Below are 144179 nucleotides of genomic sequence, written 5' to 3' on the forward strand. Positions count from 1 at the left end.
AAAACCATAAGGAAAATCCAGACTTCGATTACAGAGATTCACAAAGTGAAGACAGATGGCAGTGAAAGCAAGGAACACCGACACTCCTTCGGGGATAGTGGCAGGATGGTCTGATGATGGACTTCAGCTCCTCTAACCTCTCCTCAAGTTGGATTCTATTCTGAGCTCAGTTTAGTTTCTTTTACAAATGAATGGAGGCAAACACCTTCAATAAGCAATTCATACCACCTGTCTTTGGCTGAGATGACCACAGGGAGACGATAGTAGCCAGCCTAGGGTGTAGGAACGTGAAACTGTCCCAAATGAAGGCAACAAGCCTGGATCACGCGTTTCTCTGTAGCCAGAGAAACCAAAACAAATATTCATTCCACTATTTAAAAAAAAAATAAATTGATTGCTGAGCAGTTAATTCATGTCAAGGCCAAGGCAGCAAGTAGTGCCTGTCTTCTGGCTAGTTTCTGGGCTGCGGTGCAGCCTCCGCAAGCCTGCTGGAGTGTACAAGAAGCAAGTGCCTAGTGACAAAGCACTTATCGCAGAGCTGTAACAAGGTTTACGTCTGGTTCTGACTTCAGCAGGAGGGAGTGAGTGCACACAGGCAGTTAATTATTTTCATCTGGTGGCATGTTAGGCAAGGCCCAAATCCAGGCTTTACACATTCATTTCATCTAGCTGATGGAGCTCACTTGTTTGTATCTGGAGCAGACCTGGAGCAGATGCTAAAAACAAGACAAACCACAGCCTCCAAATGAAAAACTGTCATCACAGAGCACAGTGTCATGCTGCCTTTGGCTTTGCTCTGTCTTTTTTAGGAACTCATTTTCATCTCAAATGGGTTTACTGAGGTTTACTTGCACTCTGGGTACAGTTTCCTACATTTTTAAACTTTTGCTGCGTCAAAAAATTCTAGCCAAGGTTGGAGTCAACAGTACCAAAACCTCATTTTCTTTCTGGTTTTATTTTAACAGCAGCTTACCAAGAACAACAGGCAGAGCTCTGCCTGGGAAGAATGAAGTTGCACTACCCCTGAACTAACCTAACTCCTATCAACCTGCAGCAGCTCCAGCAAAGAGACCATGCCTCAAAACTTAAATGAGGAATCTTTGGAATGAGAAGAAATCATAAAAATTAATGTATTTTGCCAGGTTACATTTGAATATTTGGAGATGGCTTGCAATACCTACTTGTCCAATATAAAAAAGAAAGCAAGTGCCTTTTGTAAAAGCTTCAAATCAAAATTTAAAAAGTTAAATTACAAAAATTATCAAATATTGCAGTTATTAATTTTAACACAGAAGTTATTATGACTCCCTGATCTCCTCCCTTCCCATCTTCTCCCAGAAACCCTCATACAACCAACGCTTACTGGAAGAAATGTTCAGCAGAAGAAGGGATGTGGTCAGCCATACACAAAGTGCTGGGTCTTTCATTTTGTTGAAATTTGGGTTCATTGCATTAGCTCACACTAAATATGTCAAATCTTTGCTCTGAACTCAGACTGCTCAAGTCCCTGCGCTGAACAAGTTAGTGGCCTTTTTAGCTCATGGCACATACAGAACCCAGAGACAGCAAAAAACAGGCTTTATCAGCATTTTGCAAAATTGTTATTTACTGAATTCAACTTGGTTAATACTTACGTTTATAAACAAACCAGAACCCACAGATTTAATAAGACCTTGAAATCAGCATTGGTCCACTGGAAGTGCAACACAGTAACAATGATAGTAAATTCCAATATTAATTCATACACACTTTAATTGCTATTTTAATGATACAATAAATCTACTGAAGCTTTTAAAGATTTTTTTTTTATTATGGTTTTATATATTTATATAAAACCACCAAAGCACTTTAAAGAATCATGCTTTCTTGTGTAATACATAAAAGTAGTTTCATACTGTGCTTCTGAAAGTCTATCGTGCTGTTTTTCAAGTTATTTTACAGATGGCACATTTAAAAAAAAAAAAAGAAAACAACGGAAGCATGAATTTCTAGTGACTGCAATGCAACACGGCATCCAAAACAAGATGTTTCATTACAACTAAGTTAAAGTGTGAGTGCATTATGTAATAAACAATAGCAGTTTGGTCATTTTAATCTTAATTCTGTTTACAACAAAACTAACATTTGTGCTTTACGACCTAAAATCCCATGATATAAACATAAGTTCTCTGCTGAAAAAATCCCAACAAATTACTGTCCGAAAAGAAAAACATATCTAAAACAGGAGACCAAGTTTAAAATCTGCTCACTTTCCTCAAGAATTGCTATATTTAAGACTAATATAACATACAAGACACCATAAGGCACAATGGGTGGTACAAACAAATGAATACAGTTGTCCATGAAACTTGTTCTCATCCACAAATACCAAAATATGTACCGCTCAAGATAAATTTTCTCTTAAAAATGAAATACATCATTTTGTTATGAAAGTCCTATACAAAAATTTAAAATTTACATCATCTGAGCTGCCAAAAAATAAAAAAGTGTATCAATTTTCCACAAAACTATATTTCTCACCAGCACATCCAGCCACTGGGAAAAAGATATCCCAGCACTCTGGAAAAGGAAAGCATTATTTCCCCTGTGTTTAAGACAAAAATATTGTATTCTGCATACAGTAGTGTATTATACTTAAAAAAGCCTAGCACTATTAAAATTACAATATCAATTTGGAAATTATTGGTTCACTGCCTGGATGAAATAAGGCACTTTCTTCCAGTGGGCAGCACTTTTCACATATATGGAGATGACGAATCAGGTTCTGGTTAAAAACAAAAAGGGGCTCAGTGAGATCCCAGAAGACGACAGGAACATGTCAACAGCAGGGGAAGACACAGGAGGTAAAACCTGGAGATGAAACTCTACACAGAAGTGGTCACTCTGTCAATGGCATTATTGACCTCGTTTTTGTTTGAATCCAGTCCTTTAGCAGCATTCATATCATTCCGTAAATTCTCCACTGTCTTTTTCATGTTCTTTAATTCTCCAGGGTGTGGAGTGGCTCGCCTTAGAAGTGTTCTCTAAAAATAAACAGCGCAATAAGTGGTTTTGCCTTTGTCTCTTTGAAAAACAACATACACTTTCAAGGCTTTAGCATTCACATACCAAATACTAGGTATCGATTTTTTTTCTTTTTTTCCCCCCCTTTTCCTTTTCAAACTACAATGCTCTATGTTGAACATTATTTTCATAGCTGCTTGCTTATGAAGACAGTGAAAGAGGTTTTAAGAACTGTCTAGGAGCAAATTTTTTCCTCTCTTGACCTACTAATCTGAAAGGCACTCAAGCAAAGTACAATTACAAGTTATGAAGTGAAGATTCTTTCGTAAATATAGTTGAGAAATTTTTTTGTTTTCCCCAAAAAACATCCAAGTGATTTAAGATCACATTTCAAACAAAAAACATTCAGCTGGGTTTGAAAGAATCCCACAAGATCTCTTTACAGTGTCAAATACAACTTTGTGCAGAGCTCTGTATGCCTTCTAGCCCCACCACACAGTTTGGTTCTCTTGTCAATTGAGAACAAGTATCTTGAAAGGAAGAAGAGGGAGCATTTCTCTCCCACCTGAGACACAAGAACATCTAACATCATTGTGCTGAAACCTTTACAAGGAAAACAAAATTTATGAAAACCCCAGTTAGCATCCAGATTAGAGACCAATAGAACACCAAGAATAATTGCACAAATATGTATCAGTATAATACATAGATACATGCAATTACTTTTCAGTGGTGCACATGTAAACTGCGCAGATTACAGCAGAACTGATGACCCATAAATGGGTGAACTGGCCAAGACTGCTTTGGAAATTCACCCTTCCTCCTCCCCAGTAAGATCATAAACTTCTTTTTCCCCTAAAAAGGTTCTTGCCTCAAGTCAGACTGTACTATGACTGACAGCAGTTATCATTAACACCTGAGCCCTCGTTACCGTATGGACATTCTCGGGTTGGCACAGTTTTTAAGAAGCATCATTCTGAACTCCCTTATCAGTCAGTACACAACCCATACTTGCCAGAGACATTTAGTTTCTGCTGCTTTGGATTAAGCAACCACCTTACTTGAAAACTTAAATGTTCATGACCCTACTAACTAGGAATTTTTATAGTCACTTTTTAATGTAAGACCATGTTTCTCACGTGCTACAATCCAGACAGTGCCCTGAAGTATCTCAAGCTGAGCTCTAATAAGGACCACCAGCAAGTTTTTAGAGCATCAGAGAAGCACGCTCAAAATCTGATTGAAGCAGTCTTACTCTTTACAAAGAGTTTTAATTGTTAATGAAAGTTAGCAAAGCTAAGGATCACATTGCATTTTGATCTTCAAGACATGCAGAGCCCAACTTAATGGAGAGGTCTTATAAGTACAGTGACAGATGTTCCCACATCCTTTGTTTAAGTGGGAAACTAATGAGCAACTTTCTTGCTGTTTATGGACACTATGGTTGTTTCAGTGCAAATGATGGAGGAAAAAAAAAAAGGAAGAAATAAAGAGAGAGAGAAAGAGAGAGATTGGAAATAGAAATTAGAGAGACAAACAATGGCAAACTTAATGGAGACACATGCCAGAGTGCTGGAATCCTAAATTAGGCCCTATATACTTTCAGGCAGTAAAGCTTCACAGATGCAGAGAAAGATGCTGTCCTGTTTCTGGAAAGAAAACATTCTGAGCAGACAAAGGAAAACAAAGCAAAACAAAGCAAAACACTGACTGTCCTGCATCAGAACATAAAAGTTATATTCAAAGCAGAAAAAAAAAAAAAAAAAAAGGCATTTTAAGTCAATATGACAAGTTTTGGCAGTCAACATGAACAGTCTCTGCTACAAACATACGCAAAAAGCATGCAGCCACAGCTGAAATATTTACAGCAAGAGAGCTCAGATACTTTTTACACTTTTGCGTTAAAGTCGCAGTGTTTGAAGGTATCTGAAGGTTTGGAAAACATACCATTTCATTATCCTCTTCATCTTTTTCATCTTCTAAGAAGCGAATTGCACTGACTCTATTCACTGCCCGCTCATTCCATGTTTCATCTGACATTTCATTTACCAAACTCTCCAGTGCACCACATCGTGGTAGGTTATCTGTCACAACAGCAAAATGTAACTAAAGATTCACAGCACATCTAAAACATCAACATGCTATATTGTTAAGAACTGCAATATCCAACCAATTGCTCATCTGAGGTTTACAATTTGCTATTTCTATTTTTGTGATAGAAAACAGAACTTGCATTAATTTTCTGCTATCAAGTACACACAATAAATGGTTTCTGTATAAATAAGAAATTTCTGTACTTGGACTGTTTCAGGTTTATGGCAATTTTAGAGAACTGATTATATAATTTAATATACTTGCCACTATACATGCTTTTCTTCTGGATCATGGCTGCCATCTGACATTAGCCAGTTCCCTAAATGGCATTCCATAACACAGAATCATTGCTTTTACTGACCTCATCCTTTTAATATTGCTAGACATACACGTTCAACAATATTAATTCCAAGCCTTCTACCCTTGAAGCCATGAGATTCATTTGGAGAGAAAGAAATCTAATTTCTAGTACTGAGGCCTTTAGGGAAAGTCAAACTACCTCAGTTACTCTTCTTGAGCTAGCTTAATCTTCTCTAAATCTAAAGGGGTTAATTCGTTTACTTATTTTAACTCTTAATGCTATTTGTATTCTTAAAATCCAGAGCCATTTCTACACTTCTACTGCTTTAATGCTTTTTTATTTGCTCCAGCTGCATAGTATTGAAATATTAATCTAGGTAAGTTTGGGTATCTACAATACAGATATCTACAATTGAGCTTTTCTCCTCAGGCCCCCTTTGTACTCAGTTGAGAAGAATCCACATGGTTTCTTTTAAAAGTCTGTTCTTGGATGGAATCAATTACTCTCCAGTGATTACAGCAAAAATTTAAATCTTAGCTCAAATGAATCCCCTTGAATGTTCACATATCGCTATAAAAGCTTGAGGACAAAAAAAAAAAAAAATCCAGAAGTTACTGGAGCAGCAAGCCAGCCAACAGTGAAAAATAGTTTATGGTTCCACCTGACCCAGACGCAAGTTTCAGCACAAAAGGTAAAAGCAATTTATACTGCAATTCTACACTTGGTGAAGAATATAATGTTACTGTACAGAATCTTTGCTTGAAAGAAAATCAGCTTGCTAAAAAGCAAAATATCTACTGCTTATTACTGGCTATGCAATTATTTTTCTGGTAAAGAGTGTAGTTGGAAAGCCACCAATTTTCACTACATATATATGTATTTAAGATGCATAATCAATGTACACAAATATGAACACCACTACTTGGCCCACTGGCAAGCCTCAGAATAATGATATGATTAAGTCTTCTTCCTCCAGGTCTGTATTTTATTTATTGTAGCTGGTGTCATTGTTTTTTCAATAACACTCACAGTCATGTTTTTCAAGTCTTCTGAGAACTAGTATGATTACAAAAAAACCAAACAAACAAAAAGAAAAGTTTAAAAGTGAAAATTCAACCAGAACTTTGCTACTTTGCTCATTATGCATGTTTTACAAACCCTTATGGAACACACAACACAGTAAACAAAGAAGTACTTCTATACGTAATGAAAAACTGACTCTAGGCACTTACCTTGGCAACCAGGCTCAGAAGGCATTTGAGGAAGTAATACACATGTTAAAATCTTTTCTCCTGTTTCAGGGTCTGCGTCAGTCTGAAACGTCAGCAAAGGTTGGGACTGGTTATCAGACAACCACAAAGCCTTCAGCTTTAAGGTAGTCAGTGAGAGAGGAAGATACGTCAGCCTAGTTCAAAAAACAGAAGTAAAAAAGTCAGTGCAATCTCTAGGAGATTTAATAGCTGGTCATGAAGTCAACTCATAAGTATATATCCCTGAGTTGGAATAAACAGGATTGAGATTAATGCCTCTAATAGAAGGCACTGCAGTAGTCATCTACTCCAACTACTCCATTCCTTTAAAAAGAATCTACAGCTTAACTTTATATCATAATTCTCTGTAGCTGTGAATAACAGATAACAATGCTGAGCTTTTTCTACTGCGGAAAAACGCCCTGGAAAGCAGACAGCTGCTTCTGCTCTGGAGCCTTATATATACACCAGAAGGCATGAGAAGCTGCAAGGTCAAAGTGGCATTATTTGTTACTTGCAGCATATCTCTAAAACACTCAATATTAGTGTTACTTGACATTAAGGCTGGTAGTTGCAGCTGAAGCTTTACCAAATTGCCTACATTCTCAGTTTTGATTCAGAAGTATACAAATCCAGAGTTTTGGGGGTTTTTTTAATCCTATCTTTTCCTCAGGGTCAAAGCAACCCAGAAAACATACTCATGACAACACACAATTTATGCTGCTTTGGGCCAAGGGGGAAGACTACTGTGACAATTTCAACAGTAACACTAACACAAAAGTCATAACTGTTTTTTTGTTACTTCATTCTTAGACGTAATATCTTTTGTTGTTAGAAAGAATTAAGTAAATCCAGCAAAAGAACGTGACAATACAAAAATCTCTTACCTGTTTCCAGCAACATCCAGGACATGAAGTTCAGTGGCTTGTGAAATTTCAGAGGGAATTCGAGATAATCTGTTGTCACGTACAGAAAAGACGTTAAGACTGCAGCACCCCCCAATCTATATTAGAAACGAGAGAAAAAAAAAAAAAGTCTGGTTTTGTTGCAGTACGGTAATATAAACAAAGGCATGCAGTACAGGTCACGTAATGTGTCATAGTGCATTCAAGCTACAAGGCCTACCAGAGACTTCACCCAGAGATACAGACTGCAAACAAGTGTCAGCTTAAAAGAAGCCTGGACCTGAAGCGAGACTGTTGCAGCAGTTTCTTGAACAGCTATATCTGCAAATAACATGTATCTTTACAAATAGGTTGAGTTCTACCTACCTTTTAGAGCCTTCCAAGCCAGGAAGCGATCAGTAACCATATGGATGTCACTTTGTAGACAACACTCACAAAAAATACTAGCTTTAACTTTCAACTTTTTCTAGCTCTATGTTTTACATTAATTCTTTCTTTTGTCACGGTAACTTTAGATACAAGGAAGTGCAATGGGGCTTTAGGTAAGGCAAAATGCTAAATAAACAGAAATAAACTCCCAACATTTATTGAGTCTGCAAAGAGTAATGAAGAGTTCACAAAAAGTAGAAGACTTTATGAGTAACATCTTTGATGCTTTGTTTTATTAGAAGCATCTAATTTAAAGATGATTCTCATATGAACTGGCCAATTCAATCTAGTATCTTCTGTCTCTACGAATTTATCCAAATGTAAGCATCTGCATTCCCAAGCTAATTTTCAGGTGCAAGAGATGGGATTTTTCAGTTTTACCCTTAATATTTAAAATATTGATATTTTGCATCAAAGGTACATGTTTTCAGAAAAATAAACCCCCTACATTTGGTTTAAAAAAAAAAAAATACATTCCACTTTTTTGTTCCAGATGGCAATTACAACTCCTATAAACATCGAGATTATTAGTTTTAGCAACTTGAAAGCTGCTTCAAGGAACTCTTTGTTCCTATTCACAAAGGAAACTTACCTTTGTTTACTTATCATATGGAGCTTCAAAAAGCACTGCTGTTTGTTTGCCAGTTTGAAAACTCACCATGGGAAGGGAAAAAAAAAATACATTTCTTCTCTTACTCCAAGTATTAGAGGCAAAATATCCCAATGCCCTTTGAAGTTTTCAAGTTAAGCAGACTTAGAACCTAACTAAAGACAGCAAACCTACTGGAAGATCTTAGTTCAAAAATGAGAGAACTTCTGTAGTCACACACGTGTAAGAAGGTTCTTCTGTCACAATATAGCCAAGATGTCACTACACCTTGGTGAGGATTTCCCAAATCTGAGTTGAAATTATTTATGTGTTCTAGTTAACTGTCAGTTCTGTCTTTGCAAAATCCACAATTCAGTCCAAACCCAAGTTTGAGATTACAAATACTACAAAAGCTTTTCCACTAGTCAAAGTAAAAATCATGTCGATTTAACCTACACTATTTACCAAGGAAAAAGCCATTTTAAAAAGGATGCAACTGCCCCTTAGAAAATAAAACAAACAAATGGACTATTTATACCCCACTCACCTTCCTCTGTGTCACAGATACATTTTAATGGAAGAAAGCAGCGATCAAGTGCTCAAGGCTTCTGATTCACAAGCTATTTACAGCGCAAAGTTACAGCACAACAGCCTCTTGACAAAACAATATCTGGGATGGTTTCCCTCAAATCACTGCACTCTAAGATGCAGCTATTTCACAAGAGTACCAGCTTTCCCGGCCCTGCCTGTATGCTAGGAGCAGCAACCTTGTTAGCCATTTTAGCTCGTGAATCAAAACCGTTAGAAACCAGTGCTCAAATCGCGAGCAAACATTTCTTAGTGCAATAATTCTACTCTTCATTTTAAAGCGTGTATAGATTCTTAAATAATGTGCCTTGACACATTCATAGCATACAGTGCCATATAGAAAAAAAATTAATATATATACACACACACACACACTAAGTGTCTAATTGGTGTATCTAACATGAGGAGCTGTGAAAAGCAAGATACAATTAGTGAATGTTGATGAGCTGGCAAGTGATGCCCTAAGTGTACACAAAGTGTTCGTTTGTCCATGAATGAAGTTTGCGTTATTCAGTCTTGGAGCATGGAGATCCAAACAGGTTAGCCAAACAAACAAAGTAAAGCCATGCAGCCCTGATGAGAGCAAAACTTCTATACTTTTGACAATGGAAAAATGCAGCAGTGGAACTGGCCGGCCTGAGTCATCATGCATTTAAAGCAGTTTAATGAAAGGTAACAGTAGAACTGTGGACTGAAGAATACTTACAGGGTTATCAATTTACCTGACCCATAATTTTCCAAGCGGCTAACAATTAAGAAAATACAAGAGATGTTCAATTTATTTTTCTTTATCCATACTGGACAAGTGCATGCCAACAAATGGAAACAGAACATACATTCTTCTACTGCCAAAGAGGGTTAGAACTCCTAAGTCACTTTAACTTCAGTTATTTTAACTTTGCTCTATCAGTCAATAGGCAATTCTTCAAAGGTTTTGTTTCATTCAGAGGTAGTGAAGACCTTTTTTTTTTTTAAATAGGGTAGTAGAGGGACATAACAGAGAGATGCTGAATTTTTCTTATGAAACTGGTTTTAGAAAATGCAAGCAGCATTTAACAAGCAGCATCGGGTGAGATATCACAGAGAAAAAAGACAAGCCAACAGTTAAAAAAAGCCACTAAAATCTTTGTCATTTCAAAAAAAAGATCATACCCATCCAGCAGTACAGAAAGAGGTCAGGTCTGACATTTGAAAACCTAAACACGAAGTGGTACCACTGAGGCAAAGTACACACGCTAAATGGCATGCTGAAAGGAAAACATCATTGTGACCACCATGAAGTAGTATGGTATCAGAACATCGCTGGTTTGGCTGAGAGTCATTAACTGACAAAGAGCCATGCTTTCCAAGGGTTTGATCACATGCTTACAACACGCTTTGCCAAACCTCTGCATAGGCACCAAGTACACAGTTGAGACCACAAGCCCATTTAACAGTGAAGCACACAGTTCATTTCGAGCACAGACTTCAATTAATGGGGACAAGCATGTGCTTAGTTCTAGGCACATGAGTAACTGTTCCAAAGACTGGAGGCTTAAAGAAGTCCTCACATTCTTCTGTAGTGAGCTAGACATAAGGAAAAGGTGTCAAATTTGAGTTGTGCATGTCTAAGTCATACTCCTGAGATTTATTTCATTCTAGCAACTTTAACTTAAGGGTTATTCACTTGTCTTATCATACCACCTCCAAAGAACAGTCAGCCTAGAGGAAAAACAAAACCAAAACCCATACATCAGTCAGGCAGAAAATGATCATTACTATGAAGTGCTATTTTTGAGATCACTGATTTTACAGTATTGTAAAGTCTGAACAAAACTGCTTATTTGCATTCAGGTGGACTTGCTTCAGAGGATGAGTGTCACTAGGACCCCTCTAGGTTCCACACAAAACTCTACCCCTATGGAGGATTTTTTTTGCTCTTCTCTCTCAGTCTGAGGCTCGTCTTTCTAACAGCTTCCTTGTTCTGGAGAAGCACTAAGACTTGAGCATACATAGGGAGGATGTCAGCTTGGCTGCTGAAACTCCCTTCTACATTCTGACCATGACCAGCGTTCACCACTTCAGCCTCCTGCTTTTTTGACATCCACATACCCACTGCTAGTCCATCTTAAATAGTCATCCAGAACTGCAAGTCTTATCACATCACTTCTCTGCTGATGTTTCTAATGACTCCTCTTCTCCACTGCAGACTGTTGCTTTGACACCTGCATCAGTTTTGTATTTTTGATGACCTGCCTTTTACTGCTCTTTGTTACAATAATCTCGTGGTTGCCTTTTGATTTTTCTTGCTGATGACACCTTTGCAGCTTTCTGGAGGTAAACCCAGTTAGCTGAAGTCCAGTGACACATCTCTCTTATTCAACTCTCAATACAGCTGTCAACATCAAGAATTCTCACTACGTTTATACAACTCTGATAAATACATTGGGAATTCAAACACAGTTGCTACTGTGTTGTAAAATCTTTTCCAGGGTGTCATAACCAAAATTTTGTTTGGATTCAAAGTAAATAAAGTCAGAATTTTCCCTAGCCCCAGACACAATAGATTAATTCTTTAATTGCAAGCACAGAATACATTTAGAGGTGGAAGAAACTGCCCAATTCACTATTATTAGCTATTATTCAGTTATTAACAACTTTAAATTGGCTAGGAAAATCTTTGGCAAACTCACTTCAACACCCCCTGCACCACTGGTGAAGAGCATGGGAGGAGCACAGCAAGAGAGCTTCTCTGCCCTCTGACTCAAGACAAGTTTTCCTGCATTTTTCCTTAGTGCCTTTTTTCCCTTTGAGACACACATACTTTTACACAAATGAGGGAAGGGACGGGACATTGGAAGTTAAAACCAGAAACAACAAAGCAGCCCCAACTTGTTTAAAAGAAAAAAAAGCGTAAAAAACACAGTTATTGCCAAAAAAACCAAAAACCCTGCAGTTTTACCTACTGTAGGAATAATTCTCACAATATACCTCAGAGCCAGGAAGGACACATTACCAGATCTCTGCAGGTTGTACAGACTCATTAACAATAGCACATGAACTGGAAAAACATTCCAAAGGAGGTTATTTATGCAAGTGCCAAAATCAACACACCAGTTTCACCAGCGTTCCAGTGCCAGGGTGGGATTTCAATACCAAAGAGTCACCAGGCAGGTCTTTCAAGTTTAAGGGGAAAAACATTTGTAACTACGGACAGGTTTAGACATTCTCGGTTCTTGCTGAAGTCTGTTTCACCACTCAGTTCAATGAGAAAGGGATCGAGCTGCAAGATGAGATACTGAAGATGAAATCTGTCAGTGAGTCACATCTTGGTCATACATTCAGCTGTTCCACATTTTACCTTATATATTGGCACCAGATAGAGAAGAACCTTTGAACCAGGAAAATTTGAAGGAGTATTTGCATACAAGCTCCTCAATAATCCCAAGTCAAGAAATCTTACACCAAAAGGTAGAGACTGGTTTTACAAGTGTGCATTGAAACAATCTGGCAATGTAATGGTTTGACAGGTTAACCCAAAATCCAATCCTAGTAAACTACTAAGAAAACAAAACAACAAACAAACAAAAAAACCCCAAACCACCAAAAAACCCCACACCACAACAAAAAAGCTAGAACTCCTAGATTATCTCACCAGGTTATATTAGAGCAGGCACATCATTTTTGCCATGCTACCTATAAAAGCTCTCTTTCCTACAGGAATAATTCTGGAGGGAAGGACAGGGACAACAGCAGGTAGATGAGATATTGGTTACATGTACTCTTCTCCCTAGGAGAGTTCCATTTTTTCTATACGCATGTTACCAGACTTTGTCTTTGTCCCTCTCCAACAGAAACCAGTAAAGGCCTGTCCCACACCCATTTCTTATAAGGATGAAGACCACAAATGCACAGCCGTTCTAGCACTCTAATGCAGAGAAAGAATGACAGAAAGCAGGAAGGAAAAGAGGGAAAGGAAAAGAGAGGAAGATACCAAGCAAGAATATCTGCAGTGCATACTCTACTTCTGCATCTGACTCTGCTTCTGCGAAGGGGGAACCAGTGTACAAGTACTAATACTGATTGATGTGCAAAGATTTGAGACCCCAGTCTTTGCCATACTATCTCAGGAGACATCTTAAGCAATGCACAGCAGGCAGGGGTCCTGAAAATGACTGCTGTCAGATGTTCATGACTGGCTTTAAATATTAGTAAATCAGTTTGAGATTAAAATAAATGGAAAAGATGGTACTCTTTCTCGCTGTCAAGCAGAGCCTTCCAACAGACAGAAAAAGGGTGACGCATTTTTCAGTTTTCCTTAAGTGCTCTACCAATGCTTTTCATATTTTTTTTTTCTAAGTCATTAATGATGCAAAGGAAAATGGAAATTGAACATTTCACCAAGACACCAGATTGTTCCTCCCTGCCATCCAAAGGGAAACTTAGAATTGGGATCTTTGCCGTTATCAGCACCCCTGAAGCGGCTCCTGTGGATGCTTTGCGTAACAGCAAACAGTACTCGTTATACCTGTGCACTCTGTTAACGCACAACATTCTTCTTTCAGAACTATGAAATGTGAGTTTTCACTAAATTCCTCTGAATTTTAACCAGAACACTTGTACTACTGAAATGTTCACATTTGATTTAAAGCAAAAAGCTACTGGTTAAGAAAAATACTACACAAAAGAAAATGCAGCTCCAGGAAGAGAGGAAACAGTAGCAGAGTGGAGTAGATTTCTTTCTGGTTTTGAAACTAGCATTTCAGCATTGTTAGAAGGCAATCTAAAGACTTTGAGAGAAAAGTGTTTTATTGCACAGCCTAAGCACAAGGAATTGAAACTGAAACTTGAAAAACTGAAACGGAAAAGTCTCGTTAGCTAGACGATAGGTTCTGCAATACATGCCTATTAACAGTATTTTTGAGATGAACCATTGCATCAGTTGTTTATGCTTTTCTATTTGTTACCATTACCAGCTTGGAATTCAAATCCACCAATCTAGAGGGTGGACAAGACCCTCCAGCTGGAGAAGGACTTCCTTCCTTTAAAAATAAAAAATAAAAGAATTTTTAAAATCTCCAGAGCAAAACATACTTTAATGAAACATTCTGGAAATCTTATGCTGAACGTAATGTCCCAGTGTTTCCTCTAATGAGAAAGATACATAGGTGTGGAGACCTTTACAGGAAACAAGAATTCTGTTTCAAAGAAGTGGATGCCAAGGAGCTCTGTTTCCTCTGTTTCTCTGCCAAGCTCCCTGGGAACCATCCTCTCCCATCTCTATTTCCCAGACTTTCTACAACTCCCCAGCTCACCTCGTTCCAGATACCACCTTCCATTTCCTCATCACCCACCTTCTCCAAACACAGACTCATCCCTGACTTTATCCCACCCCTTGCTCAGGTGTCCCCTCCCGTCTCTCTCATATGCACTAATATTCTCCATACAGTTCTTGTTCTTCACTTCACCCTTCAATATCCCCAACTCCTTCATCGACTGGGCAACGCTTTCCACCTCTGAAACCCATTTCTGGTTCCAAGTCACCAGTTTCTTGTTCAGCATCAATCCCTTTATTGTTCTGCACCGAGCCCTTGACCCTGCTATTCCCCCAAACAGACATACTCCATATTCACCCTGCTTTACCCGCTTTTGAAGCTGAGCCTCCTCCTCCTCTCACCTGCTCCTGTCCCTGCTCCTTCCACGCCACACTGTTCACCCTCATGCACCGTCTCCAATATGGTGAACTTCATTAACTAAGAAAAGTGCTTATACACTACCTAAGCTATTAATGGCCAATCTGGAAATAAAGCATATCAACCTTACAGACTATAGCAAACTCAGAGCAATTCTCCTTAAAAGTGGACTAGACACAAAATTGTACAAGTCTAAGTACAGATAGTGTAGAACACCTGTGTAATGTATTAAATTAAGTTCCTTGTAAAGACATAGAAAATTTTCTGTTGAATGAGCACAAGATCAAAATTGACATTACATCCCAACCCAGAAACACAGTTTTCTTCCCAAGGTCCTGCCTCTTGCTGGCATTTATGCAACCTGTCTGGGTACACCCTCTACAATTTTATGTACAGAACCAGCAACACCTCTGCAGAGGAGACACTGTCCTGCTAGAAGAGCTGCAGTACTCGCATCTTCTCTTCCCTCCCTCGCCTTCCTCCCTGCTGAAGCATACACTTACAAGCCAATCTGTACAGGCCCAACAAGGGTTATCGTGGAGCCTCGGTTAGGTGACCAACCTGTGGCAGCTCAGACCTCAGCCATCAGAATCGTTACTGCCAGTGCCACAGCAGCATCCTCTGCCCCTGCTTGATCCCTCCTCTTCAGACCATCAGCTCTCCCCCATCTCCTGGTTCCCAGCCACTTTGCTTCCTTCTCACACCTCCTCCTCAAGCCGTCCAAGCTCTGTAAGTAAGTGGGCCTGAGCAAAAGTGTGTGCTCACTAGCCAGAGCTGATACTCCTCTAAATTCCCATCCATCAGCTGCCACCTGCTCCTGAAACGACTGAAAGTGGTGAACAAAAGCTATAACCTCAGAGTCAACATGTTAGAAACAGATAGGAAAATTAAGGGGGAGAACTACTTGGACAAAAATTACAGAGAAACAGTAGTGCAAACAGAACCAACTCACAGTCCCGTGCTCCAATCCCAGGATGCTGCTTTCCCTGATCTCTTTCCAGAATTTACTGCTGAACTGAACTTGTACAGCCTCCATTGTATTTAGTTTCACAACAGAAATTCTAGCCTCATTTCATTCCATATACTGTTACAATAGACAAGAAGCCCTAGTGATCATAGGTGTAAGATTTGAGGTGTCAGTGACCTTGGTCACATCAGGTCCTTATATTTAAAAGAACTCCCAGTCTTCCAATAGTGCTGGACCTGACACCCACACTGGGAATTTCTAGTTACAAGCTAATTAGATCCATGCCTTCTCGTTCAACTGCAAAGCCATTTTGCACTTCCAAGGCACCAAATCACCACAGCTGCTGTTCAGATTTATGCTGTTCAGATCTAATGGACAAGTTTCTGGTTGTGATCGGTTTGGGAAGAATACCCAGTGGATCAAAGCTGCCTGCTACTTCTTGTAGGCATTTGAAATCAAGAGTTTTCTGTTTGTATAATCACATCTGTGAAAGTTAGTTGCACAAAACTTACCTCTTTGGGCAAAGAAGTTAATTTGTTTCTATCGGCATTCAAATTGTTCAGCTTCTTTAGTTTTCCAATGCTCTTCGGCAATGACTGTGCCAACAAAAACAAAGTCATATGCAAACAGAATTTGTAAATTCACAGAGTCAGAACAAAACTTATCTCACTTTAAAAAGTATTAATTTTAATAGACTTAATAGACTTATTTACAGATTTAATAATTATTTATTTAATTTAATAGAATTTATTTAACAGAATTAATAGACTGATCCTTTTCAGAATCAGAGTGTAGTTAACCCTCGTTACCACCAGGCCTTCCAAAGGAGATCCAAGAAGTTATCTCTGCACTAAGATGATAGACGCATAACAGCTGTGTGCAGAAGCACGTATGCAGAAAGTCCATGTTAATCTAACTTCAGGCTTCCTAAATAGCTAATTGAGATGCAAGCTTCTAACTTAAGTGCTATGAACTGAACCCTGGAGAGGCATGTTTCCAACAGACTTAAGCTCCTAACTCAACCAAGCACCAACCTAACTTAAGAAATGCTCAAACCTAGATTTTTATAAACACTTCTGCTCTCCAAGTGTCAGTGTCATGTGAAGGCAGTTTCAAAATAATGGAAGGAAACACCTAATGAAAGGAAGTCTGAAATTTTATTTTAATTGATCACATATCATATTTAATACCTGGCTGGAGTAGATCAGCAGAGCAAGGAACAGTACAACAGCAGCTCTGCAGCGCTTGGATACCACCAGTTGCAGACTCCCTTGCAGTTCCAGCAAGTATGATCCAGATAATGCCCAGTAAAAATTGGCAATAAAGCAACACGGCACAAACTCCTCATTAAAAACACAACAAAGTGAGTGATACCTGCACTCCACGTGCTCCAATTCCCTTACTGGTCATGAAAGATTCAAGAGTGAATATGTAACTGCTTAAGCCTTTGGAAGGGCAGATGGTTACTACATAGAACTTGATCTTCAGCATTCATTTAACAGATAAGAAATAAGATGCATTTAAAGGAAACTCACTACTTAGCAGTAGCAAGGGTGAGAAACTTCACGAGCTAAGTGATTCAGCACTTAGCAGCAGGCCTTATTACTGCCAGCCATTTGAGCAGCCATGACCATGTTTACCTGCAGTTGGTTTTCTGTTAGAACTAGTTCAGTAAGGCTTTCGCAGTCTCCAATTGAATCCGTTAGTTGAATAAGTTTGTTCTGATCAACCTTCAAAATGGAGAGCCTCCTCAATTTTCCTGGACAGAAAGAACAACACATTTGTTTAGCTTAGTATCCTCCGATATCTGCTTTAATTACAGAAAATTTTACTGCTGCAAAATTTTTAGAAATCCTCTAACACAATGAATTTTTTTTTTTCAGGTAAAAAAGAATTCAAGCACCGGTTCACTTGGCACTTGCACTATTTTTGCAAGTTTATAATATCACTGAATTCTTATTCAATATAAATATTTATATCCAATATTTAAGCATATTAAATTGTATTAAAGTTGCAATCTGAATGGTACCCCATGTAAATGTCAAGGATGTTTCTACCCAAAGGCCTATGAACAGGAGAAAATATCTATTTTTTCCTCAATTACACAATGTTTATTAATGAAGAAGTGTTCAGAGGATCACCTATGCCTACACAGCCACAGTAAGAAAGGCTTGCACTGAAGTGACAGCCCAAACGCAAACAGGCTCAAAGTCTCTTTGTCTTAATGTAGAACCCAGTTAGTCAGACATGAAACCCAAGTTCATTTTTTAGAATAGAAATCAAACTTCTTTGAAGGTCTTCTCCCCAGGAAGGACAAAATACTATTTCAGAGCAGAAAGTGCACCTTGTTCTGCTCCTTTGTACCAGAATGGTCTTTGGTGTAAAGCAGAGCTGACCCAGGCAGAGCCCAAGACAGAGAATTCAGGAGACATAACTAGCTGCTGACACGTCCCTGCCCATCCCCACATGGTCCAAAACAGCTGTAACAGGCTAGAATGTCAAATTTGCAGATGATGCTAAATCACGAAGAGACGGCTGATACACAGAAAGATAGCAACCTAAACAGAAACCCGAGGTTCAGCAAGGAGAAGTGCAGAGCTCCGCACCTGGGCAGAATAAACCCGTGCACCAGTACAGGCTGAGAAGCAACAGGCTGTACAAGAACCTGCTGGAAAGGACCTGGAGGCTATTGTGGGCATAAGGCTGTATATGAACTAGCAGCAAGCTCTCATCAGAAATAAAGTAAACGCTGGCTGGACCACATTAGGAGAATTACGGCCAGCAGATCAATGGAAGTTACTATATCCCATCTACCTGGCACCAGTGAGACCATGCCTATAAAATCATGCTCAACTTCATGTCCTGTCCTGTCTTTCCCCCCCCAGTTCAAGTGAGATGCTGATGGGGGTCCAGTACAAAGCTATCAAGATGACCAGGGCACATGTGAGCTGAGGCTGAGAGAGCTGGCTTTGTTGACTCCAGCAAAGAAGCAGCCAAGGAGGCACCTAGGAACAGCTCACAACTACCTGAAGGGCAGTTACAGAGATGACAGAGCCAAACTCTTCTCTGCAGTGGCAGACAAGACAGCAATGGCCACAGATTGAAGCGTGGAAGGTCCCAGCTGGACATCTGGAGAAGCCTCCTCACTGGGAGGTAGTGCAGCACTGACACAGGCTGCCCAGGGGGTGCTGGAGCCACCTCTGTTAGGGGTTTTAGAGACTTGGTGAGACATGGCCACAGCCGACCTGACCTGCTGGTGTTGGTGAGAGTCCTGCTTTGAGGGCTCTACAGATCCACCAATCCAACCAACAATTTGGTCATCAGCTGAGCTCCTCCCAGTAGCTTCCACAGAGACCAGCAAGGTTCACTTCAACCACAATACCAGATTTTCTCCATTTCGCATAGGAAGTTCCAGTATAAAACAAAAGGAATAAGTACTGTAGCCCTACCCAATTTTCCAAACACGAGTAAACTACTACATTCACATAAGTAGCTTTTTTTTTTTTGCCTTTGTAACAAAATTACATCCAGAAAATGTTACAAAACGCACATGCAAACTAGGCCTGGCCTGAAATGGCCTGGCGCTTTGCAATCGCCTTCCCCAGCAAAGGATCTCCATTTAACAGGATTCTTGAGAAGCAGCAGCTCCTCGCGTTCACCAGCTGGTGTTACAGATGAGCTCCCCTCTGGCAGGCTGCATAGGCTGTAGCCTTTCAGAAGGTACAGCTCCATTTCTGATGTACAACAACTGTACTGACCAGGTCAGGTCAGGTCAGAGAGGGCTACTACAACTCTCTACCAAACACACACTAGCCAACTGTAGGACTCACAGCAGTCACCCCACTCCCCCAAGTTTAATTCTAGGAAAACACTTCTCTTTTCTTAGGCTCATATAGCTTACGGAGGGAGGGGGAAGGTCTGTCCATTCTTTTCCACATTCCCAGTCAAACCACATTCACAAGTCCTCCTTCCCCTACACCTTCATTTTAGGGGTGGGAAGGGGGGGGAATCCTGGCAAGGAGAAGACACGCTCTTGCAACGTGAAACTCTCCAGTCATCGTAGAGAAACAATGCCTCACTGACTACTTGTTACAACTACACTGCAGGGGTAAAAAAGGATTATGAGGCAGTCATTATGCAGACAATTAAAATGCGAAATTAATAGTAAGCAAAAAAAGAAAAAAAAAGCTGAGACAAGTTCATCTCTTGCACAAAAAGACTTCAAAAGATTTGAAAACAAACGACATCCAATTTATGGTGGATTAAATGGTTCTGTGTGATAGCATTCACCTTGTACTTACCAATGCCATCAGGTAAGACCTGAAGTAAATTCTGAGAAACAAGCAAGTCTGTTAAAGAAGTCAGACCACTAATTTCTTCAGGAAGGCATTCCAATTTATTTTCAGAAACATCCAGACAAAGCAGGTTTTTCAGGTTTCCTACTTCCTGCGATACAAGACAAAAAATTTAAGTCATGCTCAAACACGTAACAAAGCAATTTGAAAAATGTACCATTGCAATGAAATTCCAGGAAGAAAAACAATTCTCTGTATGACCTCTAAATTGGCCATTCTTTGTATGACCTCTAAATGCAGAAAAAAGTAAATAATTACATTTTACATACGATAAACCAACCAAGTGATTCAGTCACAGTTTCTTATTCTAACTGTTAAGACTGGCTTCAGTAGTCAGACAAGGTATGCTGAGCACACCCAGGCAAGCACCAGCCAAAACTGGAGTTTTCCTCAAGTAAAGACTGCAAAGTTGTTTTTTCAGAACTACAGATTATCAACCTCCACATAATTAAAGTCTGCCCCTCCCAATTAACCCTAGGCAAATTAGGATTAGTCTCTCCTGGCTGATACAGCAACATGCCATGACATCTAGGGATTTCATATCTTTACATCTCCCAACTGCAACAAATGTAGAAGTAAGAATTGGGAGTGTTGCTCTAGCAAGCATATTTGAACTGCCAAGTTATACTGCCATCACCTACAATTACCAATGATTACTTAATTTTTTACAATGGTAATCCACCAATTAGCTTAGAAGTCTGACAGAGAAATACCTTTGTCCCTATTAGTAATCAGAGCACCCTCCCATTCCCCATGTACACAGATACCCCTATACACACTTTAGCATAGTTCTCTTTTTAGTCATCCAAATCATCTTTTGGAGAATAGAATGGCTGGTGCAGAAGTGTCCTTTACTTTTACATATACAAAATTTTCTTACAGTGACAGCCTTGATCCTAACTCACAAGATCAGTCCTTTTATTTTGGACATCTTTGCTTCAAGAGGATATTTCATTAAACACACACACACGCGCGCGCACCCTTTATCCTACAAGTTCATCTTTTGGACATTATACAAAATACACAATAATGGCCAGCTTCAATAAAAACAGTTGCTGAAGTCACACTTGACGGTTTATGAATGATTATCAGTGTTTAACTACATCTACTCAAAAAATTATTGGGCCAAGCCAACAACAACAGAGTCAACAAAGCCCACTAAACTGTAACTGATTTCCAAGTTACACTGTTGACAATGAGATCAATACAGCAAATAACAGCAAACTGCACGAGGACTTGGCTTTAAAGGAAAAAGAGGGAAAAGAAACCGTCTCACATGTTATCACAGTTCTTAAGAAAGGGAATTTAGAGTGCTGTAAGCTTTAAATGCTAAGGCCCTTCATCCCATGACTGATGTCAGATGGGGGATTTGCCTGCATAAATCAAAATTTCTATTTATGGCAACAGTTCTATTATTGTACTTCCCCCAAACACTGTATTTGAATGGAAGAAGATGACCGCAAAAAAACAGCGATTCATCCTCAAAACTGTCAAAACTGAAATTTAGATAGATACAAAAGGTGAGGGTTAGCTCAGCCAACTAGTGGCTCCCTGATCACTGGGCCAGGACTGTAAACAGAGGATGTGTCATCCTATAAATTGAACAACATGCTTATTAGGAAACAATTCCTTTGCCAAAATGTTTAAAAGAAAATGTCTGACAACATATGATATCATGTACAATCCCTTGCAGAGGAACTTATTAAGAGAAAATCCTTACACATCCAAAACCAAACCCAGGCAAAGTGAACTGAGAAAACTATTCAATTTTAAATCACGTCCCTTCAGGTATGAATGAAAAGATTTTCTTTTAAAAGCATCTTCAAAACAGTATCAGTAGAGTTCATCTTTACCTGAGGTATTTCAGCTAATTGGTTTCCATCCAACCAGAGGTCTTTAAGATTGAAAAGTGCACCAATTGTTTCTGGCTATAACATAAAAAGTAATAGTGTTAAGTAGCATAGGAGCATCAAATAAAAACCAAACAGCCACCCCGTAATTACAGTCTGAGTAAACCAATCCTTACTCCAACCACTATTTAAGAGGTACCACAGTTAAATGCAGCAAGGGTGACTGTAAGCGTTTGGGAACTCCGTCATACAAATTACAGAATCATAGAATCACTAAGGTTGGAAGACACCTTTAAGATCATTAAGTCCAATCATCAACCCAACACCACCATGCCCATTAAACCATGTCCCACAATGCCATGTCCACACGTTCCTTGAACACCTCCAGTGAGGGTGACTCCACCACTTCCCTGGGCAGCTTATTCCAGTGTCTCACCACTCTCTCAGTAAAGACATTTTTCCTAATACCCAGTCTAAACCTCCCCTGGCGCAACTTGTGGCCATTTCCTCTCATCCTATCACTTGTCACTTGGGAGAAGAGACCAACATCAACCTCACCACAACCCCCTTTCAGGTAATTGTAGAGAGCGATGAGGTCTCCTCTCAGCCTCCTCTTCTCCAGACTGAACAACTCCAGTTCCCTCAGCTGCTCCTCATAAGACTTGTTATTAACTGAATTGTTAAATCAAATTAATTGTTATAGCTTAACAAGCTACCATACTTCACCTGACATGCACTAACAAATTGCATGCACACTCTTAATCTACTGCAAATCCAACATTTAATTGAGTCAGCTTAAGGGAGATGACAGATATCTTTTGGTAGATCTGTCTGCCACAATGTCAGACACTGCAACCCTCAACAGTTTGCCTCAGCCCTTTCCCAAAGATTCCTCCTCCCACCCTGGAAATAGCTGAGCTTTCATCTGTGCTCAGCCTGTCCAGCTCCCTACAGAAGCCCATGTGTTCACTGTAACTGCAAGTGCAGACAAGAGTTTGTGCCTTTCCACTCCTTTTTCTCTCCGTAGAAAAAGTCCATGCAGTGCTCTCACTTTCTAGAGATCAGCTGCAGTTTTTTGGGTAAAGTAATATTGTACTGAACAAGACTAAGCAGATACGGGAAGCACCAACTCATTGCCAAAATTCACCTGTACGTATAAAACGACTCTCCCTCCATACATTTTTCTTTCTTCAATTTTGGACATCCTACGACTTGTTTAATCTAAATGATGTGCAAAACAAGACCAATGTGCACTTTTAGTGGCATGTTCTCTTACCAAGTGATAAAGTTCATTGTTTCCTAAATCAAGTTCTTCTAGTCGCTGCAGTTGGGCAAGTGATCTGTGAGATGAGGTAAGTCAAAACAAAACCACATCAGACTAAACCAACAGAAACCCCATGTATTTGAATGAGCTCATTTTACTGAAACTCGTATTTCAAATTACAACATATTGTAGATGGACAGTTGTTTTACTGGGCATAGGCTATTTGCAGTAATATCTTACTGAAAAAAATAATTTGGTTTGTCAGTATAACTGTATGCCCTTGAAACTTAACACTTAGGATAGGCAATCAAATCATTATTCTTTATTTTAACCATCAGTCCCTCGGGGTGGACAATGCCACATAGCTTAGTATAGTTGGTTAGATTTATTTTAGGGGGAATTTACAGTTACGCAACTGGATAAAAATTCCCTGTAGTGACCACATGTAACAGTGTGACTCAAGACTCAGTAAAACCATCATTTATCATCTCAACATGATCTATCCATTTCTGGTTGGATTTGAGGATGCAAACAAAGGGAAGCCCAAAAGGATGTAAAAGAAGTTCTCTGAACATGAACAGACACAGAGGGCCATCCTTCTACTTCAAAAGCAGTCTGTTGTAGAGCTCTTGCTTACCTTGCCCAAAGCTGCAGCAGCACAAAAGCCAGTGAGACTCATCAGCCACGTTACTGACAGTCAGAATTTTCCAGGAGCAATAAAATTGTCAACATTTGTGATAGCTTCATTCTGACACTGCATGGCAAAAACCTAGCTAGCAATTCGTATCTTCTGACCACTGACACTTAAAGTGCTTTGTGGCTCACAGCTACAAACAGCCACAACCGAGGTACTGAGTACATTGACAGGAAAAAGGACCCAAAGTGACTGGGGAAGAGATTCTGATTAAAATAGGTTAAATCTATTACAGTATCTATTAGATTATCTAAACAAGCAGAACAGGAGTCACCAAAAACTCTTGCAAGAAGCAGTTAGGTAGTGAAGGAAGGAAACTCCTTCACTAGAGAAAGAAGAGGCTTCTTCAGGCAGCCAAAAGACCACCAATTCCTCTGCCACAATACAGACAGCACAGAGACATCTAGATACCTTTTCCCCCAAAATCACTGTGGGTGGAGTCAGACTTCAGACATCAGTAGGCCTAGTTTGTCACCACAGCTTTGATCTGCAGGTTTTGGAAGCTTTTGGTTACTTAGCCCTGAACATGAACGCTTATTTAAATGCCATGAAAGTCTAGAGTGGAAATCTCTGAAATCCTATTACCCTACTTTCACAGGTACGAGAATTCAGCATGGGAACAACCCAAACCACCAGTCCCACTGCTGATGCACTCCTTCAATGCATGCAGGAAGAAATATTTGGTGCTGCTGTATTTTATACAGAATATTTTTACAGAGCAAAACCAATTGACACAGACTGCAGGCTCCTGCTACTAACCAAGTACAACTAGAAGTAATGGATGTAATAACGCATTGCTGAAACAAAGCTGTATTCTCATACATGTTGTGAATCAGCACTGAATATTTTTTCTAGCTGTCATTCAGTTTCATATGCTAGCAGATTTTAAGAATAAGAACATTTTATCTTAATATAATCAAACACATGAAATGTCACTTACTCAGGTAAATATGTCAGCAAATTTTCTCTAAGTTCCAGTGAAGCCAGGTTATAAAGACTAAAAAAAAAAAAAAAACCACACTAAAAAACCCCACATTTTAATGCAATCTTACTTTCTATAGTCCACATTCACATTTTCAGAAGAAAAGTGTGTGTTTACACAGTTTAAAAAACAATTGCTGTGAACTGATTTTTTTGTTGTTTTAATTCAACCAGACCATCATGTGAAAGGCAGCATACAAAGAGGAAGTTTTTGTTTGTTTCTCTGTGATACTTCAACATATTAAAGCTAGAAGGTAAACAGACAAAACACAAATTTCCATTTGTTAAAAGGTCAGTAGTTGCAAGTTACTGAACAGAGCATATTCATATGAATTGCATTTACTTACTCACTTTCAGAATCTGGCAAGGGCTACTAAAGTTACAGAGCATCAGGTAAACCCATCACTGTTCTAACGACAGCGTGCTTATTACTCTAAGTGACGTTATGCTTCTAAGCGGCTCACTTACTCCATATCCCAGGCTTTTACTAACATCACCATAGCAACATTCAGATTTTTCAGAGGTTTATTTATGACTAAATGGAACACAAGGAGTCAGACATTATCCCAACACTATAATCTGCTCTAAATCCTCCAGTGTCCCAGAGAAAAATAAAAATCAGATATGGTGACTGCAAATAAGTAGTTTCCTACAACAGAGTATGTTCTGTCCTCATGTGCAGGGAATGCTAGGCCTTAAATAAAATCTATATTAAAAAAGCAACTCCATTAAATCTAAATTTGAAACACATGTTAAATCTAAATCCAAAATGTTTTTGTTTGTACACCTTAGGAAAAAAAAAAACAATCCCATCTACTCAGACCACATAAAATTGAAATATTTGTTTTCACTTCACACAATACCAACATACTGAATTACAGAATCATTAGTTAGCCCCAGTAAAAAAAGCAGCTGATAACCCGAATAAAACTAAAGAAAAACCTTCATATTGCAACTCCAATACAGTTATCTAAGCAAGGAAAGCAACATAACTGATGTAATGAGTTACTAAAGGGGAAAGAAGATTTTTCATGGATTGACTTTGGATGGTGTTTGAAAAATACATCCTTATTTCAAGCACCTATTTCATACTGCATTCAGAAAACACTGAACAAATCTCACAGAAGCTTTGATTACAGTCTCAGTAGTCCTCTCCAGCTTTTAAAATAAGCACATTTTACCCAATGGATTCTGTATTCCTCCAGAAGAAATACAGTTAAAACATACCACATAGGTGAAGATACTTTAGTAGAAGCCTATTACAAATTCAATTAAAAGATAAGTTAGAGTAACTCAGCTACTGCTACTCAAAATCATTTGACAGAAACACGGTAATAAGGAAGCCATCATTCCAATGACACAAGAGAAAACTCTCACATAAAAATTTTAACACTATAAAACACAAGTCAAGATGGGACACAGTATCCGACATCCTCACGGAAACCAAAGCAGTGGAGGGGGGAGAGGGAAGGGGTGATGGAGAACCGTTTCTCTCCAAGAGGAATGTGCGTCTGCTCTTACTCACATTGCCACCCACAGACTGACATTACATTTTTGTTTACAGGTTTTCTAGAAACCTATTCCAATCTTCCTTTGAATTTCGCACTTTCTCTTCAAGCTCGTATTAGGTGAGGCCCGTGATTCACTTTTATCAAGAGAATACAAAAAGGATGCACGCACCGCCAAGCTGCCTTGTAATCTTGTGTTTACAGATCACCCCGCATCTACTTATCTTCATCCCCATCACGTTGAAGTGTCAACGAGTAAAATGGTGCAATCTCTTAATTTCTCTTCTTACATCAGACACGACTTTGGTTGTGGTTAAACAGAAATCTTTGTCAGCAAAACCACGTTCAACAGCCAAGAACTTGGGAACTACCATCTTAACCTGCCTCATCGTATCATTAAACTGGGGCAGGCCAGTGAATCAGCTCAGGAAATTGATCCTGCTTAAAAATAACCCGTCAAAAAGAATAACACAGATCCCTAATCCAACACAGAATAAGTCCTCTTGAACACCTGGGCCACTACAACTGCCAAGAAGGTGCAAGGTAGGCATCTGTACTGCCCAAGCCAGCATCGCTGTGAGGACTCACGGGGTAGCTGTGCCATTGTGGGTAACCACCAACAGCTGCCTTGCATCCAACCGCGTACGATGCATTTCAGAGACTGACTGTGGCTTATCGCAGTCCCAGGCTAGGTTCTGTTTTTATGGGAGTCAGCTACCTAGGGGATTACATTTTCATCTCTAATGACACAGCTTTCTGGAGGAGAAATGCTTTATTTTACTGCTAGTCTCACCCACAGCATGCCCACAACTGTAACTACCCTGGAACAAAACAAAGACACTGGCCCTCCACCCCTTTAATCTATCCTTTCTACTTTTTCCAAGGTCTTGAGTCCCAAACCAACAAAAGCGCACCCCAATAGGCAAAATGAAACTTCCCACCAAGTACTGTAAAATAGAGACTAAGTCTATGAAGTTTATATCAGCAAAGCTGCCCCATTACACTGAAGTATTATGTTTAAGGTGGATCCATTTGAAAGAGAGGCCAGAAAATGAGAGGAAATTTTTGACTCATTACTCTTAAATTTCGACAAGTTACAGAAGCGGCTCCCAGCAAACCTATGTGCTGCAATTTAAAATGGGAAAATGTGACAGTTATGATATAAAATAGCATCATATAAAAGGCATGCTGACGTACTGAAGCACCAATGTCCGATATATTACAGAGCAGAGGTATAGCTCTTCCGTAAATTTACCAACAGGTTCTTAATGCTTTGTATGTTCACTAACATTTTTCTGGTTTTAAGGTATGTTAAGAAACAGGATTTTTAGTCATTTAGTCATTTCTTGCTATTTTTCAAATCTGTTTTCGATTTAATAACACATTCTCTCCAGAAAGTGTAATTCTTCCTCTTCTCAAATAGAGATGTTTCACAGTATACTAAATGAAATAATTTCTTCTCTTTCCTCTGCCCTTAATTTTATGGGTGCACTGTTAGTCAAAGAGTCTTTCTGAAGTCTCCGAAAGGAACTGAAGGAAGCCATACTTGAACGATTTCAGAGTCTTTCACTAATCTTCATCTAGGAGAGAAAACCAGTCATGGGGGTTTACCTGTTTTGATCCATAAAACACAAAGGCAAGAGCAATTTAGTCTGCTCAGACAGGAGAGACAGTTCCATCAGCGGCTGTTCACCAACTGCATTTAGAAATTCAAGTGCAGCACAGAGCATTGCAGGCTGCTCTCCAACACAGACAAGCAATCCTCACTCCACCAAAAAAACCCAACAGAAAACGTACAAGCAAAATGTCATCGATATTCTAAAGGAGAAAGAAAGAAAAAAAACTCAAAAATTCCCCTAAGTACATTTCCAAGACTACTATTGTAAGAAGATATTTCACAGAAGCCTGTAAAAAGCATTAATATTGTAATAATTCTCACCGCAAAAGCTACCACACATACCTCGAAGGCTAAGCACGTGTGTGATATTACTGAGCACAAGGCAACAGCCAAACCAGGCCGAGGATGCAGTAACTGAAATAATTACAAAGTTTTCCATCTCAGCATTCAGATGTTTTCTACTGTAAGGGTGGAACCAAGTCAAATTTAAAGGTACAACATGGCTAAAAACGTCATTTTCAGTACATATCAGACACTTTAGGTACAGCACTGAATAAGTGTAACTGTAGATACTGTTATTCAACATGTGAGCTAGAAGAATGAAAAGAAGAATGTGAAAGCAATAATTGAGAACAAAACTAACAGCAACAAAGTAGCCCATAAATGCTGGAAGTGTCTTTCCTGAGCATTCCTGTCAGGATTTGAGAGAGAAACTCACAATCCAACATGGTCTACAGGTAAGGAACACCACAAATACTCCATGTCAACATGGACTGGGACTCCCTGCAACAGGACTGGGAGCACCCAAGCCCTTGGGGTACACCAGCAAAGGCTTCTGAGGAAAGCATTGGGAAGCACAGTAAGACATATGCTATTTTCTTGTGAAAATGAATTTTGAAATGCAAAGGTGGAAAGAGAAATGCAGAAAAAGCTAGGAGAAAATGAAGACAGATGATAAAAGGACTAATATAAAAACTAAAGGTGCTTAGTCAATAAAAACTGGACAACAGCCTTCTCTTATTTGAGTAATAAAAGTCAGACATTTTGACCTTATGTCAAGAGCATGCAAGACAATAAGTTAGGCTTTGGGAAACAAGGAAGCAAAGTTGGAAGAGATGAAGATCTAAAGCACCTGCAGAAATACATGGCCCCATCTGCATTCTTTCCAGCAAGTTTCAGCTAGCTAGGGGAATGTAAAATCCCAAATGTAGTTTTTCCTTCCATTTGTAAGACTGCAAAAAGAAGGGAAAGGTGGGAGAACAGGCATGGTCCCCATATTTATACAGAACAAGGGAAGGTCCTACACAATAAGGATGGCTAAGGTGAGAACATAGTACAGACTCTGAATTTGGTCTGGTATTACTTTTTTTATGCAGCAGTAGTGATGGCTACAGAACACAGCCCAAGGATGCAGCATAGAGAAATGAGACATGAAGTCCACGTTCTGACTATTTCCACCAGTTCCAAAGGACTTCAGTTCACTGAGCCAGCATCTGAAGGTTACTGTTACTTTGATAACTCCTGCCCCTGCATCTCTATACAGCCCGTACACTTTGAAGCATTCATTGTGACACTAGACTGGGAAGGAAGGGAGTTTAAACTAGGCAACTCTTTTTTTTTTTGTGCAGAAAAGGAACGTGACCTTTTTTTCTGTCTATCAAGGGTCTTCCAAGAGATGAGAAAGTAACTGTGGTACTCTGACAACAGCACACAAAATGCATGAAACTAGCCATATTTAAATATACTACAGTCCATCCCCACTGCCCAAATAAAACTACCAGTAACATGTATGACTCTGCTCCAGGACACACCAGTTAGGTGACTAGTCGCTCATCTGACAGGATCCTATTAAGCTACTCCCAACCCACAAGGCTTCTAGCTGCAGACCGACAATTCATTGATAACCTGACGTTTAGCAGCTTTTTCTCCCCCAAGCAGCTCTCAAAATGCCACTTAGTCAGATCATAAGTATTTAAAGGTACAGCATATACCTTTGGGGTAGGCTCCTGTTCCAAGTCACTCCCAAAAGAAGCTTCTTTCTCTCACCCTCTCTTCATTAACTGTATTACTGACTGCAGAAAGAGCCTGAAAATACCAGTCTCCAAACTCCAACTCCTACATCAATCGAATCCTGGGCCACATCAAAAGCCGCGTGGCCAGCAGGTCAAGGGAGGTGATTCTCTGCCTCTACTCTGCTGTTGGAGACCCCACCTGGAGTACTGCATCCAGCTCTGGGGTCCCCAGCACAAGAAAGGCACGCACCTGCTAGACTGGATCCAGAGCAGGGCCACTAAAATGGTGAGAGGGCTGGAACACCTCTCCTACGAAAAAAGGCTCAGAGAGTTGGGGTTGTTCAGCCTGGAGAAGAGAAGGCTCTGGGAATACCTTATTGCAGCCTTTCAGTATATAAAGGTGGCTTATAAGAAAGAGAGAGAGACTTTTTAGCAGGGCCTGTAGGGACAGGACAAAGGGCAACTGTTTTAAGCTAAAAGAAGGTAGATTTAGATTGAACATAAGGAAGAAATTTTTTACAACGACGGCGGTGAGACACTGGAACAGGTTGCCCAGAGAAGTTGTGGATGCCCCATCCCTGAAAGTTTTGAAGGTCAGGTTGGGTGGGGCTTTGAGCAACTGGATCTAATGAAAGGTGTCTCTGCCCACAACAAGAGGGTTAGATTAGATAATCTTTGAAGGTCCCTTCCAACGCAAACCGAAGGTGCTTAAACTTGGGTGGTTTCAAGAGCTTCTGTAGCACGCGCCCCTTTCCAGAGTTAACCACCACTTCAGTTCTTCCCTGAGTCTGCTGTATTTCACCCACACAGAGTTACTATACCTGCCAGCACCATATCCTTCCTCAGTGTCTGAAGAACCAGCTCCATGAGGACTTTTGGTGTAATGACACTTCCAACACAACAAAAGGAATATTAGCCTTACAAGAAAGGATTATGCTTCCTGAATTTCCTAATGTTCTGCTAACATAAAACCATGTACTTCGTAGTCTATACACTCCCAGTATGCATACTGCCCTCCTTTTTAAAAGGTTCAACACTACATGATTATTTTTCTTCCAACTACTGCTTCATGCTGACATATAATTAGACAAAGTTATCAAAGAACCTGAAAATTCGTATCCGTTATACGGTGACCTACAAGTAGTACAGAATTGCAGCGAGTTTCCTTGTCTCAAGAAGATTGTTTCTCCAAAAAGTCTAGCTTAAGCTTAAAGCTTCGCCCCCCACCCCCACCCCCCCACAAATGTCAGCTTTAAGCAGTCTCCTGCCTCTTTGTTTGGTTAGCCTTTGGTTATGGAAACCAGTTTTATAGTGTGAATGATAAAGAAGAGCACTAATGAATTTTTGTAAGATTAATCCGATAGAATTTAAAGACAGAGACCTTATGCCCACACCATGCCAAAGGAGAGAATGATTTTTGCAAATTCTTAGCTATTGAATCCCAGAAATTCTTGTGAGCCAGAAATTACAGGAAGTATTAATTTCCTAAATGAAGGTACTTATCCATTTCAAAGCAAATTATCTTCACACACGTGAAGTCCTACAGTTCTACCTCACAATATAAGGGATGCTGTAAAAACAACTGCAAAGCAAGGTAACTAGATTTAGTTTTGATGAACTGTTACTATGTCTCACCAGTATTGTTAAAGACCATTCTTTCAGAAGTCATCTTCGAGAGCATTCCCCCTCCTCTTTTTTTAGAGGCAAAGCAACTTGAAGTAACTTGCATCTAAATTAAACACTATTCTTTCCTCTTAAGTTTAGGTGTATCATGTGCAAGGGAAAGTCACATGAGACCTTCCTTAGCAGACCACTTTTGGAGTTTGACAAGCAGGACAGTATTCTAGTGAGAACAAATCTAGCAAGAAAATCCAAAACTAAGGATTATGTTCCTAATACTTGCCATTTTCTACAGAGCTGGGAGCAGTGGACACAGATTATGGGGAGAAAATACTCCTTCCTTGGAAGACTGATTTTAAACAGGCACAAAATAAAGTTGATAATTTCATCATCCTGGACTTAAATGGCAAAGAAGCTGAAAGCCAGAGGAAGAGCATTTGCATAGTCTGTTACTTGAACTGAATTGTCAATACCATTAATGGGCTTGTAAAAAGCTACAGATCTTCCACAAGTGAAAACAGAAGGATAAAAAACATGAGTAACTTATCAGCCACTAACTGGAGGAAAGACTAAACAGATGGCCAGTAGTACAAGTCACATCAAATTTTAAAAACAGAAGAAAGTTCTACAGTTTGTGGCCAAGGAATTTCCTAAATATGTAACAGAGGTAGTCTAAGGTGCTAATTAAGACTAGTTTGCTACATAAGCTTGGTTTTCAAGTTGCTGAGATCGGTTCTACGGTCTCTCTCCCTCACACACAGCAACAAGCATGGTCCAAAAAATGGACAGGAACACTAAACTCCCTATGACTTTCAAAAGGCATCATTAAGAAGAGAGAGATTTGTAATTATGGCTCAGCCAGTTCACGTTTGAATGCTTAAACTGAACATTCTCCATTCTCTTGCTTATCAAGATTATTGAAACAGGTTGGGGAGGCTAAGCCAATTCACTATTACAACAAGATTTCGTTTTCAAAATCTCTTCCATTCCACTCATGCAATGTCAATCTTAAATAAGAAATGGTATTACTTTATTTCAAAAAAAAATATTGCTAAATACACATTAAACATTTCTTCCTTGTGTAACATGCAAGATGCAACATCTCTTATTTAAAGGCCAGATGGCACTGTATTCGCTATTACATTGTTAAACACTGTTTCTACAATAAACTTCTGAGTTCCTTAACATTCAGTTTTGCCATTTAGCAAACAGCTGTGATTAACACTGAATGCTCTACCTACTCAAACTGTGTAAATATTACTTGTCATGCTAAGTTCAGATAAGCCAGACTGAGAGCTTTTAATACTATTTATATCAGCCTAGCCAGACCACCTACAAACAGTTCTCCTATGTATTTGCAAGATAAGCCTCCCCATCACTTTTGTTGTATCATGTAAGACCGTATTTTAATCAGACATTATTGTGCTAAACCTTAAAACAGAATTACATTGTCTTGTTCCACACAATTTTAAGAGCATTTTCCATTCTGTGTGATGCTATCAGATGTGTAATCTACATTTGAGGCATCCTAGCATACACTACAAAAAACACAGTCAAGGACTGGCCCAGGAATCCATTATCAGAATAAGCATGCCATTCTGATCTGCTTCTGGATCATCTGCATTGAGCACATCATTCTTGCCTTTGAGACCTTTTATTCTCCAGCTACTCCTATTCAGATCAACTTTAAAGATTCTGAGTTCAGAAGTTGCTGAAAACTTCAAAGCCTCTAGAATTAAATACACATATATATAAAAAACCACCATGCTCAGTGACTTGGTTTCTCTAACATGAAATCTCTGGATATTTGTGGTTCCACGACTCTTGAAAAGCATGCCTATAACAAATCGTTCCGCAAAACAATGCTACTAAGTGCAGTAACATTTTCTCTGTTCTTTTCATTATGTTCACTGTCATAATGAAATGCCTATTCCAGCATTTTACCTGCTACCTGCAGACGTTAAGAGGAAAATTTCTCTGCTTACCTGGTTAATTCCCTTTCAGTAGTAAGGTCCACAGATCCATTCAGCCTGCTTGCAGCTTGGGGGTAAACCAGACTCATCAGTCATCAGCATCAGAATAATATCCTTCCCATCTAAAGAAATTCACTCCTCCCTACAGCAAAAGTTTCTAAAGCTAAAATAAAGCTATTCTACTTTCTTGCATCACAGACTGCGCAGTTCTCTGAAAAAAAGGCGGGGAGAGAGGTTGTGAATGATGGGGATACTACGAATCATAATACTACTATGATCTTTTGTTGAATCCTCAGGATTTGGAGATCGTGTCCCAGTAGGAAACCATCTGTACATTTAAGGCGGGGGGAAATAAAGATTGCATATGGTAGAGGAAATCTTTTTTATTTGCCAAGCTAGAGTTCAGGCAGGGAACTTCCAAAACACTCTACCTGCCAGTCAGTAATAATCTCACACTATAAACCTTAGCAAAAAAAAAAAAAGAAAAAAAAAAAAAAAGGGAAAAAAAAAAAAAAGAAAGAAAAAAAAAAAAAGAAAAAGAAGGAATCTTTATCTTTTCCAGGCGCAGACAAGACTGCTGAAAAAATGATGAAAGCTAAAACCTGGATATGAGTTACATGTTTGTTGTGCTGATGGGCAGCAGGCCTTAAATCATAATTTAAAGCACATTAGTGAAGCTCTGCACTTTCCTTCAACCATTAAAGAAACTTGTTGATTTCGTTATCCCCACAGAGTTTGACAGATAACTGTCTTTTTCAAATACACATTTCATGCTGAAAGGACTGGTTTTTTAGCTAAGGCCAATTCCTTGTGAAGCACCCATCTGAGAGTCTGAGGCTAGATTAAACATCAGAGACGCACAAAAAAGGCTTTCCAAAGAAGGTACCTGGACTTTGTTCAAGCCTAAGAACCACAAATAAATAAAGCTGACACAATCTCTCTTCTCTTTCTGGACATTAAGCCATGAGAGCGCTATATGGAACTCTAAGTTACCAAACCTTTGCTGGTAAAAAGCCAACATCATAGTGGGCTGGTGGTGGCGGGGAACTAACCCTGAAGCCAACGTTACAGAATGAACACATATAGACAGAGAAGGTGCTAGGGACAGACAGACATTAGATTATTCATACTACTGTAAGGTATGCCCTAGGGAGCCTTAGAGACAAACACCCTGATTTACCCAAATACCCTTACATACAAATACTCCGATTTTTGAATTTCAGGAAAGAGTCGCGCCCTGTGTCTTGGGTGTTAAACGAATAAGGAAGTATTGAAGAAAAATCCTGGAAGCAAGTGGAAATTCCTAAACACTACCCACGCTGGGAGGAACAGGTTATGCTTGCTCGTTGGGCAGCTCTGCAGACACACATGGTCCTGCAGAATAGGCAAGGAAATTAGACCTGCTCTTATTAGACTGAGAAATGCTGTAAAAGACACTCCCACTCACAGCTTAAATTGTGTAACTTGTTTCTCCAAATGGTTCAACTAGCCAACAGGACAACTCCTGCTCCAAGCTGCACCCACCTAATTATTAGCTAAAATATCTCACATGCATTAGTATTCACTGTTTTACTCCAGACAGCAGCCACACCACGAGTTAAGAGAATACAAATCACAGAGAAACACAAAAAATAGCTCTGGTAATATTAAAGACATCTAGTCTTATCAAGTCTTAAAGCAGCGTGTCACACATCCTTCTAATATGCCCTCAACAAAAAAAACAATACATGAGCTAAAAGCGGAATTCTTCATCTAATAAGGGAAAACTTTCAGCACATACACCAGCACTGGATAAGCAGACTGAAGTGGTCACACAGAAGAAGAAAAATTGACATACACTGAGCATGGCTATGCACAAGAAGAAAGGCGAAAGGTTCAAGGGAGGCCTTGCCTATGTTCTTCAAAAGTCCAGTTGAGACCCTTAAAAATACTCCTTTTGGCAACACAAAGGGAAAGAAAAATATAAAAGGTCTATACAGAAGAGTTCTTAACAGTGCAGTAAAAATATTAACAGCAACTCTACATATCAGTGGCTTGAACAAGCTCAGACACTGGCTTGGGACAGTGAAGCTGAACATTGGCATTTATCTTCTACATTAGACCATGTGAAAAACGGACCAGGTATCTGAATTCATGAGGAAGACACACTTCCACCAATGGTTCACTGCAAGGCGATTCAAGTCTATTACCTGCCATTAGTAAGAACTTCCTAAGTAACCTTCAAAGTATTGCTGTTTGGAAAATATTTGCCATTATTTTTGTTGCTTTCCCATTTAAGACAGTAGGGCAAATTTGCAGGTAGCTTAAAAAAAAAAAAAGACACTAAGTACATACTGATCACTGTACTACACGAAGATGAATTGGAGATTACACTGGCTGTATTAGGCAGTTCCCCAGACAAGAGTATGAGACTGTAAGAATTTAGGATGCATTTCCCTAAGTTTCCACATATTCTAGTGGTCAGAAGACCAGCAGCAAGCACAGGGACTTGAAGTTTTTCCCAAAACAAGACCAACTCTAGTAGAATAAACCACCAGTATGTATTTGTTTGCTCACTATTTGACAGATCTCATACAGAGCACATAGGTCCAGCCTGTTCCATCAAATAACACCATGGATTACTATCCAAAGCACACAGAAACTCCAGCAAGGCATTTGCAAACATATCCAAACACCTCTAAGAGCATTACTTGGTCTCTTCAGCCAGAAAGACACAATTAGCATTACTTTCTTTCTAATTCTTAGCATTTTTTGGGTCCCAGCAAGTGCAGAGGGAAAAGAACAGAGAAGGGAATGAAGAGCACAAGTAGGCAACCTTTGGAGAAGCCACAGAACATTTCACTGCTTTTACCAAACACAAGGCAGTTGGCTGCACCATCAAATTCACTTGCAATAATGATGAAAAATTTGTGAATTAAAAAAGGAAAGCTGCAGTTGTTGGTAGCCAGACTGAAAAAAAATAAATCTATTACTTACAGATCTAATGCTAAAAATTTGGTAAAATTCACTCTCAGAGGTAAGTGACCCATAAAGACTTCAGGTTGCAGTTCTAATTGGCCACAAACAAGACCTCCCAAAAATTTCCAACTGGAACCAGACAGGATCCTTTTCTCTCTGTCACCAAGACATTCCCCAACAGCCTTCAGGAACAGTTACATTTTGAGTGGACAGCCCATGAGTTTCCCTCATGTTACGTTAATATTCTCCTGTGTGGAAAGCATGCGTTTTTAGCCCAAGCTTACCGTTGACTTCCCAACTGCCATATTCCCACCTATCATGAATAGCTGATGAGCCAAAGACAACAGCCCCACATATTTGTCTCTGCTTCTTTAAGCATAAATCTGATAGCAGAAGTTTCTACTAATAAGATTAAAGTGGTTTTGTAAAAAATACAATACTCATATTCTAGATAGCTAACCTGGGAGCACTTCCCAGACCAAAGCAAGCCTGTCAGACTTGACTAAAAGTCTAGCCCTCCAGGAGAACTCACTAAGACCGCCAGGACAAGCATATGGCTCTTCCCAAAGCAAGTGAGGACCCCTGGTTTTTAGCTTCAGTATTGGGAATCGGATACAGACTTTGAGGGAGGATGGGTTACACTGCTGTGTTCTGCAACAGCTCATGCAGGGCTGAAATAGTATCACAGCATTTCCCTGGACTGCTTCGGATCAATAACAGGCAAATTTTTACCCTTGTTCTTGCACAGCTCCACATATTGACATCTCTACCCATCTGGCATCCCTATTTTAACCAAAGTTATTTCTAGTCATTTTCTCCAAAACAGAGGCTACCACCACTCACACTACCAAATGAGAGGCAAGACAAGCAAGAGTCCAGAGCCACTGCAGCCAGTGACCTCTCAGGGATGCCAGCAACCTTCCTCTAGCTACTGTCTGCAAAGCAGCAGTCCACCTCCCGCTTTGGGAATCGTTTCAGCTTGTCATGTTTCTTGTATTCATTTTCAGAATCAGGCAGAATCCCAAATTTTTGGCCTTGGTTTTCAGTAACTGCGAAGTCTGAACAAGCCTGTTCTTAGCTGCCAGTGCTGCAAAAAGCTGCATGAAAAAGGTTTTGTCAACTTTTACAGAAAGGGAAGAATGTCACAAAAGCCCTGGCCCATGTAATTTTTAGGTAAGACTTTGCCATAGTCACTGGCGGCACGTTAGCTCTACCTGTTAGTGCTTGCGGAAGGTTTCAAAAGACGTTTTCCACTTCTGTTGCTGCTGGAGTGGTGCCAGCTGACAGCTTTCATACCCATGGGAAGTAGCTAAAGCAATGCCCGTCTGAACTTGACTACATTGCAGGAGTTCTTAATAATAAGATCCCTTCTGGAGGACTCCTCTGTTTAGAAACAGTTGGGTTTTACTGTTAGGGACTATGCTGACTCCTGAAAGAATATGTGTTAGAAACATTGCACTTTATGAAAGGATGTCCAGGATTAATAGGCCTCTACTGATACTCATGACTCAACATCTGAGTTACTGTAGCCTTCTGAAGAAAGATGGAAGTGGTTCAGTACATGGTAACTTAGAACAACAATATGGGCAAGGTACCATAAAGGCAGGTGCAGATTAAAAAAAAAAAAAAAAAGAGGTGAGATTGGGGGGAGCAAAAAAAAAAAAAACAACCATAGAGAACAATCAGGTGCTGCAAGAAATTTAAAATTCTCTATAATGGTATGTTTCCCAGCAAAAGTAACAAACTATCACTTTTCTGAGTTAAAGCACAGATATCTTAAGTTCTGTGAAGACTACTCCTGAAGCTGGAATAGCATGTTAGACTCTTCAGCCTGGAAAAAAGCACCTGGGGATATTGAAAAAACTACAAAGGCATCGATGGCAGATCAAGTGCATAGGGATCAGCTGCTCACTGCCTCTTCCAGTACTAGGGATCATAGGCAAGGTAGGTAGAGCCAGGCTCCAAAAAACCCAACAAATCAATGCAACGGGTAATAGACCTGTGAAGCTACTTGCCAGGGGAGAGTACTAAAGATGCCTACATAAGCTCAGGGAGAAACTGGACGAGTACACAGAAGAGAGATTCATTATGGGCTACCAATCATACAAACCAAAATCCAAAGCTCAGGAAATCCTCTGAACCAGAAACAGTCAGGGGATGGAAAGAGGAGTAATCAAACACACCCTCTTCTTAATCCTCACTAGGCATCTGCTTACTGCAACTGTAGAAGGAACCTGAGCTAGATGAGCCTCTGATCTGAACCAGTACAGCCATTCTCACGTATTCAAGTGAGAAGACATGGTAATTCCAATACCTCTTCTCCTTCAAATTGGAAGGGATACCCTTCTCTCCACTAAGAGGAGAGAGATTTCCCTTCTGCAGGTGTGGATGTTCATTTCAGTCAAAATGAGACAGACAGACAAACAACGTTCACTTTACTTTCCACATGTCTCCACTTTGGAAGTCTGTCCTTGCAACCCTGCTCTACTTTCCAGAGTTAACAAACACATCTTAAAACCTTATCAAATTTCATCTTCACAGCTCCCACTGGGGTTTTTTTCAGAACCAGACTGCTGCTATAGTTAGGAACCTTCTAATTTCCATCCTGATCACAGCCAGCTTTTACCCATCTGTTCTTGTGCCAACAATTGTCTGGTTTTGACCTAAGCTGCAAGCCATCTGACATGTTCAGAATAATGGATCAATGGTCTACTACAATGAAGGAAAGCAAAAGGTCAGATCTGCATCACAAAACACCTATGTAATTTTGCACCTAAAATTCCATGTTACTCCAAATCCCGTAGAACAGAGTCGAAACATATACACACATGCCTCAGATTGTGCATTAGCCTGCTAATGTCAAGTGAAAACACAAAGGGATTTTTCTTAAACAGATTCCTCAGACTGGAAAGAATATAAAAAAGGAGCACAGACCTGTAAATAACTTTATACACATATTACATACAATTACGCAAGTCATTTATACAATAGGTGTAACAATAAAAAGAAAATAAAATAAGATAGTTATGAATTATAAAAAAGATACTTACTTCCCAATGTTTTCAGGTAGTGCTTGCAGAGAGATGTCATTTACTGAAAGACACGTTAGATTCTGTAATTCAGGAAAGCTTTCGGGCAACCTATGGAGATATTAATTCAAATCAAGGACTTCCAGCGGAAGCATTCACATTCACGTAATACATACTGGAAAAGAGAACATGTAGCGGAAAACAAGAGTCTATTCAGCAAATACAGACAGAGGGAGGCATGCCCAGACTCCAGCATGACTCTCAGAAAATTCTAAGGATCATAGTAAGAAAAGAAAAAAACATGACTTAAAGCCTTTAAAGTTTCTTCTGTGTCAAACAACAGGTAATATCCCTGTCTCCTAACCCCTCTCTTCCCTGCCCCCAATTTGCAACTTTAAAAAGCTATAGGGCTTGAGAACATTTTAGGCATTTTAACAATTTTTTTAAAAAAATCAAACATATTAAAAAAACCTTCTTTACTATTATTTTCCTGTATCACCTAGATGTTGAAATAATTAAAGAAATTATTTTTATTCAGGCTTCAGTTACACACATGCTTACAGCATAGCCATTTTGTATTAGCTACTAGGCTGCTCTTCAGTTGCTGCTTTTTGAAGAAACAATCTGTTCACTATGAAGACAATGTTCCGCTGTTACAGCATTTCACATTTACTGGTTCACAATGCAACAGCATGTAATCCCTCCCTTCTTACACTATACAAGCAGCCATATGCAAAACACTCCCAAAGTTCCCAAAGGCTTTAGGTGCATCACCCAGTCGGTCTTCTGCAAGGCTCGGCTTCCCCTCCCCTCACACAGACAGATTCCTGTACCACTCACTGCTCGCTGGCAGCCACGTTCCACCAAGCAGCTCAGTTTGCAGTTGCACAGCAGACAGGGTGGCGTAAAAGAGGCAATGATGTAGAGGAGGAGAAGCCCCTGGCCCAGCCATCCAACTTCTGCTCGACCCCCAGAGCATGCAACCTAAGCTTAAGCTGTAGCATTTGGTTTGGTTCCTGCTCTCCCCATCACCCAGCTCAAGGCACATGGTATGACCTGCAGGCAACTAGCCAAAAGGAGATGCACACTTACAGGCAAATATAACTGTGCATGATGGGGAAAGGGAAAAAGACAAATTACAGTGGGGGCGCAGGGAGGGCTTTTCATGTGCTCAACTTTATACCGCACTGTTTGTCATTTTCTGGACCTTTTTAACAGAACATGCTCAGTATCTCCAAAACGTAAGCTCCACTGTAACTATTCATTACCGTTATTCATTACGGTCTGATTATCTTTTGGTCAGCCCTGAAGTGGACAGGTAGTTGGACTAGATGATTGTAGGTGCCTTCCAGCTGGAACTATTCTATTCTATCCTATCTATAGCATATAGTGGACTTCCAGTCTAATCTACAATAAGTGCACCTGCTTTTTATTAATACAAACCTGAAATCATCTGAAAACGACCAGAAAAATGGTCTGCCAGCCACTTTTAATACTGCAGGTTCATCAATGATTAAGTTTGACAATGAGGCAACATACTGTATTAGTGGTAGGACATTGATGGGGAAGATCTCCGACTGGCTTTTAAGCTTAGAAGATACAAGGACAAGAATCAACGACTAAAAAAGTTCCATGATACCACACAGAAAAGGAAATCACTACTAGACTTTCCCACTCTGCCTGGGCAAATCAGTGCCAAAACCTACATGCTGTTATACAGGTAAAACTGAAATTCTGGATCTCATCACAGAAAACACCTGGCAACCGTGTGTAAACAGCTTCTGGTATCTGTGTTTTCTGACTTAGTAAACTGCCTGGAGTGATGTTTTCCAGGACACGCATGCACTTTGGAGCCACTTTATCAAAAATTTTTAAAATTCCAATAAACTGTCAACAAAGAGTTATGAGATCTATTTCAACCCCATTAAAAAGCCTTTCAACTCTCTTGTTAATTCCACTCAGCTGTAGCCGTGCATTACAACTACTGTTTAAGGAAACACATTACTTGGGCCCCAGGCTTTATCCAGCACAAAAATGGAGCAGCATAACTAGCACACTACTGCAGACAATTTTGGTTTCCATACCACGAGACGCAGCTCTGAGCTTTACGTACTGCACACTGATGCCTGGGAAAAACGTATTCGGTGGCCCTCACCGCTTGCGTATCTAAACTTCAGTTCAGCCGCAGTTTGCTTTACTGGATTTTTGTGGTATTATTATCCTCACTATATAAATGGGCTACAGAGGCACAGGGATTAAGATCACAAGTGTCCCTTTAATGCTCAGACATGTGACTTTCCAGAGAACTCAGGACACACTATGAGCGATATTCAAAGTGCACTTCTGAAGAATCTCAGCTGCACACGTGGGAGAAGCCATCTCGCAAAACCACTGCAGTGGCTTAAGATATTACAGACACTCTCCTGTTTGTTAGCACTCTTGCAACCCAGCCAGCCAGCCAGCTAATCCTGCAAGTATTCCTAGCCCATCTCAGTGCAAAGCAAAGCAGGTCAGGAGTGCCCACTGTGAATACTCTGGCTTATGTTACTTGCTCAGCATCACAAAGGAGCTCTGTGGCACGGGCTTGTTTAGGAAAGAGTTCTCCAAATAGTATTTAAAGGCCTTAACTAGCAGATCACCTCTTCCTTGCTATCTCCAGCCTCATTTCACTAGATAAATTCCAAATTCTTCCACAAACGGAACATAAAAATGTAAACAAAACTCCTCTTCTATACCAAAAGTGTGCATAATCCCCAAACTCCAGCTCATCAGAATGCAGACCGGCAGCAGCCATAGCAGCCACCAACATACACAGAATATTTTTGCCACATGTTACTGCACGTCACTGTGTCCCAATTGATGGGAGGGTGATGAAATGCTAGTCCAAGCTTTAATCATTAGTAAAAGCCATTATCTGCAGCGGCTGATCTAAAGTCTATTCCAAATCGTCAGGCACCTGGGTTTGTGCCAGTGCGTTCGTGCTAACCATTGCCTTATCTCTCCCAAGTATGAGCACGGTTTTTCTATGCATTTAAGAAGAGGAATGAAAATTACTTAACAGACAATCAGATTTACATTTTTCCTGGTTGGCTAACAAATTTCATCCCCTCCCAGGAAAGATGCACATCACTTTTTAAATCTGAAATTTTGCTGCAGTCCCTGCCAGAGACAGACACCGTTGGCAAGATTTCATAGAGATCCTAGATCACAATTTTTAAGCGCTTATTTAAAATTGTAATCGTTACAGCAAGATTGTAATTCTGGTAGGGCAAGTACTAAGAAGAAGGTGGAAGTTACCTAGTCAGTGGATTCCCACTGAAATCTGCTACCTGTAGTGCTCTGCAGAATGAGATGCTTTCTGGTATTTCAGGAATATCTGCAGAAGAAAAAAAAAAAAAAAAAGAAAAAAAAATTGTCAACAACTGTACTGCATCTACACTGAAGTTATTGCCTCATTACATTCAGTAACTTGCTACTGCAAGTAGTTATCTTGGTACCTTTGGAGACATTTCAACATGCAAGACTGTTTCCCCTCCAAGTACGTGGCTATCACGGCAGAGCCATTTTGTGCTTTTTCACATCCCATTTCCCCTTCCTGATCCTAGACTACTCACCTGTCCTTGGACTGATCTTTATCAGCCTCTGCCCATCAAAACCAAAAAAGACTCTCTATGTGCTAGGACTGTCCTAACGAACCAATTAAAATCTGAACCTCTTGTAATTTGATCAATACACGCCCACAACCTGTGCTGGCAGAAAGTACATGAGGAGGGAAAACAAGGGAAGGAAGAAGAAAATGTGCAAGTCTCTCCACCTGTAACATACACTCATGGGAGCAGAACCAGGTAATTTGAAAATATTATTCAAATTGACGGGTCCCAAGTAAGTGCTAGTACACTATTTCAGATTGCCAGAAAGTAATCAGAGATAGTTGTATGTGAAAACAGATCTTTTTTTCAAGTCTCTTCAACATAACATGTTTACCTACTGAAGTTAGGCATGCTATATATATTGTCTTCTCAGCCTCTTACATCAAGCTGTATTTCCATGAATAGGCTGTGGGTCCTCTGTGTAAGTCCTTGTTCACTGTCACTGAGATCCAGCAAAAATGAAACAAACATGTTTGGTTTCCTTGTTTAACAACTTAAGATTTTTATGATTCATTTTGAAAAGAATTCAAAAAGAAAAAAAAGGCAAATCTTAAAGTAAAAAAATCAGACTTCTGCTTCCAAGTTTTTTTCCTATTTCCTTTTTTTCTACAGAGCACTACATCTACTCCATCTCCTCTTCCTGCTGTTATCATCAGAAAGAATACTTCAGAAATGTCTTCATAGATTTTCCTCATGCAAGTGTCACCACTGACCTCAGCAGCCATCAGTGATCTAAATATGTTGCAAAATATTTGGAAATTAGGTCTCTTCTTCCCTAGCCTAGTAACTCAGAATTGACTGCCTACATATTTCATTCAGCTCTTGTCCCCAAAAGCGGTGTGATGGAGGGAGGGGGGGACCTGCTCATCAGGTCCATCTCTTGCCAGGTAATCTGAGCAAATGCATCTATTTTGAATGATCCCCAGCTCAGAACTGAAACCAGAGCCAAAAAGAACATCTTCCAAACCCACAGGTCACCCTTTGTGAACGATCAACGAAAGGGCAGTAGAAGAGCATCTTCTGGGAACCTTCTCCTGCTTCCTACATGAGTGGGAAGGGCTGGAGGGAAGGAGGGAGATGGGCACCCCCAGATGGGTTTCACTCCATCCCAAGAGGTGCTTCCTCTTGGAATGGAAGCAAATCACTCTTGCCTCACGAACCCCAGTGCTCCCAAGGACGCTCACCAGGCACAGCTTTGGAAACAGACGGGGCAGATGGAGAAACGATTCCTAATGACTACGAGTAGCTCTGGAGTGGTCTTATCACTAACCCCAGAAATACAAAGCACATTCAGAAAATATATTCACTGTTACTAAATATCAAAATAAAGAATGAGAGGGGTGAATACTCACAGTGCGAGGCATCAAACAACCACGCTGTGCTTCCACGAGGCCAAACAAAACCACCTAGGGTGAGGCTTGCAGGGAGCGGCGTGCGCAGCGCAAGTAGTTCCCTCAGTACACTTGGTGACAGAGAATGAACTGCTTTTAAATCTACACAAACCCTAAGGCCCGTCAACAGCAGCAGTTGTCCCATAAAATGGAAGAGGTGACCTCAGAGATTAAGTCCCATCAGAGACCTTTTATATGTTCCTACCCACCCGCTCTTTCGTAACAGCTTTGGCATTTGAGGGGAAACAGTTGATCTTTCCTAGAAATGCAACAGCAATGAGAGAAACTCAGAGTGAAACACTAGGTGAGGCCTTTGAGGTTAGAAGGGACAGGCCACACCGAATCCCCACCTCAGGATTACGAGAGCTCGCTCCCCTGGGGCAGCTTGTCTCACAGGAAGACCAGACCAGGTGGCAGGACTTCCGCCTGGCGCAAGGGCCGCCATTTGGGACCCTGCGCAGGGGCGTCAGGCCGGAGAGCAAGCAGGCCGTGGGGTCAGGCCCTTCAAACCTCTTCACAGGTTTCGTCTCGTTCACAAGCCCAGATCCAGCACAACACGCGCCAGTGATGCAGTCAACGGGCAGATCCTCCACAAAGAACCTTGGAAGTAGCCATGAAGCTACTGCAGGAGCCACAGGGCTCCCGCATTTAAGTCGGGGACACTTGAACAACCAGCCTATTTCAACGTGTCACATTCACAAGAGTCTCTGCTGACCGCACTTCAGGAGTCAAAACCTCACACTTTATTCCTCTCATACGGTAGGGACAAACAGGTCTGAATAGTGGCATTTGAGTAACTAAAAAAAAAAAAGTATCATTAGGCTTGCCTGATTAAATGATGACCTTAAAGTGATAAATTCTCATAACACTCTAAGTACTTAAAAGCATTTGCCTGTCACTCACACTCCATAAAGTAAAAGCACTGACGTCATTGCAGGGACATTGATCTGTCTCGTGAAACAGATGGCAAATAAACTAATACTTTTTCTTCCCCCCCCCCCCCCCCCTTTTTTAAATTAAACATTCATGTGGAAGCATTTACTTTTGAAAGGGTTTTCTAAGAAATACAAACAGTACACAGAAATGAAAACCTTCCCTTTCCCTACATAGAAACATGCATAAAATCAAAACAAAATCAAAACTCCATTTGCAGACAGCAAAGCTGATGGTTTTACCATTCCCATCCTCTATGATTGAGTGCCGCCTGTAGAAGACTGAATTTGTACTACAGGATTATTGAAGACAGAGGTCCTACATGCACTCAGTAGACGTTGTTACTGCATTACAGCAATGACAAACAGCAATGCTGAGCTCTGCTAACCAGCAGCAAGTAAAGAAGCGTGTCATCCACCATCTAGTCTTCATACCATCCTTCCCTGGATAACTAGTTGGAAAAGTCCTGAAAGGGACATCACTATTTCAAAGCTTCTGAGCACTCAGAATAACTCCTTTCTTTGCAACCAAGCCAGTGTCCACAACTTTTATACATGCATATATGTACACACACCCCTCCCTTTCATGTACAGATATACACTTTCTGTGTGTGTGAATCATTCTCCCAGACAAAAAACAAACAAAAAGCTCCAAAAAAAAAAATCAAAGCTCAAGTAGAAGTAACTACCCTAAAAAAAAATAAATATATACACATACAAAAAAAAGTTTAACATATAAAGCAGAAGATAAACTTAAATTCTCAGTGACAAAGTTTCTGAAACTGATCATGCTGATTTCCTCCACCGATACGTAGTTTCATTGCCATACTACAAATAATTTCTCTTCTACTTCTGTATGATCAACTATGAAAACCAGAAAATACACCTTCTCAGCAAAACTAGTTTGATAAGCTTTTTCTGTTACAAGTCTTGGGTATTATCTGTAAAAGTATCTGAGATAAGTAAAAATTACTAAAATATAAGATACTACTTAAAATAAGACAGTATAGACACTGCTTATAGTTTGGATGCATTTTCAAATAACAAAACCTGTTCTGAAAATGAAACATGCTTTCCCAGTCTAGATATTCCAGACTATTAAGTCACTAGATGAGCAAAAATCTTCAGTAAGAAACGGTAACAGGCAACAGGGAAAAGAAGGGAAATCCCATTTCTACGTTAAGCTTTTTTTTTTTTTTGCATGTAAAGTGCATTTTCCTTCCCACTTTGATACTTTTTCTGTATCTGATTCATTTTTCCCCTCACCTAACTGGACAAGGGACAGACAAAAATTCAGTGCAACTCTTTGAACTGAGGCTCATTATACATTTAGGAAGCTCAACAAGGTTTAAATATAACTCGTTTTAATTGCAAGGCATCTTAAAAAGGTTTCTCAGGCAAAACACAACCAAGTTATGAGCAGATACTTTATCACTATGTGAGAAGACTACTGTAACATTCTGTTGAATAAATGAACGCAGAATAGAAAAAGCAAGGAGCATTTTAGTATATGAAAAAAACCTGGAGTGATTATTATAGCAGAGAAGATGATAACAGAGGCAGTGACATAATCAACTGAAATGCAACAGAGGATATTAAAATACATAAAGTCCTTCTGTCTCTTCATGGATTAAAGGAGCTTTCACCATTACTGTTGACTACTTGATTTCATTACAGACGTTAACACGTACATCTCTGCCAATATCAGCAGCAGTAAGGTTGAATGCTTTTCTTGCCACTGCTGGAAAACCAGCTCAAAACCTACTTAAATATCTAGGATTCTTCTAATGCTACACACTGACAAATGCTCTACATTTACACGATGCCCCAGATGTTCTGGCACACAGATTGTGCAGCATTGCTAATAATAAAGCCATAAACCAAGCATAAGCCCTGTGACGTGTGACAATACAAATACACTGGCAGCAAAAAGAAGTCGTACCAGCAGAAGTGGATGAAAACCAAGCTTGGCAGTCATGTCTATAGGAGGGCATATTCCACCCCCCCCCCCCTTCAAAACACCTCTTCAGTTGTTTATCATTCTAGTTTGCACAAGAATTTGCTAATGATCTAGCAAGTCCTGTACAACTGACTTAAGAGGTAAGCTTGACACTAGGAAATTCTATACTGTCTGAATGAGAAAATTACTTCTAAAAATCCTTTTGTTTGGTGTTAATCTATTTTTTGTTGACAATTTTTACAACAGCGACATCTCTCAATCCCCATTCCCCCATTTTCCTTCTTCTGATGGCTGGGAAGGTCGGGGAGAAGACAGCCTTTATTTTAAACTAGTAAAACCCTTCGTATGGCACATTTTTACAGCATTGTACATTGAATTTCAAGAACTGACAATATTTTTTTGTCTACCCAAAGGCTACATGGCCAGCATCCTTTACACATTCTGCAATAGCGAACACAGTTTCCAATACCTAATCAATATGGAGACAGCAATGGCCAGGAAGGTCCTAAGCTGCTACCAGACCAGAGCTACTCAAACAGTGGACTCCAGCCCAAAGTAAAAAGTATTTTTACAAGAACTTAGCTGAAGTCTCAGATGTGCCACGTTCCCGAGGGAGAGTTTACAATGTTCAAGAATCTTTCAGGGAGCAACTACTGGATGCTGTTAGATTTTCCAGCTATGAAGGCAACACAGAGCACTGTGCTTCAGGACACCCTGTACACCCCAGCAAAAGTCAACTGAATAGTCCTGATGTAGACAGTCACAGCAGAAAGCCCACCAGCAGGTATGTACAATACAGGCAAAACACCTTAACCACTTAGTGATTAGTAATTCATTAATACATTAAGCAGTTGATTAGTTTATACCAAATGTATACCCAGGAAGCCCATTCCGGACTCAAAGACTGTGAATTCATGCAGCATTGAGCCTCGGGAGAGAGATAACCAGAGGCAGACCAGATCTCATCCATCCAATTCAATACACAGGAAGAATTTGCCCCCTGCCTCTTCTCACATATATAATATACAATACCTACTGGTAGTATATCACGCATACACACATGCACAGAAAAGGTCCAATAAAGCATTAAGCACTGCAGTGCTCGAGTGATTTAGGAGCCTAGAGGTTCTCTTCCCACTTCCATGGAGGTTCCTCTGTGCTACCGCCTGCCCTTGGGAAAGCTCTCCCACCACACTCTCCACCTCCTCCACCTTCCCAATGTGAGAGGAGGAAACTGCCCACTTAGTCAAGTACCCTGCAAGAAGGAATTTGCGGTGCAAGTATTTGTTTATCTTTACAAAGGGCTCTTCAGCTGCAGAGCCCAGCAGAGTAGGCTGTTGTGTCGCAGATGCCACCACCACATCTCTCTACCCTCCCCAAAGCAGCCGAGGGCAGCTCCCAGAGGTTCCGTCTCCACAGGGGGAAGGGATGGAGGAAGGTCACTCATCCTCTCCCTCCATTTCCACATTAAAATCATGACAAACACAATGATCTGACAGGCTTTTTTTTTTTTCTCTAGAAACCGGAAAGTTTTGCTGCTAGCCCTGAAGGCTGCAGTAATCAACCTCTTTAGGTAAATGTTACAATTTCTGGGGCCCAGTGTGACAGGAGTCACGCGATTCTTGCAAAGTCTATTGAGATTAAGCCACTCTTGTACAGGTTGTAACATTTTCCTCTTCAAGCTCTGAGGCTGAGGATATACTGAACACAAGAGATACAGCTCTATTAAGACCTGTCTTTATAACTTTAAGGAAAATTCACAAACAAGTTTAGGTTGGGTTTTCTCGACTAAATCCCTTACTGTATAATTAACAAGAAACTGAAGCGAGGTACGCATCTCTTTCCTCCTCCTCACTGCTTCTGAATACATCCTCTTTCCAAGGGAGGAGAGGAGCACGAAAAAAGTCCTCACAAAACTGCATTTCATGGATACATGGATATTAGGCAATTTATGTGAAAGAAAACTGTGCGGGGACATAAAAACAAGCTGGGTTTTGAACAGATAGCATGTGGTAAATCAACAGACTGTCCTTCTCAGCTGCGGGAAGAAGCAGTAACAGAGGACCAGGACCTGAAAATTGGAAACAGGAGGAAAAAGAAGGAGGGGAGAAGGGGGAAGCTCAAAGATCAGATCACAAAGAAACAATAGTTCCAGGTGAATTAAGTGGACGAGCCCGAGTTCAGCAAGAAATTTAGGTCTTCTACGCTTTTACTGATACATGCCAATGAAGAGTTAAACAAGGCTAGGAGACATTTTTATATGGTTTTCCATCTTGGGCCTCGAGGATAGCAGGAATTAAATACTTTTAGTTTGAGAAGCAAGAGAAAAAAATCACTAAAAACTAGTATTCTACCTATGAAGCTGTGGATGACAGAAAGTGTATTAAATGTTTTAACAGCAAAGTTACAGATTTATTGGATTAATTCTTCAGTAACTTCACATTCATGGCATCTAACCTTCTCAACAAAAAAGAAATCAAAACCCAAGCAACTCTGTGGATACAAAAATTAATGATGCCTGTTTGCAGACTGCCATTTTATGATCTCTAATCTAGATTATCCAGAAAATGAAGTATTTATGTCACTCCCATATGGATTGTCTGATGTTTAACGCTGTAGCTGATACTTCAGCAGGCCAAAGGTTTCTGTCTCCAACTTGTCCTGCTACTTTCAAAAAAAAAAAACCAAAAAAACCAGCACACACGTCACTAAAAAACCCCCAAAAACACAAAAGCACCCCCCCAAAAAAACCCACAACAACAAAAAAAACACTTCAGAATTCATAGCCTTCTCTTGAATTTGGATGAAGCCAGACACTGCTGCTAGATGTGCACGCAAGTACATTAGCAAAGTTTCCTTAGAAAAAGTTAAATCTGGCAGAATATACCATGATGGAAAAATCCACTTTTCTGTAATCCATTTAAAAATAACACCTTCTAAACTTCTTTAATTAGATTATTCCATCATGAGATTTCACTTATCTTCTCTTTCCCAAACACAGTCGGTGCTTGCTGCTTCTTCCTTCCCCTCCCTGATGAGCCTTGCTCAGTGACGAGGTCGTCTTTCCTCTCTCACCTTATTTCTCCTGCTGCATATAAACCTCATCTCCTCCTCCAACTTATCAACATCAAATTTATTTTAGTGACCGATTCACAAATTCCAACTTTTGCATCACTTCTTCAAAGGAAGCAAGAATTTCTACACGTCTGTGGGATTCTGAAGTGCTCCAGAACCTAAAAGCAATTTGCAGTATGCGTTTCTTTCCTCCCCAGTACTCTGCTTTGTACATCGATCCCTACACCTCACATGTAAGATGTGAAGATGATAATTTTTTAAGCACAGGTTTTAAACTAACCTCAAGGGAGACACAGAGGATAATACAAAGAAAATATATGTCACTAGAAATCGGATGTGTCAAACAAAACAAAAAAAACCACCCACCCAACACAACTGCTAGCAAGCAACCATCTAAAAGAGTGAAAAATTCTGTTATCTCCAAGTCTGCATCAAGGGAGCTTTGCTTTCATTAGCAAAAAAAAGAGTCACCGGCCTGACCCAAGCTAAAGCTTAAGATCATCTGCAGTAGTGCTCTACCACCATGCAAAACACAACAGTCTCTGGTGGGAGGTCCCATGGCTTTCAGGTGTTCACAACCAGGGCTGCAGTGAGTGCATTCACAGGATGCTTTCTTGCACCAGGTAAGACGTGTCCATGGAGGAGTAGGAAAGTAATTCTAGTTTGTCCGTAAGTGCTCACCTGGACGCAAATTGGTTCAGAAGGCAAACGAGCAATATCCAGCAGTTGCGTATGTTAACAAAAAGATGAATTTGCTAACTATACTGTCTCACAGCACAGCATGCTGTCGTCTTTTTGTGTTTTCCTTGTCCACCGAGCAAGAAAGTGTCAATTCACATTTAGTTCTCAGCATTCTGGGTTTTGCTATTTACCACCAGACTTCTACCAGCACATTCATGTCAGGGCAGCTGGTGGCAGGCAAAGAAGAGGAGGATTTCACGGAGGAGGTCTCTGCTCAGATGCTGTGGAAGCACAGCAGAGGTGGACAGCCAGATCCAAAGTGAGAGCACAGGGCAACAGGCAGCAGCTGTTAGATGAGAGAGTGGAGCTCATGTGGGGCTGCAGGACAGGATTGGAAGACTTAAGAGTGCTTCTGCCTAATTAGCTTATGTCCTTACTGTAAAACAGCTGGGTCACCAGCCCAGGCTGAACTGAAACAAGTGTTCCAGCCTTTCCTCTGCATTTCTCGTTTGAAAACACTGGTTATCCTGCTTTTGGTGGGGGAGAGGAAAAGGGGGGCACTTACCCACTTTGTGGGCAGAAGGGAGGTAATCCTATAGTACGGATGACAGGTATGTCTTTGAGAGCAGATAAGTGAATTAAAAAGGGAAAGCTTTGGTGTGCATGCACTGATACAAACAAGTGAGCTGAAGCCCCAGAGAGCGAAGCAAAGATTACACACTGCTCTTCAGTGACATGGACTGATGCTCTGCAGGTCAGCTGCCGCATGTTCACCCAGCCTTCTAAGGAAGCTTTAAATGACTTGTTGAATAAAATACACATATCATGCAATACACAATGCATGTGGTGTCCTGAGGATAACTAAGGATAACTAAGGATAACTAGATCTCTAAAGAGACTTTTAATTAGGTTGTAAAGCAGCTAAAATGAATAAACACTTCAAATAACAAGCAGCAATATCAAACCGCCTGCAACTGGAAGTAGAACAGTTAAATACCGTTGCTGTTGATGTCTGAAAGTACCCTGATAACTGAAGACAAAACAAAATAAAAGTTTCTAAATCTGCAACTGTAATCCATTTTGGAAGCAAGGAAAAGGTAAAAATAAGGCTCATGGAGCATTTGGGACACTGGCCTACAGCTGCCAAAGATTGACCTCCAAAATCTTGGCCACTGCTCAGACCGTCAGCCTTGCATAGCAGCAGCTCTCTCCATACACTACAGTGTTGTGACTATTGAGATGCTTCTGAGGAACCATCTCTACCGTTAAGGTAATCCTGAAGTAGCATATTTATCTTTTGTGAAATTTGTAATTATGTTCACATAAATGATAAGTATATTTGCCATAACATGGCAACTGTCTTGAGAAAAGATTTTGGAATGAGAATATCCTGATGTCACAAGACTTGTGTCCAGAACAACTGCACTATCAATACAGTCATAAGCTCAGTTTAACCAGAAACTATAGAAATGGGTAGCAACTATTATATATATGCAGCCAGAATCCATCTCTACAGTAGGTATGAAACTGTACACATTTAACAAACAGTATTATTCTTGTTGGATATCAAAGTAAAGAACCACGTTGAGGTTTTGGTATCAAGCATCATGCAGAGTCAAATATGGCTTAACAAGATTACCCACACAGATTTCCTCAGTAGACGCCACAGCAAACCCATCGCTCCTCAGTCCACAAAGCAAAGGATCTCAGCTATGCTGAGAGCAGAGTCAGCAACAGAACCAGCATAATCCATCTACGAAGATTATCAAAATCCATTTAATTCTCCCATTGCACACACACTTGCATCTATTCCACTGTTTGAGACTCAAGGCTTGGATGCAAAACCAAGCCGCAAGGTTACAGAGCACTTCCATGGAGGAACAGCTAACCTGAATCCCCTTACCTGCTGCCAGCTAGAGAGCCACTACAGACAGCGCAAATCTGACAGTACACAGCAACTACACTGATGCTACGGGCTTGCATGACCAGGCCCTTGGTAGGCACGTTCAATGGAAGCAAGAAGAGCAGCAGCAGAGAAGCCTGCCAGGCTTTTATCACAGAGAGACAGCAACATGCAGGCAGACACAGAAGTGCAAGAGGCTCATCTCCTACATAAGCAAGGGGGTTAGTCTTCATCCGAGAAGGGGGTGGACAGCAGGATGGTTCAAATGGCACTGCTGCAGCTGGGCAGGACAGGAAAGCCACCCAGTGCCTAATACCCAGCAGCCACTGTCCAGTGTGAAAGCTCACGGTGATTTTCTTCTTATCCTACAAGAGCTGAACGGAATAAGCTGCTGACAATCTGACAAAGACTGGAAAAGGTGTAAGACATTAAAAAAAATCCAGACTTCCACACCTGTTAAGAGTAAGTGGGGCAGAGGGTAGCATTTTCTTTCAAATAAAAATACTACAATTAAATGAACAACTTCAGGGCATTTTAAGGACCATGCAATATCATGACAAAAACTTATCAACGGAATCTGGAGGATTTAATACTTGTCAAAGGCAAACAAAAAAACCCTCGTCTTGCAGAAGAGGGATACCAAAAAGGAATGCACCATGTCTGCAAAAACACAGCATACATACGTAGCATACATAATCCCAAATACCAGCATGCATTAAATTAACTACAGAAACTTTATGCATTACCCCTCCTGTCTGGAAGAAGCTACAGAACAAGAAAAGCCATTAACATTTTGATGAATCTGGGATGGCAGGGCCCTAAGCTCTAAGAATTCAGCCTCCAGGGGTTGCGCAGAAGAAAAGGGGGGAGGGAGTCGCTGGAGGAAACCTCTTGCAGGATGAGCAGCATGGGTAGCAGCCTGCTACAATTCCCAGGGATCCCAACAATCCACACGCACTTTGGAAGAGAGGGAAGCTTAATGAAGTGCCAGCCGAGACACAAGGAAAGAACTGCAGAAATTTGAGCACATCTGTCTTCCTTTGGAGACTGCACTTCTTTTCTGAGTCACAGGGTCTTTCAAGACTTGTCCCGGAGAATGCCCAAGTGCTGTGGGAAAACAAATAGCACACAGGAGCTTCTGATTGTGCCTAGAGCAGAATCTCTCCTCCTCCATGCAGAGCAAACACTTGCGCTGAAACTCAACGCAAAGCACAGGAGCCCAACCCAAACTTCAAGGACGTCAAGCAAGGACGCTTCAGCAACCCAGTGTCCTTGCAGAATTCACCACTGATGTAAGAATGCAGGAAAAGATTTACCCAAGTCTGGGGAGCCTGAGGGAATCAGTGGTCGTTTCAGATGCCCAGCTGCTGTGTGTCTATCTCAGAAGATGCTACAGGGAATACTCTGAGTCTCAGACACACTTTGCCAGCAACTCAAAAGCTCAGGCATCCACTGTTGAAATCCTACAAGGCTGTTTTCTTTAGCCTCAGAACTAGTACATCAGCTTTTTGAACAACCTAAGGCCAAGGGGCAGAGATAAACTGCATTGCCAAGTAACCTTCAAAGCATTCACCATCACTCCGCTGTCTTCTTAGCACAGCTTCCCTGCCCTCTGATATTCCCATCCTTGATTCATCCATTCAACCTTTGCTCAAATAACAGCCCCAGCCAAACTAGAAAATCACGGTGGGGATGCTTCCTAGGAAATCTGCATGAACACACGGCCTTGCAGAGGAATAAGAAATAGCATCAACATGCAAATAATCCAGGAAAAGTTTAAGATTATATGGCTCCTAGCCTTCCCCAAATCCTCCTCCTTCTGCACCACTAAGGCTCTCACCTTACCCTCCCCAGACTTCTCTCACGTACACCCAAGATCACAGGAGCATCAAGTTTACATCTGCTGAAGATTTTTGAGTTTTACGTAGAAGGATTTTGTAGTTCCACATTCACTTATTAACCAAAAACTGCTTAAAGGATTAATTATGTAGCACATTTTTAACATATACTAGCATGTCTCAGGCATTTTAAAACACTTAGGAATTTAAGAAAGCCACACTTAAGACTTTTCCTGTTCACCTTTCCTGAGTGCCTATGAACTAGGGCTACTCACACAGTGCGTAACACCACATTGCACAGTCATCCAGAGCTACCTCCAAAGGGTTGAGAGGGATCCTGCCTGGGGGATCGATCCCACCTCAAGATGCAACACTTCACTGCCGCACAAAACGCAGCTGGCCACTGCAGCCTGGAAGCGCACCCAAGTCCAGCCATACAACACACCCACCATCTCATGGAGCTTCAAAGGTCATATGCTGACCAAAGGATTAGAAAGTATGAGAAAGGAAGACATGTTACCATTTTATTATGGGGGAAATGGAAGTACTTTGTTTATTCAAAACCCTTTCCTCTTCCCTCCTCCTCCGCCTCTGATGAGGGGATAAAATATAAAGGGCTACTCCTGTACTCAGAACATTAAATGAATTTATATTTGCGTTTTTAAGCTCTTGAGGAAACAGAATGGCCAGAACTGAAAGCAATTAGTGCACCGAACCAGACAGCTACAACAACAAAAAACAGAGAACAATGATCTCTTATTTCCCAAGTTCAGATGTCACCATCACACTTTCCTATTCATGCAGCATACTGTGTTTTGAAAAGCTGGGCTGTTTTTCTCTGCCTGAAAGGAACACGAAGAGTTCCTATCGTTTTTTTTCTAAGTACTTTGGTAGTTAGAAAAACAAAAACTGATGAAGTGCAAACCATCGAACAGGAGAAACCTTTGGCAGGTTGAGAATCTGCAGATTGGAAGGTGGGTTCAAAATACAAAGCTAAGAAATGAAAATACTGTAAATCTCCAATATCTTATGTGAGAATTCCCCCTGCAGCACCCCAGATGGTGTGTGTTTTGCCTTTTAATTTGAAGAGCTGTGAGACAACCATAACATGACCAAACAGCAGAAAGTTAACATCAGTCATCTTCTGCCATGGCCCCCCTGCATCACCTCGCACACCACGTTTTTCATTTGAAGACTCAAGTCGTGCAGCAACTGTGACATGATTAAGCAGAGGGAAGCAGTATCAGTCACCTTCTACAATGAACCACAGAGAAGAGAAAGTAATGCAATAAAATGGGTGATTAGCACTGAACCTTGGATATAGGAAAGCAACTGCTCCCTGCCACCTGCATTAGTCCAACCCATCGCTTGAGAAAACATTGCCCTGTGCAGTAACTTCTAACGACACACACACATCTACCCAACCATAAATGTTCACACCATCTGTTCTCGTTACAGTTGAGCTCTCAAGCCAACTTCCAAGTCAGGCTGACAAGAGTTCACATGGCTCTGATCCACCAGCTCTTTTGCAGCTAGTTATTCATTTGTAAAAAGAACTAGTAAGCCAACAGAGTGTTTCCTTTTGTGTAAGGTCTGTCACAGACAGCACCCAACTCAGCCAAACTCAGCAGCCAAAATACTGCGTCAATTAATGCTTGTGTATTTCTAAAATGTTTTAACTAATGTGTTTCTTCTGTCTCTTAGTTGTTTTTTTTTTCCCAGTTTTCTTCTCTTACAAGGTTTTGCAAATATGCATAAAATTATACGGTTCACAGAAATTTTTCAGCAACTGCCTGGAGACTCATTATGCTTCATCAATTATATTATCAGATAAAGATGGCATTAAAAGCACCAAACAAATAAAGGAAAGAAGCAAATTTCAGATAGTTACAGAAAGGTGAAATGACCATTGAATATTCTTCAGCAGCAAAGGGTCAATGTGAAGTTAAACCGTAAAGAAAGAAAGGCTCCCCATTACACTATTTCTTCTGAATATTCAGTTACATCCCTCACTTATTTACAAGCTTATGCAACCTTACTCTCTCCCACCCCAACCATCACAGCTCAGAGGGCATTTTGTGCATATTCACTGCATATAAGGAGGCAAAAATAGCTGACAGTTGCTTTAATTCGGTAACACAGATTCGCTGTTTCTAGATCACTGGGTCATAAGGCTGCTTAAAGGTGACCCACAGCCCCTGAAGTTCTTGCAGAACTGGTAAGTTCACCAGGCCACAGAAGGGGGAAAAAAAAAAAAAGAGAAAAAAAAAAAAAAAAAAGAATGTTTTCACTCCATCACAGCTCGGGACAATATAAGCAGCGAACATTACAACTGAATGATAAACCCATGTGGTTTCCAACAGCACATTTTAAAAGAGTTTCTCCCAGCATCCTTTTCTGAATTTATCTCTGCAGGTGACAAACAGACTGATTTTTCTTCCAGAAGTAGAACTAGAAATACCAGCACTCTGCCTCTTACTAATCACAGGTAAAGAGGAAAGCAGAGACAAAGAATTGGACTTCTAACCCATAGGCAGCCTTTTTTTGGACAGAAAGGAGCTTTTTTCTTTCAATCTTTTTTTTTTTTTCTTTTTAAATTCTAGGCATTTCAGAGAGCTTGGGGAAAGAAATCAACATTGTGACAGACACACATAAAAACAGGATGCAAAGCATTCTTTAAATTGGAAAATAAAGCAGGCTCTCAGAAAGGCAGAACTACAGTCAGGCTTTATTTTATTACTGTATTTCCACCACCAGCCCTCCTCTGCTCCTTCTCCCCTTCCCATCTAGAACTACAGGCAAATCCATGAATGACACAGGAAAGCATTCTGCAGGACACAGATAGCAACTCCAGAGACAGAAAATTCCCACTAACCCAGTTGTATACACCATGTCATAGGACGGTATAGAATCAAACAAATTAACATTGGCGCTTACCATTTCGAGACAAATCAAGTTCCACCAGCTGCATGAAATTCGCTATTTCTGGAGGGAGCCGCTGGATTTCATTATCGCTAAGTCCAAGTTTCCGTAACTTCACAAGTTGGAAGAAAGGCTGAAAGAAAGAAAAAATTCCATGTCAGAAAATATTCACATAACTCACATAAGCATGATAAATGATAAGCAATAACTGGAAGCTGCTTTCAAAATTTGAGCTAATTAAAGTTATTGCTTAAAATCAGTTATGCAGACCTCTTTCAGACCCGTATCAGAATGAACATTTTAATTTTTACAGACTATAACCTGTGTTTTACCCAAAATGAAAATTTATTTAAAAAAAAAAACTTCTGTAAAGCTCGCTATTAAATATCACAGCAGACAGACACTAGTGAAATCCAGAGTGCTTGCTTCTAAATCATTAACGGGGTGAGGCTACCCAGTAGGCTAATTAAAAGCATCCTAATTACACACTGGGGCTCATTAGGAAGTTAATGCAGAGAGACACTTCTAAAGGACGATCCAGAAAACCCACAGAGAGGGGCGGCCGAGGTCTTCTTCACCAGTGAGCACCATAACCAACTAGGTTACAGAGCCAGCCTCCCTCGGGAAGACTTTCTCTCTAGCCTCATATATCCTCCGCTCCGCAGCCCAGTTTCAGAAGGACTAATGAAAGTTGGGCGGGATACGCACGATTCCAGGTCTTCCCGGCTTGAAGAGGAACCCAACCCAGCCCTGTCTCTACGGTGAGGACATGGGCATGCAATGCAGACAGGATGCTAACTTTCCCTGACCCCCAGCTATGGGCTCAGAGGGCCTGGCAGCCCCTAAGGAGAAACAACCATCGAAGGAGACAGGCCAAGCTGCAAGCCAGGTCAACCCCAGGCACTGCAAGCAGCTGGTGATCGAAAGACAAAACGGTCATTAAAAACCTATTAAGATGTAGGCATCCATATGAAAGTTGGAGAGCTCTTAATCTCATCATAGCTTTCCTCTCTTCCAGGCAGGCCTTTGAATGAGAGTGACTGCAAGTGGTGAGGATTTGGGCAGAATTAAATGACTTTGTATACAAGTCGTTTTGCCCATAACTGACTGGACTCCTCAAATTCCGAGCGAGTTTTGTGCCCCCGGAGTTGCGCAGGCATTTTTGCCCAGCAGTCAGAACCTGTGCATCTCACCCACTCCTGGCATGTGTGCGTGCCTGCACCCCCATGGGTTCTGCCCCTCAGGGTAACTGGAAGATGCTAGGAAGTTTGGGATATCTGCTTAAATTTAATCACCTGCAATCCTTTCTTGGAAATTAGCACCTCTTTTTTTATAGTATTTTATTTAGGTGCTGGAGTGTGTGCTCTGAATGTCGCTCAATTCTATCTGAGATCGACACAAAAAGGGACAGTAAGACAGGCATCTTACTAGGACACAAGGTAAAAGCATAGCCTTATGAATCTGTATTATGATACAGGGTTTCAATCTTAGTTTGAGTGTCTTATACCCAAGATCATAAACCAGGTTTTAACCTCAGCACCAATCTTTCACTATACATTGTTGTTCCTTGTCGCAGGAAAATAAAACAGAACTGAAATTAATGTGTTTTCCCTCTAAAAGTTGGGTTCCTTTTAGGGAATAAAAAGGACAGAGCTTTAAAAAGTTTATAAACAGCAGTCAAAAGATGCACCAGATCTGAATGTGAAAATTCAAAGGCATTTTTTGAGTCAGAATGGCACTCTTCCCCCCCAAGAATTAAAGGCCTTTGATAACAGTTAAAATTCTAAGAGGAAGATTACAGTTCTACATTTCTAGCTCCCTAAAAACTGATATTACAATTAAAATAGCCACTAATGTTTTTTTAATCCTTCTTTATGCTCACAAGATCCATAACTGCATTTTCATATCATTAACATTCTTTTTATCGTCTAAAACAAATGCATCCCTTTTGCTAAATATTAATAAATATGACTAAACCAAGAATCCATCAGAAGCTTAGAAAAGCACTTAAAGATACTTTTGTGAAAACACAGCAGGAGTACAATCCATAGAAGAGATCCCAATCTGTCCTAACTCTGTCCAAAATAAATACTTCCCAAAAAGTGTTCCTCAGCCAGCATGTAGCTGCTAAACCATATGACAGTTATAAATATTGATGTTCTACTACAAATCTCATAAGCAACAGTTGTCCATGCCAGAGATGCTCTACACTGGCAAGTGAGAAAAGACAGAAGGCATATGGTTAAAAGACAGAAGGGACATCAAAAAGCTATTAAGAGCTGGGCATCCCTAGGAAGGTTTGAGGGCCCTCACCGCACCAAGTGTCAGTGTTGTATATATTTATTAAATGTGCAGAGCACGTGTGCAACAAACAAAATTACACAATATTTAAAGGCATTCCTGTTTCTTTAACTGAGTACTTAAAAGAAAAATGAACTGGGAGCTTTATTTCTAGTTTGCATAACAATTTTTAATGAATGACACCATTTCCTAGATAAAAATCAGAAACTGCAGTTATGTGAATTGCATTTCTTTGAACTTCTTGTTTGTTTTTTTTCCTTTAAACTACAGAACTCAGTCACTCTTGCATGTTTAGTACATCCTACTCCCACTTCCGTAACTATTCTTCCTTTATGTAAGGCACATTATTAGTGCTCTAAGGCACTACTGGAGAGGCAAGCACCTCCTTTTTGCCATATTTGTTTTACCTATCAAAAAGACCACAGCGAAGAAAGAGAATTAAGAGCTTACTGACTAGAGTTCAACAAACATGAATACATATATATATAAAAATAGCTGTAATTTCTTAAATATATACCAACAGAAACATGTTCCTAATTTGATATATCAGACACAGTTCAGCCTCTATTTGAAAAGTTCTAACACGAACCAAAGTGCAATGGGGTTGTTGGCCAGAGCAGCACATCCACCCAGCACACTGTAATAGTAGGTTTTGATTGCAGACCCGACATCTCTACGAGTATCTTGGCAACACTTTTAATAGTGCTTAGTTTAGCCAGCCTAATTAATAGTGCTTCAACGAAACAAATAATTGCATGAGCAGCAGCACTAAAGAAGCCTACAACTTTCTATTTAGCGGCAATTCCCAACCTTCAACTGAAGTTTCTCCTGCTCTCAAAGAATTTATAGAGGTTCCTCTTATATGGATTTTCTAAGAGCACACATCTTGAATAGAGAGAGACTTTCTCGCACTGGAAAACTAACCAAGCCTCTCACCCAGCCACATATTTTTAAAAAAACTTCATTCTGACAAAATTGGGTCAATGTCAGCCAACAGAAGAAAAAAAAAAATATGAGAGATGCGTGTGACTCACTGAAAAGTATAAACAGACAGTGTGATCCCACAGCCCTCATTTTTCATACTACTTTTTTTTTTTTAAAGAATAGCACTAAAACTGGCACTCGATTTTAGGAATAAAAGTGAATAGAATTAAGCCAAACTAGCAGGATTGATAAAACTAAATATTTCCTCCTGCGAAAGTGGCCAAAACACCACATGTTGCTGGCCTTCTTTCAATGGTTCACTCCTGCAACAAAAAACATTAATGCCTGAGAATCTTGCCTGAATGCTTCAGCACCTTTCCCGATGGAAAAAGAAAATAAATGGAAATAGATGAAAACAGTAGGCAACCGAAATAAAAAGCACAGGAGGGCACAAAGACCTACTTGCAGCTAGCGCTGTTTAGGGGGAGGAGCAACATCTCACTGCTAGAGCCTTTCCAGTGCGAAGAGACATGTCACACTCCAAACCCATCTGGCATAGGCAGCCTAACTAAATGCTTACTGTGTTAAGCAAAATGTTTCCATAAAAAGGCTACTACTAGCAGCAAAGAGAATTAAAATTGGCACCTTTATGAAATTCACTGCCTAGTTTTCGAGATGGGCCAGCATGAGCAGCAGAAATTAGAACGAGAGGGAGAGGAGGAAGAAAACTGCAAATTAACTCCAGTTTCAGGGTTATATTCACACAGGATAGAAAGAGGGTTTTCTTTTCTTTGGTGCAGGCACTTGAGCTGTTGCTGACAAGCTTAAAAATTCGTGAGTATTTGCTCTTATGTCAAGTCTCCCTTGGACACCAATATGGATTTTCAACATACGCATGCTGCCTCAGCTTTATGGCTTCTTCAGGAAATTACAGTATTATATTCAAACGGGAATTAAGTAAACTACCAAGACACAGTACATTACTACGTCCCGTTTCTTAAACACCATCTATATTTATTTCACCCATTTTCCAAACCTGTAACTGACCAGCTAAAGAATATCCGCGCTTTAGAATTAAAAAGTGACACACAGTAATCTAAACACAGTTTAACTCCTAATTGCATTCCTGCTTCAAATCTTACTTCAGGCTCCATTTTCTCCTCCTACATTGTAAACAAAACTCAATGGAGGAAGACTTCACTTTATTTGTTCACTTCCATTCACCAGCTACGTGTCCTCCTTCAGCCACCAGATAAGGGAAATTGCAATCAATCCTTCCCCCACCCTTTTTATACTGCCTCAGAAAGACCTCGGAAAAAGGTCTTTCTTCAGGCAAACACAAGCAGAAGCTGCAATTCGTTTCTGGTAAGCAAAGCAGTGAACAAGATAAGGCATCAAATCCGTGAAATAACCTCACAGCACAGCTGAGCATACTTTCCAGCTCCCCAACGAGGTCCCCAACCACTAGACTACCGAATCACTTGCTTTTGGCCCCTAGAAGTGGGGGTTTTTTGGTCTGCACCATTGCATGGCTTCAGCAAGAGAGCAGGGGAACCCCAACCTTTTTTTAGGCGAACACACTGCTTGGTGGTCAGGACACTACGAGGAGAACAGGGATTAAATCATGTAAGGCAGAAGCAGCACTAAATTCAAGTGTTCTGCTTCCTGAGGATGTGTTTAATAACCAGGCTCTCCTACAGGCATACACACAAACACATTCCCCCTGTTTCTCAGAAGGACAAAGGCAGAGAGGGTAGGGCAAGCTTTTCCTCATTCCTTCCCCACCTCCTTTTCTGGAAGTCATCGATAGTCAACCCTTTGAAAAACCATCCGTAGGGGACACTCAATACTAAGGATTCCAAGAGGAAAGGACACTCCCACGCCCTACACTAACCAACTGGTGCAATTTCAGCCATTGCTTCGACTCCAGAGTCAGCCACTGGACATACCAGCCTGGAGCCGATGAGAACCATGGCCATGCTTAGACTCACCGCGAGCTGCAGCACAGCCTGCCCTACACTCAAGCCGTAAGGCACCCCCAGTCGAAAGCCACAATTAACTTGTAAGCAAAAAAGTCCTTCTAGGATGCAGTCCTCTACATCACCGTCTTAAAATCCATCCCAGAGAAACCCACCAGCAGCACGAGCGGGAGCACTGAGGAAAACCAGCAAGGGCACTGAAAGCGGACACCTTCCTCTAGATACACATCCTAACTCACAGAATCACAGAATCCCTAAGGTTGGAAAAGACCTGTAAGATCATCGAGTCCAACCATCAACCAACAAACACCACCATGCCCTTTAAACCATGTCCCGCAATGCCACGTCCACACGTTCCTTGAACACTCGTTGCACAGTGAAACACTGAGAAAGCTGGATCCCACTCCACATTCACGAAGTGTGCCGAGAGCTCAGGCAGACTCCGGTGAAGTCTAGTACGGGAGCTATCAGCCTGGCATCTCCCACAAAGCCTGCCATCAACACGAAGATCCCTCAAGCCACTCTGCCTGCTTCCACCCGCGAGCACAGACAGCTGGTGAGGGCAACAGGGTTTCACAAATGTGGCTCCCTCGTGTTCCTTCAGGCCAAACACACTTTAATTTTCAAATAAAGTACTAAGTGAGATACTGAAACAATTTCTGAGGGCAGGGACTAATTCACAGTGCCGCACAGCAGAGTCATCATGCAGTTGATGACTCTGTATCGAAGTGTTACTAGAAGCAGCTACTGGATTTCCTCTCAAGCCATGAGGAGATGCAGCAGCAGCTGGTGATGGACCACGGCATGCAGACGTCTGCCCACTTGCTAGCTGGCAAGCCAGCAAATGGACAACTGCTGCACACAGTTGAGGTCTCTAATTCTGTCTTCGCATGTTTCATGGCGAAACCAGAGCCGGTGCAGTTCTCTGGCATGGTCAAAGATTGTTTCACTGCCCAAACCATGTCTGTAGAATATTGAAGCTGTACTTTGGTCTTGCAGCATCCCAGCACCAAGTTTGTCAACATGAATAATAATGGAAGATGGCATAGGGGCAGACATTCAAGCAGGAATCTACACAAAACATTAATAAAATGACCAGATTTCATGACAAGAGAAAGTATTAATGAAAGATCGCAGTTCTTAGGGCAGGTACCCTAAACAGAACCAGATGCTGCAACTGCTATCTCCCCCTCCCATGGATGCTTTAAAGCCCGACAGGAAGGATCAGCCAGGAAGAAGGGTTGGGGAAGGGTCTACAGGAGACAGAGCAAAAATGACAACCGATGCCTCACTGAAGCTGGCATTCAACATCTGCCTGCTCCGTTTCTGGCCCCTATTTGCAAAGCACCTGACATTTTCTGAACTACAGTCAACAACGGGCCAATTGCAGGTCCTAGTCTCAGTTGTTACCATCCATTTTAAAAAATGAACAAGGGACTCTCCACTCTCAAAAAACAATACACTGCAGCTCTGAATCAAAATGCTGCTCTACCGAGCGATGCATTGAACAGGTTGCCTCATACTGTTTCCTGGCAGGCAAGGATTTACTTTCTCTTTTGTGTCGCTTAAACAGAGGCAACAAAGGTTAAAGAGCACTTGACGCCACAGGCATTAGAGTACAGTGGTGGGAGGGAATATCTCTGCCTTTAAGAGTCCAGAAAACATCTGCTACAACAAAATATGGATTCATTGCAGTTAAAGGCATTTGCCATTTGGAGAAACAAAAAAAAAAAAAAAAACCCCACACATTTAATCTCACTAATGAATTTCTAGCATGCATTTTTCCAGTATACAAGACTGTTTGCAGGAGGTAACATCTTTTTTTAGACCAACTGATATAAATCAGAAAAATAGCTCTATGTATAATCATAACATTTATTTTAGAGCTACAGATGTATAATCTCTGCCCAAAACCTTGTCCCATCTGTGTATATCACACAGAGAAGGGGATGCTACCAATTTACTACAACAATACACCCCTTACAGAAAAAAAAAAAAGGTTAAAAGTATTGAAAGATAACCACCTAATTACTTTCTTCCAAGTGAGGTCAAAAATCAGTAGAACTCCGCTGTTACTAGGTGGGATGTTGGGACTACAGAAAAACTGCCTTTAGAAAATATTTCAATCCAAGCAGACTTCAAAATCATCTGTATGGACATTAACAGGGAAGTCAGACTTCAAAGGGGACACCAGGCTAAGTTCTCCCTCTGCTCCCATCAGACTGTGGTCTTTCAAATTTGATGTCAAAAGGCATAGTATTTTCTTCAAGTCTTAAGCAATACAACAGAAGAATCTGGAAGCTAGCAGAAAAACTAGAGATATTTAGCAGGTAATAAACTTACTTGGAGCCTTCTGCACAGCGGTTTATATTTAGAGGGATATTAATATAAGGATCCAATGTTGTTTCTCTACAAAACTTATTTATTTTAATAATTCAAGCATGCATTGCACACCAGTAGTAATTGAGTATGCTCACAAAAGGTTTTTACAAAAGGTAAGTATTCTCAAGACACTGAAGTTGTAAAGTTGCAGGTGTTCTTAGAAAGTATTTTACATAGCATTTGTCATACCAAAAAAAAAATTCTTAAACTTTCAGTAAAACTACCTTTACTGTGTGATATTAACCGGAAATAACACACTTGTTCAAATCGTATAGTGGTATTTCTTCCAGGATTTACAGTAAGATGTGCAAAAACACCATGACACTATCGATGCTAAACGTAAAATGCAATTAAGTGTTTGAGGGTGAATAAACAGTGAAAAACATGACAATTCTATTTGCGTCATTAAAAACATCAAAGCTAAAGACAGGCAAGAACCTTGATACGCCCTCTACAGAATCATAGAACAGTTGAGGTTGGAAGGGACCTCTGGAAATGACCTAGTCCAAACCCCCTGCTCAAGCACGGGACACTTAGAACAGGTCACCTGGGACCATGTCTAGTCAGGTTTTGAGCACCTCCAGAGATGGAGACTCCACAGCCTCTCTGGGTTGTGCCAGCATTTGACCACCCTCACAATAAAAAAAAGTGTTTTCTGATTTCAGATGAAATTTCCTGTTTCAGTCTGTGCCCATTGCCTTTTATAATGTCATGGGGCACCACTGTGAAGAGTTCTGCTCTGTCTTCTTTACAGCCTCTCATCAGGTATCTATATACACCAATAAGATCCCCAGCGCCTTTTTCTTCTCCACGCTAAACTATCCCAGCTCTTTCAACCTCTTCTCATATGACAGATGCTCCAAGCACTTAATCGTCTTTGTGGCCCTTTGCAGGACCCAGTCCAGTATGCCCATGACCCTTCTTCTGGGAAGCCCAGCTCTGGACACACCACTTCAGATGTGCTTCCCTCAGTGCTGGACAGAGGAGAAGGATCACCTGCTGGCAATGCTTTTCCTAATGCAGCCCAGGATACCATTAGCCTTCTTTGCCATGCGGGAGCATTGCCGGCTCATGGTCAGCTTGTCCACCAGGTCACCCAAGGCCTTTTTTTGCAAAGCTGCTTTCCAGACGGTTGGTCCCCAGCCTGTACTGGAGAATTGGGTTATTCCTCCCCAGGTGTTTGCAGGGCTTTATGTTTCTCTTTACTGAGCTTCATGAGATGCCTCTCTGCCCATTTCTCCAGTCTGTCAATGTCCCTCTGAATGGCAGCATAAACATCTTTCTTATCAACCACCTCCAAGCAGATCCCTGGAACAGGCCAAAGCCTGTTTCCTGAAGTCCGGGGTTGTGATGCTTTTTGCCCTGTTCCCTCCCCTCAGGATCCTGAACTCCACCATCTCACAGTCACTACAGCCACTGCAACCCTGACCTTCACATCTCAACCTGTCTCTTCCTGTTTATGAGGTCCAACAGAGCACCTCTGTCCATTAACTCCTTGATCACTTATATTAGGAAGTCATCAATGCACTTCAGAAAACTCCAGGATTGCTTATGCCTTGTTATGTTGTCCTTCCAGCAGAAGTCAGGGTGGTTCAAGACCCACATGAGGACCTGGGCCTTTGAATGTGAGGCTTCTTCCAGTTATCCGAACAAGGCATCATCTACTGCTTCTTCCTGATCAGGCAGTCTACAGCAGACACCCAAAACAATGTCACCCGCTAATCCCAACCTGCTCTCAGCTGCCCCATCATCCAACCCAAGGCAAAGCTTCACATATCCCTGCTGCTCTCTCACATGAAGGGCAGCTCCCCATCCTTGCCTTCCTGGCCTGTCCTTCTTGAAGAGCCTATATTCATCCATTGCAGCACTCCGGTCATGTGAGATATCCCACCATGTCTCTGTGATCCCAATGAGATTAAAAATTTGAAAAAAAGGAAATAAAGCTTCTAGATGTTTACATCTTAAGAAGGGATGGTTACAACCCGTAAGCACATATTTAAGGAGAGGTACAGTATGGTATCATTGCTTTCCACAGGAGAATACTGGCCATTGACCATGCAAGCGTCTTTCAGACTTATGGTTGCTTAATGGGAGAAACTACGGTAGAACAGTGAAATTTCATCTAAAAGGTTTTTTTTCCTGAGAAAGAGGTGTGGTACGGGAAGAACAGAGGGACTTTTTCTGAAGGAGCTTTCACAAGATTTTGGTATAATAACAGCACCCTGGATTTCAACACCACACATAGTAAAGAGATACAGACACTGCCTAAGTTGAATGCCAAGCAGCAGCACACCATCGGTTTCTCTAACACAGAAACTGGGGTACGGGAGGACGCCAGGGTTTAACCAGTTCTCTCGGGGAGCGGGCCTCCCATCAACCAAGTAACTCTACAGAGAAGCTTTAGCGTATAACACCACGAAGAAAAATTACAGATGACAGATACAATCTATAAACCCAAACAGAGAAGTGAAATGATTCAGAGTTGCATCAGATTAGGTTTACAAACACTACATAAAAATCATTCCCAAAAGAAGAAAGAGTTCAGCAGACTCCTAAGCTAAACTAAGTGCATACATGAAATTTTTAATTAATTTCTTTTTGCCATTGGAGTTTTTACGTAACATCTGCAAAAAGTCTCATGGGAAAGTGGTCTTTATCCTTTGAGTAAAAGAACCGAGTAGCAGCAAGACAAAACAGCAGCAAAATAAGAGTTATAAGCTATTTTCCACCACCCACCAATGCAACAAATGCCAGTGATTTAATATAAAAGCCAAAATACAATAGTGCATTCAAAGGTTCATAAGATGTTTGGGTTTTTTACCAGTGAAAAAAAAAAAAAATGTTTTGTACTGCAAACTCCATGCACAGAGAAATTAAGTTGACAGGATGTATTGGCCTTTAAATTCTAATGTACAGGGGTAGGAAACATTCCATTGACTACAGACTGATCTATAGAATTGAAAGCATCTTATTTTTATCTGATGCTTTTCATTAGAGAAGCTATTGAAATGCATCATGCAGAATGTGTTATTTTCTCCTATCAAAGCAATCTGCCAGAAAGCCTACTCTTCGGTGAAATATAGTTTTTGACGTGTAGCAAATGATATACTACACATTACAGCTTGAGTTGAAAAAGACTTCACATTTTCACTCCTAAGGAAAATAAAAATGGTCCAGGTTTAGAAAAAAAACCCCACAAACTACATTTTTAAGTCACTCTAAGCACACTGGTGACTACATACTATGGTTTTTTCCAATCAAATCAGATACACTAAATATTCAACAGAAGGCACTTAGGATCCAACACAGGAGAAGGCATTATTTAAGCAAGTTAAGAGCCACACTCTACCTCTGGCCCTATACAAAGCCCTTCCTTTTGAGACAGAAGGGTGCAGCTCTTTAATTTGTCTTGTAAAGCAGAAGTGGTGAGAAGCATGCTGACAGCTAGAAATTGCTGTTCTGTGGGAAAACAGCCACATCTGCCAAGAAAGGCTAGAGAGACCTCAATATTGTGGAAAACCACCAGCAGCTTAATAGTACACAGCCTGCTCCTCCAGCACATCCCACCAGGCTGGCTCATCCTGCAGGAAGGGCAAGAGTAGAAGAGGGAACCTGGGAGGCAGCAGAAAGGAAGGGGAAAGAGCAAAGTGCGAAGAAAAGAAAACAAGTGTTTTCAAGGGCAGTCGAGAATCTGGCACAGAAGGGACAGCAGAGGAAGCAAAGAATCACAAACACAGGCAGACAGAGCTGTTTAGGTCGAAGGAAGTAAGCAAGATCCTGGGACATCAAGGATGGGGGAGGATGAGAAAGTATGAACACGTGGGGCAAGGAGCCTGAGACACCAGTGATAACGGCAGAGAAAGGTCGCTGTCAATGTAAGCACAAGTTCTCCATCACGTAACTGGGGAAGGGAGGGAAGAAGGATCCAGAGATCCAGCAGAGCAGTTAAGGAGATTTGGGGAAAGAATCAGTGTACTGACACGGGAAACCAAAAGGATCCCTGTGCAGTAGCAAAATGATATATAAGAAATTTCTAAGTTACTGTACAAAAATGAATTATTAACTTGTATTCCTGAGAGGCTGCCAGGTATAGCTTAGGAAAAAAATAAAAACGTATTTGTAGGGAAAAAGGGGTCAGAAAAACTGAGTTAGCCCTGGTCCACATATGCATTCAGGCACAAGGGAGCAAGCAAGGGGAGGAGTGGAAATAATGGGGGACAAAGACAACTCCCTCTGCTTCTTGGACATTTCTTTTCAGATGTTTTCCAGATGAACCCTTCCTACCCCTCTCCCCTTAGAAAGAGGTGAAGAATTCTACCATACATTTTGGTCAGCCCACATAACAAAAATAAAACCAACGAAGTAATTCTTTCAAAATCATTCAAGCGTATTTCTTGTTTCTCCTCTCCTAGGGATACTTCAGATGACTCTCATAACGTACAACGCAGCAATATTGCTGGGTCTTTCTTCTAGTCCTTTCCCATCGAGACGCTAAAGCAATTCTTTAAGCTGTCTTCTGTCTTTTGAGGGGATTTTTGCGTGTGTTTGTTTTGTTGGGGTTTTTTCGGTGACACCCTAGCATACGCCATGCTCTAGTGTCCTCTTGAATAATAGAGGTTTTAAGTATGCTATCGAAGACTGCAGATTAAACAAAGCCTAAGACTACTTCTGTACCCCAAAATGGAGGGGTTAGGGTGTATTAGAGTGCATTCTTTTACTGGTGTATTGGAGCAAACCAACCAACGAACACCTTTCATTGCTACTTAATAGAAACAGGGTCAGGGAGAAACAGGGGAGAAGGGGGGAAACGTGTGCATCCAACACAAGTTGTCCCATCAACTTGAAAACAGTACAGGATATTCATGTATTCCAACACGCCACTTGATGATATTTATCTGCCTCAGAACGCTTTACGTTTTGAAGGGACGAAAAAAATGGTGCAAGCGGAAGGAAAGCAGACGTCTAGTGATAAAGCCATCATCACTGTCTCAGACTTGCGGCATGGCAATGCCAGGAAAAGAACTCACCAATATCTGCTTGGTTTCAGAGAAGTATTAACAAGACCTCCTGCCTGCTGTAATAGCTGTTTCACACCGCACCTGCCCACACCGGGAAGTTGAGGTCTGAACTACCAGGGCATAGAATGAAGAGCAGGGCAGCAGAGTTGGGGTCTTCCTCATCCAGCCAGCTACAGCAACTTCTGCTGCAAGTCACAAAGTCTACAGGGCGATTCTTCGCTATTTCAAGGTGAGCCTTTACAGCAGCAATTTCCTAAGGAGGATCACAACTATCTCAGGGACACGAACACCTTATCGGTTACGGGATATATTACGGCATCAGCACAGCCTACAGATGATTCACCAGGAATCGGCACAGATCACTGTGAACTTCAGGAGTTCATGAAGTACAGGAAAACATCTAACTAGCCAGCCACTGAGACTTAAACAAGTCTCCTGACTTGTTTAGACCTGAACTCAGCCCAAAAACGGTTTGATTTTGTGTTACTGCCTTTACGCATCTAGAGAGGAAACTTAATCAGGGTAAGGTAAGACTAATATAATGCATTACACTAGATTAAGGGCTTAACGACCGCTAAGATCTATGCTGACCTAACAGTTTGTTAATTATATGCCCTAATGACTTCCCTCGTGTTTTCCCTGCAAGAGGCGTGGTGTACCCCTGCTTTTTGTACTTATTTCCAATTCTGGATCTGTAGTTTGCATCAATGCTACCCTTTTAATATCAAGTGGAATGAACAGTGTACCCTGTAGCTACCTTCCAAAGAGAGATCTTCCACTATTCTCCTCAGCCAGTTTCCTATAGCAGAACTTTTAAAAACTATTTGCTAGCAGCGACTTTCAACAAGGCTCTTCCCATCCATTCCCAGCTTCAATAGATTAGTTTCACATCCAGGATTGCAGCTGTATTTTTGTACCCAAAACTCCCAGAGAGTAAACACTTATCTGAGATGATAGCACTATATTCCATTTATCAGAAAACATTAATAAGGAACTGACAAGTAAAGTTCATAGGTCTGTGCAGGAAGCCCTAATAAAAATGCCTTCCTGCATTGCTGACAAGGCACAAAGTACTCAGGACAGATACTACAAGTATGTCTCTGTGGTTGTATTTCATCGGATTCCTCCCAGTCCAGCTAAAAACCCACAAACGTATCCCTACACTATATTTAGGCACTCCTGTAATCTGATCCATGCACATAAAAAAAGTCGTCTTCCTAACTTCAGCTTTTGCTTGATTCCACTGCAATGCCAAGGAGACTGGGTGGTTGGGATTTTTTTACCACCTCACATATTTTTTACATGTATGGAACTTAATATGTACTCACATGTAAGTAATGGCAAGAAGCGGTCTTTTTAGCCATCACAGGACAAAAAAAGGCTACTTCATACATTACAATTCAAGGAAGAGGAGAAATGATGAATAGTTGCACTCTGTTTACAGAAGTAAATACCACAGAACACCACAAACATCATCGTTTACATTTGTACACAGCAATCAGTTTGTGGGGGATTCATTATTTAAAAAAAAATAAAAAAAAAAAGAGAGAGATAGGTCTCAACAGGATTTCAGTCACAAGCACATTCAGTATCCCTGCAATAAGAAGTGTACAAGCCTGAAAGTCAACACTAAGAAGAAAAGCCTAGTACAAAAGGAAAGAGACTCCCGAGTGTAGTCTGCACACAAAGCCAGTAAGAAACTGCTGGAAGTAAAAATCGCACCCACATGGAGGCTACATAAACCAGTTTTGCTCTGCTTCAGAAGGATAAAGAGCTCAGTCACAACAAGATGCAAACCTGCACCTAGGCTTTCCAAAAGGAAAAAGCCAAATTTAATACGTCAGTTCAATTAAACATCTTTACTACTGTCTATAGGAAAATTTCTCCACCATGATTACTCTTACTAGCTAGAGTGAAAAAAAACAGTTTATGCGAGAGAAATGAGTTTAAAAAAAGAAAAGTAAAACTGTTTGGGTTTTGGTATGAACAGACCAACTCTGATTCAGGTAGAAACAAAAGTGCTTTTGAAAATTTCTCTGGCTAGTGAGTTCAGTTTCTTGGATTCCAAGTTAGTAAGAGTTCACACACTTTTAAGGTGCAGCTTCCAGATAACACTTCCCCTCTGGTGTCAAACTCTACCAACCACAACTCACAAAGGCTTCTGAGGTGTCCAAAGTTTAAAGAGGAAACACTGACAAATGCCCTTGGTTCATCAAGTCAAACATCAATCACGTCTCCCACTCGCTCTGTGTCCGTGGAGTCGAACGTTGCCTCGCTGGAATTACTCTGATGGAGTTTTTCTACCAAAATCAGCACGTGTCAGCCGGTGAGTCACACTGGCGGGTACCACCTCAACGTGTCAAAACATTAAATTTAAGTAAATTCGCCTTTGAAAATACTACCAAAAAAGCATTATGCACAAAACTCTGGATACATGTGTCATGCAAGAAGCAAAATGCTGACAACTGTGCGGGACTTACACCGCAAAAAAGGAAAAGCTTACGCGCCTCTAGTGCACTGCATGACGAAGTTTCCAGGAGTGGAAGGCAGAAACGGGAACGCTGTTATCTGCTAGCGGGTTTTGGTTTTTTCCCCATGTAGAGAGCAGATAGGATCTATCGAAAGGGGGAAAAAGGGGAGGGCTTAACACCCTCCAAGGTCTCGTAATTCCGATGACGTGAACGTTAATCACAACACATATTCACATCCTGTGACTCCAGCCCTAACCCCTCTGCCCTCCAAACGGTACTCTTCCTCCCGTAAGACGCGCATCTCCAGCTTCTGCTCGTTAAAGCTCATTTACCATCAAACTACGGCGAAATGCTAAACGCTAACCCGAGGCTCCGGCTCTTCCTTTAACTCCCGGGGTTACTACCGCAGACGGACGGCCCCGGCCGCCCCACACCGCGCGGTGCCGACCGGGGCCGGGATGCCACAGCACCGCCGGGGCTTCCAGGAGCCCCTCACCGCAGCCCCGGGGCGGGCGCGGCGGCGCCTCATCCGGCCGGCGCCGGGCCGGGGCGCTCGGCGGGCACCTGCCGGGGCGGCTCACCTGCGCCCCCCGCCCCGGGCGGCGGCGGGGCTGGGAGCGGCCTGGCCCCGCTGCCGGGGGCCGCCCCCGTTCCCGCTTCCCTTGGGCTCACCTTGGGCAGCTCGCGCAGCTGGTTGGCGTCCAGCAGGAGCTCCTCCAGGCTGCGGCTGTAGCGGTAGATCTCCTCGGGCACGGCGGCCAGCGAGCAGTGCCGCTTGTCGATGGACTCCACATGGCGGTTGCACCGCCACAGGGGGATGCAGTGGAACATCGCCTCGCCGCGGGGGGGGGGGCGGCCGGGCCGCCGGGGGCCGCGGGGCGGGCGGCGCCGCCGCTCACCGCCGCCCCCTCCTCCCCGCCGCCCGCGGGAGCCGCTGCCCCCTCCGCCGCCGCGCAGCGCCGGTCCCGGCGAGCCGGCGGCGGCAACCCGCATCCAGCGCGCCGCCGCCGGCGGCGGGAAGCGGCCCCGGGCGAGCGCGGCGGCCCCGGGAGAACAATGGGCGGGAGCCGGAGCCGCAGCCGAGCGGGGCGGGGGGCGCCCCCCTACTGCTCCTCGGCGGGCCGCTGTCCTCCCCGCAGGGGCATCGCGGGGCGCCGGGCGCAGCGCTGCTGCTGGCGGCCGCCGCGCATTCCCGCGCCTGACCCGGAACACGGGCGGCCGCTCCCCCGCTCCCCTCCCCTCCCCTCCCCTCCCCTCCTCCCCCGTCCCGGCTGACATCAGCAGGGCCGGGCCCTGCCGCGCCGCCCCGCCCTAGCCCGGACTCGGCCCCGGCCCGCCGGCCTGCACGGGGCGGCGGCCAGCCGCCCGCACCCCCCCCGGCGCCGCCGTCCCGCCCCGGGGCAGCCGGGGGCGGGCGGCCGCACAACTTCTGCCAAGGAGAAAGCCGCGCCGGCACGGAGTTTCCCCCGGCTGGAAGCGTAAAGCCCCGCCCGGGGGCAGCGGGGCTCCTGCGGCCGGGGCGCTCCGGGGTCCCGGGCGCAGCAGCCGCCGCGCAGGGCGCCCCCCGCAGCTGCCGCGCAGCCGCCTCGGGTCGGTTTGCCATCGCGGCGGGCGGTGGTGCGGGGCCGCGCGGGTCTGCTTTCGGTCAGGCGGTGTAACGCGGTTTGAAACGACTGGGAACGCCGTGAACCGGTTTGGGCCACTCGCTTCGCCTGCTTTCGGGCATGCTCCTCCTTACCTGAGATGCTCGCGAGCATCAGCGAGCGGGAATGTGCGCAGACTACTCTAACATTTTCTTTTCAGTTGTTGGAACACAACGCTGTCTGGAAAGTAGCGTAATAAAATGCATGGAATGCTGTTTAGGTACCATGGCCGTGGATGATGTTTTTCCTCTCGAACTACATTGCTGTGGCATTAAAAAAAAATCAATATACTATCCTCAAGGCTTTCTGAAATACGGTTTTTTAAATCCAGTTTCAAAAGAGCTGGTTGTAAGGTCAGAAGGTAATTACACCGGCAGCCCCCTGCCTGTGTCTGCCGGCTCCGGGCGCCAGCAGCCCCACTCCTCGTACCTCTGCGAGTGGGGCAGTGTGCTGAGCTCTAACAAAACACAGTCTCGGAGGCTCTCCTCTCTCTGGTTGCATAATAGCAATTTTGTAATCTACACAGTGACAGAAAATACTTTTGAAAACAGGCACTTAACATCAGCGCTGCTCTTGAAATATGGCTAATTTCTTGCATAATTATAGCTGGGTGCAGATACAGGAATAGAGGAGATGGAGCAGTTTGTTGTGTTCATCTCTGCTCTTCAATCCCCGCACAGTACTGACAATACTTAATCTTATAAAGTTGAAATGTATTTATTGTTGTTTTTTCTTGAATCAGCTAATAAATCTTGCAAGCTACACTTGTTTTATTTCTGTGGGACTTGCAGTGATCTGCCTTTTTTTTTGGTTTTAAAAAGGACATTTTAGGAGCTTGTATACTGTTACTCTTTGCTGACCTACAAAACAAACTTTAAAAATGTTGCCATTTTCTTATAAGTACCTTAAAAAAATCAGTCAGAACCAACATTGTTTTTTCTTCAATCAATATATCCAGTAATTATTAAAAAAAAAAAACATGCGGAACCTCCCAACATGTCTAAATAAAGTATGTAAAGAAATCTGCTAGCCTGCCTGGAAAGAACTGTAAATATTGCTGATCTGATAACAACTGAACTGAAGTGGTTTTTTACAAAGCCAGAGGAAACAATCTGACTTCTGACCACGCCGTGATGAAAAAAAAGTGTGTTGGAGCGAAAGTGTCGGTATTTCACCTCAGAGGACCATAACCAGGTTTCCAGCATAATTTTCATCCTCTACAAGTGTACAAACCGTTTATAGCACATGCAAAAAGAAAGCTGCAATTGATCTTTTTCATCCTGCACTTGAGAGGGAGATCATTACCTAATGTTATTCTGAGCAGGGCTTGGAGATAAGTGTTCTCAATATATCTACAGTATTTTGAAGTAAAGACTTCCTCAGCTTCTGCAGTAGAAGGAGCGTTCATTAAATGTGTTCACGTGTGCTTGGAAACGGGGCAGGCACGCACCAGCGCTCTCAGGCCTTCCCAGCCCCGGGGCAGGAGATTAGATAACTACAAGACAGGAGAAAATCAAATGAACGTATTGTGCACCGGCACAGAGCTTGGCAAAGGCAGGAATGCCGGAGGCTGGCCAGCAGGTCTCAGAGGTGGAGACGAGGAGGGCCATCACCATCACCCGTGGTGGGTCCCAGCTGGTGGCCAGCTGGGCACTGCCAGCACACTTCTTCCAGCTGCTGGTGAGGCTGGTCCTCCCTGAGGGCAAGCAGAGGGGCCAGGTTCAGAAAATAAAGCTTCTCGTGGCAGCTCTGACCCAAGCTCTGACACGGGAGGTCTCGAACCAGACAAAGGGAACACGGTGCTCTCAGCAGAGATCAAGCGAGATCTGCTACCAAGATTGCCTTGCCTAAACTCAGCCACCACTACAGCTCCTCAGTGCCTTTCTTCCTAGAGAACCCTTTGGAGAAGCGGGACTGCAGGGAGGCTGTGCAGCGGGGCAGGTGAACAAGGGAGGGCTGCAGCTGACTGCCCGCAGTATGCGTAGGAAATGCAGTCCTATATAGGACTGTGTTGTAGGGATGGGCTGGCATTTGAAATTACAGAACAATATGACTTGCTTAATTGCCGAACGGGAGGGTGAACAGGTTGACCCCTGAGCTCCAGCTCTTAAGAACAGGCTTGTGAGTGGCATTTCAGGACCTCCTGTGCATCTTCTGCTCAGCTGGAAGCATCCACATTGTCCCACAGCTGAGCCTGACACCAGCCAAGAGCTCCAGCCATGGCCACTGTGGGAGGGATTTCATGTCAGCTTGTGGTGCTCTCCATCCCACAGTCTTCTATGCCGTTTGGGAGAAATGCCCAGCATACCCTCCAGACAGAGAGGGTTTCTGATCCCAGCGTGCTGATCTGTCTTGGAGGCTTGTAAACAGTTTGAGCCTTTCTTGCATGACACGGACACGAAGTTTGGCATGAGGTGTCACTTCTGCAGATGCTGTCATGTGTCTCATGACTAGGTCTCACTGTGACAAGTCTAGACAGTAACAGGAGGCTGACAGTGACTATTGGGTGAGTCTGTGCCTGTTGTTAATGAAGGATGCGGCCAACTATTTGCATGCTTCTCATGAGTGTCAGGGAGTCCAGGGGACAGAGTGGTGGCAAGAGAGCTTAATACTTATTTATGAGATCTGCCGTCACCAGCTGACACCCACTATAAGGATAAAGAACCTCTTCCCCTTCTCTGAGATGGACAGCTACTGTCATAGGGTCTTTGATAAAATCCTTGGGAGCTTAGGACATCAGATCAGTGCTAGTGGCTCTGGTCCACTGCACACCTGAAGATACAGCCTGAGGCTACAGTATGGAAATAGGCATCAAGGAGGCCAAAAGGTAAACCAGCGCCTTTGCTGAGGAAATAGTATTCTCGCAGCAAAAAGCACCATCCTGAGCAAGCAAACCTGCTCGGCTTTTGGCAGTGTAATGAGTTACTATTCTTTATTGTTCCACTGCACTAAGAAATAGCAGCAATAAAAAACCCTTTCCTAAACCAAGAAGAGACCAATTCTGTATCCTGTGTGGCTGGAGAGTGACCTCATGTCGGGGCAAGTTTTGGTGGGAGAGGTCTTTGAAAAGGGGTGGGAAAAGAGAATTGTGATACAATAGAGTAACTAGAAGCTATAACGAGGCACTCAGGAGAAGTTGCAAGCAAGCAGAGGAGGACAGCAAATTGCCAGGGTCCATACTAACAAATACCTGATAACCTTTTTACTTGGGGCAGTTGTGTCCCCCAGGGGTAGCAGAAGTGTTGCCCTCTCTGACAGCAGCAGTCCTACTGCGTTACACATTTCCATGGCAAGCCAAGGTGTGGCTCACGTGCAGAAGGAAATAAGGTCTGTTGCTCTCCCAGTTCTGCAGGGGATTACCTGGCTCCAAACGGCCATTTGATAACCATTTGGTCTGGTTTACATTCTTGTTTGGTTTTTTTTTTGAGCTTTGTTATTTAAATCTTTCCACTTCTACTTTTTTTTTTCCTTTTTAGTACTTCTAAAAGTATTTTAGTACTTTTATATATTCGTTGGCTGAATTTTAGTTACTTGGGACAAGTTAATATTATTTTTAAGACTCTCCCAGCAATGCCAGGAGTCTTCGAGCTGTATGTAATCTGTAAGAGGTAATGCCACTACCTCTTTTGCGAGAGCAATAAATGAGTGTGGGGAGCAGCTTCGTGCTTCTTTCCTGGCAGGCCACTTTCTTCAGCCTCCAGTGGACAAGGTCAGACTTCCACCAACTCCGCTTCGGAAGGGAACAGAGGAAATCTGCTCTTGCTGTGATACATCAGTTCACATTTCTTTCTGCCATTCGCACTGTCATCGGGCAACCTGCATCAGGTTTTGTGGTAGTCACTGTTGCCCCCATTAAATGGCGTTAAGGTGCATATAAACAAAGGTTGCACCCCCAGTTATTCGCAGCACATACACAGCAGGAGAAGAGCAAGCTCTCCTGCATGGGATTGCCAGCGGGGATGGGTTGCGTGCAAGGGATCGCCAGGCTGAACAGGTCAGTGCTTCCAGGGCTCTCTGTCGGGAGTGGCAGCAGGGGCACCAGTTATACATACAGTCACATTATAGTTGAAATTTGGGAGACAGGTCATGACCGAAAAATTAGTGTGTTATAGTCTATCAAACAAACAGCCATCCTTCAATCTCTACCAGTCTGGTCTGGGTACGTAGCCAAGAACTTCAGTGCTCAATTTATCTTTCTTGATACCATCATCCTGTGTGCTACTGAACAAAAAATTAGGTTTATGTGACCTTTAAGGAATTCAGACAATGAAATGTAAAATATAAATAAGGCTGGGCTGATCTCAGCAGTATTCCTAGAAGTTATTGTTCGAAAGAAGCAAGAGCAAGGTCATGCTGCAGCTCTCTCTCCTCGGCACAGCTCAGACAGAATTGCTTTCTGGCTTGTCAAAAGGCAATTCAAGGAAACAACACCAAGTTTTAAGTTGAGATTCTTATAAAAAGCCCTAAAGCAAGGATATCCATGGATTTGGGTTAGTGCTGCTACAAAGAAAGCAGTAATATTCAGAATAATCAGAACTTAACAGTAAAATACATTGTGGGGTAGAGAGAAAAAAAAAGAGAAAGAATGGAAATAGATTTTGCATCAGCATAGTGTGAGTGGTTCATAAAGCTTATAGTTCAAAACCCGCTTAAATTAACACTAGGAAATATACAATAAATAATAACAAAAATAAAGCAGGCCAAGTTCCTGAAGCCTTTTCTGCATTCAGGACTTCTTCCCTCCCCCAGTCAGATTTCCTGAGCTTTCTTTAGAGAGAAAGAGATGCAGTTACAGAGCACAGAGAAGCCGGCGCAAAACAAAAAGAGTACTAAGAGAGAAAGACCCAAGTGCTACAGGCAATAGGACCAATTTTGGGGATAATAATCTAACCGACACTGGATTGCTGCTGAAAGAGTAGTTACCCACCCCCTCTGAACAAATTAAACGGGACTACGACTGAGCCGCAGTAACCCTACTACAGCCTGCAGAGCTGCTGAGAGCCAGGCCTGGCAGGGTGCTGGAGTTAATTAGCACTGACATACTTCTCTTTTCTCAGTTTTGCTGGCTGAGGACTCCGGTCACATTTACTCTTCAGTTTCTATTTAAATTGTTTAGAAGGAGGTTGTAAAAGCAGCAGGTAGATGTGACTATAAAGTGTTCCCCTATTGATTGCAGAGCTACAAATACAGTTACAAATTATGGTTCTATCATCACAAGTGCCACATCTAGAAAGTTGTTGTTTGTCTGAAATAACTGATATAGAATAATATTAATGCATTATTAGTATAAAGGCACATCTGAGAGTTGCAATGAATTACTATAGCCATAGATACCAAGCTTAAGCGGCACGTGCTTGTGGCAATGCATTTAACACATTCACTGTGGTTTTACAGCATTATAAATGGCAATCACTGTAAGCAAAAGCTGTAGCATCTCTTCTCCTTTCCACCCCCACCTCCAAACAAATTGCTCACAATAACATCAGCTTTTATTTGAACACAATGAGCTGTAATCACATGAGGTATTACTCTGATTTAATCCTATTTGCTTCAGTTTGGTTTGAAGGAGTGGCCAGTAACATGTGGTTGCATTGTATCCGATGGTTTCTTATTTCACAGCAACTTTCAAGGGCTGACACCCATCATCTTCTTTGGCCAGGAGAACAGAGCGATGGGTTCTGGCAGGTAAGGAGAAGAGATATTCTGGTGGCTGGGATGGGGTTTTTCCCTTCTTTCTTTTTTTTTCCCCTCCCAATTGCTGGGCTGGCTGTGACAGCTGATGGATAGATTCTGAGCCTCAACCCTTTTTTCAGGTTTTCACTATTTTCAGTTGGTCCAATACAACCAGATACAACCTCCTGCAGCAAACTTTGTTTCTCCAACCACCGTGAAGAGAACAAGTAGAGACACGAATTCAGGTCTGTGTTTATTTTTTCAAATCAACATCATGATGTAGCTAAATACCACTTGACTGTGTGTCGTTTGGTGCTCTATTTCCCATGGCCAACAGAGACAACTACACTGCTGTGTTTGGCATGAAATGAAAAGGCAGATACCAGCACAAGGTAGGTCACGCTGCCTATCAGCCCAGCCTGGGGATTTTGGTAGGCATTAAGCCACACCTTTATTTCATGCCATTTCATGATCTTTATCCTCTGAATGGTGAGAGACCCCCAGCTTCAAGCGGGCTCTGAGCCAGGCTGCATTCAGCATCACCAGGGTCAGGAGGAGACACCATCTCCGTTGGAGAAGCTGGGCTGGTGCAGGATTGCGTCAGCGCAAGGGCAGCAATGAGGAGCATCACTCTGTGTGTCAAGAACTCCTATCATCAGGAGCATCCTTACGGCCCATCATTTCACGTACTAATTGAAGGACCTGGAGAATGTTTTACTGATGGGAAGTAGAAGCAACTAGCACTGGGGCTAACGTAAACTTGGCAACAATGAAAAATTTTGACTGGCTCATAATTTTTTCAAAGCCTTTTTTTTGTGGCATGTGGTTCCTAATCTCCTTCTTCCTCTCATCTTAGCTGGAAGGGAAGTTTGATGCCCTTAGAGTAGTCAAATGGGGTCTTATCTATGATTACACACACATACAATTCCACATTTGGTATTCATAAATGCAAGTTTAATGTTGAGACTACTTTTCACTAATTTCCTATAATAGTTATTTAGCTCACATAATGCATGTCAATTAGATAGTTGTACTTCAATGACTTTTACCATAGAAGATTTTTTTCTTCAAATTATAAAATACTATCTTAGAAAACTGTTACTAATCTTCAGGAAAAAGAATGAGGAAATTTCTGACATGTCTCCTTAGAGCAAGAAGAACTGATAGACTGTGAAAGTTGCTTATTTAAGGCATCAGAACCAGGATAAGGGAAATATAACGGGAATTTATTTGGCACACCAAATGGAAAAGTTGCAATAAGTAGTTGCACCAGGTGAAATATTTTTTCTGCCTTTAATTGTGTCACAGTAACAATTGATGTTAAAAGCAGACGTCTGAATCCAGTGAGTTACGAGGTATGACGTAACCATTCCGTGAGAAGCACAACTGTATTCAGAATTAATACCTTTCTGAAGAGATGTTATGCTGAGGACCGGAAGGTAAACTAGCAGTTTAGGACATGTATGGAACAGCTCAATGTTCCAGTTAGAAAAAAAGATAGTTTAAGAAAACAGCTAACATTAAAAAAATAAATAAAATAATAGAAAAATAACTGCCTATACCGTTGATAACAAAATGGCAGAGCTTGTGTGTCCAGGTCACGGCATTTATTAACCAGCTACGCGGTTCTGTAAAGCCTGCGCGACAGTTGTCACAAATTATGGTTTTCAAAAGAATTTAGGTCAAGTAAATACTTGGCAAACAGACATACTGTGGTGAACTGGGAAGTTCATGAAGGCACCTCAGAAGCCTTGCAGGCCAACAGAAGGAGTAAATGGAAAGCAAAATGGGCTGGAGCGTGACCCTGGCATCCCTTTAGCAAACTCCCAACTGCAAGGAACTTCCACCAGCCCAGTAGTTGGACTAGATGATCATCGTAGGTCCCTTCCAACTGAACTATTCTATCCTCTCCTATCTTATCTTTGTACTTTTTATGGGAGAAGAGGTTTCACCAGGTACCAATGTGCTCAGTTAAGACTGCTTTGTATTTGAAGAAAGTCTCGAAATTACTTAGATTATGTGAAGATCTGAGATGACTGCAAACACTTGAAAGCATGTGGACCAGAAAAGAATCTAGTGATTCTCGTGGACACAAACCCAAAAAATAGGCTTCTTCCAGCTGACACCAGTGGTCTGACAGCTGACTTCCAGCTGACATCTGGTCTTGCGCATTGGTGGGAATCCTTGCATGGAAGCACCATCACCCACCATGGATACTGCTCAGCTTTCATTATGAAACGCCCACTATTTCTTCAGGCAGCATGCAAACACACGTCTTGACCCTGGACGTTTTGTTCAAGTTTTTCATTCTGTATTTCTATTTCTAGTTTCCAGCGCTTCATCCCGACACCCCACAGAGGTGTAGGCTAACAGGAGGCCAGACGAGGGTGAAAGGGAAACCCGGTCTGCTTCGGCATGCTCATTGTAGCCACATAATCGGCAAGAAGCAGCTTGTAATTTTGCAGCCCACACATCCACACTGCCTGGCTGTGCACGGCGCCAGGCTCTCTTGCCTCGTGGCACAGGTTTGGCTTCTGGTCCACCTGAAATGCCACTCCTTGTCGTGGGCTTACTTGGTTTAAGCCGTTCAGATACGTCATTGCTTTCAGGTTTAGGAGCCGTGCAGATGGGGTTGTCCCCAGGTGGAAATGTGGCTGGGACATGGGCTCCCCCAAAGAAATGGGGCCCACCTGGGGCCCCCTTTCCTATATATCTCTTTTCCCCCAACATTCCCAACACAGCCACACTCATCCTGTGGCAAACGGTCTCTTCCCAGCAGGAAAGACAAGCTGTCCTCGAGCGCAATCTCGGCAGAAATCTGATCCCAGGATACAGATGTTGGGCCTAATGCAGATCTGGCTGGATGATGGAGTTTTTCCTGGGTTCTTTTGTCTCCCTCTTCCTCCCTGTCTGTCTCCTACAGGACTCATGTGCAATCATGACTTTCATATTCTGGAAGGTGGCACGCTCTATGCTACATTCTGAATTAATCTCGGGGCTGCAAGCTGAAAAGAGGGGAAGTTGAGAGGACACAACAGCTATAGATGAAACCAAAAATAAAAGCATCTTGCCCTTTCTAGCTCCTGGAGACACACTGTAAACACCGAACAGGCACCTTCTCCTCTCGCACACAATGGCCAGCTGCTGCAGGTTTCCTATCTTTGTCTGCTTCCCTGCTAACCTTCCTCAGCTGAAATCCCCTGTGACCGAAAACAAGGCCCCTTTCTTTACGTTTGGAAACCTACCTAGGAAGCAGAAGGGCACCTTTTCTCCTTCTGTCATCAGGAGCCATTGGAAGAGCTGATAATCTCCATTGTTAGCTGGCCCAGTATTTCCTTTTGTAAGATCTAGTTTCTCCTTGCTTGCAACTTCCCGAGACTCCAACTGTCAGGATAATGTTTTCCACCTTACGTGTCTGACTCAGACTCAGGTATTTTTAAGAAAGTTTCAGCTAAAACAATCAGCTGGTTCTAAGAACACACTTACCAGAAAATACACTATGCCATACCTTGAAAAGATGCACGGTAACTTTGCTACTGTGATCAATTGCTTTGGAAAAAAAGAGTCCTTTTAGCAGAAAGGGCCGCTGAGCCGAGAGCTCAGCCTCCTGTCACCAGTGCGCCTTTTGCTGCCACAGCCGTGCAACTTGTCCAAGATTGCTCTAAAAAAAATAAAAAATCAGTTCACATAGGCTCAGCAGCACGTGTACCTAACAAACCTAATATTTAGCAGCTAAAAATCCCCCAAATCCTCCATGGACTCGGTCAGCTCTGCATCATGCTGCCCGGGCTGCACACGTGCCCCCCAAGAGCGGCGGGAGGGCTGGGGGGACCGGGGGCCATGCCTGTGCACGCTGGAGCGGAGGGAGAAGGGGACTGCCCCCACCTAGGGCTGGGCGGAGGGTGGGACGCGGGAGGGCGTCCACCTGGGGGGGCCCAAGGGACAGGGGCCATGGGGGGCACAGCAGGGGAGGAGCGAAAGGGAAGGGGGCAGGAGAAGGGGAGGGGGCAGTCCCCAGAGGCGCAGACCCCAAAGTGCCCTCAAGAGCTAGACCCCAAGAAGGACACCAGCAATTCCTTCCCGGGGAGGGGGACGACCTGGGTCTGCTGGTGGCAGTGGGGGCTGCCACCCCCCAGAACCGGGTTTCCAGCAGTAGGTGACATCCTGGGGCAGGTCCCAGGGCCCTTCCCTGCAGCGGGGTCCCAGCAGGATCCTGCAGCCAGGACGTGCCCCAGCTGATGGGATACCCTCTGCTGCAGACGCTTCTCACCAGCACGGTGCTGGAGCAGAGGAGTCCTTGCAATGTGCTCCCTGCAAGCAGCAGCCAGAGCAAGACGCCGGTTCATTAACCAGCTGAAGCAAAAACGAAATTCCTCGCAGATCTGTCATTGACATAGCAGGAATTTTTCTCTATGTAGGGAATAAAGGCACGTGACCCGTAGCCTGGTGTGGCTGCAGAGTCAGTGATCTAGGGCACGGAGCACTGAACAGGGGGGAGTCACAATATGTTTGCTCAGCCTTGTTCCATATTATAGCATCTCAGCCAAAGAAAAAAAAGGTTTATTTTGAGTTCAGCCTTACAGGCTGCATCCACACTGCTTATTTTGAGGCAGATTTGTTGCCCATGCAAGCTACTTACTTTGGGGACTGCTGCCATTTCTCAAGAGGTAAATCCTGGTTGCACCATGAGCTTTAAAGGGCTCTGCACTTCTCTAACAAGCTGTGTAACCGTTCAGCAGCTTCCCTCTGTCTTGTCAGTCCTCCTCTTGGCATCCAGCAGAAAAAAAATGGCCCCAGCTCATTCCTAGAAGGGACTGAGCGTTGCCCACTTGGTGAGCAGATGTATTTGCAGGCAGCCTGAGCACAAGCTGCTTAAAAGGAAAATGTGTGCACAGGGAAAAGGTTTCCCAGCCTACGTAAATGTAGGTATATCTGTAAATGGACATAGATCAATTATTGATTTTAATTTGAACTGCATCTGGGCTTTTGTACTGAGGAAGCAAAATGTAGGGTTTGCTGCTTGCAAAACCTTTAATCTCTTTTCATCAATCCAAGTCAAATCTCCAGTTTTGCAACAACTAAAAGCAGCGTCCCACATTTTCCAAAGAGCTCTTCAAAAGCCACAAGAAATAGTAGGTAGATCTGCCCAAAATCACAGTGGGCTTCAGCTCTCCAAGGATGACCATGAGTTCCAGAGGGAAAAGTGGCAGCAGCCGACCTCAGAACATAGATGTTGGACTCCAACCCCATTTCTTCTTCATCCGTATTTGCCACCACTGTTAGCATGGCCCACAATGTCCTTCAGAACAACAGAAAAGGATCAATAAGTCTTCTCCTCCAAGAAGGTGATGGCTGAGCAGACCGCAGGCTGTCACCAGTTCCTAAGCAGTTTAGAAGCCAAATTTTCTGCGACACAATTATTGAGATGCACCATCAGCATCATTAGCCTAAGGCGACCAAATTTCACAGCAGTATGACAGTTTCTAGGGCAGGGACATGATATTTAATGCCCCAGCCCAGTTAGTCTCACATCAGGAGTGGAGAGAGCTCATTTACAGTCAACCATGGCTGGCTTCTCGGCTGCCGGCATCTCCAGGACAGGAGGACTCCGGCAACACATGTCCTCTTCTGAAGCTGCTCTTAGCTCCTCACTGTGTCTGCAAAGCAGTCTGCTCCTACCTTCCCTGTTACGGAAACATCGGCACGTACTTGGGGTTAAGGTAACAATGTTCTGACAAGCATCGTGTCATCCAGATCTGCCATGGTGGTTTTCTCTCCATCCTCTGTCTTCCGAATCTTTCTCCCAGCTCACCTGAATGTTAGGTGTGTTTCAGAGTCCAGAAACCAGCACGGTTACCGAGCTGGGAGCAAATCCCAGGACTCGGAGTCCTATCAGGAGCACCCCAGGTTTCTGCCCACCTGGGCAGCTCTAGGCACGCCTCCCCTTCCACAGCGGGCACGGCGGGATACACAGAGGGGCTGAGCAAGTTTCCATGAGGATCTACCCGTCCTGCAGAGCTGTGCGTGGAAAGGTAACATGTTCACCTCTCTTCCTGAAGCACTCATCCGATGCTGAACCACTGAAAAGAGATGTTAGCAAGTAGATAAATAAATGCATATACCTGGCCCTAGTCACCTTAGGAGACTTCAGCAGCTACAGAGGCTGATTCCTGCTGGAGATATGCCTTGTGCACCAGCGTGGTAGGAACGAAACTACCATGCTGGTACATGAAGTGTACCAGAAGGCGAGTTTCCTTTATGAGGGAAAGAAGTCTAGCCTTAATTTTTCTACTGAGTTTGTCCTCTGGCAAAACCTGCTTTCACGATTTCAGACAAGTGATTACAGAGCACAAGCTGCCCCCTTGTTGGAAAGACAACATGATTTAACAGGGGCTTAAATTAGAGAAATTAAAAGGCAGAAAGCTAAGGGAAGTAGGGTTTTTTTCTTGGAACTTCAGACCGAAAAAAGCAACAATGCAGATTTTCATGAACATGTTTTCCGCATGTCATGAACAAACATGAAATCCACGTGCAGCTACAGACAGCCCTTTGCCAATCTTTCTGCCAGCTCAGATTTTTATAAGTTGTTGGAGAGTGTCTGACAAGCAATGTCAAATCATAATCAGAAGACAGGAATGTTTGGCAATGAGGACGATGCCATTAAAGCTGCAAGAATGAGGAGGCTGGATGAGAGCTTTAGCTGCAGGGGAAGCTCGGGCTGAGAAACACCCTCTGTGATGGTGCAGGCAGGGGAACCTACAGCAAAGGAAAGGTGGGTGGTGATGGCTCACGAGCTGCAGGAGAAAGCAGACCTTCTGAGAAAAAGCGAAGTGAAGCTCTCTGGGCAGGTGTGGCTGTGTGCACGATGTGAACCTCTCACCGAAAAAGTCTTCATGGGGTCAGATCAGGACTCCTGCGAGCAGAGGGATGCGCCCTTGGGAATTCATAGGAACTTGGAAAAACCAAGCTGCTGTCAGAATCTGCAGTAAAAACTGCAGTAAACTCCTGTGAAGGTAGCACTGGAAAAAGAAAGAAGTGTAGTGAACTTCTCGGTGTTTAGGAATGCAAGAGTCCTGCAAAGCAAGCTGTTACATAAATTACAGTTAAGTCATCAAAAGAGAGAGAAAGATGGAGAAAGGAGCAGATGAAATACATGTTCTGCATCCAGTAGGAGTTTAATTACCTTGAGAAGTGAAAGCGATTCCATTGCTTTATGGGTGGCAAGCTTGGAGTTTGGCAAGACCCAACAGACACAGAATATTTTTATGCAACACTCTGCAAACTGTCAACAACATGTGGCTTTCCAGCTGATCAACCTTTGCAGACCTTTGAAAATGAGGACATCCAGTGGCTGAATGTTATAACTGGGATTTTCATCAAGGATTTATGTTGGGGGCAGAACCTCAACAGTTCTGCCAAATTTCTGCCCTTCACAGCAACCTGAAGTAGGTCGTGTGTGGAGTAAGGGCTTTTACAGAAGCCCTCTGCACTGGAGTAAATTCCACTTAATTAAAGGGCTCATGGTTGTAACAAACTGCTTGAGGCATGCTCAGTAAGTATCACCCAGTAATACCTAGAATACTGTTTCACCTTTCTTTCTCTGCTTCCCTGTGATCATAAGACTGTCATGGTTTAAGCCCAGCTGGCAACTAAGCACCACCCAGCAGCTTGCTCACTCCCCCCAGGTGGGATAGGGGAGAGAATTGGAAGGGTAAAAGTAAGAAAACTCATGGGTTGAGATAAAGACAGTTTAACAGGTAAAGGAAAAGCCACGCACACAAGCAAAACAAAACAAGGAATTCATTCACTGCTTCCCATGGGCAGGCAGGTGTTCAGCCATCTCCAGGAAAGCAGGGCTCCATCACGCGTAACGGTTACTTGGGAAGACAAACGCCATCACTCCGAATGCCCACACCCTTCCTTCTTCTTCCCCCAGCTTTATATGCTGAGCATGACGTCATATGGTATGGAATACCCCTTTGGTCAGTTGTGGTCAGCTGTCCCAGCTGTGTCCCCTCCCAACTTCTTGTGCACCCCCAGCCTACTCACCGGTGGGGCGGTGTGAGGAGCAGAAAAGGCCTTGACTCTCTGTAAGCACTGCTCAGCAATAACGGAAACATTCCTGTATTATCAACACTGTTTCCAGCACAAATCCAAAACATAGCCTCATACTAGCTACTATGAAGAAAATTAACTCCATCCCAGCCAAAACCAGGACATAGACTCATGCTTTCATTTATATTTTACAAAAAAAAAAAAAAAGCTTTCAAATCCCATCACGTTTCTAGTTTGGCCTCTAAGTCTCTTATTTAGTTACAGAGAGTAAACACAGCTGTGAGTTTTAGAAACCCTTAGCACCTAACCAGTCCCTCTGGAACCAATCAGTACAGCTAAGCGTTGCACACCATGCTTTTAGTAATTTAGCCTTAGATGCACCAGTTTGAATATTTACCCCTAGCTCCTCTATTACTATATTAAATATTTAAAGACCAATTGCAGCAATTAATCACGTTTCCAAATATGTATTGTAGGAGAGGAACTAAAATATTAATAGATCAAATTCATGCTTTCCTGCCATGAAGTTGCAGCAACCAATAACTCAACAATAGAACATTCCAGGACAAGAATATTGTGCCTTGTATGAACCATAGCAGAAACAGAATGAAAATATGTAAAATTCAGAGTCACATCTAGAGGAAATGGGCCACTGGAGCTTTTGCACATTTACAGGCCATGATTTCCCCTGGGGACTGGCCATACAGTATTACTGTCTGCAATAAGTAACGTCACACCCAACGTTAGGCACCAAATTGGGCAGCTGAGAATTGCAGAATTGTGCTGAGTTTCCAAGATGGGCTGGGTAAGGCCGGTGAGTAGAAAAACCCTTACCTTCCTCAAAAGTTGATTTGCACTAATGTCGCTCAGGACTGTATCTACACGCCCAAGGGTAAACCCTTGAAGATTTGTCAGGTAGCCCTTCATACAAATCATAGCTCTGAACCTGCAAAGCCAAGTAGTGAAACCAGAGGGAATAAGAGCACCCCAGACCTTCTCCCTTCAGTCCTTTTCAGCGTGGAGTGCATGGTGCAGGTCCGAGGGCAGAGACTTGTGTGGTGTCCACCTTCTGCTCCCACTGCTCTTTCCTATCTAGTCTCACTAGTTGCATGTATTAAGGCTCCCCACCTGGACAGATGCAACCTGCTTCTCAGCTCACGCTGGATATAAAATGTCATTGCAGTTTAAGCCTAAATCTGGGGCGTTTAAGCCTAAATCTAGGCTGCTGCAGTCTTGTCCTCCTCTCCCTGCTCGCTCTTTTGTGCCAGCCAGCACTAATGCTCACGCAGGCACATTATAGCCAGTTCAAGCAAGCCAATTCAACTGGAAACCAATCCAGCCATCATTAGTAGTTGTATCTGCTCTCTGAACCACTTCAGTTCCCAATTCCACCGGACAAGTCCCAATTCAATACAATTTTCATCAGTTGCATGTTTTTAGGCTCTGAGGCTACGCTTTCAGTTTAAGCTTAAACCACTAGACAGTCAGTTAAGTTAGGCTTATACCACTATGTCAGAAACCAAACCCAATGCCCTTGAGATCAGCAAAGGAGAGGGTGTAGCCCTGAAACTCCCCGCAAGACAATTCTCTCTTGCTTTGCCAGTGCTCCTGCAGCCGAGCACAGGCTGGACCACCTCTCAGTGGGCTTCAGGTCACTTTTGGCCATCCTAAGCCACTTTTCAGCCTAAATCTCTCCAGTTGCAGGCTTCTGCCGAAAAAAAATGCTCTTCTCCACCTCCCTTTCCCCAAGCTCTCCTGTGCATTGTTCGCAGCAGCAGGGTAAGATCAAGCTTGCTGATCCTGTGGGAAACAGAATCACAGAATCAGTACGGTTGGAAAAGACCTGTAAGATCATCGAGTCCAACCTGGGAAAAAAAAAAACAAAAAACAAACAAAAAAAAAAAAAAAAAAAAAACCACCACAAAACCCACGCCACACAACAACAATAACAAGCCACAACCCACCCAACACCACACAGCACCATGTCCATCAAGCTACATCCCACAATGCTACATCCACACGCTCCTTGAATACCTCCAGGGAGGGTGACTCTACCACCTCCCTGGGCAGCCTATTCCAGTGTTTCACCACTCTCTCAGTGAAGAACTTTTTCCTAATGTCTAGCCTGAACCTCCCCTGTCGCAACTTGAGGCCATTTCCTCTAGTCCTGTCACTAGTCACTTGGGAGAAGAGACCAACACCCACCTCTCTGCAACCCCCTTTCAGGTAGTTGTAGAGAGCGATAAGGTCTCCCCTCAGCCTCCTCTTCTCCAGGCTAAACAACCCCAGCTCCCTCAGCCGCTCCTCATAAGACTTGTGCTCCAGACCCCTCACCAGCTTCGTCGCCCTTCTCTGGACACGCTCGAGCACCTCAATGTCCTTCTTGTAGTGAGGGGCCCAAAACTGAACACAGTATTCGAGGTGCGGCCTCACCAGAGCCGAGTACAGAGGCATGATCACCTCCCTGCTCCTGCTGGCCACACCATTTCTGATACAAGCCAGGATGCCGTTGGCCTTCTTGGCCACCTGGGCACACTGCTGGCTCATATTCAGCCGGCTGTCGATCAACACCCCCAGGTCCTTTTCTGCGGGGGAACTTTCCAGCCACTCATCCCCAAGCCTGTAGCGTTGCCTGGGGTTGTTGTGGCCGAAGTGTAGAACCCGGCACTTGGCCTTATTGAACTTCATCCGGTTGGCCTCAGCCCATCGATCCAGCCTGTCCAGATCAAACCAAACCAGTATGAAAAATACAAAAAGAGAGACAAGTTTTTTTATTTCATTGGCTTTGAGTGCTAAATCATCATAGCATATACTACATGAGCATTAGATCTGATTCAAGAAAGGAGGTGGAAATGTTTGGTCAGCAGTTTGGGAGTCTATTTTTACCAATTTGGCTCACTGCTAAGTCAGAAAAACACTCAGCTTAGTGCAAAGAAGGGGCCAGGAACATACGGCAAGAGAGTAGAGAGAGACTGTGGCAATGCCAGTTTTGATCAGTTCACACTGCTATATCTTAGACTTAAAGAATTTACAGCTTTATCATTTGGGAACTATATTTAGAGCTCATAAAAAAAAAGTGAGCAAAGAGCATGCTGGGCAGTCCCAGGAACTTACTCTCTTTGAAGAAGTGCTGTAGTTTTCAAGGACTGACTCTTCTAGGATTACAGCATATTTTTCTTCTCTGGCTTGGGGCTTATGAAGAGCAGAATGAGAACCCCATCATGGATTTCTGCACCCTTATATTAAAAGTTCCTGTATGATAGGCAGTATTGGGGGCAGCCGTGCCTGCTGGCTAACAGCATATAAACTCCTGCCGTCTTTCACATGTTGTAATGTGGACGCAAAGAGCGTGGGTGAGAAATTCAGGTTATTTTTTTCTCATTACTCTTGGTGTTCTCTGCCTCTCTAGTATCTTATATCTTTTCCAGACCATTAGTGTCATACCCAGCTACTTACTTGATTTTACTTATTGGCAGAAGTTACATTGTTTTGGGAACAGATGCTGAAACCAGGGCACTAAGCAAAGTCGAGTCAAGGTTCCCAGTCAAACTAAATTGCCTGACTTTCCTCTTTGTTCCTCCGCAAAGGTAATTTTAATTACATAAACTTCATAGAGCAGCTCATGAGGAGCAGCTAAATTACAGACAGCAGGCAGGGACAGGTGGGGAAAAGTGGCTTGGAGCTCTGAGAGTTGTTGCAACCTGTGCTGTAATGCAAGAGAATTGGCAAAGCAACCGAGTATCATCAATACCGTGAGTTTCAGGGCTCTTTTCTTTCTACAACAGCACTGTGATAAGTTTTTGACGTAGAGCCCCCACCAGCTCACAAGAACTTCATCCTGAAATTAGAGACATCTTTTCAATTAGCTTAATCTAACGGCTAGATTGTCCTGGCTTTATACAAGGTATCTGCATTTCATTTGATTCATTATGAATGCAACCACAAAGCATCTACTTACTTCTCCGGAGGCTGCCTCTTATTATATGTTGACAAATTATATACTGACAGATTATATGGTGACAAGCAATTCATCCTTCCATTCCTTTCACCAGTCCATCAAAGACAGAAACCCCACTGTATGCAGGCTGAAAACGACACAACAACCACATTAGTTCCCTCTCAAGTGTCTAATTTGCTTTCAAATGCCTGTTTTCAGTTGTTAGGCATAACGGCAAAAACATTCTCCTTCTTTCTACTTTAAGTGTAAGGGGGGGAAATTGTGTGTGTAAGTACTGTACGTAAAAAAACAACAAATACACATTTCACTATTTCTAATAGTACAAAATTTACATGGTCAGTATTGACAGTAGTCGCAAACTCAGATGTCTGTAGAGGTGACTAAATATTCCCCCCTCCCTCCACTCTGTAAGGCATCAAAGCTGCTCTTTTTAGTTAAAAACCTTCAAAAAAAATATGTAGTACCCACGCCTCATCTTCTGCAGCTTAAAAAAAAAAAAAAAAAAAAAAATCCATATTCTCCCTTTTCAATAAACTAGATGCTACAACATCATAATTTTCTCTGAGTCAGCCTGAGCCAGTGATCTGGATCAAACCCAGCTGTCTGTAATAAGACAGAAAATATAAGGCAGAGAATTGCTTGCTATTTCCTGCTGAGGTTTGAAAATAGTGAGGCAACGTATACTGTGTTTTGAAGAGATTCATCTATACTTCCACCAGAGTGGCTTGCAATTTTGAAGTTCTACTGAATACAGCTATACTTACCATATTGAAAAATAACAGATGCATATTGCGCAGCTTTGTTTTTCCAGTTTGGTGATAGTGGATTTTTTTATTGGACTTAATGGACTGTGAATATTGCAAACTGAGCAATTCGTCTGACGGTCTGAGTGGATAGTGCTATTCCTGTATTTCTCAAGTTCCAGCATAAATTTTCTAGAATAAATCCCAAGCGCTGAATATTAGCACAGATTTAAACGGCTCAGCTTCACGGCTATTGACCACTGGGTACAGAAACAGCCTTTGCCTTTGCCATGGCTACTTGTCTGCTGATACCCATTCCGCTCAAACACAGGCGCTACACAGGCATGAATAAAGAGATAAGATCTCGCCTCGATGCTCAGAAAACAGCTTTTGAAGGGATTATTCAACTAATGGAAAATTAGTTTTTCCAAGTTCAATCTGGCATGCCTTCCCCCACCCATCCACTGCAATGTTTAGAGTCAACATCTCCACTCAGATTTATTCCGGGGGGATTTCAGTGCATAGGATGACTCCTATTAACATTCCCATAAAGTAAGCATTACCAGCTCTCTGTCCCAGCAGCATTGGGTTTCTCTAACTTTCTGAAACACCTGTTTTGCCATAAGCATTGTCTCATGCAAGCAAGAGATTTTTAGATGTTTGCTGTTTAGAGCAGGTAAAAAGAAGATGAATATGAAGAGCTGACAGGGCTCCCCACAAAGAGAAGCAGCGAGCCTCATAGTCTATACACAAATGTGCTGTGGCATATCTTGAAAGCAGTGTCACTCTTTTTCAACCTTTTGCACTTAATTCTCCGTAGTGGGAAGTGGCAGGCCATTAGCAGCACACCCATGCAAATTGCTAACTCACCCAAATGAAATCTGGAGGTTTGCTGCCTGCCGCAGCCGCGCTGCCAGCCACCGGGTTGTATGGCAGGGGCCGATGTGACAAGGGGACATAGTTTACATAGCCCAGACGTAAAATGATGGAGCTCTTGGAAGGCGTTTGAGGAATTCTTCCCTCTAGCAAATCTTCCTCTTATTTAATAGGGACAAGAAGCTCAGACATTGATCTCTGGTCTTTGTAGGCTGCTACGCCAAGGCCACCAGACCTCCAAACAACTGAGCCATGTGTGGTCTTGTATGGAGATCAGCATAGTTACTGCTGCTCCAAAGTATCTTGTCTGCACTAGAAAAAATAGCACACAGGGGAAAAAAAAAAGAGAAAAAAAAAAATCAGGCTTTTCAAAAAGCTGTCAAAAGGCATCGGAGCCAGAGTTAGGTGAGCAGAGGGCAGCATGTTTATTTCTTCGCTTCGAAACAGGCACAGCCCACTCGTCATGCAAGGCTGTAAGTAGAGCAGCGGATGAGCAATACTAGAGAGCAAGGCAGGTTTCGGGTATGGAGTTAGCTCCATTTTTTTAAAAGTCCCATTTTCAAACACAGGCATCGAAATGGGACTTTCTAAACCTGTATTTGAAGCATCTGCTTTCAGGAACACAAGCACTTATTTCACACTTAGCGACAAACAGGCACGTCAAAGTGTGAAGAAAACAAATTTAGCAGACTGAAAAGTGTGAACAAACACTGGAAGACAGCAAACACATCCTCATTTTTGAGCATGTCAACAGCATCCTGATTATTTTGGGATACATTAGCAGGGAACAGCTGCGTCTCTGAAACTAGGAAGCTTTAACTTCCTGTAGGAACACTCCAAAAAAGAAAAATGCCACTGGAAATATGTTTATAAAATTATCCATGATGGGGAATAGCGAATGGTTTCAATGTGGGAACTAAGGTGACACCCCTAAAAATGAGAGAGAAAAGAAAAGCATGAGGGCGCAACACAAAAAAAGGCAGAATATACACTAGGGCATCTTGCAGAGATGTTCCTTCACGTGGCGTGCCGTTGCCGTATTGCATCAGGAGCTGGAGGACGAAGGGTCGTGATAAAAAGGAGCGGCAGACAGACAGACTGCAAGAGCTGGGCGGACAGAGGTGTCAGGGTGGGGGTAAGGACACAGCATGGGTTAATGAGCCTTTCATTTCTGAGTAGAGGCTGGAAGCACCAGTGGGCTTTGGGCGGAAGAGAGGTAGAACCAAAAATCAATGTTACTGGGAGAGCTGGCAAGGCAAACAGCTACATTAGCATTTTGGATGACAGACTGAAAAACAGTGTATTATTCTTGATCTCACAGTTGGGGATTAGCCTGACGTTTCTCTGATTTTTAAGGTTGGCCATGCTTGTGGTTTGGCATCTATCTGGAGAAAAAACCCTCTAAGCTGCATGCCAGCATGCTCGGAAAGGGGTTGTTAAGAGGAAATAACCCGGACCATAGTTTTCATAATTGCCCGAGGGAGTTACACAGTCAAACCGCACCCAGCTTCGGGAGGAAACAGGGACCTAGTTCTCACAGTCGATTCTTGCAGCACTTGAACCCCTCTGTAACAACCCCTCCTGGGCCATGGGGCAGCCGCCGGGATGGATGGATGAGCGGGGAGAGGAGCAATGCTTCAAGAAGGGCAGGAGGTGGGATGCACAGCACCTGCCTGACTCCTTACCACCCTCAGGACTGCGCTCTCACGGTGACATGCTGTCAAAATTCTTGCCAAGTTCCATTGCCTGGAAACCACAGTATAATAACCTTAAAAAAGCCAAAAAACCTTTAAACTTAGGCAAGCAGGGCATAGCTCAGAGCATAGGAAGGAAAAGGCAGCCCACTGCTGTCTCCCTGTAGGTAAAAGCCTCCCCTTCCCTCGGCCGCAGCACACTGGTAGCTACAGTGAGGTGGGAGCCAGGCGCTGCCGGGAGGAGGCAGGGAATAAAGGATGGGCATCCAGGAGGAGGGTCAGTACCCAAGCAAAAGCGTCTTCTTTCCTATGGAAACAGTAGTGCCATGGGAAATTGTCGCTCTTCAAGAATTACACCAATTCATCCCCAAGAAGAAAGGCATTATTTTCGAAATATTTCAACAGATTATTATGAATGATGGATAAGAGATGAAACTTCCTGTTCCAGAGCAAGGAGAAAAATATTGGTAGGAAGAATGGTTGTCTTGTCCCCTACAAGCTCAGGATCTCAGTGGGTTTTAACTTCCAAGAACTAAGAAGAATGTAAACCACCATGCTTGTCAGAGTAGCACCAAAAACATCGTCTGTCACATCCTTGGTTTTCCCCTAAATCCCCAGAAAAATCCTTTCTGTGGTGTAAGTGCCATATTGTTGAGAAAATTATACTGTGTTTTCAATGTTTCACACTGACTTATATGCAAAATATAGCTCAGTCTTACTCAAACAACCGAGACAAATGCTTCATGCATTATGCATGAGTTCTTCCACAAAGCTCTTGATACAGATTATAGAGAATCAAGATATGCTGTCATCTTAATGTTGAAAGTTTTGATAACACTGAATGATTAAATAACTTCATAGTAGACCCACTCCAAGGTTTTCTTGAGGAAACTCTTCCCTAAGCCTCTCTTGTTAGGCAGGCCAAAGAGCTTTGAGCCCTCAGTAATGAAAAACGTGTTGATGTACCAAACAGCAGAGGAAACACAGGTACAGCGTAGTGCAGCTCTCCAGATCAGGAAACTTCTGGAAAAGGCATTCAGCAGACACTGGGGACATTGCCCCTCTTAGGGACCAGTACCTTTCCAAGAACGTTAAATTCTAGCATCTTCTAAGGGCCATTAAGAACCTATTAGGACTTCTAGAATACAGCAATGTCTTCACATTTCCAGTTTCTGCCTGTTCTAAAAGCATTTGTTCTCCAAATAGTCACCGGGAAAATAGGTTTCAGAAAATATACATTTCCCTGGTTCATTAGGCCCAAAGAGAAAAGTAGATGGAGAAGTCCAAGAGCCAACATAAGCCTTATTCCCTCATATGTTTCTCCCCTTCTTAAAGCACTGAATAATTTTTGCTGTGATAATAAAGGTCAGGGAGGCTGTCAGCCTCCTCATGATGGAATGTCCCCTTATCAAAGGAAGGAAATTGAAAGGATGCCAGTTAATTAATCAGCTGGTGATCAACATCCAGACCACAAGAAAACCTTGTGGCACAGGGCAGAGAGCTCCTTGTTATAATGACGTCCCCGATATATTGATTTTGCATTTTCAGATTCACACAGAGTATTTTTTCTCCTTCCCTATAGAGGTAGAGAGATCATTACCTCTGCTCAGGGTCTGTGGTGTTCATCCCTCAGCTGCAGAAGCGAACTCACGTCTCAGGCTTTCTGGAAACCTGGAGAAGCTGCTTTGTGCATAAGCCTTTGGGACTTCTCTACAACATTTCATTCTCTCCGTGCTTTTCTAAATGCCTAAGCCCAGAACTCAGTTGTCAGCATTGCTCCAGCATGATACTAACGCTCTGAAAAGCCACAATTTAATGTGCCACTTTAGTGTTTATCTAAATTTCAGACAGACTAATTATCTAACTTTCAGGCTGAAAGGTCTGAAAGCATTGAAAAGCACATCAACACAGGTAACTGTGGGAAAATGTGTTTTGCAGAGAGCTGGCTACAGCACATCCGTGGAAAAGAAAAGCTGAGAACTCCCTGAGCATTGTGAAGAGTTGTAAGTAGGGAAAGTGCCTTGTCTGGTGAAAGAAACTTATGAAATATACCAAGCAAGGTGACAGGAGGACAAGGGCTTCAACTTTCTCCCCTCAGAGAGGTCAGTATCTTGAAAAGAGGGAATATTGCTTCCCAGTCAGGTCTCAGCAGCTTACTCCCCTCTTGCAGGGTAGACTCTTTCCTTCTTCCGGAGGCAAGCAGCAGCTCGCTCCTCATCATTTCTGCCTGAGCAGCTTATTTTCCTGCTTCTGCAGGCTTCAGCAAGCAGCATCCCTTCTTCTGCAGCCTCAACAATTCCGTAAACATTAAGGGATAGGACTTGGAGAAGTGATAAAGAGCTTTCCCTACTGCTTGGATACCCACTCACCATTCTGTAGGAGGACAGCTGCATAAGATTTTCCAGAGCTGTCCAACCCTCCCCTTGAGCAAGTGCCATTTTTAGGTCTGTCACCAGGGATAAGAAGAGGCAACTTCTCTGTAAACAGAGTTCAGAAAACATACGCTGCTGCAGGCTTCCACCAGCACTTCCCACAGTGAGCACACCATTTAGGGCTTAAGCTACAAAGATGACATTCATGACTTCGTAGTTTCACATTTAAAGCGAGGATTTAAAAGTCTTGCAATCCGAAGGGAAAGAACAAAACCAAAAAACCCCCAACCTTCTGTACTACCTTGACCTGAATAGTGTCTTCTTCTGAATCTAAGAGAGACACTTAGATTCTGAAATTAGATTTCTATGCCTTAAGATATTGGGTAATTTCCTGAATATTCGATGCTTCATTTCTGAGAAACTATGACAGCCTCATCATGTATTTAATTCTACAATCCTAGCAATTCCAAGCTCCATCTTTAATATCATTTTTGTCTAGGGCCACATTGGTGAGGAAGCTGAGGAGGGTTACATGCACAAGACCATTAGACCTCAGATTCCAGGATGCTCCATCATGGAGAACACAGCTTCTCCTGATGTTTATGGTTCTAAGCCATGAGAGACCTGGACTGTGTAAGTCCATCTGCAGAAACAGTCTTCTCAAGTCTTCTGGGATTAGTACATTCCTTCGCACATTTGGAAACGCTTGTTTTTCATCTGCTTTTTTGTTGTTTTGGATCCCAACTCTCAACAAATTACATTTATTTTCTGAAAAGCCTGCAATTCTGTCTCTAAAATGTGAGTAGTCACAGAGGCCCCTTTTTGCTAAAGATTAAGGTTGCAGTTTTAAAACCAACCCAAGACATGTAACCAAAGGAAATTACTGCACTATAGAATAAAATGTAGTTCAGTTCTATGAAGAAGTTGAGAGAGGGAGAAGATCCAATAGTTGTGTAAGGATGCAACTCACAAGTGTGCAAAACAAAACTTAAAAAAGCACATTAAAAATGTTTATTAGAAACTGTAAGAGAGAGGAGGATGATACACCTCTATACATTGCACATCGTTTCCATTAAGCAGGAGGAAGAATTATTTATTCCCATTCTCATGTCAAGCAGCACCACTGCAGAGAGTGATTCCACCACCCTCCTGAAGAGTTTCAGTGCTAAACAGTGGTACCCAAAGCAGAGACCCATTGAAAACCAGAGGCAAATGATCACACCAAGCAACGCTGAACCCAGCCCCTACAGTGGATCAAACCTGACTGATTGTGAGGACACATCACCCTTCTTTTTCCCTGGTTGATTCAGCACATCAGAAGGGAAATGACTTGGGGGCTGGAGGGAAGAATTGCTCATATGAAAGTTACTGACAAAGCGAAAAACAATCCACAGTATGTTTGGCCTGTAATAAAACAAGAAAAAGGCCATTTCTCCCATAGATGGTAAACCAGGAGAGCAAGCTACTCCTTCAAGCTACTCCTCCTTCCTCCTTTGCGTGGTAGGATTAAGCTTGCCACAAGCAGACATTACGAATTGTGAGAGAACTAGGCTTGTTCCTCCGGTGGCAACAACTAGTTACAACTGCAGGAGAAAGATCTCGATAAATTCTGCTGTGGACCCTGCCTTTGGCAGCTCTGTGGGAGGAGGGAAACCTCTGCTGAGTGGTGGGGGTGGCTGTAAGGGGAGAGAGTAGGCTATCTAACCAAGGCCTTCAATCACCCACTCAAAGACCTCTCCTACCTTTACAGGAAGGGCAGAGAAGGAATATTACAAATAAAAGAATCAGGCAACTCTCACTGGTTGTTTTGTTTTTTTGTTTTGTTGGGTGGTGTTTTGTTTGGGGTTTTTTCCCCCAAAAGCAGTATATCTAGGAATGTCTTCTTAGTCGTCAATCCAACATTTTTCACCACACTAAATCCTGGCACAGACATTTTCCTGAGCTTTCAGATGGCAAGTCTGAGATTCGCACTGTGAGGGGATTTCTTTTCCCCCTGCTGAGATTATGCTATGACTACCAGAAATCCTCAGAAATCCCCAGGTACCAAACAGCCAATGGCACCGTGCTCGGAGCTGTAACATCCTCCCTGCTGACAGGGATCCCAGTTGCGCCTTGCTTCGTCAGCAGCTCAAATACTGATCCTTGGAACAGCAACAACTGACAACAATATGCATAGGGCAGTTCACTGAGGTCTCCAAACTCTTCCAGAATGATTGCACCAAACCCTAAACCCCTTTCTGGCTTTGGCCCAGGTCTTAACCTAGCATTTGAACACCTATGTGGTCCCCGAGAAGAGCTTAGCTCCTGGAACATCACGTCTTCTGAGCAGGGTTTCATAAGAAAGAACACCTCACCTGAAAACTGTGTTTTCTCCTCCTGCCACAGGGACTGTTTAAATGGCAAGATCACACATCGTTTTTAAAGTGGAATAGCAGTTAGTCCGAGCTTTCTTCTTGGGCTCAACCACTAACAGGACAGAAAATGTTCCTGAATGCTATGAAACAAGCATTGGCAGGAAGTGGAAAGCGGTTTCTATACATGAAATGGACAGTTCAAGAAGAAAATAAATATTCTCCATTTGTGGTCTTTTCCACAACAGCAGCGTTTTCCTTGTGTGACCATATTTTTCTCCCATTACTTAGTTAATTTGCTGGAAACGATCTAGGAACTTGTTCATCACCTGGAGGGAAAAGTCATTGTGCTGCTGGGATGAAAGGCTCCACAGATACTGCAGGAGGACTAGGAGCTGCAATGTGTTTCTAAGGAAGAAAAGGCCGTCATGCACTCATGACATTTACTCTTTCTGTGAAAATAGCCACTTACCTGAGAAGGATCACAAGTCTCCTCCTCCAAGCTGCCCTGAGCCAGGCTCAGCTCTCCACCAGGGAGCTCAGAGCCAGTCAGCTAGAACACAGAACAGGTTAAACACACAACAAGATACAGGATTTATCAGTAAGAGGGATGTGGCAACCAGCCTGGGGAGTATGTAACAAAGCCAACCAAAAGTCTTTCCCCACATCTACCAGAAGGGAAGTGATCTGCCTCAGGTCAGTATAGTTCAATACCGTGTACTGTTAGGTATGTCAGATGCCAAGAACACACAGACCTAGCAAGGAGTCCTCTTTACTGGACTAACTGCATACAGGGATAGAAGGCAGGAGACTGCAGAAGCATCTACATTAGTGTTCTAGTTCAGATTAAAAGGGTATGTATGCTTTTGAAGTAAGCTTTGAATTTACCTCCACATACGCTTTGAATCATGTCATGAAACAGTGTCAAACCACAGAGACAGGATTCCTCACAAATGAACTGGGAGATGCAGTCCCAGAGCACTCCTGACACACTGCAGCCTCAGGTGGGCACTCAGTCCATAGGAACAGACCACAGCACACGTGAAGTGAAAGAAAACCCTTAACCTAAAGTGCCTGTAGCACCAACTATTTACTGTAAGGAGATTTGCTTGTCTACAGTATTTTCTAATATAGAAATTGTCAGGAAAACAATCTGATCCCATGGGTACCCTCTGCATATCTCTTACTAGAGATACATCTATAGCCTTTGAAGTGAGAGAAAGCAAGAAGAGGAAATGAAAGCCACTTAATCTTGAAGTCAAATTTGCCCTCCACAGAGCTCTGCCATCAGTGTCAAGGATAGGAAAAGAGTTATCTCCTACTTCAATTAACAATGCAAGTCTACTAGTTAAAACAACTATTTATCTTTCAATCTCCCAAGGGGACACTCCTGTCACCTATAGCTGCTCTGAATGGTTACAGCTGTGTTATCTAACGCCAGAGTCCAACAGAAGGCTTAGTTATGGCTTTTTCTTTTCTTACGTAAAAGGATGCCATCAACAACTACAGCAAATAAAAGCGATTTAGCAAAAAACCCAGAATTCTTGAACAAGTCACACTACACTCAATACAAACCTCCAGCTGAATTAAACTTCTGCCACCAACTGATTAGCAACTATATGATGACCAGAGCTGTTTGATGGACAAAGGGTGGTACACTGGCCATTCAGCCAGGTTTAAGTCGTGAATAGCTCCTCCCAAAAGCATTCTTTACAGATGTGGATGACAGACACTGCATTACCCCTCCTACTAGTCAATGCTTGTTTTTATCCCAGAGACAAAGCAAGCTCCCCACGGTTTCCAGGTCAACACACCTGTTCTCATCTTTTATTCTTTTTAGTGCAACTACAATGCATGGAGAAAAACCACAGCACACCTGCTGCCTTAAAATCCCTCTATAAATAGAGCGTTCGCACAAGCTGTTATGTATGGGTGATTACCTTACCTGACTGTAAAAGCCATTTTTAGTAGCAGTATTTTTGTAATCTACCTGAGAATTTACAGGATGGTGAGGAAATTCAAACGTAAGGTATCTTGAGTAAGAGACAGCAACTGGTTTCATGATGATCTTACCCTGTGCTTCAGGAAGGGTTCTAAGTTCACAGAATCACTACGGTTGGAAAAGACCTGTAATATCAAGTCCAACCATCAACCAGCAAACACCACCATGCCCACTAAACCATGTCCCACAATACCACGTCCACATGTTCCTCGAACACCTCCAGGGATGGTGACTCCACCACTTCCCTGGGCAGTCTATTCTACTGTGTCACCACTCTCTCAGTGAAGACATTTTTCCTAATATCCAGCCTGAACCTCCCCTGACACAACTTGAGGCCATTTCCTCTAGTCCTGTCATTTGTCACTTGGGAGAAGAGACCAACACCCACCTCTCTGCAACCCCCTTTCAGGTAATTGTAGAGAGTGATAAGGTCTCCCCTCAGCCTCCTCTTCTCCAGGCTGAACAACCCCAGTTCCCCCAGCCGCTCCTCATAAGACTTGTGCTCCAGACCCCTCACCAGCTTTGTCGCCCTTCTCTGGACACGCTCCAGCACCTGTTTGGTTGGACTTGATGATCTTACAGGTCTTTTCCAACCTTAGTGATTCTGTGTGTGATTCAATGCCCTTCTTGTAGTGAGGGGCCCAAAACTGAACACAGGATTCGAGGTGCGGCCTCACCAGCACCGAGTACAGGGGCACAATCACTTCCCTACTCCTGCTGGCCACACTATTTCTGATACAGGCCAGGATGCCCTTGGCCTTCTTGGCCACCTGGGCACACTGCTGGCTCATCTTCAGCCGGCTGTCAATCAACACCCCCAGGTCCTTTTCTGCCAGGCAGCTTTCCAGCCGCTCATCCCCAAGCCTCTAGTGTTATGTGGGGTTGTTGTGACCCAAGTGCAGGACCCGGCACTTGGCCTTGTTGAACCTCATTCAGTTGGCCTCAGCCCATTGACCCAGCCTGTCCAGACCCTCAAGCAGATCAACACTCCCGCCCAACTTGGTGTTATCTGCAAACTTGCTGAGGGAGCACTCAATCCCCTCATCCAGATCATCGATAAATATATTAAACACGACTGGCCCCAAAACTGAGCCCTGGGGGACTCCGCTTGTGATCAGCTGCCAGCTGGATTTCACTCCATTCACCACAACTCTCTGGGCTCAGCCATCCAGCCAGTTTTTTACCCAGTGAAGAGTGCACCTGTCTGAGCCACGAGTCGCCAGCTTCTCCAGGAGAATACTGTGGGAGACAGTGTCAAAGGCTTTACTAAAGTCCGGGTAGACAACATCCACAGCCTTTCCCTCATCCACTAGGTGGGTCACCTGGTCATAGAAGGAGTTCAGGTTGGTCAAGCAGGACCTGCCTTTCATGAACCCATGCTGGCTGGGTCTGATCCCTTGGTTGTCCTGCACATGCCCTGTGAGCTCCCTCAAGATGAACCTCTCCATAATCTTCCCTGGCACCGAGGTCAGGCTGACAGGCCTGTAGTTCCCCATATCCTCCTTCCAGCCCTTCTTGTAGATGGGCATCACACTGGCAAGCCTCCAGTCACCTGGGACCTCCCCTGTTAACCAGGACTGTTGATAAGTGATGGAGAGTGTCTTGGCAAGCTCCTCTGCCAGCTCCCTCAGTACCCTTGAGTGGGATATCAAATCCTATAGAAGTACAAAGGCCTACTTGCAGCTACTGAGCGCAGTCTATTGAAAGAGTCCCTCCATTTGTAAGCCATACCTTCAAGGCAAAGTCAGACTTACAAATCATGCAAGTAAACTGGTTTAAATGAAGCAACTACAAAGATGTATCTCCTTTCTAAAAGCAAACCCATTCATAGACCAACCCCAAACTTCAGCAGTCCCCCACTCTTGAAAGGGTAGCTATTCAAGACCAAATAGCCTTTTCACTTTGAACACAAAAAGCTCATATTCAAGGTTGTGAGCAGCAGATCAGAGTATAGCACAAGTTTTCTCTCATCTCCAGACTTAAATGGATTATTCTGCATGAGTTCTACAAGATACATAGCATCAAACTGATGACATTCTTTGTTTCCCTCCCTCGTTCTTGTTCCCAAAATACTATCTCCCACACAAGGACTTAATGCCTTTAGATAGTGACACACAATGACAGGTCTGGTTTTAATTATTGTACCAAAAAAGTGTCCCAACTAGACAGAGCTCCTGAATAACATGTGATTTTTCATTAACTCACTGTCATGGCCCACCCTATTTACCCTGGCAGTATATAAACTCTGCTTTAAAAAAGCAATTTAAGTTTAAGACATTGTCTTCCCCTACTTCTCCTTTAAAGGCTCATTGCCTAAGTCAAGTAAAAGGGCTGAAAAAGCACATGGTGTCCTGAGTTTCACAGCCCACTTCCAGCAGGTCAGAAGTTGAGCTCCAGGACTGTCTTATAAAGAGTATTCTGTTTCTGGAAGAGGAAAAACTAAAACCCAACCAAATCGTGTTTTTATAAAAAGAAGAATATAGACGTCTCCCTAGGAAAACCTTTAGTGAAGCAAATACACAAGGTTTCCAAAGCATGTTTGTGCTAGAGACGCCAAGACCTATTTGCAATGGTATCTAAGTACACCTTGTGGCCATTTCTATGAGATAAGCTGTGGTTATATTTCGCCAAGGTTAAAGTTAAGTGCTTCCATGAAAAGCTTATGCAAATGTGTACATAAGCTGATAAAGACAGCATCTATAAAAGTCCATATAAACTGATTTGTCATTGTTGTGTACTGACCTTATTTCAATTCAGTTTTCCTCGTTCATGAATAAGAAAGCAGCAGCATGAAGGGATTCAGGTGTTTCAATTTTTATTGCAAATCATTCATCCCTGCAATGTTTCATAACTATTTTAACTAAGGCAAATTGAAGAATGTTTACATTAACACTACTTTCATTAGCTGTAGCATGGAATACAGTCACATAAGCTTCAAATATGCAGCCTCATTTTACCGTCGTCCAGCTCTATTCTTCAATGCTTTCAAAGTTTTCCTCATGATTGGTGCAATTTCTTCAATAACAACAAAAAGAGACCAGTTAGGATTACAGCAGTGAGTGACTTAAAATGGTATTAGCATAATATTAAGCATATATTAATAGACAGCAAGTTAAAACAATTATCAAGATAATCTTAGGAAATTCCATTTACTTTTGATAGGCTTCTTTCCATCTTGAGTCATTACACTTGAGCTACAGCTTCCACTGTTGTTAGTAGGGTTCAGATTTGATGATGTGTTATTTCTGTCTCTGCTTTCTGGAATTCTTGTTCTTTCAAAACAAGGAAATAAGCAAAAAGTTAGCTTTTGATATGAAACTACCATTTGCTCTGGCTTATTTTGGAGGAAAAAGACTGATCACAAACATTTAAGACTTTACACCTCAAAGACAGTATTTTAATAAGTCAGTCCTGTGGTACATATGAAAATCATAGGATACTTCAGGTTAGAAGGGACCTCAGGTGGTCATCCAGCCATTTCTATTCTAGCACAAATTTTCCATTTATTAGATTTGATGCACCTTATTTGTCTTTAAAATTAAATGATCAGAATTTATGAGACATCAAAATGTTTCGCAATACCATTGTGATTCATAATGCCCTGTGTTGTACTTTGCTCTTTGTGTTTGTTTTCCTCTTTGAACACAGCTGAACTGCTGACTACCTCTCTGCCAAAAAGTGAGGGCAAATTTACACACTTTTTTTTTTAAAGCAGCAATGTCTAGGAAAAGGCACAATAACTAACCCTAAATATTAGGTTGGGATCCTCAACCAACAGGACAAGGACTGAGGCAGTCACAGATACAGAGTTGATGGCTACTGCTAAAGACAGTTAAACCAACACAGCATTAAAGTGTTGGCACGATGTCACCAATCTGGGCAGCCTTGTAAGCCTCTGAGCCAGTCACTGACATCTGCTGCCAGTTATCGTATACTGCTGCATGCTGAACTGCAAACAGCAGCCTGCCAGGGATCCGCACATCTGCCATAGCTCCTTTTTAGCTCCTGAAAAAACAGCTTCTTCAATGAAGATTTCAGCTGTACAAATTCTACAACCTGCAAAACCGACATGTTTTCAGAAGACACGGTCAAAGCAATGAAGTTAGCTCATCATGCCTAAACAAACTCTTGTTTCTCAAGAAGGCAAACCAACAACCCCCTTATGGCTTCTTTCACAAAACAGCAGTTCTTCCTAATTTATCATGCCTGAGTAAAAAAAAAAACATGCAGGGCTTTGAGTACATCGTTCAGTTACTGGTCCAGAGATTACTGGAGCAGAAAGGACATTTACACTACTGTACTTGAAGCACCTAAACTGGAAGGCTGGCCTGTCACTATACAGATACAACCTCCCACAGGGCAACTGAAAGCAAAGGCCTAACTCAAAGTGCCTTAAGCTACTGCCTTGGTGGGGGACTACCTTTTCACTGAAAACAGCAACAGTATGGAAAGAAGCTTCCTAATTTAATCACCTAAAGGTGCAGCTGCAAAAACATCGTATCTGGTGTAAAAATCAGCTTTTAAGAAGTTCCTACATCCAGGCTGTCATTCCTGCCCCATACCACCACCATCCTGAGCACTAAGTCAAGACTGCTCAACTAAGTCAAGCTCCTGAAATTCACAGAAAACACATTTTCCCATGGTTTTGTAGGGTGGTCGCCGCCGCCCCCCCCCCCCCCAATAAACCCAGGTCAGTTATCTAGTTCATGTGCCTAAGACCAAACAGTTAGTCTGCACAACTGCAGGCACTGCAGCACCAGAACAGAAACAACTTAAAATTACTCTCCTGACATGTTCAGCTATACCAAGTCAGTCTTGCATCACATTTGCAACAGCTTAAGTTCTATCCTGCCTGTTCCCAGCTATCTGTCACTATCTACTCACATACCTGTCAACCTGCACAACTGCTCCCTAATTCAGATTAATGAAAAATATTCCACCCGCCACCTCCCCAAAAGGATAATTTTGAGAGCTAGTTGCAGAGCAGTTATGCCAACATGGGAACAACCACTGGCAATGGGGACAAGGGAGGACACCATGCTCACCAGCAGCCACAAAGTGATTGACCATGGCTTAAGATACCCATGTTCAGGCAGTATGAATACTCTCCGTAGCTTTTATGGTCCAGCTGCTAGCATGTGGACTCAAACACATGGGGTGCTGCTGAACCAAACTGCTGATTTTTCTGTCAGACAAGAACAGATATTCAAACAGTAAAAACCAGCAGTCTGTCTTCACACAGTGGAGAAGGGAAGAAGCAGTAGAAGGTGATGCTACAGCTCATTTATCTCCCTGTTGCAGCCATCCTCTTGGATACAAGAGAGTTCAGTAGGCTGGCAGGAATGGTAGGACAAACATCACACCTCAGCTTTGGTTCTCATGGCTGTTTAACTACTCTGAACTAAGGTGTCAAAGAAAATTTGGCTTTGTGCTGTACAAAGGTAACATTGGAGGACCCCAGTTTTCTGTTCCTCCAGTGATTAGTGTTGGTTACTGCTACAAACTGACTGTTCCACACACTCCTTTAAAAGCTGCCAAAGCAGAAAGCCACAATCAAGAGTATTAAAAGTTGCTGAGATCCCTCTGGTCAGCTATATCACTCTGGACAGCTGACTGGGATTTTATGAAAGCAGGAGAACATGTGAGGCTACTAGGCAGGTTTATAAAAACAAAACAGCAACACTGGCATCTCCCCAGGATGTCAAGCAGCATTAGTGTAATCTGGAGAAAAACAACAGCATCCACTCACTCTCCAGCTGAGAGGGTGAATTCATCACTGGTACTTTGGAGAAATGTGCAATGACAATGCATAGACGGCAGAGGAGCACGCAAGACTTAAAAGGCAAGTTAGTTTCTAGCCACTAGCTGCTTAAAAAAGTAAATAGAGAGCTATTTACAATTTGAAAAATATTTTGCCAGCAAGCTTTTGTACTGACAAAGGCATCTAAACTCAAATTAAAAGCATAGTACAGAACACTTACTTGCCCTTCTCTATTGGACGAAGTTGGGCAACAGGTCCTGCTGTCCCGTGGATTTCTTGCCGTCGGCGAATGTTCCTGGGTGGTTTTGCTGCGCCAGTCATGTAAGCCATTTTTACTTGCCGACCTAATACAGCAGCGAGAAGCAGAGGATATGTGACTTTCTTCCCTTTATTTTCAAAATTCATTTGATTATATAGTTGTGTGGCAATTTTTAGGTTTAAATTGGGAAAAAAAATCATTCAGAAAAGCAGAATATGGTACCAAAGTAGTAACTGAACCATGGCAAATCATATACAGACTGCATAGAGCATTTCTTCATATTAACTTAGGTATTCGTAATTACATCTGTACTCTTTGCATTGTTGCTTAGAATCCTCAGTCTAACCAGTAAGGCAAGATTTGTCTACTGTATGCTGCAAGTACTATGAATTAATGTATTTTATTAATGCATGCATTTATTTTTTGAGCAACTTTAACTTAAAAAGGAACAGCATTCTTTCTTGACGTCTTCTCCTAGAGATACAGCATTAGTGCTCAGTGCAAATAAATCAATAAAACCTACATAGTAAGTGTCAAGAATAGTATTGTAAGTGGAAAAGCTAACCACAGATTTTACCTTTTGGTATTTACCTTTTGGTTTCTCAGACTGAGCTGAAAGAATATTTTTTGTAAGCATCTTCAGTTTTTCTTCTCTCTGATTGAACAGTCTCAAGTACATTTCACGCCAAGACTCATATTCCAGAAGGCTCTCATTTTTAAAATCTCTCTGGCAGTGTTTCTTCCACAACTGGTCAGACTCTTCTGTAAACGTCTAGTTTCAACATAAGGTATTTTTAAATTTTTGATTTAAGATAACATTTTCAAGAGTACCCGTTAGCTGAGCCTGTAGACAAAGCCCAATCCCCAAGAAGGGAAAGGTGCAGAACAAATCCCACTCCACATGCTCTCACAGGTAATCGCAACATGGAGCGTGGCAATACCATGCAGCCTAGAAATTGCATAGCTTCAAATAGGAGAGCTCTACATTTGAGTTAATGAGGCATGCTTACAGTCTAGACTTGCGTTTCCAACACAGGCTCAGGCCACACCAGCTCTCAACTTCAGGCATGCAGAGAAGTAGCCAACTTGCACTACAGAGTGCTACACACTCAGAATCTCGATGTCCAAATACATTGTGGAGCCAAAGTCTTAACAGTGTAGATAAGAAATCTACCATACACATTAAATCTCACCCCAGATACTTCCTGATTGGTATGCTTAACAGTTTGTAACTTGAAAACAGTTGGTTCTATTATGACTTTCCCAGCTATTTCAGTGGTAAATACTGTGGGTTTCGGTGGTTTTTTTTCTTATTTTTAGAAACAGAAATACTTTTCTACCCCACTGGCTTTCACTTAGTCATCAGTAATAATTCTCCCAAATGCTTTAAATCCTGACACTTGAGAAAGGGAGGCTTGATAATGACAGCTGAATTCAAAGAAATAAGTATGCAAGACAGGAAACCAGTGTAGCCCATGGAGAATCTTTATCAAAAAGGGTGCAAGGAAAGCAGAAACAGATGCCTTGTCCACTGTGATTCCCTGAGTTTAACAAGGCAGAATTTACCGGATTACATTCCTCTATTCGAAACAACTGCTCTGGTGTGCAACGTGTTAGCACAGGCTCAAGAATTTCAAAGGGTACACCTCCTACTTCATGTAGTGCTACAAAAGAGGACAGTACTTTCAGTCTCATTTATTTCACTCAGTGGGTAACACCACTCAAACAGTTTAAAAATAAAAATACAAGTTAATTTTAGCAAGCACTAACAGAACACCTGTTTTGAAGTCAGGCTATGAAAATATTTATAAATCAGCAGTTCCATACTGACTGGTGGTTACAGTTGAGGATGGAGAAAGCATCTTTGAATAGCTATTGCCCCATCTTTACCAATGTGCATCACTCCCCTCTGCCTATGCAAGGGAAATTTCTTGATCACTCATTCTATGTAAACAAACATCTTGGAGGGAAAAAAATAATCAGCAGGCTTTTTGGCTTATAATTTATAGGACATCACATTTTAACTAAAATTGGAACTTTAAAGAAGGTAAGCTTTCAAAACAAAGCTATATTTCAGCATGGCCATAAATCCATTCTTTTAAGTGCCTTTCAACCTGCTCTGAGTCGCTATTTCTGGGAGGGGCAATATCTTTTAGTAGGGCAGTTGTTGGCATGGAGAAAAAAGAAAGGTAATACACCTTCAGGCACAGCCTGCTACAAATCCCTTGAAGTACTCACAATCAATATTATTTTGAAGCACACGGATGCACTGTTCATACAGCGTAAGCATCTTTGAAAGACAGACTGTTTTAGAGCCGGAGTAAACTTGCATTTTAGAGTTCAGCCTCCGTCCTGTGAATTGAACTGTCTCACTGACTTGCTGGGGTGCTTCTACAACAGGTGCTAGGGAAGCTGCAAACAAAACATCAGGTCAGAAGGTAAAGAAAACCTTGCATTTTATAATGCTTCAAACATTCAACTTTGAGAGAAACACAGCTGGTAGGACACATGTATATTATTTTTTCTTGAAATACAAAGTTACTGCATTACAGTTTGGTGCCCTTACATGTACTATATATTACAGAAGTCCATTCATCATCATCTAACACCAAAACAGCATGTACGTTGCAAGTAAGCTGCACCAACTCAAACCAGCCTTACATTATCTAGCTCAGGCCTACATAAACTGCATTCACAACTAGATTATTCTGTTACCAGTCTACAGCACATTATTGATCTTCCTGAATTATCCTAGAGAGGCCAGAAGCTGCAATAGCAGTGATGTTTCAAGACCAGAGTAATACGAAACCACTGAAACCTCAAGAGCTGCTAGGGGAACCACTGGCATTTTGTGTCATCTACCTATAAAGATGCTAGCAACTTCCTATGCCAAAGCTACACCTAGAGCTTCCTATACTTGTTTTACCTAAGATAATTTCTACTAAGGCTTTGCCTTACTGTAAGGTACAGACAGGAGTAAAGATAAATGGAGTCTGTAGAACTACCACCTGATGTGTGCCTTCTCTATCACAGAATCACTACGGTTGGAAAAGCCCTGCAAGATCACCAAGTCCAACCATCAACCAACACCACCATGCCCATTAAACCATATCCCACAATGCCTCATCCACACGTTCCTTGAAGACCTCCAGTGATGGTGACTCCACCACTTCCCTGGGAAGCCTATTCCAGTGTCTCACCACTCTCACAGTAAAGAAATTTATCCTAATATCCAGCCTGAACCTCCCCTGGCACAACTTGAGGCCATTTCCTCTTGTCCTGTTGCTAGTCACTTGGGAGAAGAGACCAGCACCCACCTCTCTGCAACCCCCTTTCAGGTAATTTTAGAGAGCGATGAGGTCTCCCCTCAGCCTCCCCTTCTCCAGACTAAACAACCCCAGTTCCCTCAGCCGCTCTCTACATCTGTGGTAACCTTCCACAGTATTTCTTTATTCAGCAAGCCAGAAGAAGGAAGCCTTATAACTCCCTTCAGCTTCAACATAATTTCTACAGACAAGAAAGTGAAGGTGAGGCATTTCTTTCCCATGGACAGAAGACCTAATTAGTTTATTAGAAAAGGGGATAAAGACATCTCTACATAGAGCTGTAAAAACCTGCACTGTTTCATATTTAGCAGCCTTGCATACTACTTACCTTTAAAGTCTGCAGCATATGAGGGAGATGAGATTGAGATGCCTGTCAGAAATTTAGGCAATGGAGTATTAAGAAGATCTTGGAGGGATGCCACCTTAGCCTGTGCACAGTCAAGGAAACATTGCTTCAACATGACAAATTTGGGGTTACCAAGGCTTAAAATAAGCTACAAAAAAACCCCTTAAGCAAACCCCGAAGTTAACTAGAATAACTAGAATTATTGCTTTTCTGCACTAAAATTTCCTCACTGCATTACTTTTCAGCATATCCTTTCATACTCTGCTTACCAAGACTATATCACAAAAGGAACTTAGTAGGATATCTGCAATCAGTGCAAAAAAAGAGATTAAAGAGCAGAGCAGATGAATTCAGCTAACAGGCTTTCATATAAATCACTATTTAGGTTAGAGGCATGCAGTGAATGAGACAAAACTGCAAGATGACAAAACCACAATTAAATGTTTAAAGGCAACCTAAGTGCTATCCTGAAAGACAAGAAACAACTTTATACCTGGTCCTGTCAAGTCTCCTATATTGTGCTGGATAAGCCATTTAGCTCAAAATTTTCACAGATAACCCCTTAAAAAGTGATTTAAGGATGCAGCAGTTTGGCAAGTACAGCTACCTACAAATGCTCTGCATTATGTGCAACATCTAAATTGGGTCTTAGGTGTCCTCCAATTGTAAGCCAGGCACTTACAGCCCAGAACTTGCATCTCCCTGAACTTCATTTCAGTACCTTTAATAACTTTTCACAACTGCTTGAACAGCCAAGATTTTTCCTCAAGCAGTTTATGCTAGAGTATTATACACAAGCCTCTACATTAATATTTCTCTATAGGGGACAGAAGATACCAATTCAGATTGCAGATCTTCCACAATAAATAAAGCCTGGAGCTTTCACATCACAGTGAAGATAAAAGACTGAAGAGACATCTAATTCCCAATGCACAGAAGGGCTTCATTTAAAAGGTCTAATTAATACACATGTTTAGATCTACCTTGGCTCAGAAGAGCTACTTAAGCTCCTTCCACTTCAAGGAACTAGGACAGTTCACATTACGAACATGTATAAGCTATTTTTATATGCAATACTGTGGTTTACTTCAATGCATTAAAAGAAGAAAGTTCAGTTCCACTGCAGACATTCACTATTAAAGAACCACAGCATCTGATGAAAGGACTGTGCTATACACAAACAGCTGCTACAGTCACAAACCAGGCTTCCAAAGGTAAGGACCTTTACTTGGCAGGTAAAAAGCAGATTAGCTGATATGGATCGAAGACTATTGCCATATTGGAAATCATCCTAAAAATACAGGACAAGTCGACCATAAACTGCCAATATGCAGTAAACAATCATTTTTTTGTCCCAATTATTGCAATTATTGCAATGCAGCTGATATGTCAAAGCCATGCAATCTGTTGCTTAAAATAAATACAGCTGAATTTCACTGAAAATAAGAGACCAAAACACTTATTAGTCTGCAGTTTATTTGCTATTATCTCAACCACGCAGGGCTTTACCTTTTTATTGGGAGTTTCCGACTGATCATCCTCACATTTTTTTACATCTTCCTCTCCCTCTTTTGCACGAGGGAATTTTGAAGTAGGACAAGCCTTCCTCTTTCTTTTTTTGGTAAGCTGATCATAATTAAGATAAGATTCAAAAGACATAGTAGGGGGCTCAAATTCCTCATCACTAGGTAATTCAGCTTTGCTTTTTATGACAACTTTTTGGTTTGGTTTCTTCACATGCTTAGGATTTCTCTGTTTGGAAGCATCCTTACTAGGCTTTTCCTTCAGGGGTGGTAAGTCTTTATTGACTACAGAGGAACGCTGCTTTTCTGAAACTTTCTTGCTGTCTGTGGAGGTTGTCTCTTTGAAGTCACTTTCTTTAGCCTGAGGATTGGTAACCGGGGAAGCGTCCTTAGAATCACTGCTGCTACATTCTTTATTATCACATTCTTTTTGAGACTCAGAATGTCTACTTTGGTGGGTCTTTTCACTACAAATACGCTGCTTATTCAACTTTTTAGAAATGGGAGCAGTATTGGAACTTCTGGAGGCCAGTACAGATGCTTTGGACTTCTCTGAAGGCTTAATCTCCTTGGCACCAGAAGATTTTGTCTCATCTTTTTCAGTATTTTGTTTTCTTCCCCTGTGATCACTGCAACATTAAAAAAATAATAACTTCCCATGCTACATCTGATGCTAAATTCTTGAACAATCAATCTTTTTACCTACATTAGTAAAACTAAAAGCATTAAATTACACCATGTGTCATAATTTTACAAGACCCAGAACTGTGCTCTGCTGTGCTTTTATTCTTCCATCATCAGTACAGAATCACAGAGAAGCAGCTCTTGGGTCCAGCACCCCTAAATACTGCAACAAGAATTGACAGCAAGAGAAGTGGGGAGTAGGGACATAACCATCAGTAGGAAAACATGCCTGACACTGTACTACTTGCTTATAACATGTTGGATACCACTTTTTACACAAGTTTCCCTGCATGCTTTATAACACAGACATGGTACTTGAAATAACTATGAGACAGAGAATTTACGACATGCTCTGCAGATGATATAGATTACAACAGGTCAGCCTTTATGCTTTGCTTATCACAGGTTCTGCTATTGCACTTTCATGTTGTTTGAACAATTTCAGATTTAAAATGCACTATTTGGCTTTTTCAGCTCAACTGCCTCAAATTGTCAGTCATCTGCAAAACATCTAAAGCACAGTCAGCCTGGGCATGGCAGTGGTGGCTGCTTCATTCTGAGAAGAAATTGCATCTCTTCAGTATGACTCCTCCAATATTGGAAGCCCCTCTCAGTTCACAAGAACATTATAGGAAAGCCCTCTATACATCCAAATCCCTGGAGAGCCTCATTTAACCACCACTCTGGGAAGAAAGAGCAAGCTTCCCACCTCCCTGAAAAAACACAGAGCAGTGCATGTCACTGGCTTAGTCCTGCTTGCATCAGCTGGGACCTAAGAACTTATGCTAGTCAAAAAGAGACAGTTGAAGTCTTTGAGTGTTGGCTGGCTAATTGACCAATACTTGTTGCTCTTATATAACATCAGAAAACAAATCACAGACAGGCTAATTTCTTCCATGCAATTTATGGATTTGTCCTCATGCTTATTTGTCATTCCAAACAAAGCTTTCCAAGCTGTATTTTATAAAGTTACACCAAAGTATAATTAACTTTTAGAAAAAAAATTTAGTTCACACGTACCTTTTATTTTCTGGAAGAGTAAGTTTTTTCCATTGTTTTACCAGGGTTTTAGCTACATTCCCAGCAGTGGCATGTTTCCTAAAACTGTTAACTGTTTTGCCTATGCCAGTTTCCTGTTGAAGACAGTGCAAGAAAGATGGGCAGAATAAATCACAACTATCATCCCAAATAAAACCTTCCCTAAAACTGCTACAAACAGTATTAGCCTAGTAGTCAGAGAAGTCTTATGGCAGCTAAAGAAATAATAAATGCACTCTTTACACTGGAAACAGAACTGAAGGTAAATATTTATAACCAAATACAGGGAACAAAATTCAGTCTTAATCCATAAAATTAAGAGAAGTCATTTTCCTCCATTAAGTGTATGTATTTCAGGAATTTCACTGGGCTCAAATGCTTATGCCCACAAAATGGTGCCCCAGTGAATTCGATTAATCAATTCAAATTCCCTTCAGGCTTATGCAGGTATGTTTCAGCGTGTTCGAGAGCACATATGATCGATGTATTGAAATCTAAAATGCATCTCAACCAGGACTAGTTTGGGGTAGAGGGGTCAGAGGAACAGAGTTCATATGACTGAACTCAGTCTCAGTTTCAGCCACAGGGAAAAAAAACCCACCCCTAACATTTAAAACCTGTCATTTTCTGTTTTCCCACAGTATAATTATTTTTACGTTATCATTGTGCCTTCAAATCTTGCTCTAGTGAGTTTTACGTTGTTTAAGCACAACTATCTTGCAGACTTTGAGTGTATATAAGTATCATAGGTGGGTTTTTTTTTTATCCTTTGCTATCAATAAGTATCTCTGATTCATGAACTCTCTCACTTTTAAGACACACAAAACCTGGAATTCACTAGGTTAGCAGCACCTGTTAATGCTCTTGCTAACTACTGAAATGATACTTCTGTGAAGTCTCAGCAAGAGCTATACATGTGCTACTCCCGCATAACTGGCTCACACCTTAGGAAAGGCTTCCTTAATTTCACTTTAAGGAGATTTAGCTTCTATATAATTTTAGCAATACTGGTTTAGTAGGCCAGTGTATTGCAAATAGATGCAAGAAATTTAGTGGGATTATTTCCTAAAACTATTTATGTTCTTCAAATATGTTAAAGATATGTGGAGTCCTCAGCTGTAAGACATCTCTTTCCCCTATTTGACTTGAAGGCTTCCATCAAAGTCTGCCATGTTATAAAACATGCAAGTCTGCTGGGAACATTAATTGTCTGCAGACATCTAATTGCAATATGAGATTATTTTGTTTTCCAGTAAAAGTACATAAATATTGCTGTATTCCAGTAGAAATCTACCTGTCTTTAGGCAAGCAAATGCCTTTTTGCCTGAATAGGCCAGCCAAATATCTTTTCTATTACCATATTTTTCTCTTACTCTTCAAAGAGCTCTCACAAAACCCACATTTTTCTTCTTCCCAAAAATACAGACACATTGCTCATAATAACTAGCAGCTTCATAGACCAGTGTGAGAATTTCTAATATAAAATTTGACAGGATGCAGCTTGGATAAGGATACAAGTCACAAGTATCCTTACTCTATAACTTGGGATGCCTGCTCTTTAAATGCAAGAAACTAATCTTGAGCTGCTAATGAAAGACAGAAGATTTAGGCAACTGTCCTAAAGAATAGTTCATACATATTTGCTTTGTCTTAAGCATTGACTTGAAAGCAGTTTTACAGTGAGAAGAAACCAATCCTGAGCAGCAAAGTGTTCTCTATAGGCTCAGATTCCTACTCAGTACTATCACTGTTGGCACAGCACTGCATTTGTCAAGTTGTATGCCCAGCTTTTGGAAAAGGCTCCATGGTTCCTTGAACAGAACTCTAAACAAATCATGATTAAGAGTCAAAATTACAAAATGCAGCAATGTTCACAACTTCTATGATTGCAGACCCCTGACATTTACACAGTAACTCACTATGGAAGAGTTTCATGTATTATTGGTCACTTACCACTAGAATATCGAGTGATATATCCAAATCCTGTAGTACCTTAAGTGTTTTTATAATCTGGAAGGAAACATAAGATTATTTTTTTTAAAAAAACAAATATTCATAAAACCTATTCTATTTTTCTCAGCCTCATTCACATGTTTAATCCAAAAATACTCAATAGTGTTAAGAGGAATATCCAGTAACTCCAGCAAAATGTAAGCAATCCTTTACTGCACGTCAGGGCTGTGCCTGAAGTCTATGCTGGGAACTTGTACCTTTCTGCCAACCCCCCAATTTCAGTAATAACAGAAAATCCAGTAGGTATGAATTTACCACTACAGAGATTACGTTAAAGATCAATAATACACTAGTACAGGCTACATATATATGCCCATAATCCTTGTGTAGCAGTGACCCTCATTTGTCACAGAACCATAGAAAAGCTGCATTATACAGAACCAGCACCATGCAAAAAGCAGCAAGTCTCCCAGCAGGTCTCTCAGTCAGCAGCACCACTCCATCAGCCCAGGCCAAGAAAGGACAATAGAGCTGGTGGGAGCCCAGTTTACAAAAACTAAGGTTTTGAAAACTTAACTGCAATTTGTACATTAAGAAAATGAGCTCAAGCTAGAACAGCTGTTTTGTTTCACACTGACAAAGTGTACACCTGTTATAAAACTCAACATTTCCAAAGCAGGAAAGAATTTTTCCAAAACAAAATGGCTTATCTTCCTATGAGAAGTGTTTTAGTAACAGAGAAGTCCCATTTATAAGCAGAGTATAACTTTCTTTGGCAATAACATAATTTCTTTAGCAGGGGGTATACAGCAACACAGAGTCTTGCAGTTGACCACACACAAGCCATTTGCCTTATCTTTCACAAACTTCCATGAAGCTGCGTTATGTAGATGACAGAATTAACGTGCAGCTGAAGTAACAGCATTTCTTAAGGCTTTCACAAAGCGAGGAATACTAATCAAGTTTTTCAGATCATTGCCACTTCTAAATGCAACGCCAGCAACCTGCAGTAATGCAAAACAGACTACCCAGAAACGTTTTAACTATAATAACAGCTATGATAACTTAAATAACTGATGAACTGTCATTTACCATATTAGATATTGCAGGAGGTAGAAAAGGTACTAAAATAAGTGAATAGCAAACTTGAAGAAACAATTTACAAATAGCACTGGAGGGATACTTTCTCTCTGTTGTTCTACATTCCATTGTTCCTATAATGCATTAGTAGTGGAATCCCACACTTGACACTGAATTTCATCGTGTACAGCGGGCTCTATCTATATGTTTGGCATACAGTTCTTCCTGTAAATCATCCACCCTGCAATAGTGTTTCGCAGACTTAAAGAAGTACAGGAGAAATGTTCCACAGCCTGGGAAGACATGATAAAAGCTGTAACAGTAAGATATATACCTAGGACCAGAGGTAGCAAACCAAACTTTCTCCCAAAAGCTTCAGCTAACTACAAAATGGCAGGATACCTACAAAAAGCACCCTGACCAAAATTTTGGAACCAGTATGAAAGCCATGTGATGTTCTGCTTATCTCCTATTTAAGGATAAGATATTCCCTGAGCCAGCAAGTTGAGTCAACAATATATGCAATTAAGTTAAAAACAATTTTGCATCTCAAGAGAACTACTCTTCCTTTTCATGACAATACAAGCTTAACATTCAACTTTTTTTTCCAGACACTTCACAGGTATAGACTGCATATTTTGTGAACTGAAGACTTTTGCTAAATAATCCCCACCAGAAAGCGTGTTGCAAAGATGCTTAAGCAAAACAAATAATTGCTCACAATATTAATCAAAATCATTAGAAACTATGTTATCAGTGTCAGGTTAGTTAATTTTCTTATTTAATTTATTTTGCAACCAAAAGGACATAGCCCATTGGTGAGGCGATATATTGGGCTGTATAGGATGACTAGACACTCAAGCAGTGCAAGCCACTGGGAATAAATCCCATAGCCCAAAGACAATCCTATACACAGGATACTAGAAGATGTTTTAATCAAGCTGCAAGGAGAATTGGGGTTTTTGAGTGTTTCCTCTTGATGAGTTTTGGACTAAGTTAATTCATAAAGCCAAGTTCATTTCAGAAGAACAGATTCAGGAAGCAGTCAATTACTCTTCATACAACTTCAAAACAACAGGCTAAATTACAAAAGTACCTAGATGACAAGCATGTCTGAAAACAGTCAACACATTTTAATGAAAGACAAAACTTCCAAAGTTTCCTAAACCAAAGACCACACTGTTCACTTTGCTTTCTTGAAATGTATATCACATTTGACTAATTAAGACAAACAAGAGGGTTTCATTAAAAAGAAAATAGAAAACATTGATCAAACACTCTGACAGTTCTTTTAGGAGAAGCAATCCTGATCTCTTGAAAGCAGGGAGCTGCTTAGGCTGCGGTGAGATCAGCAGCTATGCATGTACCAAAGGAGAGCAAGCTCCATTTGCCCTGCACGGGAACTGGGCAATGTAAATGGCAGCATCAAGCCTGCCTGTAGGAATTGCCCGTGTCCAAGCCCTTGGCATTTAAAATCAAACTTACACAATCAGGATACAAGCAAATGTAATTTGTGGCAAACATCAGTAACAGCAGAGAAACTTTGTATTTATCCTGTTTAATAAAAAAAAATCAAAACTCTCCAGCAAAGACTAAGAAGGACTTTTTAAAGCACAAATACCAAGCTCCAATACCTATCAGACTTTGGTGAAGGCCACAAAAAGGTATACTGTGAAACATAAGACACAGTAAAGCCTGTCACTGAAACTGAAGCTTGTTAGAACACAAACTTTGGTGTCATTGTATTTACACGGCAGACCATTACATTTATTACATAAAGTAAGGCAAAAAGAGAAGTCATTTATCTGAAGTCTGTTCTGAGCAGGCCTTCAAAAACAAAATGAAGATTGACTGTTGAGGTGCCTTGCTCTAACCATATCTTTTACCATAGCATTTGCAGTCCATGCAGTGGTTCTTATCTCACTGGACTGTACCCAGTAATTTTTCCCCAAGTCCTATATATGCACAATACATATGTAACCCTCCACTGGCTTTCAGGCTATTTTACATTGCATACCACTATCAGCTATACCCTCATGGAAAAACTCTATTGACTTTAAAGGAGATGGTAAATTTTATAAAAAAAAAACTATGAAGAACATAAAAGTTATTTCTACATATGATTCCTGAACTGTTCTATGCAATTCCTAAATACATCCCAATTTCTAGAAGATGAGTCAAAGCCTTTAGGATTGTTGTTTTTCCAATAAATGGCATTCTGAGCAAGCCCAAGACACAGGTCTTCTTGCAATGTAAACAGACAACAGAAGCAGAAGCCTATGGACAAACTGAGACCTGGCACATGTGTACTAGTGAGAGACAAAAGCAAAGGTGACAATAGGAGCAAGAGCGAGCTAAGATGAAGGGAAGGAGGGAAAGCAGGCAGGCATTTGGAAAGCAGAGGGCAAAGGTAATGAACAATAGGTAAGAAGCATGTCAGCAAACAAAGTTTTCCAGAGTCAAAATTGAAAGCAGAGTGATGATAACAACAGATCCCAGATGCACTGAGTTTGGTCTCTTCCCACTGCATCAGTGCTGTTCCAACCTCCCTTTTATGAGTGTTGTACAGTCACCTCACTTTTCCTAGCTGAGCCTGGACTCTTGGGAAGGATGGGACCCATTACCAGGTCCCCAGGCCATCTGTGGTCAAGGGACTGACTCAACATTTCACCACAATAACTCCTTGCTTTCTCTCCTTCCCTCCTCTTCCTTGCTCACTAGCTGCATCTCTCTCAAAGGGATCCTTATGATTATTTAGCCTGTTCTCTTCTATAACACAGCCCATGAAATTTCACCAAGTGCTAAATGCACATCAAGTCCATAACTTCTAGCTGAGCTAGACAGCTCATCTGAAAGAGTACCAGGGCTTTGAAGACAACACGTTAGAAAAACCCAACACATTCCCCAGTGAGTCAGTCCTATGTCCTCAGTAAAAAAAGTTTCCCTAAAAAAATTGTCTAGTTTTGCTTTCACCTACTGAAACTCATGATCTCTTTCTGCTAAATAAAAAAAAAAATCTTCTTCCAAACAACTTATGCAACACAGAAGCGTAAACACTAATCACACACTTCACCTTGGTTCTTTAGTTTTAGTAAGTTATGCTAGCCAGAGCCTTAGCCATTCTCAAGCTGTCTTACTATCTTTCCAGTCTGGCAGCGTTGTTTTTAAAAACAGTCCCCAGAACAGGACATAATATTCCTGTAATTGTCCCTCTAATACTATATAGCGGTAATAACATAACCCTGCTGAGCTACCCAAAGACAGCACTTATTCCATTGTACTGCAATTTTATACTCAACCAGTAATACATCAGAGCTCCAAATCATTTTCTGAATCAATGCTTTCCAAAATGCAGTCTCATATCCCGAGTGACCTATATTCACAGCTCCTAGCTATGACTTTCCACTGAGCCATGTTAAAATGTGTGTTGCTCAAATGAATGTAGCCTAACAGATGATCAAAGTTGGTTTCTAGAAGAATCTCTCTTCATTTGACACAAATTACTTCAGTATTTGTAGTACTTGCCTACAATACTTGCTGTCTTCTAAATTAAGAAAGATTTGAGTAGCATCATGTCAAGAACAGATGCATAATCACCTCCCATCCCCAAAAAAGCCACCACAAACCCACAACCAAAACCACAAATCAAATCAACACTGTTTTCTGATGAGGTCTAGCACTTATATTTGGTGACGGCAACTGAAATCCATTTTGTGTATTGCATCAGGTCCATAACGTTGCTACTGTAATCAGCATCATACAGAAACAAGTCAAATGCCTTAAGAGACTTGCATTTATTTACGACAGTTAGTGTCAGCTGAATATAATTTGAGATAAATTTGGCAGTACATATCTACATAAAGTCTCACTGAGTGGCATGGATCATGGCACCATCCTTTAATTCTACTCCAATTACATCTTGTATACAACATCATGCTCAACACATTCCTTCATGACCAATGTCAATGAAGACCATTTCATTTACCTGTATAAGCCAATAGCACAGTAATTTTTTTTCCCTTTCCTGCTGAACTTCCCTAGTGCCTTGAGCATCAGTCAATACCTAAATCATTAGTTCTGTTCATTCTTTGGTCAATTCTCTGAAAACTCACTGGGGTAGCTATCAAACCTCACACATTAAGAAGCTTTTGACATGAACAATCAATGTTCTGCATCTTCCCTGGTTACTACCAGATCACAAAGTATTTAGCAATTATTAAAAAGTGTCAAGACAAATATCATTCTCAAGTATGGAACAGAAATATTTGACAACACCAACACTTACCGACATACACATCTGTAATACTGATTTATTCTTTCCACACATACCTAAAACTTTCCTCTTTGCCTTTAAACATGATAACCACACATTTTTACTACTAGATTTACCTTTTATTAGCAGTGTATTTCATCACTGCCAATTTACGGTTATCAGTTTCTCACTTCCCCTACCACTCCTTAGCCCCTGTTATCCGTAACTATTCCTATTTCACTATACAGTTTTACCAGGGACAACAGAAGTGCTGCAGCACCACCATTAGCCCCATTTTATGCAGCACCTGCTTACAGTCATGCCACATAAAAACTGTGCATCTCCTCCCTTAACAGAGCCAAATCTGCCAGGGCTATTCACATTTTTTCACTTGAGTTAAGTGTGTTTTGAAACTTACTGGTTTGGGATCACTTAAAAATTAATTACCTCTAGAATTGTTTCTTTCTTTTTCCTTTTCAAGCTCTTGTTTAGAATAGTATATCAACATCAACCCCAAGTATTAAAAAACTCAAAGACTATAATATCTGACCACTTCTGTAGCACAAGAAGAAATTTTAGGTTCATTGAACTGCAAATTAAAATATCTAAAGAAGCACCTGCACAGATATTTGCATTTTTGACAGATATAGCTTACAGAACTGGCATTCAGGAAGATAAACCATTATTAGCTAAGAAAATCAGTATTTCCCATACATGCATACACACACACACTTCGAATACACACAGTAGATACAATTCATGACTAAGCTTTTCAAGTTCATTAACTACCAAATGCAATGCAGATTAAGTTTTACTGCTGCCCTCTGCCTCCAAATACTTCCACAAACTTGTATCAAGTTTTAATGTCTTGGCAAATGCGTTTCGTGCTTTCAAACTGAATTCAACCCTCAAGAAAACCTCACCCTTTTGAATACAGCTTCTTCAGTCAAACGTGATTTATCACTTGGTAGAACAGAAGCCAAATTTGGCACATACTGTTTTGCTTCCATTTCCTTCAGAGTCCAAGCTGCTGCTCAGAGAATGGAGGGTATCTTCTTCCCCCCTCTGCGCTGGAGCCTGTGCTTGTTTAGAATAGTATATCAATAGTATATCAATAGTTTAGAATAGTATACCCTGTCTGCCTCTTGGTACCTCGAGAGTGTCAAGCGCAGCTTCCATAGGCTGCTCTGATCTATCTCCCCACTGATGTTTGCTCGCTTCAAGCATTCCTTATCTAGTCCTTGCAGCTACTGAGCAGCCCCGCTATCCTACAGGTTGTTTAATTTCTTTCAGAGATAAGAGCAGCTTTGTTCTTCTTGCACCAGGAATAACAACAACGCAGGGTGTGACAGCTCCCACTCCTCTTGCCGCACGCCATTAAAATAAAGCAGAAACACCTATTTCACCGAGAAAAGCTCTTATGATCGTAGAAATTTGCACCTCATCTACTGTGTTTTGACCTTCTGGACAGGCTGACAAGACCTCAGGCAAGCAGCACTACGTGTTAGGTGTATCGACACGACACCCAGCTTTGGTTGCCCTTCTCCTCCTCACCTGACTGCCCGCAGGGCCTCTTGCTCACCCACAGAAAGCTTTAGCCCTTACCCACCCGGGAAATAACGACGCGTGACCTGACCGCTACCCAGCCTTCCTTCAACCCCTCCTGCTCACGACAAGGGAGGGAAAAACGCGGAGACCGAGGGCTGCAGTCTCACACACGGTTCCCAATCGGCGGCCCAGCTCGAACGACCCTCTCCGGGCTCGGCAGGGCCCGGCAGCCAACGCCGAGGCGGGACAGCGCGAGGGGGGCTGCGCGGGCCCGGATCGCCTCAGCGCGGCGAGGGCCGGCGGGCTCAGCCGGCCCCAGCAGGGGCTTCGCCCGCCAGCGGCACCGCCACACCCAACGCCACTCGTTACATATCTACACGTAAACATATGCAGTAGACGTTAGGAGAGCGGGGCGGCCCCCTGCCGCCCGCGGGCGGAGCCCCCGCCTTCCGCCGCCGGCAGCCAGCGCGGCCACGGCGCCGGTACCTCCGCGGGCTCCTGCGCGCAGCCCAGCCGCTCCTTCAGCTCCAGCACCCTCAGGGCGACGCTCCGCCCCTCCGCCATGGCGCCGGGCCCGGTTGCCCGTCCTGCCATGCCCCGCCCAGGCCGCGCAGCCCGCGTTGGCCCGTCTTGTAGCAGCGGCTGCCGCGCCATAGGCGGCGCGGCGGCCAGGCCCGGCGGGACCGGCTGCTGCCTCAGGGGCGCGGGCCGGCGGCGGCGCCTCTTCTCCCCGTCCGCGCCAGGCGTCAGCGGTGCCCACTGTTTCTTCAGCTCCCCAACCCTCAGGGCTTTTTGCCCCTCGCCACGCCGCCGGGCCCTCCGATCCGCCCCACACTGCTCACCCGAGCTGGGCGCTGCCCCGGGCCGACCTCTGAGCTTTTTCCGGGGCTTTCACGGACGGGGGTCGATGGCCAGGGCCCGAACCGTGCCGGGGCCCTGCTAACAGGCGGTGCAGGCAGCCGTGCCCTGGGCCTGAGCTCGGGTCTCCTGTCCCACGAAGGCAGGCAAAGCCAACAGGGCCCGACCCAAAGTGGCTCTTCCCTGCCGGGCTGTTCGCTGATAGCTGCAGTTGACCTGGTTGTTCGCTACCAAACTATCAGCAAGTAATAAAGACTGCATGCTTTTCTTTGTTCTGCCTCTTTCTGCTTTATTTAAATATGCAGCTATAATTGCAGCTATAATTGAAGTAAGCCCATGGAGGTGAGCCAGAGGGGGGAGAAAAGCAGCCTGCCCCAAGAAACACCATGGCATTTTCTCTTAGGTTGCATGATCTGCCAGCACAGCCGTGCCAGCCTCAGGAGGAGCTGTTAAAGGTCTCTGCCCCCAGGGAACACCAGGTGGTAGGTGGGACACCGTTAGCATCAGAGTAATTTGCACTTGCTCGTGCAAACTCGTTCGGTTTCCTGCAGGTAATTACAAGGTCCGTGGCGTTTCTGTTGTCTCCGCATGGCTCTAAGGCTGCTTCGTGGCCATTAAGCACAATGGCTTTCGTAGGGGTAGCAAGGCCAAGCCCACGAAGACATGGCTGGTGCCCTCAGGCATGCTCCTGCAGTCCTAACCCGCAGGTAAAGGTAGCACTGAGGCTGAAAAGGGCATCCTTTTCTTTCTGTCCTGCCTTATTTACAGCCTGATGGCTAATGCATTTGGTTTTGAGTGGGACAGAGCACTTCTGGGCCCTGCAACTTTCAGCGTGGCTCTTCTGTGTTTTACCTAAGGTCACAAAAAATGTAGGACAGGGAATTGGTCTTTCGTGCTGTGTGCACTGCATAGCTGAAACAGGATCTCTGCCATGGAGCTTGCTGGGGCTGAGCACATGCTTGAAAGACTCCAAGCTGAATGAGTCCCTCCTAAAAAAAATCTATGGGTTTGCAGTATTTCCTTCGAAATAATTAAAATAGATATATAGAACACCTTTCACTCTTTAAAGCAGTGTTTGGGGGAAGCGTTAAAAAGAGCGTATCCAGTCTGAATTGCAGGAGAATTTTAAGTAGGCAAAAGTCTGGTATTTCCACGTTCAGGTTACTACTCTTGCAAAATAGATCTTATTACAGATTGGCACAGCGTGTAGCAAATTTATCAGTAGAGAAACCAAAATAGCTGGTAGGGCAATACAGTAGGTAGAGTGCTCAGGTTCGATATGGAAAAAACAAATCTAGGTCCCTGTTGCAGACTGACTCTCCAGTTCCCATGCTCATCCGTTACAGAAATGATTAACTCATCTTCACAGTGTATAGAGACTTCATCACTCCTCCGTTAAAATCAGCCATCCTCAACTAGTTACTCTTTCTTTATTTTTCTGGCCCTAATAATATGAAATTACTTATACAAAGTGGCATTTATGCAGAAGAAATCTTGGAAGAGATTCAGCCCACACCAGCATTATGGTTAAAGTCATCTTTGAGTAGGGAAGTTGAGGCTCAGATTGTCATATGGATTATGCAATTGAAGCTGGGTTACCTGTATGTAGTTTGAAAGCCTTAATTATCACGTTACTGGGTTTTCTGAGATAAGGAAAATCTCCTTGCTACAATTCTGCCCAATTATTCCAAAAGATCATGATTGCATGCCAGTGAAGAGGAAGAAAACACTTAAAATCTCAAAAACTTTCCTAAAACAAGAAAAATGTTTCTAGCCCACATCTAACTGCAGCATTTCTTGTATCGCCTGTTTTAACTTTGGCAGAGGAAAGAATTCCAAGTTTTCTTGGTCCTTCAAAACTTCCGGACAATGCTTGTGATTACGAGGATTTGTTTGTTTGGCATAGATGGAGGACTCCTCTTAGGAAGAAGTGGGGTTACCACACACAAAAATAGAGCTCCAATAATTGCTCTGTCACTACATGCTCAAGAGCTGTGTTGTGCCATCAGCTCCACTTCAAGGCTTGCAAACTCTCATCTGCTCCCCAGGGTCCTCTCCATGCCCTACTGCCAGTGCTCGGTGAGTTTCCGAGGAAGGAGAGAAACCAGGAAGAGAAATAGGATTTGTATGAGCAGCTAGGTGAGTTTCAGGGGGTGGATCGATGTGAGAGGCTTAGCTGGGCAAAATTGGGCAATGAACTGGGAGCGAGTGATCGAGCACTGGGGGAGGTCTGCCTTGTGAGGGAGGTCTGAGTGACCCACCTGGGGCTGGGTGTCTTGCTGAACACAGTTCCTCAAAGCCACCTTCTGTGAAATCAAGGCCTGTGTATTTGATCCTGTATGTTTATTCAGCAGCTTAAAAAGCAAACATGTTTCTTTTCCATCTCTTTATTGAAAAGACTGCAGTTTCCACTGAAATTCTCCAATTATCTCCAATCTGCATAAGGAGCTTCAGCCTTCCTAAAGGCATTACTGGTGTGATTACTCAATACATTCAGATTAATGCATTTAAAGCTATTTTTCATAACTATTTATCATAGTGAACTAAAAACGGGCTTGGGGGGTGCGTAGTATTTGGCTGAGTATACACAAAGGGCTCAGAGCAAACAAAGCAGTCACGATCTAAAGCCGAGCCTGAGTTTTGTTAACAGCTTTAGTTGACCAAGGTAGATGTCCATGTGGCCATGGCTGTAACGCTTGCATTCCACCACAAATCAAAGCATGATGACCTCAAAGAAAAGGCTTTACATTTTCCAGAAAGAGTTCAGTAATGGTTGTGCATGGATTAGAAAAGATGGTTATAATTGCCTTAAGGCCTATCTTTGTTGATACTTTCCCTGTCTCTGATTCTGACTCATGCACATGGAGCAAATAATAACAATTACTCTTGTTTGTTGGGCTAAGAACAAATCTCTTGAAATGTTTGTGCTTTTTTCCCTTAAAAATGTTAAAACATTACTACATGACCTGCTACTGCTGAATGGATTGATAGTATTGTCCTTAGTCACTCACATAGACCAGTTGCATATGGAGCAAATTAAATATTTTTTCCCCAAGATTCACTCATACCTAAAAGGATACATCTTGACAGGCTTAAGATATTGCCAAAAAATGTACTACCCCCTCTTTTAACTGAGAAGATAATTCATAACTTGATTGCAAGGACTTCAATCAATATAAAAATATTTTATAGTCATTAATTTCTATGCCATTGGAAAGGAAATAAGCAGAAAGACAACAGGCTATTTTCAAGATATAAAGGAAACAACGTTAAGAATATCTGAAAATTTAAAAACATATTAAATCAAAGTTTGATTTTAAAAAAATGTATCATGATTTGCAGCTAATCCTGGTGCTGGTTATTTTTTAAAAGACTTTGTTGTGTGCAAATTAATGGAAAATGAGAATGACTAGTTCCAAGACCAGCTTGCACTCTGCATAATAGCCAAGTACGCTATCAGTGGTCCTCTCATCTTGAAGACCAAGTCACTAAAGGTTTCGTGTTTTTTGCCCTAATGTACAACCAAAGTTTCAGAACTATGGGAGATGTTTGATTTGTGTCAGTGTTAGTACATTGAGATGTTGAGGCATGCCCCACAAGATGGTTGTCTGTATACTGCACAGCTCAAAGCATGTCTAGTGTTTTCAGAAATTAGAAATTAGTTTTGTATTTTTAGTGGGGATATTTCCCCATTGTCATTCGTGTGTTTTTGTCAACAGGGAATCATATAAGGACGTTGGAAACACATTTGTAGAGACTGAACAAGACTTAAATTTATTTTACAATGTGCTAGTAAATTTTAAAGATATGGTATGAAAATTAGAATAATCTCTTATTTTCTACAGATCATGATAGTGTATTCATTCCGGAGAAGTGTCCCCTTTATCAAAAAAAACCCTAACTGAAAAATAAAAAAAAAAAATATATAATCTTTCTCTGAAAAATGTTGGCTTTTTAGGACATCTTAAAATTATAAAAATTGATAAAAGTCTGAGCATGAGCTGTTAGAAAAGGGAACACTGAGTACCTCAGGTTCACTAGTATGTATATGTTTGGGAATCTTGTTTTAGAAATATGCCTGTTCTAGCTACAAAAACTAATTTTCACTAGTTTTTAAAACTCATGAAGCACAGTGGGGAATAGATTCTTTGTGTAAAAATCATTGCAGCTGATCCTATTAAGGCAGAGCTTCAAAAAAAGTTAAGGATAATTGTCCATGTAAGGTATTTTATAATTAGATTGAACTGGTAAATTAAAATATATTGAGATGTGTTAAGATTATGATAGATGTCATCCTGCATATTAAATTGATGTTATACTGAGTTGTATAGTTGAGGCAGTAGGAATCTACACATGAGAAAAAATACATAGTATGGTAAGGAGGAGTTCCTAAAATATATCTTAAAATAAGGCTTCATCCTTAATTTTTCGCAGCTGTGGCCCTATTTTTGGTAAGGAAAGCTGGTTACCTTGCTGTTGGGAGGGCTTGGCTTTACATCCCTCCTGTTCACTCTCATTTCACTCACAGAATCACAGAATCACAGAATCACTACGGTTGGAAAAGACCTGTAAGATCATTAAGTCCAACCTGGAAAAAAAAAAAAAAACAAAAAAAAAACAACCCACCACACAACAACAACAAGCCACAACCCACCCAACACCACACAGCACCATGTCCATCAAGCTACATCCCACAATGCCACATCCACACGCTCCTTGAATATCTCCAGGGAGTGTGACTCTACCACCTCCCTGGGCAGCCTATTCCAATGTTTCACTACTCTCTCAGTAAAGAACTTTTTCCTAATATCTAGCCTGAACCTCCCCTGGCGCAACTTGAGGCCATTTCCTCTAGTCCTGTCACTAGTCACTTGGGAGAAGAGACCAGCACCCACCTCTCTGCAACCCCCTTTCAGGTAGTTGTAGAGAGCGATGAGGTCTCCCCTCAGCCTCCTCTTCTCCAGACTGAACAACCCCAGCTCCCTCAGCCGCTCCTCATAAGACTTGTGCTCCAGACCCCTCACCAGCTTCGTCGCCCTTCTCTGGACACGCTCCAGCACCTCAATGTCCTTCTTGTAGTGAGGGGCCCAAAACTGAACACAGTATTCGAGGTGCGGCCTCACCAGCGCCGAGTACAGAGGCACGATCACCTCCCTGCTCCTGCTGGCCACACCATTTCTGATACAAGCCAGGAAGCCGTTGGCCTTCTTGGCCACCTGGGCACACTGCTGGCTCATATTCAGCCGGGTGTCGATCAACACCCCCAGGTCCTTTTCTGCGGGGGAGCTTTCCAGCCACTCATCCCCAAGCCTGTAGCGTTGCCTGGGGTTGTTGTGGCCGAAGTGTAGAACCCGGCACTTGGCCTTATTGAACTTCATCCGGTTGGCCTCAGCCCATCGATCCAGCCTGTCCAGATCCCTCTGCAGAGCCTTCCTACCCTCAAGCAGATCAACACTCCCTCCCAACTTGGTGTCGTCTGCAAACTTGCTGAGGGAGCACTCTATCCCCTCATCCAGATCATCAATAAAGACATTAAACAAGACCGGTCCCAAAACTGAGCCCTGGGGGACTCCGCTTGTGACCGGCCGCCAAGTGGATTTCACCCCATTCACTACAACTCTCTGGGCTCGGCCAGAGCCACTCATTTCATCACCTCTAATTCCCTATTCTGTTTTTTCATTTTTATCTTGTAACTTTTTGTAACTCTACTAGCACAGCAATGCCCTTTTGTTGAAAACAACAAGTGTTATTTTTCAGCAGTTGTTGTAATAGCCCATCTGAGCCTGGAGGCAATCAAATAAATCTACGAGATTAAGCATTACACAAAGTACAGCCAAGAGAAAATCTTCCCTTTCTCAGACTTCCACTTCCCCCAATTCCTTCCCTCCCCACGCAGTCACTCGCAGCCTTTTTATCTCTCCTGTGGGATGAAATTCTTCTGGGATGTGGACGTTTGGCTTTGTATTACTCCTGAGGTTGACTGGCAAGAGGTGGAGGCACACTATTCCGGTGTATGGTAAAACCCACAAGTTAGGATACTTTTTTGCGAGACAGAAGATTAAAGTTCACATCTCTCTGCAAATACATCAGGGGATATGAGCCAGTATCCTTGAAAGCCAAGGCAAGTCTTTATGGAAGCAGTGACCTAACTCCAAGAAACAGGACATGGCTGTGAATGACCATCAGCTGGTCTCCTTCCCTCTGCCCCGAGTTAAGCACCAAAATCCTAAGAAAGTGGAACTAAAGTGCCAGCTTTTCCTTGGCATTTCCTGCTGGTTATTTTAGAATAATATAATCGCAGAATGGTTTGGGTTGGAAGGGACCTTCAAAGATCATCCAGTCCAACCCCCCTGCCATGGGACATCTTTCACAGGGTCAGGTTGCTCAGAGCCCCGTCCGTCCTGACCTTGAACACTTCCAGGGATGGAGCATCCAGAACTTCTCTGGGCAACCTGTTCTAGTGTCTCACCACCCTCATCATAAAAAATATCTTCCTTATGTCCAATCTAAACCTGTCCCCCTCCCCGAGCATACTGGCTTTCGCCCAGGCACCCAGCTTTGCGGTGGGGAACCCAGTGGTCCACCCTTACCTGAGACAATTATTACCTGCTGTGGGTCTACTGTCTTCACCTTCCCCTCCCTTTCCTCCCTTGTACCTGTGCATTTGGGGGGTCCAGGCTTGTCCCCCCGGTTTCCGGAGGCCAGGCAGCCCAGGGAAGCTGAGCTCCCATGGCTGGGCAGAGGCAGGGAGCAAGGCACTGAGAGGAGGGGTCATTTTAAAGAGCACCCGAGCGCAGGCTCTGGTCTCTTTTGCTCGCTGTGACAGCAAAGCGTCACACTGGAAACCACAAGCTGGGACTTACCAAGTGGCCTCTGATCTTTCTCACTCTTTTTTGCCACCTTTCCTCTCTTTTTGTCTTCTTATTTTTCTAAGGAAGAGGCATTTTCACTGACAGCTTCTTGGACAGTTCTGGGACACCATTTTTCTGAGGAGGGTAAGGGGTTTTTAACTCCTCACTTTGATAGTGGTTAGAAGTAACATTTTAAAGGAGCGGGGAAGATTGTTTGTTTGAATGCATTGTTTTGGGACCCCGCATGTCCTTTGGCATGAGTCGTTCGTAAGCTGAAATAAATTAGGTGAAAGCAAGCGGCTATAGAAAACCAAATCATCCAGGGTTTTCAAAGTTCAGTAACTTGGATTTATTATAGGATCGTTTGATTTGTTTCACTGGTTTTGCATGTCCTGTCACTTGTGTGCTTGTACACTAAACTAGTTCATAACATTTCTGCTGATGGAAAAGTATTTTTCAGGAAAAAACATTGGAGAGTGGACATTTTTGAACAGAGAGCTTAAAATATCACGGATTTAAATGAGCTCTGCAATGACACAGTGAGGCAATAAACATTAAGTGCTGCATGTATTAAAATTTTTAAGTTATGGGTCTCTAAAAGTATTTAGAACCACAAATACGACTGCCAAAAGAATATGCCCTTGCCAGCTATAAAGTTGTGGCTATTAATATGCAAAGCTGTAACTATGTGGGTTAACATACAAAAACATCCAAAAGTTTCATTTTGCTTTTATTCTATGTCAACAAATATACATGGCACTTGGGATAGCATAGGTTTTTTTGCAAAAAAGTTGTGTTAAACAACCGAAGTATACTAAAACACCAGCTATACCTTTGATTGAACCTGTCTTAAAATGGCAAGCTGCTTGGAGGTTGCTATTCTGGGAGGTGACTCTGATAGGTCTCAACAGATGCAGCTCCTGGAATGCAGCGTGAGCGGGGGGAGCCGGGCAGCAGCTGACCCCCGCGCTGGCACACCAACATTTTGGGGATGGTAGCTCACGTCAGCGCGGGCTGACACTGACACTTTCGGCACACATGGCCTTCTCCCTCGCCTGCTCTGCACATGGTCGTCACCCCGCAGTAGCAGCAAAAAAAATCCTGCTGCTCATAGGCAGCAACCATTCCTTTCTAAAATTAAATTACCGTTTTGTTACATGCTGTGTGCTTAAGGAAAAAATTGATGTGCTGAGATTTTAGATCGAAATATTACTGGAGTTTTTAACTAAATTACCTGAAATAATCCAGTCGTTTGTTTTATTGTTAGGTAGCATTTCCTCATGAATGACTGCAAGGATCACAGAAAAAATTAGCTGGTGTAAATTGCTTTAAAATCAATGGATATATGGAATATTTTAATATATTTGAATACTGATCTCAGCATTTCTGTTGTAACTGTGTTACTGAAGATCAGTGCTTTCTTACACATATATGTGTATTTATTTGAAATAGCTCCTTTGAAAATTACTTAGGGGCTGTCTCACATTGCACTTGACAAAAACTCGGCTCTTCATTTCAGCAAGGGCTAGAACTTGCCTAGAGTTGATAAGTCTAATTCAGATGTCTGTTCTAGCATATCTCTAAGGGAGTGATTATTAACCTTTACACATAAAGAACTTGTTTAAAATAACACGTCCTGCTAATGTTTCCATGACATTTTTCTCAAATAAAAGTTAGACAAAATCCTAAATGTAGGATTATAAATTTCAAATTACTGATATTGAAAAGCAAGCAAAGCGTGCTATGAGTAGAATGTATTTGTGAATCTGACATGGGAAATAGAATATCGTCAGTCTAGAAAATCAAAAGTTACAAAAAACCTGGAAACAATTTGGAGCAGATACTAAATCTAAAATCATCATGACATCATACTAAAAATTCACTTTGTCTTTATGTCTTATGTTGCTTTTTTTTTAAAGTATTTCTCCCACTCTTAATATTCCCTGGTCAAATTCTGAACTCGCCTGCAAGTCTAGCCCTGGAGTAAGGATGAACAAAGTTGGGGACACATATCTTTCCTATGCTTCAGACTAATGAATTCATATCTAGAACATGGCTGATTTAAATGTATATTTACAAAATTTTAGACTCTGGCAAACTCATTTAATGTTTAGGAAGAGAATTTAACTCTTTGGATGTGGTGATAATAGGGGAATGTTATTTTTATAACCTTGTTATTAAAAAAAAAGGAATTATTTTTAGGTGTTGTAGGTGTATTCCTCACAATTTGAGTATCCATTGTTATTAATAAGCAGCCACACTACAATCTAGGACAGTATAATTGTTCTTAGGAAGATAGATTATCCTGTCTGTTTTGGTTTTGTGGCATATTTATATGTATTGACAAAGGTTAGATTTGTTGCATAATCACTCCGCTATTACATTTCACAACTGCACTGTAGCTCTAAATGTTTTAATTTTATTTTTATTTTTAGCAAGCTCTTGGCTGTAATATTTCATTGCAGTCATGGCCCCTAAGAAGAAGAATGTGAAGAAGAACAAAGCAGATATCAATGAAATGACTATCATTGTGGAAGATGGGCCACTCAGTAAACTAAATGGCTTGAATGGACTTTTGGATGGAGGAAATGGTTTCAGCTGCATCTCGTCTGAAGTTTCCGACCCATCATATAGCCCAAATCTCTTGGAAGGTCTAAGCAGAATGAGACAAGAAAATTTTCTTTGTGACTTGACTATCAGTACCAAAACCAAATCCTTCAGTGTTCATAAGGTGGTGATGGCTTCAAGCAGTGACTACTTTCACAACATCTTAAAGAAAGATCCATCCACTCAAAGAGTAGACCTCAATGACGTATCCCCATTGGGTCTAGCTACTGTTATCACCTATGCTTACACTGGAAAACTTACTCTCTCACTTTACACAATAGGTAGTATTATTTCCACAGCAATTTACCTACAGATTCACACCCTTGTAAAGATGTGCTGTGATTTTCTAATCCAAGAAATCAGTGTTGAGAATTGTATGTATGTTGCCAATATTGCAGAAACATACGGACTAAAAACAACCAAGGAAGCAGCGCACAAGTTTATTAGAGACAACTTCATTGAATTTTCAGAAACGGATCAGTTCTTAAAACTTACTTTTGATCAGATTAATGAACTTCTTGCAGATGACGACTTGCAGTTGCCTTCTGAAATTGTTGCATTCCAGATTGCAATAAAATGGCTGGAATTTGACCAAAAAAGAGTAAAGTTTGCTGCTGATCTCTTAGGTAACATCCGTTTTGGTACCATCTCAGCCCAAGACCTTGTCAATTATGTTCAAACTGTGCCAAGAATGATGCAAGATGCCGACTGCCATAAGCTCCTAGTGGATGCCATGAATTATCATTTGCTTCCCTACCACCAGAATACACTGCAGTCCAGAAGAACAAGGATCCGTGGAGGTTTCAGAGTCTTAGTTACTGTTGGAGGACGCCCTGCTCTAACAGAAAAGTCTCTTAGCAGAGACATCTTATACAGAGATCCTGAAAACGGATGGAAGAAGCTGAGTGAAATGCCTGCTAAAAGTTTTAATCAGTGTGTGACAGTGATGGATGGATTTCTCTATGTGGCCGGTGGGGAAGACCAGAATGATGCCAGGAACCAAGCCAAGCATGCAGTCAGCAATTTCTGCAGGTAACTGGTTATTTATTTAAAAGGGATGGAGAGATCAACTCCACACAATGCAGGTAGATAGACCAAGCTGGTTTGTGATGTGAAGCATGAACTGCTCAGCTAAATAGAAAGGGGACAGTGTTGGGGAGCTATGGATGCTATTCGATATTAAAGTTTGAATGAACAGAAATATGCGTCTGAAGCTATGCAAAAAATTCACCATGGTTACACATGCACAGTGAGAAGTGAGGAAAACCAAGAAAACTTACTGCAAGTGGAGGAAATAAATAGGAACATAAATGGGAAGTTCTGGGATGTTCTAAGGTACCATTAAAATGCACCAAATCAGACAAGGCGAGACTTTTTAATTTTCAAGAGCTTCTGATGCCTCACAAAAAGTTCTGAAAAACATCTTTTAGGTGATATAATCTTGACTTTCTATGTACCATCCACCATATTTTCAACAGCTTTTATGCTGCATTTCGTACCCTTTAGCTTTTTTATTTATCAAGGGTTTAGAAACAATGTCACCGTCTCTTGAAGGCTGTGCTTCTCTTCTGCAATGTGCTTCAAATAATACCTCACTTCTGAAATATTACAGTTCCTATCCATAGTGTTCCAAGGACTGCACTGGTGATAGCAAGGTCAGAAGGCTAACATGCAGTAGTCAGATGGGTGATACTAGTTTTTAAATAGTTCAGCCTAAAAGCTGACAGCACACAATAGCTTGAAGCAAAGGCTGGAGGTGAGACAACTCAGCTTTTTATCTACTAACAGACTATTAGACATGCAATGGCAATACACACCCTTTACTGCTCCCAGAAGGAACACTCAGATAACGTCCCCTGAAGACTTCAGCCAACATGCAAAGTTAATGAATAAGGAACCTTCTCTAGAGCATTTTTATTGTGTGATCTACTTTGTTAGAAAAATACCTCATGACAAGGAGATTATGCTGTTGCTCTCCTGACCTTCTGCTTTTAAGCTATGCCTCACATTCTCACAAGGAGCTGTGTACTCATTGCACACCTTGGAGGGGGGGAATCCTTGTGGTCCATGGCTGAATGGGTTCTGCTCCCTGTTCTGCCATTAACCTCGAGCATGTGAAGTCACACCAGTATGCCTGTGGGCTTCCTTTCAGAGCTGCAGATGGCAATGCAGTATGACAGCTAACAATTATTATTTACTTTCCCATGGCCTTTTTCTTGTGTGATTCTCTGGTCATGTCAGCATGCAACAAGAGAAATGCATGGGCCTACTAGTGTACCTCACTCAACTCCTTCAGGAGTCATAATTTGCTATTTCCTATTTAAAAAATGCTCATTTAAATGTCAAGGACAGAGAATGTTATTTCAGATAGGTATGGTGGTGTTAGGAAACAAAGATGTTCTTTACACATAATTCTTACTCCATATGAGTGGCAGGGAAAGAATACTTACCAATTAGAAAGTACTAAAAAGCTGGAAGTATAAATCACCACCTAATGTTTTTTAAAAGTCTTTGAGTAAATTTTGACATCTTTGCTGTAGGTGTAAATTCCAAAAAAACTTCTGAAGTTTGTATTGTATGTTGAAAGTATCTCTTTCCAGTATTCTAATTAGGTTATTATACAAAATCAAATTGCAGAAAGAGTCAGATTTACTTTCTTGAAATAATACCAGGTTTGAATGATATAAACGTTTTTTTTTCTCCAATCAAAAACTAAATTTATTTGGAAATGTAACCAGGAATACCAGTTTCATTCCACTGACTTCTAATGGACTAAATAAATAACTAAAAGTTTAGCAACTCCACAGCTGCAGCAGTAGTGGGACAGAGACAGGACTGTAGAATTTAGCAGGGCAGTGTGTGAGACAGTCACCCTCTTTTTTTAATGCTTTCAGATACGATCCTCGTTTCAACACCTGGATTCACCTGGCAAACATGAGTCAGCGGCGCACCCACTTCAGCCTGAATGTGTTCAATGGTCTCCTTTTTGCAGTGGGTGGTCGTAACTCTGAGGGGTGCCTCTCCTCGGTTGAATGCTATGTGCCTGCAACTAATCAGTGGCAGATGAAGGCATCCCTGGAGGTGCCCAGGTGCTGCCACGCCAGCGCAGTGGTGGATGGTCGGATCCTGGTCACAGGAGGTTACATTAATAACGCTTATTCTCGCTCGGTGTGCATGTACGACCCCAGCAAAGATAGCTGGCAGGATAAGTCCAGCCTCAGCACCCCAAGGGGGTGGCACTGCGCAGTGTCTCTTCTGGAGAGGGTCTACGTCATGGGTGGGTCTCAGCTGGGGGGGCGAGCCGAAAGGGTTGACGTTCTCCCAGTGGAGTGTTACAGTCCTTACACAGGGCAATGGAGTTATGTGGCACCGCTTCAAACCGGAGTTAGTACAGCTGGTGCCTCCACCCTTAATGGGAAAATTTACTTAGTGGGTGGCTGGAATGAAATAGAGAAAAAATATAAGAAGTGCATTCAGTGCTATAACCCGGATCTCAATGAATGGACAGAGGAAGATGAGCTGCCTGAGGCCACTGTCGGCGTATCCTGCTGTACAATATCCATGCCCAACACCAAGACAAGGGAGTCCAGGGCCAGCTCAGTCTCTTCTGTCCCAGTCAGTATTTAAATACAGCTCTAACCAGCAATAAGTAAAAATGTTTACCTGCACAGCAGTATAATTAACCCTTTAAGTAGCGTTTTTGTGCTTATATGGAAAAAAATCGTTGGCTTTGCAACAGTTTTATCAGTGCAAATTGGCCAGTTTTCATGATCTTTAATACAGGTGGCATGAAACAGCATATTAGGGATAAGATTAATTTTCTTAGCAGGAAGAGAGAGTTAACCCATAACTGCAGAATTTCATTCTCTTCCTGACTTTGCCACTAACTTACTGTACTATCTGTGGCAAATCATTTACTTTCTTTGTGCCTTGGCTTCCTTACCTGTAAAGCAGAGATAAACTTGCTTCAGAATATTGTTGTGAGGCTTTTTTAATACTGAGTTTTAAATGCTTTCAGAACCCAAAATGAAAGTCAAATATTGCTAGTAATAAATCTCAACATATATCAGAAATTTGCTATGTCATCATAAAATTGATAAGTTTTGTTCTTTTCTAAGCATTTTCTATTTTCACAAACAGAAGGGAAAAAAACCAAAACTCCAAAAATATAGCATATAGCATGTGCATACTTTTTTTGGGGGCAATGGTATTCACAGAGAATTTCTCAAAACATTTTCTCCTTCAGAAGTTCGAAAGAGATCCCTATCTTCTGCCATGAAACCCTTTAATTCTCATATCTAATGCTGTGACATGGCTTTCAAGACCTGAATCTACAAAATACCTTAGCACCTGTAAGCATTATGGGCCAGCCGCAAGGACTGCCTTGGGTGCCAGGTTTCTCTCCTGACCTCCATGTGTACACCAAGGAGCAGACCACCACCCCATCCTCTTCATCATGCCAGGGAGACTCTCCTGTCACTCCAGGTGGAAGGCATGAAGGTCAGTCAGTATGTCTCCTCCTGTTCCCACTCTTCCCATCTGTGTAGGAATGCACATCCCGGTTGTCTTCTTGTTCAAGAAGGTCCTCACCAATGCAAGGAGCTAGGAACTGCGGCAGCAGGGCCAAAATCTGGAAGCTGAGTTCATGCCAGGAGGTACCAGGTGCTAATGGTGTCTAAGAGTGGAGATCCACAGAGTGTCCCTCCTACTCAGTATTATTCTGACAAATTCCCAGTCAAGTGAGGAACAAAGACGGCATAAAGACTGCAGGATCTGCCTTTAAGAGTAGGATATATGTGTGGAAAGTGGTGAATCATGGGAAAACTGGATGAAATCAAAGAGACTTCCCTTAATAGTACCAAAGAGATACCTTAACAACTTTCTTACCAGGTATAGGCACAACATCACCCAAACTAACCTTTTCCTGGGCATGCCATTATGTACCTCCTTTTGAAGCCTTCATTACAGCCCTATTTATTTTCTGAGGAGCTTTTATTCACGTTTTTCCAAACGCTAGACTAATGCTGGGCCTGTTGAAGTCTGTGAAGTTTTCCCAGTGAGTAGAGTGAAGTCTTCACTCAACTCGGGTTACCTTCCAAGAACTTTTCTTCCTAATTTCAGCATGCATTGGGGGAATTAAGAATGAAACCTAATCCTATTCCCTTAGCCAAAGGGATACACAACCTATAATGTCCCCTGAGAATCTGATACCAAAGGACTGCTGTCAGCACAAAATGTCTACATCCTTCTGTTGGGGAAGGAAAGAAGCAGTACAAGGAACTAAAATGATTTAATATAACCAAAAGGGCAGAAGTTCACTTGTCTTAACCAATTCATAGAGGCTTCACATGCAGTTTCCTCAGATTATCATTGACACTTCCAGGCTGCAGTGCCAATGAGAAGGCATGCTCTTAGCAATGTTTACAAGGCAACCAGATTTTTATCTCATTTGCAAAAGGGGAGTGCTGTAAAATTGTCAGTACGTGTAGATATTGTTGAGGCAAGCATTTTCAGGACTCATACTCTGCTCTTTGTAGCTTTGTTGCAGCTACATATTGAGCATCAGCATGAGCATGACACAGTATTAGAGATGAAGTAATTCACTCTGTCGGTTGGGATTAAACTCCATGGTACTCGGTCCTGTTTTCCCATTCTAACAGAGTTCACGTCTGCATCCTGACCACACAATTTTAAATCCCAAATTCTATTTTTGAGTGCTGCATGTTATTAGAATATACTGCATTGCAATGACTTTTGGTCAAAGTAGTGCTGTCATACAGTTTTGATTAATTTAATTAGCATACAGTTATCCTTTATCCCGTTTAAATCAAATGAATAATAATTCAAGTCCATGGTCACAGAACAAAGCATGTAATTGTGTAACAGAGTAAGATTACTTTGTTTTAAATACAAAAATGCTGTTCTTGCCCATGCCAGTCACCAAAAGCTTCTCATGGATGAGAGCAAAATTTCTCTTTTCCCAAAGTCATGACCGTGTGTTCCATATAAACGTATTTAGGAAGCTCTTTGAAAAATCCATCTGCTCCAATATTTTTTTGTAAAATTTTAATGCTATTAGATGAAGTTGCTTATCCATCCAGTCCAATGAAGACACACATACACATATCCAATTATAACGGTATACACCCTCCAGTTATGTAGTGTTTCGAAGGTACCTGTAAGATGGTATTTAGGAATTGAAGAAACAATCATTTTGGCCTCAGACAGACATTGGATGAAATTCTGTCATACACAAATGTCTCTTTTTCCCTTTGGAACTCAGTTCCAAAATGCTATGAGTAGTCAGACATTGCTGCGCGCTTTCCTCTTTGTGAGCCAACAGTAGAAAGGTATTTGTGAATGATGGGCTAAGTGCAATGAAACTACTCTCTTACTACTTAAAGGGTTAAAAACTTTGGGGGCCAAATCCTTTTCATCTTACTCACAAAAAAGTTCCATTGACTTCACTGGGACTATTGAATAAGATGTACAGGATTTCGAACTCCTGGCCAAATTCTGGCAGAACAGTATATACAAATGCCTGCCAAAACTGTCATACCCAGGAGGAAGACTGCTCCTCAGCCTCCACTGCCCTTGGCCATGACAAGTCCATAAAGACCTGGCCTAGGACAGGAGTCAAGCACCACTGGCCATGTGGTCCTTCCGTAGCACAAACTAGGTACATACTTCAGGCCAAAAATTTTAGGCAGATTAACAAATGGTACTGTTATCAGTATAGCACTTCAGTGTGACTTTATATTATTTTCTCTAAACATCTGTTTAGGCTTCAGCTGTGCATTGAGCCAGAATTTGGCCCTTAATACGTGACAATATCAGCTGGACTTAGTATTATTTTGATCATACCAAGGTACTGAGCTATTTGTGACATTTTTATGTACAATCTTGTTTTGTTAGAACTGTGAAAAATGGTATGTTGTGTTTTATGGGACAGTGTTCTTTCATTGTCAGCTATCTTATTTTCGATTTCCAGATGTTTAATATAACAACATCTCAGTTGAACTTGAAATATTGTATATCCCAAAAAGAAATTTTAAAATGCAGTTTAGGAAGTACTGTATATGGTGATATTAACTAGAGCAGAGGGCTTCCAACTGTGTGATATGCAGATTGTTAAAACACTACAGGGATCTTCTTTAATGATAATAGTAAAAAAAATAAAAAAATAATATATTCTGTTACTTTCAAAATTCCTTATGCCCATGCATTTTATAGTTGACAACATCTGTGCTTCCAAGGAGTTCAAACCTGAAAATAAGCTTTCTTCAGCCTGTGAGTGAAACGGTTTGATAACGTTTTGTTTTCTTCTTCATTCATGCTTGTTTAGCTGCATGGGAGAATTTGTTACAAGGTTGTGAGGGAGGAAATTACTGTTCGAAAGTTATGCTAAAAGGAAGATTTTGTGCTTAGTTCTTAATCAAGGTGAGATCATGATGATTTAATCTCTTCCTGAAGTTAACCCACAAGATCATCTGTGGATCAGCCAAGAGTCCAGTAAGCTTAAGTGGCAGCTTCTAGCTGGTCAAAGAGGGAACTAGACAAAATTAGCATCAGCCAAAGCTATGAGGTGTTGAAAAGTGTTTTGTGTTGAGATTTTTAAATGGCAGTTCTTGCAGGAAAAAGTACCTGATGAATGAAATGACTGAATAAGACCATGCTTTATATTATCCTGAAACCGAGATTAGTCGATCCTACAGTTTTAACTCTTTCCAAACCAATGCTGGGTGCTGGGTTTAGGGGGAGTTTTTCACTGGTAACAGCTGGGTTTGGTAATTCTAGTTGCAAACCCAACAGTCAAACAAATAGTTGTATGAGCATGCGTACCTTTTTGAATTCAGTGGGACTTCTCCTATATACAGTTATTCTCATGTGCTTATGTTTGGAAAATTAAAATACAAGACCTAAGTCCATGGGTATACAAGTATCAATGTTCAATGAGAGCCAACGTGGAGGTATTAGGCTGAGCCTCAATCTCACTATTCAACTACCCACTTACCGTGCAGGCAAATGAAATTTTTTAGAGAATAGATTTCCCTGTAAGGATTACTTCCTTGGGAATGGCTGCTGAATGAAATCCTATGTATTCTCCAAGGGGTTTTGTGCAACACACAGGATGAGAGATGCAAGAGGCTCCAGACAGTGGAAAGGGAAAGATGGAGCCCCTTAGCACAGTCAGTAGACTAAGATTTTGTTCCCATTTCTCAACGAAGTTTGAGAAATACGTGCTGGAAGGAAGCACCTACTTCAACACACACCTTTCCATAAGCAGCCTTTCTTTATGTTACCTAACTGAGGTGGCCCAGCCTTTCTTATGAAAAGCAAGACTCAGTTTTCAATTGCCTGTAACTTGAACTCTCAGTTGAATTGAATTTTCAGTCCACTTCAACCTGGTTTACCAAAGTTGGGAGATCTTTTTCAAATTCTGAGAGAAGGCAGTTGAAGCCAATAGTCCTACTGTAGTCTCCTGACCTTTTTGCAATGAATTTGCTCATCCTTTTGTTAAAGACCTACTTTTTATAAGTAATCAAAATTATATTGCACAGATTTGTACTTTGACTCCTCCATGCAAGAGGAGGATCTCTTATCCCTTTTATTTTCGCTTTTCTTGTCCATAACTGAATGACTCACAGAGCACCAAAGAAGATGCACAGATGCAAACAGTACATAAAAGCTCATCTGTGAATCTAATTCAAAAAATCTCATCACTGGTGGCCACAATAAAGAAAAGGACACATTCTGCAATGCCTGTTGGAAAAAAAAAGGGGTGAAAAATGAGTTGCTGGTGCTCATTTGTAAGTGTGGCACTGCTCAGAACTCTGTTCCCAGAAGTTTGCTAAAGAATAAAGGAAAATACATGCAATTCTATATAGCTTGTGTGAGAGATTCAGTTAATACCAGATGAGTTTTGCCATGCAAAAGACTAGTATGAGTTCATTGTTGTCTCAATGAAAATTAAACTTTCAATAAAAATATAGGCAATTAGTAAACTTATGAGGAATACGTAGTTGATTTCTGTTGGTAAGAATGGGAACACACACATTTAGATACACTGGATGTTACACTAGTTGCTGCCTTGGCAGTTTTGTGGTCAACAAGAAAAGTTAAAAATATAACTTATTTGTGTAAAGCATTTCCCCGGCTTGTAAGTGTCAGACATACTGCTTATACAAATAGGTTTACTAATTATACACTTTAAGGATGGACTGTGATAACACGAGGGAACATATTTCAACAGAAAAAAGCTGCAAGTATAATGTCAGAATGTTGCTACTTAAAATTTGTAATGCAGCAGTTGTCGTTAAGAGGTGTAACAGCATGTTGGCATTTTTCATTGTATGCTTTAAATAAAACTGTCGACACACAGTGCAAACAAATTATTCGTATTGTAAAATCAGCTGGAAACCGCGAGACTTTTTATGACGAAAGCCTAGTTGCAGTTGAAATATGCATTGTTTTCTGAGCCCTGTGCTGATCCTTGCTTTCATATGAGCTAACTGGAATGTTTGTTACACCCGGGCTGTCAAACCACCTTCACAATAAGCTACACAATGTGACACTGGAGCCACTTTTATCTTTTTCATTTCATTATAAGGACAACAGCTTGCTTTTTAACAATGAATT

General features: G+C 42.0%; 3 protein-coding genes across 3 annotated transcripts; 1 reads left to right on the top strand and 2 right to left on the bottom strand.

Annotated features, from left to right (window-relative positions):
* Window positions 1–2476: 2476 nt before the first annotated feature.
* LRRC1 (leucine rich repeat containing 1) lies at window positions 2477–73918 on the bottom strand. Its single transcript, XM_059834428.1, has 14 exons — window positions 73760–73918; window positions 58028–58145; window positions 42958–43036; window positions 39682–39771; window positions 24902–24958; window positions 23280–23343; window positions 22007–22081; window positions 20100–20244; window positions 17439–17557; window positions 16311–16394; window positions 7536–7651; window positions 6631–6803; window positions 4951–5087; window positions 2477–3023 (listed from the first exon to the last, which is right to left on the bottom strand). The coding sequence occupies exons 1-14, from the start codon at window positions 73916–73918 to the stop codon at window positions 2865–2867; spliced, it is 1575 nt and encodes a 524-aa protein (XP_059690411.1). The 3' UTR covers window positions 2477–2864.
* A 31477-nt stretch (window positions 73919–105395) lies between these two features.
* Window positions 105396–124788, bottom strand: ELOA (elongin A). Its single transcript, XM_059835732.1, has 11 exons — window positions 124711–124788; window positions 117345–117401; window positions 115374–115486; window positions 113656–114298; window positions 112129–112228; window positions 110713–110886; window positions 110041–110138; window positions 109066–109246; window positions 108436–108559; window positions 105608–105726; window positions 105396–105469 (listed from the first exon to the last, which is right to left on the bottom strand). Exons 1-11 carry the CDS (start codon window positions 124786–124788, stop codon window positions 105408–105410), a joined length of 1749 nt encoding a protein of 582 aa, XP_059691715.1. The 3' UTR covers window positions 105396–105407.
* A 7127-nt stretch (window positions 124789–131915) lies between these two features.
* On the top strand, window positions 131916–143423 carry KLHL31 (kelch like family member 31). The gene is made up of 3 exons (XM_009810731.2): window positions 131916–132077; window positions 134369–135572; window positions 137435–143423. Exons 2-3 carry the CDS (start codon window positions 134401–134403, stop codon window positions 138165–138167), a joined length of 1905 nt encoding a protein of 634 aa, XP_009809033.1. The 5' UTR covers window positions 131916–132077; window positions 134369–134400; the 3' UTR covers window positions 138168–143423.
* The last annotated feature ends 756 nt before the right edge of the window (window positions 143424–144179 follow it).

This window comes from Gavia stellata, chromosome 2 (genome assembly GCF_030936135.1).
Source record: "Gavia stellata isolate bGavSte3 chromosome 2, bGavSte3.hap2, whole genome shotgun sequence".
NCBI lineage: Eukaryota > Metazoa > Chordata > Aves > Gaviiformes > Gaviidae > Gavia > Gavia stellata.

Bases quoted from the DNA above. Each gene is read 5' to 3' on its own strand.
- LRRC1 (XM_059834428.1), bottom strand. From the start codon at position 73,918: ATGTTCCACTGCATCCCCCTGTGGCGGTGCAACCGCCATGTGGAGTCC. The intron at 24,959-39,681 runs GTAAGTATCTTT...TTTTTTTTTTAG, and splicing joins CTACCTGAAAACATTGGGAA to TCTTTATAACCTGGCTTCAC. The intron at 23,344-24,901 runs GTAAGTGACATT...CTCATCTCACAG, and splicing joins TTGCTGACATATTTACCTGA to ATCACTTGCCCAACTGCAGC.
- ELOA (XM_059835732.1), bottom strand. From the start codon at position 124,788: ATGGCGGAGGGGCGGAGCGTCGCCCTGAGGGTGCTGGAGCTGAAGGAG. The intron at 110,887-112,128 runs GTAAGTAGTATG...TTTTGTTTGCAG, and splicing joins ATATGCTGCAGACTTTAAAG to CTTCCCTAGCACCTGTTGTA. The intron at 109,247-110,040 runs GTAAATTCTGCC...TGTTGAAACTAG, and splicing joins GAATAGAGGAATGTAATCCG to ACGTTTACAGAAGAGTCTGA.
- KLHL31 (XM_009810731.2), top strand. From the start codon at position 134,401: ATGGCCCCTAAGAAGAAGAATGTGAAGAAGAACAAAGCAGATATCAAT. The intron at 135,573-137,434 runs GTAACTGGTTAT...TAATGCTTTCAG, and splicing joins GCAGTCAGCAATTTCTGCAG to ATACGATCCTCGTTTCAACA.